Raw genomic sequence first — 144,179 nt, forward strand, 5'->3', positions numbered from 1 at the left:
TCTTTAGACTGCTTGAAATTTTTTAATCTGATTCCTGAAACTTTCTAGGAGATAGCATAAATCACATTTAGTTATTCTTTTTGGCAAATTTTCTTTTTGGCTTCACTATGCTTAACTATTGGAATTAAATTAAAATCCAATAGAGTCAAGATTCCCCATGTATCTTATAATGGGATAAATTCTTCAATTTGGCCAATCTTTTGATTAAATATTTAATAAGTTTTTAAATTAAGTATAAAAATGTAAGAAAAAAGATTCTTTGTTGGCAATAAGCCACAGAGCAATGTTGAGAAATATGTCAAGCTAATATTTCTAAAGCCAATCATTGTATATATTCTACTTATAAGCAAGGAGGTCCATTAATTTGACTACCTGAAGTGCCTTTGTAAGGACAAAATCCTGGAAGTTCCCTGGAAGCTAGTCAAACTCAAATATGCATTAGGTGCTCAGAACACTGTGCTTAAGATCTTTCTTAGGGCCATGTGGTGGTATAGCAAGCTCATCTTTCTCTTAGTATCAGCATCCCATGTGGACACTGGTTTGAGTCCTGGCTTCTCCACTTCTGATCCAGCTCCATGCTAATAGCCTGGAAAAAACAGCAGAAAATGGTCCAAGTGCTTGGGTCCTAGAAGACCTAGAAGAAGCTCCTGACCCAGTTCTGGCCATTGTAACTTTTGGGGGAATGGATCAGCAGATGGAAAATATCTCTCTCTCCCCTATACCTCTCTTCACTCTTTCTGGCTTTCAAGTAAAATAAATAAATTTTTTAAAGACCCCTTTTACTTCCATTTCAGGACATTTATATTTCCAGCTGTGGTGGAATGGTACATTTCCTATCCCAAAGCTCCCTTCTTTGGAAATCTCCCCCATATTCCTTTCTTCAGTTAAGAGACTACCACATGTATACATGACTTCCTTCATCACCAGTGCTAGATCTAGAGGTGTCTCTGTTCAGGCTGAGGAGGAACAGTGGATGTGTTTCCTGACAAGAGTTGTGACATTAACCTTGGCAGCACTGGCTCTGCGCTCTTTACCATATAGAGGACATAGCTCATGGGGATAATAGCAATAGACAAAAACACAGTTGAAAGAGCAGCTCTATGGATATTCAAAAGCCCCAATTCTGTTGTCCCTAGGTCTAGTTTTATTACTCCTACATTAGGAAGGATTGTTTTAGTGTAATGAAATTCCAGAAGCAGATTAAATTTCTTTATAAAGAAAAGAAGTTGATTTAGCTTACGATTGGAGACTGAAGTGCATGGTGCAGCCAGCAGCTTAGCTCCGGGGCGGACTTCAGGGTAGATCACCTGTAGAAGGAGGTGATCATGTGGGGAGGTAGGAAGCAAGAAAGGCTGCATGAAACCAGGCTCAGGCATCCCTAAAAACTCTGTCCTAAGAACTCCTCAGGCATCCCAGGAGACCTGTCTTAACCCCTTCTCAGGGCATGAATCCCCAGGAGGGAAGGATTTTCCAATTGGTCTCAGCTCCTGTAGATCCCACCACCTCCCCCTATTGCTTCTTAGGGACCAAGCTTACCACATACAGATCTTTGGAAGGACAAACCATACACAAATCTCAGCAACTCCCCCACTTGAATTTAGGTCACTTGAGATAATCTGTTGCTGTCCCCAGAAACGTCTTCTTCCTTAAATTTGGGAGTCGTTTCTCTTAGTATAAAAAGGTTCTGACTGGGAGCAGGTGTTTTGACCTGGGGATTAGGATACTGATCAGGACACTGACATGCCATATCACAGTGTCTGGAGTCAGTCGTGGCTCTGCTCCGGAGCTCTGAGCTCCGCTTTCTGCTAAAGCAGACTCTACTAAGTAGCAGGTGGTGGTTGAAGTAATTGGATCCCTAGCACCCCGCGGGGAGGCCTGGATTGAGTCCCAGCTCCTGCCTTCTGCCTGGTGGAGCCCCTGCCATTGCAGGCATTTGGGGAATGAACCAGTAGATGAAAGCATGGGCTCTCTCTGTCTCTCCCCCTTACTCTCATTATCTTCCCCCCTCTCTTTTTCTCTGTCAAAAAAAACAATTTTTTAAGGTGCTGACAAGCATAAAGGATTCATGTACATTAAAAAAACTAAGAAAGAAAAAAAATAAGAACTTTGGAAGGATAAATCATACACAAATCTTTATACAAAATACCCTTTACACAAAAACAAGCTAACAAAGACAGTTGTCTCATTATTGGAAATATTGTGTGAATGTACATTGCAGAGACTGATCAGGCAAGCCTTCCCTGAGGCAATGATAGAAAACTGGCAGCTCTGTCTACAGTTTTGGGGAACATCCCTTATCTACCCCCACAAATTCTAGGGCAAGCTGATCCTGCGTGCTGTGAACTATAGTAGTCTCCTATAGGAAAACTAGCAGTTTTCCTAGTTTTTAAAGAATCTGGAAGAGATGAATTCTGAATCAACACAGTACCCAAGATATCACTGCACACTAAAGCAACCAATTTGTAAGTAAATGTAGGAGAGTCTAGCAGTGAATGTGTGCTTTTCCTTTCAAAGCCATCTGGGTAGTACTGTGCCCTTAGTCCTAGCAGCCTGCTCTAGCACAACACATCATTAGAATTCTACTTAGGGAGGTCCTTCACAGCCTGCTCCCCAACCCCTCTGAATATTCTCAATGGTACCAAGTCTTGATCATTAAAGACAGGTCTAGACTTTAAAAATGAGCCAAAATATTTGGAGCCAAGTTTGTTGATTAAGGTGAGTAATCAAACTTAAAAAACCATTTGGTATCAAAAATAACATTTGAATATAAATACAGCAATCGGTTTTTCTTTCATTACTTACAAACTGTCTTTGACAGGTGGTTTTGCTCAGTTATGTACTGTGAAAATCTCATAATTTACCTGCAAAGTGTATTTTTAAAAATCTTATTTATTTATAAGATTTATCAAATCTAAAAACAGAGGAGGAAAATATCTTCCTCCTTAACTCTAAAATTCTACAAGAATAACAAGAGATATGATGTCAGAAATGTTTGTACAAATCATACCAGTTTATAAGAGGGAAAATCAGGTTTGATTGTACACTATCTTGACTTCCAACTTCAACAATACAAATTATCTAGACTGTCATCTAGTTAAGGCAGGGCAATTATAACTCAAGGAATAAGAAATTACAACATACAGAAATTATTTTTCATATTTATTTATTTATTTGAAAGTCATAGAGAGAGCAGGTGAAAAGAGAGCTCTTCAAAGCACTGGTCTACTCCGCAAATGGTGAGGACTGAGCCAGGCTGAAGCCAGGAGCCTAGAACTCTGTCCATATCTCCCACGTGGTGGTAGTGGCCAAGCACTTGGACCATCTTCTGCTGCTTTTCCAGATGCATTGGCAAAATCCTGGATCAGAAGTTGGTCAGCCAGGACTAAACCTGCACCCCTATGAGATGCTGGGTGTCATAGGCTGTGGCTTAGCTTACTTAACCACAACACCAACCCCAATGATTCTTTTTTTTTTTACTCTAAATATGATCATGTTTTCTTTGAAAATCCTAGAGCTTAAAATGTTTTTCATGTGAAAAGCTTCCTTTAACCTTCACCCCTTGCCTACAGCCAATGCTCAGTGTTGTAGCCACTCTCCGACCTCTCTAGAAGCTCAGGATGGAAGAAGTTCACCCAGCAGCAGTGAGACCAAGGGCCTGGATTAAGCATACATGGTGGCCAGGCGTATGGACCACAGGGTGTAGAGACAACCCAAGGGCCAGTGGTTGAGACCCAGCATTGGTTTCCAGGACAACAAGAAAACAAAGGACATGCTGCCAGCAGCTTCCCCAAGTTCCTAGTTCACAACTCCAGGAGCTGGAGGTGCTGTTGGCATACAGCAGATCTCATTGAGATTGCTTGCTGCTATTCTTCCAAGAAGCACAAAGGGTCCTAGGAAGAGCAGCCCAGCTGGCTAGCTGAGTGACCCAACCCCATGACAGGCTGTGCAGCCAAGACAACGAAGAGATACCTCCTGGGTGGGCATGCTTTGTGATTAATTGAAGCCATAGAATCACACTGTAGGAAAACAAAATGTTCTCTTTCACTGAACGGAATTCTGTGACCCATCCTTCTAGCCCTCCTCCCCACTCTCAGGCCTGTGCGGCCACTCTCCTGTCTAGGACAGGAAAGTGGGGGAGGACACTCTCAGTGTTTGAAGAAATGCTACCACTATACAACAATCCCCCAAATCTCCCTGTCACATGCTTTCTGGAAAGTTATACAACATAAGGGGTTTAAAACAATCTCCCAAAAATAAATACATACAGAAAAAAAATACATCTGATCTGAGAAATCTTATATCAGCAAGATTGCACAAATATTATTTGTATCAGTTATTTCCTAAATAAATATATAAACTCCCAGAAAATCTTTTTAAGACATCATTTCAAATGCTACAAATAGAGATGTCACCTGTGTGGCATGGCTGGTTATTTTGTTCATACTATGTCGCCACTTCATATTCTGAACAAACAGTGGGGCTATTTTCCCCTCAAGGGTTCAGGAGGGCAGGCGATTTCATTTCTTCAGAAAATTGTTTCTCAGGATTTCAATCTTCTTAGCTGGAGATGACAAAACATAATATCAGAAACACTTATGCTTTTTATCTGCTATATTTTCAAAGCATAAATAAAAGCTCAGTAACATTGAAGACAGGTAGATTCAAATTTAGATATAAATCACCTACATATTGCAAAATCATCTCAAAGCATAAAGGCATTTTAATTTTAAAATGTTAAGGAGAAGATCAATGTAAAAACTAAGCACTATAGAAATATTTTTGCATTGTCACCCTTATTTAACTCAGGTCACATTCGATTTTCAAATCTTAGGGCTAATGAGACAAGTGATAAAAAATTAAATTGGATTTTTTAAAAAGGGATTCAAATGGGCACCATTCAGCTAACACTTATTTTTTCTATTTCTATGCACAGTGGTGAACACTATTTTGGTTTTCAACCTCATTACCCTTCTATTCATAAAGCATGGTATAAAAACTTTAAACCTCAAATGTTTTAAGAATAAAACAAATCATGCATCTACAAAAAGATGAGCATAATGGCTTTTTTGTAGCATGCCTGGTGCGCCTCTCAACTGGTTTTGCACAGCATTAGCTGAGCAATTTCCATTAGCATTAATATGCTGTTAAGTTTCTACTGTCCTATCATTTAAGCAATAATTTGAATATCAGTTCAATTTCATGGGAATTTCACTATTCCAGGCTGGCTGTGCGTCTATGACATAGAGAAATTTAGTTGTTGAGATTACTCATGGTTTTGTGGTCTTTTATGGAGTTAAGTGAATACATACAAACCCGTACACCCTCAACACCCATCATTAAACCAAAGCCACAGATGAAGCAGTTTCAACAAAAGGCAGCTTCAGAAGAATGTCTGTGTCTCTCCCTTTTTGTCTGTGCTCCCAGCTTATTTGCAGACATCATAGCACATAGGGCATCTAGCAAATTATCAATTGATCTCTTAAAGATTTAAGGGACACTTGAAGACAGTCCTGTTCCATTTGGTAGCCCCTCAAAGGCCTCTAGCAATATGTCAACTTCTGATTGGAAAGAATTACTATAGCTGCAGAGTACCCTAGATGCTGTGGGCATTATGCTTACTGTATTGAAAGAGCATCCATGAGATCACATTCTTGTAACCAAGCCGCCAGATTAGTCATGAGCCTAAGTGTCAGAGGACACAGCAAGGGTTGTGAGTGCTGGATAAGGGACAGGGCATTGGGCAGAGGGAGAGAGCAAGAAATAAAAATCCTACCTCAAAAAGTCACTATTATTCCATAACTAAAACAGGTTTAGAAAGGGGTTTCAGTGTCTCTGAGCAACTATATTCTTGACACGAAAAATTGTTTCTGATGATTGTAAGAATGTTCGTGAAAGTCACCCTTACACTCTTGGGCAGCATTTTATGTATGCTCTTTAACTGGAGGTGGAGAAGCCTGAGGAACAAGAGCATTGCTCCAAGACTGACAGGTTTAGGAGATTTGTGAGGCTGCAAACATTTCCATAGGTCTCAGGGCTGCTTTGATAACCTCTTCATGTTAGGCTGTGTATGGACACATCCTGAAGACAGTCAATTGAGATAATCATATTAGATACAGATGCTTCTGCCACAAGGGTTGTATGATTGCAAAAAATACTTGCATCCTGCAAAATCACAGGACTCAAGAGGAAAATAGGGTTAGAAGCAGACCACTCAAAAACTTAAGCAACTGTACAAATAAATAAATCTAGTAAAAATATTCTGTTAAAAAGCCAACTTTGTGATTCAAAAAGCATGAGGAATTGCTTCCATTTTAACCAAACATATATACACACATATATATGTGTATATATAATATATATATAATCACAATTTTAAAAGGAAGAGAGAATTCAGCTTAATGGAATGGGTAAAGGAAGGCTCAAGGCTGGTGTTTTGTAGAGATGAGAGCAGGGAGAATCACACAATAACACTGCTGAGACAAAGCACACAGCCAAACCACTCGTGGTGCATTCTCTTGCCACAGGTTGGCCATAGGTTTTACGTTCTATGCTCTTCCACAGCTTGCTGATTCGGTTGCTGTTGCTGTTGCTCTGTCATGCAGATCAGGAAGGTTCTGAAAAAAATACATCATGCATGACTAACATGATTTTAGGGTTACACTGGCCACATTCATTTACCAGTTGCAAAATGATATTAGAGAAACACAGAGTCTACAGAAAAGAAAAAAAAAAAGGTTGCCCAAATGTATGTAAAGGCAACTTTTTGGAAAACAGAATATGTCTAAGTATCCTGCATGCACTAGTCCCCTAACAGCCTGAGGACAGAAATTAGAACCAAAAGCCTCCCAGGCCATCTAACTCTTCGAACTTTAGTAATGTTCAGTTCTGCGATCTTAACAGCATTTTTTTTTCTAAATGGCCCTGCCATTTAATGACAGTAACTATAGAAATTACAGAGGTAGACAGTAAAAACAGATACTAATTGGTAGGAAACTATTGCTTAACAGCTCAAGCTGAAGAGGAATTCTCCAGATGAGTGACGACTTTCTGTTTCCAGTGAAAGGAAAAAAACACCAAGTCATCCACAAGGACATACTCAGGACTTCGGAAACTCTATGTCCTAGGTCTACTGGGGTTCACAGAGCCCAGAGAGAAGCTCTGCACTTACAGCCCTTTGAAGAGGTATCCATGGTATCATTTTTTCACCTTTAGGGACTGTTCAACTAACATCAGGCCAAACAGTTACAGTTTTATTCTGTCACTTTTTCAACAAAAGAATGAATTTCTCCCAGCCTCTTTCTTAGGCTCATCTTGGTTTTAAGCAGCTAACCCTCATAATCTGTTTTATTCAGCACAAAATATGAACCACCGAATAAAGCAATGGTTGGCTTCCACGACTGCCTTTTGTTCTGCCTTCTTGTCCCCTTTTTGCCCTATTTGAATAGTGCCGTTTCTCCTTCACATTCTATTAATGAGGTTCTCTACCTTGCATACCCAATGAGATTGCACCTTATATAATAAATTCTCTGCTCTGAGATATGTCTGAGAGGGCAGCCTACTCAGCTATTAAAAGGTGCAACCTTTTAACTGCAAGTGTTCCTCAGGCTGGACATGACTCTCACACTGAGCTTTCAATTTCTTAAAGATGTCACCATAGCCTGCAGAGGTGTTTACATTTACATATCCTAGTAGATCAGTTTTACAAATACCTGCTCACTAACTCTGCAAAATGGCTAGTAAGAAAAAAGCCCATTTGTTACTATGTGGATATTGCTCTCGCTGGTGTATGTTCATGAAACAAATATGCACTAATGATGCAACCTAGCCAGTAAAGAATAATCATTTTTAATGCATTGGAAGTGCTATCAATTATGTATGCTAATGAAATACATGGAGCTACAATCAATATGAACCCCTTAATTTTCCTTTCAGCCAATAGTTGTTCTCTCTCATACCCAACTTTGTACCAGAAAGGACACTAGTGGCTGCTTTAATGTTATCTTACTATATTGTTACCTGGAGAGGAAAATAACAGAGGTCAAAAGTCTAGGAGCAGAAAAGGAATGAAGAACAAATTAATGACCTGAATTACCCACCATCCAGTGGAGTAAAACTGGCCCTACGTCTGTGGTGAGGTGGTTGTGAAAGCTCGAGTTGATGGTGATTGGATATTAGGGAAAACTGCTTTATGAACTTATTTAGGCTTACATGAATCATTGTTCTTGAAGATAATAATACAAAGAATTTTTGTGCATATCTTTCCCTAAATTTCACATTGACATTTGTGTCTTTTGACATCAACACTATCACTTCATCAACACTATCACCTAGTCTGATAGAGGAAGCTGCACTCCACAGCCCAGGCTGCTCTTAGGAAGTGCTACCAGAGATCGGGGCTGTGGAGATGATCCTAAGCAACAGGACAGCACATCCCCTCGCCACTCTCCTCTTGACTTCCCTGGCAAGGCCTCAGTCTCAGGGCCCTGAACTATTTCATTACTTACCTTGTTAAACATCTGGCAGTAATGTTGGACACCCAAGTGTGTCAGTAGAAGCTTGTCAAAATGATGTTCTGCATAAACAGAGCCTTCACAGTGCAGCAATGCATGTAGTTGGATGCATGAGAAACCACATGGATAAGCCTTAAAGTGCTACAGGAAATGCTGGTACTCACCACAAAATCAGCAAAAGGGCGTGCAACATACTGGCACTGGAGATGCCTGGGTCACACATGGGGATCACAGGAAGGGTATGGACTAGGCAGGCAAACAGCAGGACCAGACAAGGCAGATGGCTTACAGATCCCTCACAGAACCATGGCCTCTGGCAAAGATGGAGGAAAGGCCCAAACTGCCTGCACCTCTGGTTAAAGCACAAGGGGATGGGAATGCCAAAGGGAATGCCAAGAATGGACACGGAATTTGCACAGAGCAACTGAAAACCATCTTCTGCTGTTACAGATCAATTCCACTCTGCATGGCATCCAGAAAAACCAAGTCTGTGGTGAAGGCTTGAATGCATGGTGTTCCTTACTCAGGGGAAGAAAGACCAGCAAACAGTACAAGACTCTTCTTTCCAGGCACATAAATAATGATAAAACATCCAAAAGTACTTTGAAAAATCAAGCCAACCCAATTTATGGTTGTAATACTAAACAGATTCCTCAAAATTTTCTTTACTTCTTCAAAATATTACAGAAATATCACCATGGATAGAACTAGCATGGTAGTGTTATTAGCTAGTCTTCCACCTGCAGTGCCAGCATTCCATGTGGGCACTGGTTCGAATCCCAGATGCTCCACTTACAATATCCAGCTTCCTGCTAATGCCCTGGGAAAGAAGAAGATGCCCCATGGTCTGCATCCTCATTCTAAAAAACAGAAGCTCCTGGCTCTTGCTTGGGCTCAGCCCAGCTCTGGCATTCTAGCCATTTGGGAAGTGAACCAGATGGTTCCCTCTCCCTCTCCCTGTCTCTCTGTAACTCTTTCAAGTAAAACAAATCTGAAAGAGAGAAAAGAAAAGAGAGAATAGAAGAGAAAAAGAAGATAGATACAGATAGATAACCATGGAACATTTCCCAGAATGCTTTAACCACTTTCAAGTATATGAGATAAAGAGACTTGTTACCAGACCTGGTGCGATAGCCTAGTGGCTAAATCTTCACCTCGCATGCACTGGAATCCCATATGCACTCTGGTCCGTACCCTTTCCCATTCCTGCTTGTGCCCTGGAAAAGCAGTCAAAGACGGCCCAAAGCCTTGGGACCCTGTACCTGCATGGGAAACCTGGAACAAGCTCCTAGCTCCTAGCTTTGAATTGGCTCAGTTCCTGCCATTGTGGCCACTTAGGGAAGTTAATTAGCAGTTGGAAATTCTTTCTCTTGGTCCCTCCTTCTGCTTAATTTTTACTTTCCAACAAAAAATTTTAAAATCTTAAAAAAAAAGTCAACTAAAACAAAATGGAGGTTGTACTGAGGCAAGCATTTAACTTAGCAGTTAAGATGTTGTTTGGTATATAATGTATACACACACACCATATTGAAGTGCCTGGTTCAAGTCCTGGCTCCTCCACCTGCAATCCAGCTTCCTGCTAATATGCACCTTAGGAGGTAACAGGTGCTAGCTCAAGTACTTGGGTTTCTGCCATCCCTGTGGGAAACCTGAATTACTTTTCAGACTCCTCACTTCAGGATGGCCTAGCCATGCTTGTTGCATTTGATCAATGGGAGACAGATTCTCATTTTCTTTCTCTCTTTGTCTTTGAAGAAATCTGAAACTGTACAAGATTTTTCAAAACATGGAAGCCTAATGATTCAGTGAAATGTGTATAGGACTAATCAGATTAATCTAAGTTCAAATGTTTCCTTTGCTTAGTAGGTGAGTAACCCTAAATGATTACTGGTGGTTTTTTTTTGTTGTTATCGATGAGATTAAAAATTATGTTTCAAGTATTTTCAAGGAATCACACGATGCTGTGTGTATAAAGATACTATGATTTCCTCATAGGAAATCAGCATATCAGAGGGACTTGCACTGACAGGACTGTGCATGATCGAGTTAAAACTCACTACATTTTAAGAGAATGTCTAAGGATTCTTTTGTGTGCTATAAATTTATCCTAATTCTAATTTCTAAATAGTGAATAAAATTCTCACCTCTATTTCAAATGATCAGATTCCCAATTTGTGAATCATGAGGTTTGTTCTATGATCACCATCACATGGCAATTCTAGATCAAACTGCACTGTTACGTCATTCTGTGTTGTGTTCATTTCTAGACGTGTATCAGACCCTGGGTTTAGGAAATTGAGCATCCACAAGAAGCAGGCTTGATAATCTTGGTTGTGAGATTTCCAAAGAAATACATTAAGGGAAGATCAAAGATCGTGGCACAATATTGAACATAACAAAGCAAGTACTTACTAGGACACAAAAGCTTTGATTCATTTCTCTTAACTAAAGGGATTAATGAACTATGTATGTCTATATATGTGCACATAAAGGGAGGTGGAGAAATATGTAAATGTGAGTGGAGGATTTCATACTAACCTACAGGCTGAGAATACTTCATTGAAGCTCCTGGAGGAACAAAAGTTATCTGAGCTACCCAAATGCCTTCCAAAATGAGCATTCATTCCTCTTCTATATTTTCCAAGTAACAGAGGTTCTTCTATGTTTAAAAACTGCTTCCTTTCTGAGGCTTGTGATTCTATCTCCCTTTTTTATTCTTTATTTTATGACACAGTTTAATAGGTATTGGGATTTCCCTTCCTTAAAGCTAAACGTAAGTCAACACTTTCCCAAAAGGCCTTTGTACATATGGGAATGTTCCGAGTCTGAAACTATTAGCTTGAATTTAGAAATGTTTCTGTAGCAGGGTGATTTACTGTAGATTATTATTCTAGCTTTAAGATTTTTTTACTTTAAAAATTTGTAATTTTTGGGCCTGGCGCGGTGGCGCAAGTGGTTAAAGGTCCTCGCCTTGCACACCCGGGATCCCATATGGGCGCCGGTTCTAATCCCGGCAGCCCCGCTTCCCTTCCAGCTCCCTGCCTGTGGCCTGGGAAAGCAGTCGAGGACGGCCCAAAGCTTTGGGAACCTGCACCCATGTGGGAGACCCGGAAGAGGCTCCTGGCTTCGGATCGGCATAGTATCGACCCGTTGTGCTCACTTGGGGAGTGAATCATTGGACGGAAGATCTTCCTCTCTGTCTCTCCTCTCTGTACATCCGCCTTTCCAATAAAAAAATAATAAAAATAAATCTTAAAAAAATTTGTAATTTTTAAGGTAATCCATATTTTCACATTCAATTTAGAAAATACAAGAGACAAAAGCAAGCCCCATCCTAAAACTGAAATACACTCAATCAAAACAGTTATGTCTCTGCAGCTTTCTATATGTGTGCCTGTGTATATGTACATATGCATGTATATGTATATTTCAAAAAATTAGAAAAGATGAAATTAAAGCTTATTTTGGTGGAAAAATTTTTGAAATCCAGCATACCAGACTACACGTGTATTCTCAAAGCCTATGAACAGATTATGTACAGTGTAACCTCACATCCATGCTTTTCTTGATAATAAGCATTTTCTCACTTCTTTCAAACTTCAAAAATATTGTAAATACATTAAAAACCCTCCCCATTCCACAGAATTTTGCCACACCACCATAGTTAAAATTGTGATGAACAGCATTTCACAGTACAACAGGATCTGATCCGTAGAGCAGAAATGCAAAATTAAACTCATCACACTGGATGGGCACAGAGGCAAGCTATTAGAGAAGATATTAGAGAAAGTAGTGAGAGTAGGCATCCAAGCCTCCAGCCTACCTAAATAGGAGGAAGACATACTCATTACTATTTATTTGACAGCTGTTCTGTGGTCTGTAGCAAGTTAGAGGGGACCAGTCTCTTCCTAATGGCTAGATGTCCACATGGCCTCAAATGATACTGAGTGGTCAGTGGGGGACTCTTTTTGAGAATGGTAGGTGATGTGAGAGGAGCCACAGGAAGTAAGGGTATTCCCACGCAGAGCACACGCCACTCAGAGTTTATGCCTAAGAATACAGGTAGGTATGCTATAAGAACTAAAGGCTACAAAGGAAATACAAGGAGAGAATGCAATGAAATTTATTTTTAAAATTTTTGTCTTCTCATTGTACTTTGTACCTCTAAGCCTTAAACGTGAAGAGAGAAGAACAGGTTGGCAATGGTGAACAATACTTATTTTACAGCCTTACTGTGAAAGCATGAGTGTCCTTTCAGGGGAGGGTGCTGGAAGCAACTTGAGAATAAACTAGAGATGTTTATTGGGGGGACGTGGGGGAATAATATTATACCAAATTCAGCAGGGTGCCTTTGATTTCTTATAATACTCCCACATTGCTTTCAAGACTCACTTTCATTATGATTAGTCCGACAGGTTTTAAGCTGTTCTCACTCTAAAAGTGAGTTTGATTTATTTCAGAGGCAGAGCTAGAGAGAGGGAGAGATAGCAGGAGATCTTTTATCTTCTGGATCACTTCATAAATGGCTGCAACAGCCAGTGCTGGGCCGATCCAGGAGCGTCATCTGCATCTCCCACATATGTAGTAGGAGCCCAAATACTTGGGCTATCCTCTGCTGCTCTACTAGGTGCATTAGCAGGGAGCTCAATCGGAAGTGGAACAGCTGTGACTTGAACTGACGCCCATACAGAATGCAGGCGCAGCAGGCAGTGACTTAGCTTGATATATCACAACATTAGCTCTTAAAACTGATTATTGATTTTAAATATATATATACTTTTGTTCCTACTACTTTCAAACATGGCCTTATGACTTCTGGCCTTAGAGATATTTGGGAAGATTCTTTAATGTCCAAAGAACAGGTACTATACTTGAGAGTCAATTGGATTTTTTTACATCAACAATCTAATCACACTAATGCTAAGTAATATCTTTCATAACTATTCTCCCAGAAGAGAGCTCAAACATTCCTCCTCTGTTGATTTACTGTGCTCATCAAAAACTAGACAATAGCTATATTATCTTCCTGGAGAAATGGCCATTCACAGATTCAAACCCCTGCAGGGAAATTTCCAGAAACCCTGGACTCCCTGCATCTGTGCAAATTTCTAAATCAGAAAGAACAGAAGTTACAGAGAAACAGCCACCTGGGAGACCAAGACTTGCAGAGAACAATAAAGGAAGGATGACAGGTAGAAAGGATGCTTCCCATTCTGGAACTCACTTTTCATAGCAGCCCTGTGCACTACACTTCTGTTGAACTAAGGTTCAGAAAGATTGAGGTAACCTTCCCACAATACCATAGTGCTGCAAAATGGCAGAGCCAAAATGCAAACCTGCTCTCCTGATTTCAAGTCCAATGCACAATTCACTGAGCACTTTCTAAGTGAACTCATGGTATTTACATCTTGAAGCTTCACAAGATTGACCTGGACTATTAGATGAAACTATTCCACTCTGAGCTCCCAGTATAGAGGGCCATGTTTCATTTCTTTATATATTTAATACCTGGTATGTAAAAAAAAAAAAAAACTAAATAAAGGAGAAGGAGAAGTAAATGAATAAATGAGCCCAGCAGGGCATCAATCTTGTTGACAGTGGCAGAATCTACATGCTACCAGGTGTTATCTCAACATCAACATAAATGTCTTTGTCATCAGTAAATATGCTTTTAGATGACCACTGGGCAAAAATAACAATATATCATTTTTAAAAATATTTGTTTGAAAGACATAGAAAGGAGATGGAGAGAAGCTACATCTTCTGGCTCACTGCCCAAATGGCAACACAAACCAGGGTTGGACTCCACAAAAGCTAGAAGCATCATCCATGTCTCCCTGGGAATCTGCTACCTTCCAGGCAAGTTAGCAGGGAGCTGGATTGCAAGTGGAGCAGCCACAGTTGCAGACAGTAGCTTCACCAGCTACATCACAATGCTGGCGCCAGATATTAACATATCTTGGCACATGTACAGTAAAACTCTTTTGTACTGACACAGTGTATAACCTTTCCATAAAGCACAACGTACCTTTAAATCAATTTGCTCAATAGCATAAGATCATTAACATCCTTTCTGAGTTAACTATTGGGCCTTATGAAAACTCATGATGACATAAATATATAAATTGGAATTATTTTTAAAGCACTAAAATTTTTTAAAATGTGTAACTAGAACTTAAGAGCATCTTTAATTTTTGGTTTTGCAATAAAGATGAAAACTAAAGCTCCATTTCAATGTAGCAGGGGTAATTGCTGCATTTACTGCTCATGTCATGTTGATGTATGACTATGTATCAAAGGTCACTCTTCTGTACTCATACATTATCAAATTTGAAAGCACAATATTTGATTCTGACCAACCTTTAAACTGCCCACAGTGTCTGTGAAAAATAGATGGGCATTCTACCCTTGGGTTTTTAAAAAATGAACCCATGTTTCGGAAGCAGAAGGGTCAAGAAGCCAGTGGCAAGGTTAGATGTCAGTACTATGAATCTCATACTGCCTTATCTTATCAATGAGGTCCAGTACAATGATTACAAGTGAAAATTCCTATACTAATGAAGACAAAGGTCTCAAAAATTAAATAGCATAGGACCTCTGACAGGGGCAGTTCCTGGTGGACAATAATGCAGAAATAAGGACATAAATCACTCTTTAGAGACAATAAAACCTATAATGCACAAATTGGATTGTTTACATGCCCATTGAAAGCACTGTTACACCCGAGTGTCAGCCATTGTACCTCGTGTTCATCTGGAACACAGTGGAGGCAGGTCATCTGTTTCCCACTCTGCTCTTCCAACTGCAAACACACAGCACTGCTGTTCAGATCCATGTAGCAGCCTTATGGCACCCTGACTAAGAGGAGTGCCGGACATCCCACAGGATGCAAACCAATGTCTGCAATTGTTTGCTAGGAGGAAAAATTGATCTTATCAGAATGTACTAAAACCTTAACAGCAGCTGCTCACTCCTTTGGTGGCTGGGGTGCAAGGGTTTGGGGGCGGCAGCAAAAGGAAAATTCCACTCATTTTCTATGACTGTGTTTGTTCTGAAACAAGGGAAATACAACTTAATGCCATCAAACCAAAGTGCAGGAGATTACCTTACAGCAAAGAAGAAATATTATACAAAAAAAGGAGATAATGTTTAGAACCCACAATATCCATCCCAAACACATCTAGCATATCAATTTTACTTTATAATCAAGTTATTTTCTAAAAATTCATGTGTTCTTTAGCTATGCTAGCAATCATTATTCATAATACAAGTTCATTCCAAGTAAGTTTTTTTTTGCTGCTACAAAAAATATTTAAAAAGCAAATCACAACATTCCAATGTAAACTTTTAAGTTGTTACAATCCTTTCATAGACAGCAAAATGCAAGTACTTTTACGTTTTAAAAATAGCCCCACTGGCTACAATTTATAAAAATATAACATGTTAGTACATGTTTTACCTATGTTTGCATATATAGCCTACAGTTCCTTTCATTGTTCATTTGATCCAAATATGCAAGATCTGACACCTAATGGCAACATCCTAAGAAAGCAAATATTCTTAAGTTCCATCACGTGACTCATCAGATACATATGTACAAAAAAGCACCAACATAAACCATAATTTTCTCAATTTAATATTGCTTATAGCATCAAATGAGTTAGAAATAATTAATAAAAATCAGTATAAAATATTTCTAATACTTCATTTTATGGTAAATAAAATATGGGAGCAAGGAAAGCCATCAAGGATCTTTGAGAAACAAACTTTGGTAAGTCAACCCAAACTAATTTATTCACAATTTGGCAACATTTTTGAATAATGGACTCATGAGAACTTAACGGTTCCTGCATTATAATCCCACCCCAGTACCTGTGCTTGATATAGGTCATCTCCCTCTCAGGTCACACATGGCTACTGAGCATCTCCTGCATCAGGCACTGAAGGGACAAAAACAGATGAAATCTCTCGCAGGTCCATGTGCTCACAATCTCTAGAGTCAGTCTTCTCACTTCCCACTTTTAATTCTGTTATTTGTAAGAATGTCATGTAAAAGTAGCACACCAACCACTGGTGCCGACAAAGCCAATTCATCACTTGTTTATATGACTCCATGCTCCAGACAGACACATGTCAGGCATCGTGCCAGTTATGGGTTTTGTCTGACTGAGATCAAGAGAGAGAAAAAATAAAAATTGAGAACCATGGTCTAGTGTCTGTGTTCATGGTGAAATGAGAAAATCCAACACAACAAATAACAAGAGGTCAGGAGACCACAGGTCATATATACTGTGTATAAAATACACTGGAGACACAAAGCAAGTAAGTGCTTAGGAAGTTGAGGGAGATGTCACTCACGAGGTTACAGATAAAGCTGAGTCTTGAAGAAATGAATTTAACAAGAATAGCATCACAGAAGGGCAGAGAATGACATTTCTCAGAAGTATGAAATACTCATCTGTGGCAGCAGTGTGAGGGAGAATATGGAAAACAGACTGGAAAAGTGATTTAAATTCCAAAGGCATCCCTGCAAGTTGCCCAGGGACTCTCCCATATACAAATGAGTCACAGAATATCTTCAAAGATTTGCATTTTGGAAATCTAAAACACTGGTGAGGACAATGGATGGGTAAAAACCAGTGGAACTAGTTGAAATTTGCTTAAATTGTGAGGAACAAGTTCTAAAGGTTTTTCCTTAGTGAGCATTGAGATTTGTAAAATTCCCCATCCTCTAAAATCTGCACTCAGACCACATCAGTATTTCCACTGTGTGTGTTGCTTGTGAGCACGCTATTCATTCAACAGATGATATTTACACTGCATAATGGGAATACAGTGAGTAAAAACAAATATAATTCTTTCTTTAACAAGTATATGATCTGGTGCAGGAGACAGCCTTATGAGAGAATTATAAAGAGAAGCCATATTTGAGCTATCACAAAAATGTGAGAAACCCAAAACAACAGCAATCACTAGGAAACAATTCATAGCCCACAAAAAGAGCAAAAATTTGAAATTCCCTTTACAACATCCATAGAATAAACAGTTTAAGGAAACAAATCTGTTTGACAGTACTCTATTTCTTCACATGGTTCACAGTACAAGAGAATCCAGGAAAAAAAAAAAAAGTACCCGGAATACAATCTTTTACCAACAGTAGGCATTTAACAAATGTTCGAGTAATTCCCCACTTTCTTCACCCTTCAAAATCTAGGAGAAATATTTATTTTCATGCAAATCATTTTTCCCAGTTTTCCTAAATCATGTGCCAAAGATCTGGTAAAAGTCATTGGCAACTGAAAATCTGGCCTATTCTCATAGATGTCTGGACTGAGACTTTAAACATCTAATTTATGAGAGAGATTTTCGAGAACACTTTTTAGCCTTCCCTGCATACTTCCAGCTTGTCAGTTTTGCTGCCAAAGCATAAACACTTTTAAGAAAGAAAAAAGGCATTGAGCAGAATATTTTCTTCTCTTATAAATTAAACCATTTAACAGATGACCTGGAGGAGAAAGAACAGCAAATTAAGTGGAATCTAAGGTCCACTCAATAGTGATAATAAAAAGCAATTGAGGGTAAGGGACACTCACTATCCAATAAACAGCCACTTTTTTTAAAAAGGGCATTTTAAAATAGTGCTAAAATAGAAAACAAAGTTAATAGTTTATGAATCGATATAATTTAGTAAGTCTTTAATTCTTTTTCGTTGCTTTGCTTGCATTTTAACAAATGTACCTTTTTGTACTTATATATGTAAGATTTATCAGAACATCGTTTCACAAAGAGCATCTCTGTCTTGGTTCATCTTTGAGTATTTGGATTTAACAGCTCTTTAGGAGTTCAACATATTAGCTCTTAATCTCTTCTACAACTTATCTAATGGAGTTATGACAGATAGTAATCCACTCCATTACTTCCTCCTGCTTTTCTAAAGCATCTTTCTCCATGTTCAATTCCAAAATAGCCATCCATAGTTACGTGCATTCCTCGACCTTTTGACAGATCTGCATACCAATCCAACAGGTAGCCCTGTAAGGTCATATTGTAAAATAAAAGTTTCATTAACAAATAGTTACTGTCAGCCAGAAATACAAATAGCAGAAAACATGTTATAATCTTACACTGTCATTGATATTGACAGCCCATAAAAACAAAGGTAGTCTTTGAGTTGAGATAGAGTCTCGGCTTGGCTCCGCTGCCTGCCATCCATTTGGCCTTGCAAAAAGCTATTTAGCATTTTTGAAACAGCATGTACTAGTTACTGATAATCATTACATAATCAGTTTCACTCAGGCTAGAGTGTATATAATAGATGGCAAGCGGACAAGATTGGGAAACCACATTGGGAAATCCTTGATAATCTTGAATAATGGATGCTTGGATAGGAAGAGGAAGGCCTCTGAACTTACTTGCTGTAGTTAAATCCCAGATTTTGCACTTAATCAGTTGTGCCAGTTTGAATGTTGCTTATTCTCCCTACACTTCAGTTTCCGAATCGTCACAGGACTGTTGCTGAAGAACAAATAAACTACATACACATCAACTAGCATGCTGCATAGCATAAAAGAGTATAAATGTTTGTTAATGTTATGTGAATGAAAAAAGAAATGAGAATTAACTACAAAATGCTTAGGAAACGGGAATGGACAGCCTGGATACAGGGAAAAGGTTTGACCGGACAGACAAGCTCAGAAAGGGGTACTATCTGGTGAAATGAGAAAGGTGCTTACAGTCTGAAGGAAAAGTGATTATTCCTGAATACACGCATTGTCGGAGATTTGCCAGCATGCAGGTGAAATGCTGCATATAGCTACTTAGAGCTCTGAAATGAATGAAACAGACCAAGACTGGATATCTGAGATTAAGGAGCCGTTAGGTCCACGGGCAATCATGAACCTCCCAGAGACTATGCAGAGAAACAAATGATGACTCCAGGGAGAATCTAAGCCGCATCAACATCTAGAGAAAGGACAGGCAAGGAGAGGGGATGGTGGCACACTGGTTCCAACACCTATATCCCATATCAGAATGGTAGGATAAAGTGTGGCCTCCACTGTCAATCCATCTTCCTGTGAATACACCTAGGAAGCAACAGATCAGATGGCCCAAGAACCTGGGTTCACGTATCTGACACTTGCATTTAGCCTGGTACAGCCCAGCTGTTGCAAGCATTTGAGGATTGAACCAACGGATGAAGATCTTCCTGTCACTCTGCCTTTCAAATAAATCAATAAGCTGTTTTATAAAAGAATGGGTGGGCAAGGGAAGAAAGTCCTGCAAAGCACAAGGAGCAAGCAGCCAGAGAAGTTAGAAAAGCAAGAGGCATTAAAAACTGAATGAAAAACAGTATTTCAAACAGGCAGTATTTCACGTCAATACTGCCAAACAGTGAAATAAAAACAAGAATTTTCACCAGGTGTAGCAACAAAGTCGCTCATCCACATAATAAATGCCTCAAGCATTATGCCAGGGCTTTGAAATACAGACATGAATAAGCAAGACCCTAACACAGACTCTGCTGTAAAAATAGATGTACTTGAGCAAGTAAATTAAATACCAGTATTATGTGTCAAGGACCATAAGTACAGTGACACGATGGAATAAAGGCTAACTTCAGATAGGCAGTTCAGGATGATAACATCCCAGAGGAGGGAAAATTTAAGGCACCTAACGCAGGAGGAAACACATGTGACTACAGCAGATAAGGAAGGGGTGGAGAGAAGCTCGAATGTGTTTATACATCAGGCTGAGGGCAAGGTAAGAGTGGATGATCACAGCACTGAACTTTCTAAGAAGGGAAGTGAGTTCAGACCAGTCTAGCCAATGATACTGAATAGTTTCATTTTCCTCATTGATATTAGTCTTAATAATCAGAAATAGGACATTTTACTATCCTTTCAAGCACTACCTATTTAATCTAACAAGCTAAACTTCTCTGTTTTAAAGGATACTACACAATTATAAGCATATTACTTACTTCATTAGTTTTACTTATCCTCTTTAAAGTTTTCTTCCTCACTAATATTCCTCTCATATATTTCCTATAACATCTGCTTGGTTCTATCATTAAATTATATTTTTCTTAGGTGCTCACTTTTAAGCAATGTACATCAGAATTTGAAAGTTTCATATAAGGAGTCTATACATTTCATATAGGGATTCTACACATTTCCAGTAACACAAATGAACTGGTGAAATTGTTTAAGAAAAATTATGTTCCAGTTTGTTTCTTATTTCCTTAACCTAAATATTTACATACATACATACAATAAAGTTGATATATGAAACTTATTTGTTTCATTTAAGCAGCTGAATTTTCATTCATTTTAAGTTTTGTTATCCACAACATGAAAAATTGTATGGCCATTCCATATTAACAATGCTATCAACAACAAATTAATTACTTAGTATCTACAACTTATCAGGCAGTGACCTAGGTTGATTACATAGCCTACTTTAAACCATCCCAATACTCCTGGAAAAAAATATATAGTATTTCTTTCATTTTACAATCTCATGTGTAAGGTGACTAGCCCGAGACCACAGAACTGGGATTGAAACCCAATTCTGTATATTTGAAAACTATGGTCATTATATTAGGATGCTCAGACTTGGTTTTTCAAAAACACCTATCAGATGAGAGATATTAAATCAAAAAAATGAAATTTTAAGTGATAAAAATGTTTTATTCAATCTTTATTAAACTGTGTACAACTTAGGAACATTAGCCATACACACCATTATTTCTTATTCACCCTTTGGCGTTAACAGTTTCAAATTCTTAATATTAGAGAAAAGAGACAAAAGAAAACTACAAAAGATAATGACACTGTATTTAACGTCCATGATTTATTATCATGATTCTAAATCTTTTCCAGCTTATACTTAGCATGTGTATTAATTCCAATGATTTATTGGCAATTAACTGCCTATTCTCACAAAACATTGTCTCTCAAAAAGATAACAAATGGGCCAAGTTACTCCTTAATCAGAAAAACCTAACCTCTGATTAGAACTTCTAAATCTCCTTAGTTCTCTGAATTTAAAAGGCAACACATCTGAATGTATGCATCATAATTTGCTCTAAGCAGGATCTATGATTGACTGCATTATAAGCCCTTCCTACTAAGACTTTTCAGATAGCCAAAACATCCACCAAGACACTACTTGAAAAAGTCTATAAATATTAACAAAAAGAAATTGCTGCCATATAATCTTTATTTTCCTTAACAAAAATACACACAAGAACACAAAATTCACTTATATGTCATTATTTTACAAGTATAAATAATACTCAGAATTCAAGTAGTCAAGTGCAGAAATATTTCCTATATGTTAATATGTAAACATAAACTAATTATGTACATCATGTGCCTTTGGCCCAGCTGCAAAATAAAAGACACCAAAAAGAAACACTGCACTTGACTGTTCAATTGCATTCCTATTGAGAATTCGTACCAATGTCAAATAGCAACAGTTAAAAAAACTTTCATATCCCTTAATGTAAACACCTAAACACATTTCCCTCCTACTGGCAATATCTCAAGAGATAAAATTCTATTCATTTTTAATGATAATATTCTCCAAATCTTCAGTGTTTTTCATTCCCTTAAAAAAACACTATTAGAGAAGTTGCTCTTAACCAAAGTTCTTCCTATGTCAAAATGGATATTATTTACAAGCTACACATACAGAAAACAATATGATCATCTTGTTTTAGAGTGGACCAAAAAAAAATCTAAAATTTGTCTAAATAGTGTGAGTCTTTGTACATTCAAAACATTCTCCCTTTATGGATATCACTTGCTTTTAATTAACACCTAGAAGATACAACTCTGATATATGGAACTAGCTAGACAATCTGAATTCAAATATTATCAAGCATCAACTCAGAGGTGCAAAAACAGAAGAAATCAAGTACCATCTAAAAACCAGTAACCGACATCAATAAGACTACACATATCCAGTTGAAGGCACGTAGAAGCATTTACTACTCTGTCATTGAAGCTTCTCCACTTAGGTCAGGGTTGGGAATACAATCACGTCTGGCAACTGCAGATTCAGCTTCATTCACTGCTTCCTCACTCTCAGTCTCTTCTTTCTCTTCTGGTTCCTCTGAGATTGACGCGTTTTCAACAACCGGATTTATCTGCTCCGAAGTTAATATTTCTTCATCTATTTCCTCTGTACTATTTTCAAGAACATCTTGCTCTTTTAAAGGTTCTGAAAAGAAAAAGATTTAAGACTTTGAGAATATCCAATTGTTTAAACTATTAAATGAGGTGAATAAAGTATACACACAAAAAGGCTAAAATAGAACAGTCTAGCAATGTCCTTAAAAATCTTTTAAAATAAGTACTTAACTTCCTATATCCCTACACCATTCAGAATGTTACAGAACTCCAAGGCAGAAATGCAGTTAAGTCACTTGAATGTTACTATTTGAGAGTCACAAGCAGAAAATAAAAGGAGAGAGGGCAAATGAAAATCTACAGACATTTGCAGACCAATTTTGCTCAAGGGCAACCAAGTGCTACCATGGAAAGCTTCCAGAGCCATCAATCAATCGTAATCCATGCTCACAAAATTTACCCAGGGGAAAATTGTAAGAGTCATAGTTTCATACAACTCTTCTGTTACAGAACAATACTTAATAGGCAAAAGTTCTACAATTTGCTATAGCTTAACAAATCTTCTTAAGCAAACCAATAATGTCACACAGAGTTAAAAACCAGAAGCTCAGAATTTAGGATTCAACTCACCATTGTACATGTTTAAGTGAACACAGGCCTGGATAGATAATAATACTCTGACAAATTTTCTCAATACTGTACTGAAACAGGAGAGGTACCAAAGTTCAAGGTTTATTCTATTAAAATTTTGGTATGTTACTATTTTTCAGGAAGAGACACTTAACTACTAGCCAAAGCAATTAAATTAAAAAACTTCAGAATGACCAAAATTTCCACTAAATGTTACATTTCAGATTTAGAATACATGAAAAGACAAAAAAACTACTGCAATGATGGCACTGACTGAAAGGAAGGGTATTGAGGGAAAGAATGGGGATAGTGTGGCTATCATCTTAGAATTTTATGTATAAATCTGTTCTTTCATTAACAAAAAAAAGTGTTAACCAAATCAGCCCAGTGCCCATAGCACTGTCAGTTAAGTGTCTGTGTGCATTACTGTCTTCCCAAATGGCGCCCATTCACATAACAGCTGCTCCACTTCCCATCCAGCTCCCTGCTAATACCCCGGGAAAGCAGCAGAGGATGGCCCAAGTGCGTGGGCCCCATGTGGGAAACTTAGAAAAAGCTCCTGGCATCAGACTGCCAAATTCCGGCTACTGTGGCCATTTGGGGAGTGAACAACAAATCGAAGATCTCTCTTTCTGTGTCTCCCCTTCTCTCTCTGTAACTCTGCCTTTCACATGAAAACAAATTTTAACAATAATACAGCATATTTATGGCTACTTTTTTTTCCCCTTTCTCTATTCGTTTACAAAAAAACCCCCACATGTTTTAAAGATTTATTTATTTTACACTGCAGTTAGATATACAGAGAGGGGGAGAGATAGAGATGAAGATCTTCTATCCGATGATTCACTCCCCAATCAACCACAACAGCTGGAACTGAGCCAATCCAAAGCAAGAAGCCTATAGCCTCTTCCAGGTCTCCCACATGAGTGCAGGGTCCCAAAGCTTTGAGCTGTCCTTGACTGCTTTCCTGGGCCACAAGCAGGGAGCTGGATGGGAAGCGGGACTGCTGGGATTAGAACCGGCGCCCATAGGGATCCTGATGTGCTCAAGCTGCTAGGCCACTACGCCAGGCCCGAGAAACAATTTTTTTTAAAAGACTTATTTTTACTTGAAAATCAGAGCTACAGAGAGAAAGGGAGAGACGAGAGAGTGAGAGGGAGGGATCTTCCAGCCACTGGTTAATCCCCTAAACGGCCACAACACCCAGAGCTGAGCTGGTCTGAAACTAGAAAATTACCCATTTTCTTCTGGGTCTCCAATAGAGGCCCAAGGCCTTAGGCCATCCTCAATTGCTTCCCTAGGCCACTAGCAGGGAGCTGGAGTGGAAGTGGAGCAGCTGGAAATATGAACCAGCACCTATGTGGGATGCCAGCTCTGTGATTAGATTACAGTGTCAGCCTCAGAAAAACAATTTACTAGCAGTTACACTGTAAAAAGTTGTTGATATCAGTCAGTTTGAGAGAGACGGGCTTTTGATATAATTTTGTAAGAAGTAATTCAGGGACTGGCACCATGGCATAGCCAGTTAAGCCTCTGCGTGCAGTGGCAGCATCCCCTGTGGGAACCAATTAGAGCTCAGCTTGCCCCATTTCCAATATAGTTCCCTGCTAATGTACTAAAAAAGCAGTGGAAGATGCCCAAATGCTTGTATCCCTGAACCCACACAAAAAAACCAGAAGAAGCTCCTGTTTCCTGAATTTGGACTGGCCCAGCCATGACAATTGTGGCCATTTGGGGAGCGAACCAGCTAATGGCAAATCTTTCTCTTTCTGTGTCTTCTCTTTTTGCAACTCTGTTTTTGAAGTAAAAATAAAATACTTTTTAAAAAGTAATTCAAATGAGATCTGAACAAATTAAGTGTAAAATTTCATAATTAAAGCGCAGTACTCGTAATGAGATTTACTCAACTGTTTCAAAAGTATTAATTTTGTTTCTACGGAAGAGCATTATTTGCCCATTCTAATAAAAACAGTGCATTTTTCTCCACTACACAACAGATGGGGAACTAATATCCAGAACTTACAAAACTTCAGATACTCAACATAGCAAATCAAACAACCCTGTGAAGAAATGAGTGAAGAACATGAACAGACATTTTTCAAAAGAACAAGTTCAAATGGCTAACATGAAAAAATGCTAAGGTTCCCAGACGTTAGGAAAATACAAATATAAACCACACTGAGGTCCTACCTAACTCCAATGAGATTGGCCTACAATGAGAAGTCTAACAACATCACCTGCTGGGCATATAGGGGAAAAAGACCCTACTCCACTGTTGGTAGAAGTGTAGACTAGTGGAGCAATTATGGAAGTCAATATGGAGAGTGCTTTCCAACTGAGAATTCATCTATCATACCAACCACTCCTGGGAATGTATTTAATTGAAGTAAAATATGTGTGTACGAAAGCAACCTAAAACCCTGTGTTTATAGCAGCACAATCCACAATAGTGAACAAACAGAAACAATCCAGATGTCTGTCAACAGCTGGTTGGGTAAAGAGACTGTGGTACATCTACTTTATGGACTACTACTCAACCATAAAAATTGAAAACCTATCATTTGCAACAAAATGGTTCCAAATGCAAACCATCATGCTTAGTGAAATAAGCTAATTCCAAAAGGACAAATACGTTCTCTTTGATATAAACAGACTTTAGGGCCTGGTGTGGTGGTCTAGCAGCTAAAGCCCTTGCCTTGAGTGCACTGAGATCCCATATGGGCACCAGTTCTAATCCCAGTGTCCCTGCTTCCCATCCAGCTCCCTGCTTGTGGCCTGGGAAAGCAGTCGAGGACGGCCCAAAGCCTTGGGACCCTGCACTCACATGGGAGACCTGGAAGAGGCTCCTTGCTTTGGATTGGCTCAGCACTGGCCATTGCAATCATTTGGGCAGTGAATCATTGGATGGAAGATCTTTTTCTATACCTCTCCTCCTCTCTATATATCTGACTAAACAAATATATACATATAGTCTCATAATGTATAGTGCAGACTAGCACAGCAGGAAGTAAGGATATGCTGCAGGACACATCTCTACTCCTCGATAAAAGTAGGACTTCCAACGGAACATTTAAAAATAAAGTATGACATTCGATTTACTGTCTTTGACTATACTTAACAAATCATGAAACATTTAAATAGTAGAAAGTTAAACTTGCAACTGTTACTAAGGAACTATATACTGTGATAATGCAGGGGAAAATGGGGGGAAACAAGGAGAGAGAAACTGGAGGTGGAGGGATAAATCCCTATACCTACAAAACTGTATCATGGAAAATAATAACTTTAAAAGTACAGTTTTCCTCATATAGTTTAAAATAGCTTGGTTGAATAAAAAAACATTTCAGAAGATGTTAATATTTGGGCATAAAACACTAAAAGAGAAAGCAGTCTTTACATTAACACTAACTAAACTGCTACTTATCCCTGCATGACACAGTTTAAGAATATCACTTACAAAAAATGACCTAATTCCACCTGTAAGAAAAATTTTTAATTAACTTTGGCAGACACAATATCAAGAAAGCAACATATTCATGTGATTAAAAAACAAAAACAAAAACGAAATTTTCTTCTTTCCCCTATGCTCTCCTAATATTCTTAAGGGAAAAACTTGTATCAGTTGTTTGGGCAAAGCTTGAACTCTGCTAGACAACTCATAAAACTGAGTATAATCATATAATGAATACCACTGCCTCACTAAGCCACACACATGCAAAAACAGGCAAGAACTTCACCTTACCTTTAGGTTTTTAGCACAGCTCTTGAAAGAACAATTTGGAAGGAAATCATAGTCTAGCAGCAAAACTGCTCCACTTATTTTTGCTTTAATAACATTAAAATTGCACCCTGTGGGCCCAGTGCAGTAGCCTAATGACTAAAGTCCTCGCCTGAACTTGCCAGCCCATATGGGTGCCAGTTCTAATCCTGGCAGCTCCACTTCCCATCCAGCTCCCTGCTGGTGGCCTGGGAAAGCAGTCAAGGACAGCCAAAGCCTTGGGACACTGCACCCACGTGGGAGACCTGGAAAGAACTTCCTGACTCCTGGGTTCGGATCAGCGCAGCACTGTCCATTGCAGTCAGTTGGGGAGTGAAATCATCGGACAAAGATCTTCCTCTCTCTCCTCCTCTCTGTATATCTGACTTTGTAATGAAAACAAATCTTAAAAAAAAATTTGCACCCTGCTAACATGTCAGCACTCACTTGTTGGGTAGATTATAAACTAACCCAAAGGAACTTTGTTAAATTAAAATTGACAGTCTGTCTTTGAACTTGAATGTTTTAAAGAAGGAAGTTTTTACAAGATTTTCATGCCTCAGGGGAAATGCCTAGTTACATTTAAGGAGCAAAAGTATAGCTTTCATCCCAAATCAACATTACGGACTCAACAAAAAAAAAGTCAATTAAAATGCAACCCACATATGAGAAAACAGCTAGTATTCAATACACAGAACACCATTTACCATTGTTGAACAAATCAATTAACCAAGGTATGAGTTTCATTATTAAGCAATGACCTACAACTACACTATTATGTCAAAGTTTTTTAAAAAATGGACTCAGAAAGCCAACATTTCTGTGTAAAATAGACATGGAAAAACCTAGTATAGGAGCAAGTTGATATCTTCAGTAACCTACACATAATTAAACAAATGTATGTTTTTTGGCTCTGATAAATACAACTAATTCAACCAAATTTAGACCATTAAATTGCTCAATTTCTTGGAGCATCAAATAAAAACACTAAAAATAGGAGTTTGCCTTTTTCATTGCAAGTTAATGAAACAGTATTTTCCATAATGAAAAGGGAGGGAAGAACAGAAGTCAAATTATCAAGATAAATTTCACCTTACATAGAGTTAACTAGTCTAGTATTGACTAGATTTCATTCAGTTGAATAAAAGCTGTTTACTATCAAACAAATATGTAAGACATAGACGAGCACAACTGGCAATGAAAACACAATATTAATACTTTTAAACAGCTAGTCATAAAGCTCTTTACTTATATGCATAGAAAGCTAGCATTCTAATGATTATTATATCTAGCAAAAGGATACATATCCAGTCTTTTAGAAATCGTATTTTTTAAAGGCAAAACTGATATTAAAAAAAAATTCAATGTAACTCTACAGAGATCAAAATATTATTACAGTACTCATGGCATCATAACAGAAACTGAGGAATGTAAAAACCTCTTGGTATACTATATCTAGCATTCTCACAGGTGTAAATAAATTCAGTAAGTTTCTTGCATTTGTCTATTATCACAGCAACTGGGTTAACAGTTGTAGAAAGAAAAAAAAAAAACTTTGCAAAAACAAATGAGCAATTAATGGGAGATATTTCTTCCAGGTTTCTTTGATGAAACTTTCCCAAGACTCCATAATGGTGTCCTAAAGAATGGTCCAGAAATTTTTTAAATCCTTCTACCTCACTCTAAAGGCAAACTTTTCCAATCTCAGAATCCAGATAAAACTAAATTTCAAAATCTCATGTAAAAAATTGGGAAATTTCTTCAACTAAATCTGCATATTCATTCCTTCAAGTGGCTACTAATAATTTTTAGAAAAACAATTAAGATAGAAAAAGTTTCCTTTTGATTCCATCTGTGAATTCGCTAATTTCTACATTTGCTGCTGCTGTTGAGGAACTGTCCAAATACATTTTAAAAGTAACAAAGAAAGTGTTCTCAGCTCTCAAAGTTCTACATCATCAGAAACTGAAGTCCCTGGGTACACTGACTATTAGCACAGAGTAGATGAGTGAGATAACATAGTTTTACTATTTTAAACAGTGCTTTTTTTTAGGTTTTGGGGTTTTTTTGGTTTTTTTTGTTTGTTTTTTTTCCGTTTCTTGTTTTTTGTTTTTTGCTGTTGTTAACTAGTGTGTTTCAATCAGGGCATACCACTGGCAATCGAAAAAGTGTAGATTCATCGGTTCATCAGAAATATTTTTGGTAACTTGCTAAAGAAATCCAACTTGGAAGTGGTAACTGTATACACCACAGTACTGAGAAGTCTTGGAAGAAAGTCTGTCTTCTGCAAAGCTCAAGGAGAAAAGGTACTTGTGCAGCCTTGATGAATCCAACAAGAGGCGTGAGAGGCACTACTGCAGAAACTGTCTCAATCAAATGAAATTGTTGCTTCCACTTTTGAGCACTGCAGTAATCACACCCTGCCTCTAATTTAGTCTTCACCTTTCGACATTACCTTATTAGGGTTGAGTTTGAGCCAGTTAGACTTCATTCCGGAGATTTCAGACAGAAAATGAGACATCTGGGATATTGCTCCTCCTAGATTAGATGAGAAGGAAAGGTATAGCTGGTGTTTGCTAACTATCCAACTTGACCTGAGCACAGATAGAAAGCATGGGACTCTTATCAAGATTTTTTATTTTGCTGGCTGTTTTTTCCTTTCTTTTCTTTACTTGGTCCCAATTATTGACTTTCAAACATTTGTTTAGTTTTCCTAAGCAAGTTATTCACGGAAAGGACTTCAACTTTTCCTCTAGGCATCTTCAGTATGAAATTCTTAAGTTTTCCAGTTCCAAGAAGTTGCAAAGGCAAGGCAGATGATTTGTATACGACAGCATGCAGCTCAGAGCATGATTTAAGCAAAAGAAAAAAATCGACACTGTGTTTGGAGTTGACGTTGCCGAGCTGGAGAAGACGAATGCATTGATTCGGTGTTGGAAGTGGATAGGCCTCTGTCAGCGATCTGTGCTCAATTTACTGTGGTATTTGTTAGTAAGCCAAAAAGCCAAGCCCAATTCAACATACATATTTAGGTTCAGTCTTCAAATAAACAAAAAAGGTAATCAAATTTCACAAAAAAGATACTCAAATTTCCTACATCTAAAAACTTAATACCTCATAATATTCCCAGTCAATTTTTGCAATATTTAATGCTTTTTGAAAAATAAACCAAATACAAGTAAATGGATATTCCTAGAAATTAAAAAGGAGGAATACTGATAGGTAAATAAATTATGTGAACTAAAGATCCAACGTACATATTTTCTATACCAGGTATAGCACCAGAATTTTATGGCCCATGTGAAAATTTCAGTATTCTTTCTAACTCAGAGTTGATAAACCAAAAGCCAATCAAATACTAACAGCAGGTATACTTGACAATAGTTAGTTCTTACACATTATCTTTCCACTTCTTAAGTAAAACTTCCTCAAGAAATTACAAAACATTAAACAGAGTCTGATAAATTCTGCTCCTCTAAAATAAGGCAGATTTTATATCAAAGGCAATGTCAATTTCATGGACATCTATGAACTGCTTCATGGAACATCAGTCATGTTGATTACAGTCCTACAAAAACTACAAGGAAGACTCTCAATTTCAAAGTTGCTTGCTTTCTGATCATTTCTACTGATTCAAGAAGTAGACAAGCCTATTTTATCTACAAATCTTACCTCTTTTATCTTATAAATAGTTATCTTCATGGTTCCAATAATCATCTTAACTCAGATAAATTGAAACAATGAACCCATGAAATCAGAACTAGTCAAATCTTCAACAGTTATTAGGAGCGCTCGCTCTCACAGACATTTATCTGGCTAATGCAAGCAGCTGCTTGTCACAATAAAATCTGTATTTTAAAACAAGCACATCACGTGAATCACAAAAAGCTTATCAGAGCAATTGCCGATCCATGCAAATTCAAAATGACAAATTCATTTTTATTAAAAATCATTATGCTTTTATTGTTGTTAAAGAGCACACATTTTCAACAGATAAAGCTATTTAACTGACAATATTTATACCTTCATTAAATTGGTTATCCGGTGGAGGCAAACTTTCAGATGGCAAAGGACCAACTACACTTGGGTCTTCTACAGTCTGCTTCTTCTCAAAACTAAACTCTGGAAGCCTTGGAGCCTGGGGTCTAGTTTTTCTTGCAGGATTCAAGAAAAAACAGTAGGCACACCGAAAAGCTGCAGAAGATTTTTGAAAAATAAATGAAACCACAAACCAAAGTTAAATGCAAGAACTAAATAGATAGGTAACTCAGAAAACTACTTTTCCAAACAAAGTATCCTTCAAGTTCTTAACCGCTCATGAAATTTACACTCTTTTAATAATATTATGGTAAATGTTCAAACCCAAAATAACTAAAGCCCACTTGCTTATTACTAATATTAAAATACTGATTTTAAATCAGAAAAGGCAGAACAAGTTATAGAGCAAGCTACCAGTAATAAAGTACTAACAAGAACAAATTCACTCTGTACAGAGTTTAAAAATGCTGACACAGACATATCACAGATCAACTAAATCAGACTCTGTAGGTGGGTCTTGGTCAAGTCTGTCAGGTGATTTTGACAAACAATATACTATGAAAACAACTAGATGTGCATTGTACGAGGAAGAAATCTGTATTTGCCTTCCTTCCCCTCAGAGTACCTGGCAGTGTACACAGACGCAGTATCCAAAGTAAAATGTTATTACAATGGCATGTAATTAAATAGTCAAGAGTAATATATTTTAATTTAACTGCTCAACACTTCTTACCAATGTATTCAAATTCTTCTTTCAAAGCCATGCCATTATGAGAAAAACACTGTTGACATATAAGTGCATACCTACACCAAAAGAAAAAAACAGATGAGTTAAATGTAGGCAAACATCATGAGAGAGGCTATATAGCTTAGTCTTTCTTGTTGAACTAAATTTTAACATGACTAAATACGCCAAACATGTTAGATATTACTTAGTAAAACATTGACAATACTGTTTAAACAAAAGCCAAAATTAGCCAAAGCCATTTCAAATATTTAAAAATGTAATTTTGGGCTGGCACTGTTGCAAATGGGTTAAGCTGACACCCATTAAGCTGCAATGTCAGCACCTTATATGGGCACCGGTTCCCCATCCCGGCCGTGCAACTTCCCATTCAGCTCCCTGCCGGTACTCTTTGGCAAGCAGTGAGGGCAGACCTGGACAAAGCTCCTGGTTTTGGTCTAGCAGAGCACTAGCCTTTGCAACCATTTTGGGAAATGGAAGAGCAGATGGAAGGTGTTCCCCTCTGTCTCTGCTCCTCTCTCTGTGTAATTCTGACATTTAAATAAAGAAGTAAAATCTTTAGAGAAAAAATTTAATGTAACTTACAAAGTGAATTGAAAATAAGCTGAGCAAGGCCAGTGCAGTGGCATAGCACACTAATCCTCAACCTGTGGTGCTGGTATCTCATGTTTACATGGGTTCATTCCCAGCTGCTCCAATTCAGATCCAGCTCCTTGCTAATGGTATGGGAAAGCAGCAGAAAATGGACCAAAGCCTTGGGCTCCTGCTCCCCCAAAAGAGCTCCATAGGAAGCTCATAGCTCCTGGCTTCTAATAAGCCCAGCTCTGGCTGTGGCAGCCATTTGGGGAGTGAACCAGCAGATAGAAGATCTCTCCCTCTCTCTCGCTATCTCTCTACCTCTTCACTTCTCGCTCTGTTATTCTTTTAAAGATTTATTTATTTTTATTGGAAAGGTAGATTTACAGAGTAAAGGAGAGACAGAAAAATCCTCCATCTGCTGGTTTATTTCCTAAGTGGCCGTGGGAAGTGGAGCAGCTGAGACACAAACTAGACCCCACATAAAACGCCGGTGCATGCAAAGCGAGGACTTTAGTCACTATGCTCTTGTGCTGGGCCCTCTCTCCCTGTATTTAAAAAAAATGAAATAAGTAATAACTAAGTAAGTGTTCCCTTAGTTAAGTGAGCAGAAACATTTAGTAACTGAGGACTAAATTTTTATGTTTCCAAATGTGTATTTCTAGGAATGACAGCTCACAAATTAGTGCTCAGATAAGACTAGAAAAGATAACAGCAGACATCTGACCTGGGGCTGAAGGCACTACGTGGGAACCTCCGGATCCCAATATTTTGTACCACATGTGTTCAAGTCTCAGATCTACTTCCTATTCTAGTTTCCTATTAATGTGCATTCTGGAGAGCAGCTGGTAATGGTCCGAGTGGTTAGGTTTCTGTCCCCCACTTCGGAAGACAATTAGGGTTTTGGCCCCCAGATTCTGCCAAGATTCTGGGCAGTGAATCAGAACATGGGCACACTCTGCTTGCCTATCTGGGCATGTGCCTCTCTGCATGTCAAAACAAAAACAAAAACAAAAACAAAAAATCCCTTTTCTAAGTTGGTAGGGATGGAATCATCTTAAAGATTCATAATAAATATTAAAACATCTGAAACATCCTGCAATTAAGAAATAAATTTCATTTTGCTTAGTACAATTCAAAGGTTAATTTGTATGTATAACTCCTATACCTTTCCCAGTTACACTTAAATATCGTGTTCATTTTCTACTCATATACTTTCTTCTCTGTGCATAATAACTCAACAAATATGATTTTATCTGTTTTGAATAAAGTACAAATTATAAATATTAAAATTGAATTCTTCGGGCACTGGCACAATGGCCTAATGCCTAAATCTTCGCCTTATAAACACAGGGATCCTATAAGGGCCCCAGTTTGTGTCCTTGGCTGCTCCAATTCCAATCAAGCTCCCTGTTTGTGTCCTGAGAAGCAGTAGAGGATGGCCTAAAGCCTTAGGACGCTGCACCCACAGGGAGAACTAGAAGAAGCTCCTGGCTCCTGGTTTCAGATCAGCTCAGCTCCAGCCACTGCAGCCACTTGGAGAGTGAACTAGTGCATAGAGAATCTTTCTCTCTGTCTCTCCTCTCTGTATATCTACCTTTCCAATAAAAATAAATAAATCCTTCAAAAAAATTCTTGTCCTCTTCTAAAAAGGATCATGTTTACCATCAAGCATCTCCTTTAGTATCTATAAATCTTTTTAAAATCTACTCTGTGACAATCGCACTACTCATATCATAGTTACCTTCCTGGATCAAATAAGATAAAATTGGAAAAACAGTTTGAGAACTTTGAGTGTTAAATGCTGTACACTAATTTCATAACTATCAGGTGGTCATAACTACCACTGAGACAGTGTTGTGACACAGCAGATTAAGCTGCTAGCTATAACAATGCTACTCCACAGCTGATCTCTAGCGTTTTGGCTGTTCTGCTGACGTACTTGGGAAAACAACACAAGATGAAGCAGGTGCTTGGGCCCCAGCACCCACCCAGAGGGCTTAAATGGAAGTCCTGGATCCTGATTTAGACCTAGTCTGGCCTGGTCTGGCCAGTCCAGCCCAGCCCTGACACAACCATTGAGATAATATGGGAAATGAACAAACAGATGACAAAGCTCTATTTCTCCTTCTTTCTTGGTCATTCTGTCAAATAAATCTTTAAAAATAAATAAAACACCATTTCTAAGAATTTATCAGGTTTGTACTATTTTTGTGTTCTCCCAGTTCAAGACGTTCAATTCCTCTAAAAATACTCATAATGTAAAGTTAATCTTATTTTTTCAAAATGGTTCTTATCTAGGCTTCTTTGTCCAAACTACTAAAAACCAATTTAATATATTCTCTTTTGCAGGGCTATAAAACAGTATGTTCTAAAAGTTAGGCAATAAGAGTCACAACTATCCAGTGTATCTATACATACATTTTGATAAAAACCTCTTTCATTTCCATTTCTCTATTACACATTTCCTTTTATCTAGTAAGCATTACCTGTTCTGTGGACCATCACCAACTAAATATTCAACAATTCTATCCAAAGCACCCCGTTCTCGGGGAAGAATGGGTCTTGCTAAAGGTGGACCTGGAGGATGGAGACCTGTTAAAATAAATGATATACATAAAACTTTACTCATTTACAAAGCACCGATGTTTGATAGCACTTTGAAAGATTTTTAACCAGAAAAATACTCATTTCTATAAATCTCTGTACAAAGTTCACATTTTTATTAAAACTACTGAGCTACACAAGATATATTAAGCCACCTATATAATCTATTAGGATATGAAGTTATGTTCGGTTCTATTCAAGTTAATTTTTAAAATATCTTAACTAACTCTTAAAGGTGTTTATAATGATAAAGAAATTTCATCTTGTATTATAACAGAATAATGGGTCAGATTTGCCTTCCTATCTGAAACAACTAAAACAATGTACAAAATGTATGAAATAACAGTTTTAAAGACTGGATTTCAAGCAATATAAGTTAATGTTCACCTAGAGATTAAAAACAAAAAAAAAACATATTACAATTACCCATGCTTATTACCTGGAGTTTCCAGGTATTAAGGCTAAAAAGAAAGCAGTTTAAATACAGCTGTCTCCCAGAGACAGCTCAAACCATAGGGAGGTCCAAGTGACCCAAGTTCACAGGGAAAAATACCAAAGAGGAAAGAAGATGCAAAGAAGGAACACCAAAGAATGAAGATGAAAGAACTGGGTAGTGCCTGTGACAAAATTACCTGAGAATAAAGAACTATCCAGAAGGATGAAAGCAAACAGTGCTCACAAAAGGTCAGTAACACCACCAGCAAGAAAGGAAAATCTCCTGACACACAATTCATTGTGTAAGATATCTAGAAGAGTTTTGCACAGAAACTCTCAAAATCACCAGTATACACCCAGGTGAAGTTAATAACTTAGAGTATCAATTCAAAAACTAGAAAACACATGAATAAGCAGGAAAATATCACCTAAAATGAGGAATTACAAATTAAAAATCACACCAGAAATGACACAGATGACTGAATTAGCAGACATGAATATAAGAGCACTCGCCATGACTACAGAATCTAAAGAACCAAAAGGTAAGAGTAAGAATGCTAAGTACAAATACAAAAAAAAAAAAATGTTTTTTAAACACTTAAGCTGAATTTCTGTGGATGAAAACTTCCTGCATAAAAATTCTACAGATGTGATAAACAGAAATTCAGAAACTGTAGGGAAAAAAGATTGGTGAATATGAAGAAAGATTAAAATTTTTTAAGTGAACAAACCCTAACAAACTTTAGAGCAACCATAGTCTAATATCTGTATAACTGAAGTTCATGAAGAAAAACATCTGGAGAAATAATGCCAGGACAAGCATTTGTTATAGCAGGAAAACCACTATTTCAAATGCTCACATTCAAATAGGAGTGCCTGGGTTAAAAATCTAACTCTGATCCCAATCCCAACTTCCTGCTGAGGCACACCCTGAGAGGGAACAGGAGTTCAGTCCCTGTCGTTCACGTTGGAGAACTGGACTGAGCTCCCCAGCTGCTGTGGGCATTTGAAGAATGAATCAGCAGCTGGTACTCTCACTGTTTCTTCCTCTCCCTCCCTTTCTTTTCTTTCTCACAAAATTCTGGGTTTTGAAAAAAAATGTCAACCCAGAATACTTCACCTAGTAACTCCATCTGGCTTCACACCAGCTCAGCCCCAGCCATTGCAGTCACCTGGGGAGTGAACTAGCAGACGGAAGATATTTTCTGTCTCTCTTTCACTTTGTAAATCTTTCTAATAAAAACAAATCTTTTAAAAAAAGAAACAAATAAAAATCAAGTAATAGTAACCATGCACATAAAATAATTTTAAGATAAAACCTGTAAAAACAAAGAATGTCAACATATAATTATCAAGAGATTAAGTATTCAATAAGGAGATACAAAAGTAGTAAATGTATATGTACCCAATCTTTCAGTACACAATATTGCAAAGCAAACATTATTAGACCTAAAGAGAGAAATGAGTAACAAATCTTAAATTTTAAAATTAAATTTTAAAAAAATCCGAGTAAAATAAAAATAACAAAATAAAACACTGAAAACTACACAAACACATGAAAGCTGAACAACATGTTCCTGAATAATGCCTCACTGAAGAAAAAGTTAAACAAAAAATTCTAATGTTTCTTGAGGGACAGTATTTCTCCTATCAGTAAAAGGCACATTCATCCCACATAAGTCTGGATCCAGCTCTTGACTCAGGTTACCTGCCAGTGTAGACCCTGATAGGCAGCAATGACCTCTTCAGGAACTGGGTTATGAAGACCTAGAGTGACTGCAACTCTGTTTCAGCCCTGGTGTGGCCTCAACCTTTGCGGGCGTTGAGGAAGTGAATCGGCAGGTGGGATCTCTATATTTGTTTTTCTCCCTTTGGCCTGCTCATACAGACATACGCAAATACATAAAAATTAACATAAACATTAAAACTTCCTTAAAATCAATGAAAATGGAAATACAGCATACCAAACCCTATGGGTCACATTAAAAGCAATACAAAGAGGGAAGTTTATAATAGTAAATGCCTGCATCAAAAAGTCTAGTTATCAGAGCTAACATGGTAGGTGAAGCAAACATCACTCAAGACACCAGAGTTCATAGGAGCTCAGGTTTGTGTCCTGGCTGATCCAATTTCAATCTAGCTCCCTACTAATGGCCTGGTAAAGCAGTGGAAGATGGGCCCGGTGGCGTGGTTAGCGGCTAAAGTCCTCGCCTAGAACGCACCAGGATCCCATATATGGGTGCCGGTTCTAATCCCGGCAGCTCCACTTCCCATCCAGCTCCCTGCTTGTGACCTGGGAAAGCAGTCAAGGACGGCCCAAAGCTTTGGGACCCTGCACCCGTGTGGGAGACCCCGAGGAAGTTCCTGGATCCTGGCTTCAGATCAACATAGCATCGGCCGTTGCACTCACTTGGGGAGTGAATCATCGGACAGAAGATCTTCCTCTCTGTCTCTCCTCCTCTCTGTATATCTGACTTTCCAATAAATAAATAAATCTTAAAAAAAAAAAAAAGCAGTGGAAGATGACCCATGTGTTTAGGTTCCTGCTACTCATGTTGAAGACTTGGATAAAGCGCCTGACTCCAGGTTTTGACCTGTCTCAGCCCTAGCTGCTGTGCCCATCTGGGGACCAGCAGTTGGAAGACCACTGTCTCTCTCTAACACTTTCAAATAAAAAAATTTTTCAAAAAAATATATGAAATAAACAATATAACACCACATTTTGAAAACCTGGACAAATCTAAAGCCAATAGAAGGAAAGAAAAAAGATCAGGGCAGAAACTAAAGAAACAACATAAAGGACATTTAAAATGAAGAATTGATTCTTCGAAAAGATAAACAAAATGAACAAAATTATAGCTAGACTTAAGAGCAGTTGCCATAACTTATTTCAGAAAAATACAAAGAATTATTGCAGACTGTTATGAAAACCATATGCCAAGAAACTGAAAATCCAAGAAGAAATGGATAAATTTTGGACACAAAATCTGTCAAATATGAACCATGAGACAGAAACTCTGAATAGACCAACAATGAATATGGAGATTGATTTAGTGACTGAAAGTCTCCCAAGCCAAAAAAACCCGGGGGATCTGGCAACTTCACTGCTGAGTTCACCAAGATTCTACAGAAGAACTAACACCAATTCTCTTCAAAAATTTGAAAGGGGGAAATCATTTTATAGGGCTACATTATTTTAATCCCAAGCCAGATAAGGACACAACAACAACAAAAAGAAAATTATAGATCAACATCCCTGATGAATACAGATGCAAAATTTCTCAACAAAATACCAGTAAATCAAATATAACAACACACCCAAAAAATCATTTATCATAATCAGGAGGCATTTATCCTACAGGTTATACAGAAGGAGCTTAACATCCACGAATCACAAGAGACCAAGCCAACAGAACAAAGAATACAATCAAAGAGTATCTCAACAGACACATAAAAAGCATTCAATTAAGTTCAAGATCCAGCCATGATTAGAACCTGAACACATCAAATATAGAAGCAACATAACTAAACATACAGACTATATATGACAAAACCATAGCCAACATCATATTAATGAGGAAAAGTTAAAGCATTTCCTCTAAGACCAAGCTCCAAACAAAAATATACAGTTTCAGAACTTTTACTCAATACATACACAGCAATTTTAGTCAGAACAATTAAGCAAGACAAATAAATAAAAGGCATAGTAATAGAAAAGGAGGAAAGCAAGTTACTCCTATATATAGGTGACATAATTCTATACAGAAACCAAAAGACACTATCAATAAACTGCCAGAAATAATAAATGAACTCAGTAAATTTGCAGGATCCAAAATCAACACACTAAAACCAACAGCATATTTATACACCTGTAGCAAACTTGTCAAGAAACACTGGGGCAGGTGTTTGGTGCAGTGGTTAGGACACTGCTTGCGACACGCACATTCCATATGAGAAATCCTGGCTTCCACTCCCACTACCAGCCTCCTGCTGATATCTACCCAGGAAGGCAGCAGGTGACGGATCAAGTTCTTGGGTTCCCGCCAATGTGGGAGAGCCAGATTGAATTCTTGGCTCCTATTCCAGCCTGGCCTCGCCATGGTTGTTGCATGTATTTGAGAAGCAAACTAGTAAATGGACCTCTGTTTCTCTGCCACTCGAATAAATGGTAAAGCTTAGAAAGAATTTCATTCTGCATAGTTACAAAAATATGTAATAAAACACCTTTGATCAAACTAACCAAGCATGAAGAACAGCTCTACAATGAAGCTTACAAAACACTATTTAAAGAAATGGAAAAAATACAAAAAATTGGAAACATCTTCCATGTACATGGCTTAGAATATCATTTAAATGTCTACACATTTAAATTCTACCTACAGCAATTTACACATTTGATGCAATCCTCATCACAATCATAGCACTAAAAAAGAAAAAAACAACAAAAAATGACTAAATACATAGGAAAGCACAAATGACTTTAAATAGCCAAACCAATTTTAAGCAAAAAGAATGAAGTTGAAGGCATCACAATACCAGATTTCGAGACTTACTACAGAGCTATCTCAAGCAAAAGGACATGAAACAGGCATAAAGATAAACACACAATGGAATACAGTCCAGAAATAAATTCACACATCTATAATCAAATGATCTTTAATAAAGGCATAAAAACATATGCTGAAGGAAGGACAACCCTCTAATAAATGGTTCTGGGAAAACTAAATATACATACATAGATGACTTATATAACTCCCTCACTCCCATATCACCCTATATAAAACTCAACTCAAATGGATCAAAGATCTAAATATAAGGCATGAAATTACTAAACTACTAGAAGAAAACAAGATATTGGCATAGGCAATGACTTTTTGCATAAGACCCCTAAGGCACAGGTAATCAAAGCAAAAATAGACAAATGAAATTATAATAAACTAACAATTGTTTTTGAACAGCAAAGCAAACAATCAAGAGTGAAGAGGCAACCAAGAAAATGGCCAAAAATATTCACAAATTATTCACCTGAAAGAAGATTAATACCTAGAATATAAAAGGACCTTAAATACATATATACACACAAGACAAAGAAACAATTTGGTTAAAAAGAATTGACACTAGATCTGAAAAAGCATTTCTCAAAACGAGAAATGCAAAGGGCTAACATATACGTTTTTTAAAAGTGGAGCATCACTATTAGAAAAATGTAAATCAAAACCATAAGGTACCCATTTTGCTTCAATTTGAATGGTTATTACCCAATAACAATAACAAATGATGATGAAAATGTGAAAAAAAGGAAGCCCTCATGTATTTTTGCTGGGAATGCAAAACAGTACAATTATAGAAGAACAACATAGCAATTTCTCAAAAAATAGAGAGACCTACCATTTAACCAAGCTATCCCATTTCTTAGTATATCTCCAAAGGAACTGAAATCAGCAAATTAAAGATATAACTGCATTCCCATGTTCACTGCAGCATTATTCACGATAGCCGAGATATGGAATCAACCTAAATGTCCATCAATAGATGGACAGATAAAAGAAAATGTGGAATAGAGCATTATTCAGCCATAAAAAAAAGAATGAAATCCTGATATCTACCACTAAATAGATGGGACTGCAGATCATTATGTTAGGTGAAATAAGCCAGACACAGATAGAGAAATATATTGTGTTCTCCTCCTAGGTGAAAGTTAAATAGTTGATTTGAACTTAGAATAGTGATTATTACAGGCTAGGAAAGGCAAAGCAGAGGAAGTCAGAGAAAGATCAGACAACAGGTACACCAAAACACAGTCTGGCAGAGGTTAGCACAGTAACACAGCACAAGGAAGCAACTGCAGTTCTCAACAGTATATTATATTGCAGCAGAGAAGTTGGTTGGCTTTAGACACAAGGAAAAGATAAGGAGGTGGATAAAATGGTTGCCTGGCTTGATTGGTTCAGGCTGTGTGCGTGTGTGTACATAACTATGACACCATACCCTAATAAAAAGTGCAACCTCAGAGTGTCAAACAAAAGTAATTTAAAAAATTTAGAACCCACAGATGCAAGTATCAGAAACTCCAAAGCACATAGTTTAGAACCAAGACAGAAGGTGACTAAGAGTCTAAAATCAATGAATGATAAAGACAAAATTTTCAAGTAGCCAGAAAAGACATATTACGAACAGAGAAATAAAGAATGACAGTAGATTTCTCATCTAGAGTTATGCCAGAAGACAGTGAAACAATATCCTTTAAAGCTCTGAAAAATCAACTATAAGCATGTTTAAAAAAATTTTTTTTTAATTTCAAAAGCAGAGTTACAGAGAGAGAAGGAGAGATATAAAGACAGAATTTATATCACTTCCCAAATAGCCATAATGGCAGAGGCTGGGATGATGTGACGCCAGGAGCTTCTTCTGGGTCTCCCACATGAGGTCAGGTACCAAGGACGTGGGCCATCCTCCATTCCCAGGTCATTAGGGAGCTGGAAAAGCAGTGAATCAGCCAATACACACCTATGCCACTCTGTTGTCTCATGTTGTGGCTTTAATTATTAGATTATGCCTCCACATTTTGCATCCGTATCTTATACTGGTGTTGATTCAAGTCTCAGCTGCTCTACTTCCAATCCAGCTTTCCACTAATGGCTTAGGAAAGTAGTAGACAATGGCCCCAAGACCTTGGGTCCTGTACCCACTTGGAAGACCTGGAAGAAGCTCCTGACTTTGGATTAGTCCAGCTCTGGCCATTGTGGCTATTTGAGGAGTGAACCAGCAGATGGAAGATCTGGTCTCTCTTCTCCCTGTAAATCTGCCTTCCCAATAAAAATAAATATATAAGCCTTAAAAAAAAAAAGCATATGTTTTACCAAAGATGGGATTTTATGTGCTTTCTGCTTCCACCTTAAAGGAAGCCAGAAAAAAAGCAAAAGAAATCTAAAATACAAATTATATTAAAATGTAGAAATGGGTGTTTGGTCTAGCATTCAAGACACCAATTATTAATGCCTATGTTCCAAATCAGAGAGCTTAAGTTTGATTCCCCGCTCCCAATTCTTTCCTGAATACCACCTCCTACCGACACAAATTCTAGAAGGCAGTTGTGAAGGCTAAGCCATTAGGTGTTATCACTAATTTAGGAGACCTGGATTAAGCTGGGGCTGAGGGTTACTACCAAATGGAGAGTGTGTATGCTTTCTTTGTCTCTCTGCTTCTTTAAATGAGGAAAAAATATGTGAAACAGTAAGATCTATAAAGATGTTAGATAACAAGGGAATACATTAGCTTTCTGCCAGGTAAGTTCCACAAGTAAGATATGTATAAAGTCTTTGAAAGACTATCAAATTATAAAAATTCACTCAAGAACAGAGATAATGATTTAATTCACTATAATTCTTAGACAAAACTTTCATTTACATTTTTGTGTGACATTATCCTAGGGAACTTCTTTTTTATAAGATTTATTTTTATTTTCATTAAAAAGATAGAACATATTTTATGAAGAAGACAGTCAGAAAGAAAGATCTTCCATCTGTTGGTTCACTCCCCAAATGGCCACAATGGCCAGAGTTGAGTTGATCCAAAGCCAGGAGCCAGGAACTTCTCCCAAGGTTTTCTGGCCATCCTCTGCTACTTTCCCAGGCCATAACCAGGGAGCTGGATGGGAAGTGGAGCAGTTGGAACACCAAAGGGCACCCATATGGTATCCCAGCACATGCAAGGTGAGGATTTAGCCAATGAGTCATCATGCTGGACCCCTTTTAAAAGCAGGAAATACTTACTAATACTATGAGGACTACACTAATCTCATATCAAAATACAAAACAATAGGGGGAGGGGTAGTTGCATAGCATAATACTTCACCTGTGGTGCTGGCATTCCATATAGGTGCTGGTTCTAGTTCTGGCTGCTTCACGTCCAATTCAGCTAATGGCCTAGGAAAGCAGCAGCTGATGGCCCAAGGCCTTGAACCCCTGCACCCAAGTATGAAGGTCCAGAATAAGCTCCTGGCCCCTAGCATATGAGCAGCCAATCTCTGGCCATGGCACCCAATTGGGGAGTAAACCACTGGGTGGGAGATCTGTCTTCCTGCATTCCTCTCTCTGTAACTCTTTTAAATAAAAACTAAACAAACCTTAACAAAAAAAGAAAAAAGAAAAAAGAAGAAGAAAGAGTATAGCTAGAAAAAATACTACAGAGAAATATAGTATCTCTAGTGAATAATTATATAAATATTTTTAACAAAATGTAACCAAACTGAACCTAAATATATTTAATTATTTATATATATATGCACACATATATAATTTTACATACACATATGTGTGTATATAAAAATATATATACAGAGAGAGAAAGGTGACATATCATGACCAGGTGATATTTATTCAAAGAAAAAAAGATGGTTTAACATTTACTCAATCAATGTAATACACTATACAAACATTAAAACAAAATGCACATTTCAATGCAAACATCAACAGATGCAGTTATCATCTACTGATGAAAACCTTCAGCTAACAGGAACATTCAAAGGACACTCCTCCTTCAACCTGATAAAGGTATTTATTTTTAAAATGGCCAAAATATCTCCAGCAATATTTTGAATGATAAAGAAGTTATTTACTAAAATCAACAAGATGTCTGCTCCCATCACAAAGGTTCTAACCAGTATACAGAATAAGAAAAATGAGCAAAAGGAAATCAGATTGGAAAGGGAAAAGTAAATTTTCTTCCCCACAGACATTGTGATCATCTAAGTACAAAATGCCAGGTAAAACCCATAAAGTCATTTAAGAAACTCACAGGATAACACACAAAATGCAATTATGTTTATATGTGTGTGTGTGTGTGTGTATACATGGCAATAAAAATATTAATAAAACTATCATTTGTAAAACTACAAAAATGTGAAATAGATGTAAATTTGATCCAAAAACGTGTAAAATCTATATGCTAAATTCAGAGACAAGCTATGTTCAAGCAATAAATCAGGCAATATCAGGAGAAACTAACAGGAGAAGAAGAAAAAAAAATTAGATAATGATTTATATTAACGTAAAAATAACAAAAATAACTGCACAAACTGTTTATGTTGTAAATATATAACCTCTCAAAATCGAAAGAAAACTGCGTGCTATATGGAATTGAGAAACAATACAGCAGAAAACACTGAAAACCAAGTGAGAAAATAAGTAAGATGTTATGTTTGACTTTACAAAACAAGAAAAAGTGAAACTCAGAATAAACTGTTTAGCATTGGAGTTCCTAGCTTCTGGCTTCATACTGGCTCAGCTCCGGCCATTGTGGCTGTTTGGGGAATGAACCAACAGACAGAAGATCTTCCTCTCTATCTCTCTTCTCCGTAGATCTTCCTTTCCAATAAAAATAAACACATTTTTTAAAAATATATATACTTATGAGTAAATGAAATTTGGGTTCTTGAAAAAACTCTTAGTATTAGAAATCAAGCATAATTTTTTAAATGAGAGGCAAGGCAATTTGACCAACAGACCAGCTGACCAACCAGATCAACCAGACAACCAGTTGGCCAAGACTAACACCCCTTACTGGAGTGTGGCCCTGAACAGCACATTCACAGAATTTTTTGATTTGTTTTTTAATTAGATATACAGAGAGAGACAGAGACAGAGAGGAAGATCTTCCATCCATTGATTCACTCCCCAAGCGGCTAAGCAGAAATGCATCAATCGGTAGCCAGGAGCCAGGAGCCTCTTCCGCATCTCCCATGCAGGTGCATGGCACCAATGTTTTATGCCATGCTCCACTGCTCTCCCAGGCCACAAACAGGGAGCTGGATGGGAACCGGAGAGATTGGAACCAATGCCCATATGGGATCTTGGTGGCAAGGACATTAGCTACTAGGCTACTGTGCCAGACCCAGATATCAAGCACATTTTTAACACAGCAGACAAATTATTATTCACTTGTACTAACATTCAATTATCCTTGAAAAACAAACCAGGGAGCCAGCACCGTGGCGCAGCAAGTAAAGCCAGCACCTGAGGTCACACCCTTGATGCTCCCTGCCTCACACAGTTCCCTTCCCTGCTCATGGCCCGAGAAAAGCAGCAGAAATGCTCAAGCAGCTGGGCCCCTGCTTCCACATGGGTGACCCAGCAGAGTGTCCTAGCACCTGGCCTCAGCCTGGCTCAGCCCTGGGCATTTGGGCCATCTGGGGAGTAAGCCAGCAGATGAAGGATTCTGTAGCTCTGACTTCCAAATGAATAAATACATAAGTCTTAAAACAAGCAATAAAAACTTATATGCAGAAACTGTCATGGCCTATTATCAAATTTTCAACTTGAATGAACACACCGAATTAAATTTTGAAAGCATTTAAGCTAACCTAACTTTGGGTGAAGTATTTCACTTCAACATGTCTCAAATGAGTTTATACACAAAGAAATCTGAATATTAAAACAAAGAAATTCAGAAAAGCATCCTAAATTCTTGTCTTCCTAAATAACATGTCTTCACACTCATGCTGTTATGGACAACATACAAACATCAAAAGTAATCATTGCAGGAAAACTGGTCATCTTTACACAGCTTGGCAAACTATCAAGTACCTGCTGGTTATTAATTTTCAAACATATGGAAGCCCTGTGGTAATACATATTAAATTGAATCTTTTACACAAATATGGAGTAATGAAAAAAATGAATTATTAATATTCTCTGTAATAAATCATTTAACTCATTCACTTTTGGGTAATTTTAACAGTCTTTCACACAGAAATTAGTTAAAAACATCAATATAACATGTTTTATAATCATATAATCAAATCCATTATTCTTCCTTTAGTTCTATCCTTATATACATACAGTTCTTACTAATGTTTAAGGGTATTTATAAAAGTCTTTGGTAAAATAGAACTAAAAACGTGAGTTTATTGTGTTGAAAAACTTTTTCATAATACATGAAAAATGCACATTATTAAAAGAGCCTGAATTTCAAAATTGACCATCAAAACAAACTCATATTTTTAACTCCACTTTCCATAAACATTCTGAAGATCTTGTATACAAGTATACATCTTGTATATCCTGTTAAACTTTTATTTCTTAAAAAATTGTTACAATTTCATTAAACCAGAAGAACTGAAATTAGCAAATCATGAATACCCCAAATTAACTAGGAAACACCTGAAAGATGAATACTTATCAATCAGTTTAACTGTTTTCAATTTTATAAAATAGTTGGCTGCTTTGTAATGATGGCATCATACATTAAATTTATTTTTAAATAACTACTTTAAAACAATCAGGTTTACATATATTTCATTTGTAGTCAGCCTCATTTATAAAATTTCTTGTCTTCCACACTTACATGTTGTTATTTTTGGAGAAAAACAGGTTAAAAATGACTCATCTTTATTAATGACATCATTAATAAATTATAATAAATAAATAATATTTAGTTTCTATTACATAAAGCTGTTTACCCAATATCAATTTTTGCCTAGTATCAAAATCTTTGTAAATTAGGTTAATAATTAACTCTGAAATGGTAAACTATTCTAAATTAGCATTAAGTATCCTAAAATAATGTACCATCATATTCAACAAACTTACATGAAAATCTAAAAATAATGCTAAAGCAGCAAGCCTCTATATCCCAATCACATTCTGAAACCAAAACACAAGTTAATATATTACACTCCAGATCTCTTTTCTAGAGATCAACTTCACTGAAAATAAAAAGGTAAGAAATAAGTAGTAAAGGCAATATATAATTTAATGAAACTTTATGAAACAACAGAAAATACTACAGTTCTGTAACTCTTAAAAAAAAAACCTATCTGCACCACAAGCTAGGAAATATTCTTCCTGAAATGTCAATTTCCATGTTTAAAAAAGAATATGCATGGTTTAGCAAAAAAAAACATGAAAACAATCCAAAAGTGTTCTCCCATATCTTAAATAAATCTTGAGCCATTCTAAAGTTGAATATAAAAAGATATGTTATATTGTTGACTACAAATACTCAAAGTTTTATTGCCATTTAAACAAAGAAGCCATTACAGTTAAATGAGCTCAAGAAATAGATTTCAGTATCACAAGGTGCCAGCTGTAAAGAGTTATGGCTAATTGAATATGGAACTCCTGCTTAATCAGATAACTGCTCTGTTATTTCCAAATGAAATGTCATTTCCACACTGTCTGAAAATGGCCTATTTTATTGGTAACCAGAGAAAACAATATAAACTGTAAATAACATTAAGTGCTCTGTTTACCCATTCCAGGCACAGAAGTAGCAGGGGATCCAAGGCGTCTTGGTAACATATTTGATGGTACGGCTGAAGTAACAGTTCTTTCTGGGGGTCCACCAGGGGCTGAAGTATCCTTTGGTGGTCCAGGAGATACTGGAACTTGAGGAGCAGGGCCCTGGTTAGAGACTGGGGGTGCTGGCGACACACTTCTTTGAGCTGCAGTTCGCTGACGAATCTCTGATAAGAGTTGAATATATGCTATGTTTAATATCCAATATACAATATCAGTAATACCACAAATGACTTGAACACTTAGTAAAAATTCTGTTGCACTGAAAGGTATTGTGAGGTATTTAAGTGCATATAATGAGAAATTCATAAAACATAACACTGAAAACAGTTCCCCATTTCTGCACCTACTAGAATCCAACTGCAGATGTTCATACAAATCTACTTGCTGATATGACTTTAAAAATAAACTGAAGAAATCACTTAATTATATCCCTTTTATAATAAACCTTTCCAATTATAATAAAGAAAAAGTTAATTAAAATTAGTGAAAACAACAATTTGCTCATTGTTTTCTAAGCTTAAACATTGATGAATTAAAGTACATTCTGGAGCTATCAAATAATCCATAACATAATTAAGTAATTACAGAAATGTTGAAAACGTATTCTAACCAGTGCCAACAAAATTGTATCAAAAAACAAACAAGAAATAAATTAAAAAATAAAAAGTATTCTAAACTATTACATACTACTCTCATTTTCCTTTGTGTTACTGCTGTATTTCTTGCAAACTTTCTTTTTGCTGATGCATTCAAGATAAACTTCTATTATGCAAAAACAATGCTTCCACTGTAAATAAATCTTAGCTTTTGGTTGTAGAATAACGGATTTGCAAATGTGCCAAGTCCAGGCTGCCGCCCATGTTTGTAGTTTTATTGGAACACCGTCCCGCTCTTTGTTTACATATTGTCTATGGCTGCTTTCAAAGAGTTAAGTAGTTGCCATACAGACCATATGGTTCTCAAGCCCATTTATTATATTTACTACTGGTCCTTTACAGAAAGTCTCATGATCCCTACTCAGTAACCTAAATTTAAACCTAATCATTCCCCAGTCCCACCAAGATCTTACTTGATCTCAAATCAAGAGGCTCTTACAGCTTTTTACTTCTATTATTACATTAAATCATCACAAATCCTGACTTAAGCAGGTCAAACTACAAAAATTTTAATTGGCACCAATAGTAAAAATGCATACTCCCAGAAGGAAAGCACTTTATTTGGAATCTATCTAAAAGCTAAATATTTTCATGAAAAGTTCATTGCAATTCAAAACAAATCACTAGAGTCAGATCCCAAATCGCTCCAATCTACAATACTAGTTAAGAACCTGGCCCAGGATTTGGAGAGGAAGACAGGAAAGGTAGGTAGGTATTCAAGTTAACCTATCTGAAGACAGGATTCCAACTAAACCTGGCTGCAAAGCCCAGGGGGGTTTTTTGGTGGTTGTTGTTGTTGCTGTTGTTTTAAGGTTTCCTTGCTTATTTGAAAGGCAGCTGAGGGGGGAGGAAGAAAAAGAGAGAGGGACAGAACCAGAGTATGTTTCCTGACTTCAGATAGGCTACTGGACCCTCAATAAAACAGATTTTAATTTGTGAAATTAGCACAGTGATATTCTTCACTCACAAAATTGACTTCAGGATTAAATAAGATAACATGCTTATTATTTAAAATGATGATGGTGTCCACACCACTATTTTCAAATTATTTTAGTTATAATTACTAAAATGAACTATTTTCTATTGGTTCATAATTTAGGCTCTTACCAACCAACTGCTATAAGACAAACCACTATCATTGTACAAATAGAACCATCTTTATTGTTGCTACTTTCTATGTAGTTTATGCAGAAAATTTCAACTACACTTTTGCTATTCATAATCTGATATCTTGCAAATTAGCAGGCCATTTAATTGTCTTTTACTCACAGGAATAAATAGGTGGCTACACATTAGGAATAGCATCAAATGTTGCTGAAAGTCTAAGATCAATACAATTATATTAAAACTTGTTTATCAAAAATTAAAGCATCAAATACTCTAATTTTTAGCCAATTTTCAGGTAGGCATCATACAAAAATGATGTTTTACTGGATAATTAAAAGTTTAGTATTTTGGGGGTTATATTACAGTAGCTATTATTCTTTCACTTGAACAATGATTCATCACTGCTTCCTCTGAATGCATCTCCATCCTGCAAATATTAACATTTAAACATCAAGTGCTACCTGGCAGCAGACTGCCCGGAGAAGGAGGTCTGGGAATGTATAGGGAGCGGCTGAGGGCATGTCTGACAGGGAGGAATGACTTCTGAGGTCTTCAACAGATCAGGCCACTGCACTTGCAGGTAGGTGAAGAGGCTGAGATTGAAGTGGTTTAGAAGGGGAAAACCAAAGGGCATGTCTGGGTCAGGCCAACTTACCCACCCACATGGTAGACATGAGCTAGCACATGCAAAAGCTGAGGTAGGGAACCCGCCTGGCTGGGCTAGGTCCCAGAACCTGCCCACAATAGTCAGAGCAGGGGGTGTGCCATATCAGGCTGGACTGAAACACCCACCAGAATACAAAAGAACTCAATCTGAGGGCAAATTCTGTAGAACTGTGGGTGCACCTCTGTGGGATTGCAGTACCTGCCATTTTACACAGAGAGGTGGGGGCGATGACAGGCCGAGTCAGACTGGATCACAGGATCTACCTGACACTCACAGAAGTTGGGGTTGGGAGGAGGCTGGACAGGGCCAGGCTGCAGTACCTGCTAGCACATGCAAGGGCTAGTACTAAGGGCAGATCATGCCGGACCAGTCCACTCCCCTGCTGACACACTTAAGATCTAGAGCTGGAAACAAGCCTGGTAAGGGAACTGGGGGAACTCTTACTAGGCTTCAGCTCCCGCTGCGGAACACAAGAGCCAGGGTGGGGACAGGCCGGGCCAGGCAAGTCTGCAGCATTTGTAAGCATTTATGTGGGCTGGATCTGGCAAGAAGATGACCCGTAACACAGCACCTGTGGCATACACAAGAGCTCGGCTAGGCTGCAACACTGGTCAGAGAGAGCTGAGCATGTGGGTGGTCCAGGCCAGACTGGAGCAAAGCACCTGCCAGCACACACAAGACCCAGGGTTGGGAATGCGCCTGGTAGGGAAGCCCTGGGGACTCCCTTGCTGAACCTGCAGTTCCCACTGGAGAATGCAAAAGCCAGAGCTGTAGCAGACCAGGTTGGATCCATTGTCATACATGCAGGCTGAGTCTGGGGGTAGATCAGACTGGACTAGGCTCCAGCACTTGCTGATGCTCACAAAAGACAGGATGGGTGTGGAATAGGCTAGGTTAGGCAACAGCACCCCCTGGTTCACCTGAGAGCCATGTCTAGCGGTGGGCCAAGCTGGGATAGGCTGTAGCCCCATCAGTGAGAGCTGGAATGGTGCTCGCCAGTCGGGCCAAGCTGCAGTATCTGCCAGTGAGTGCCAGGACTAAGGGAACACCCATCGGTCTGGGTAGCAGGATCTGCTGGCATGCTCAGTATCTCTTGCCGGGAGTGGGCCTGGTAGGGGAACCTGGGAAACGTACTTGCTAGACATAGCTCCCACAAGTGAATATGATAGCCAAGGCTGAGGGTAGGCTAGACCATGCTGGGCTGTAGCACCATTGGCACATCTATGGGCCAGGTCTGGGGATGGGCTAGGCAGGGTCAGGCCACAAAACACTAGCATGACTGACAGACAGAATGGGATGCAGGCTGAGCCAGCTGGATCATAACACCCACCAAATTACATGAAAGCCTGGGGTTGGCCAAGTTTGGCTAGGCTGCTGTACCCATTGGCAAGAGCGAGGCAGGGTGGGCTGAGCCAACCTGTAGCACTGCTGGCAAATGCCAAGACTGGGGTTGGGTCATTTCAGACCGGGTTATAGCACCTGCTAGCACATGCAAGACCTGAGGCTGGGAGCAGGCCTGGTAGAGAAATTTTGGGGACTCCTTTGCTGGGATACTATATCCACTGGTAAGCATGGAAGCTGGGCCCGAGGATAGCTTGAGGATGGGCCAGGCTGGGATAAGCTGCTGTAGCTGTTGGCCTGCAAGATAGCAGTCCCTGGCAGGCACAAGATCAAGGGCTAGAAACATGCCTGGTAGAAGAACCGTGAGCAATACCCAATTAGACTGTACCTATCATTGAACAGCACAAAAATCAAGGCTGGAGGTGGGCCAGGCTAGCAAGGAGGCAGCACTTGTTGGCATACATGAGGACCAAGTTGGGCTTGGCCCAACTTGTGTGCACAGGTGTGCAATAAGAGCTGGATGGGATATAGGCTGGGCTGGGTCAGGCCACAGGAAAGGTTGGCATGTGAAAAAATCAGGGCTGGGGGCAGGCCTGCTGGGGTTATTAGAGGTCACCCCAACTATACCATGGCACAGGTGAGTACTAGATCTATGGCAGGCCGGTTGGGTGGGCCATAGCACCAATCTTATTCTCATAATAAATTATTAGTTACAGTGCATTGTGATTTGTGCCTCCCTTGTAGTCCTTGGTATACTAAAACTGCTTATTTACATACATATTTCCCTTTTAACCAAGAGCTAATTTGTGGAAGCTACACCTTGTAGCCTAGGGAAGTACCAATGTAACTGGCATAGAATATGCACTTCATTAGTGGTGACCAAATGAATCCACTTTGCTCTTACATTTCAATATGAAGTTTCCAACTGCCTTTTACCCAGCCTATGTGGAAAAGCAGAATATTGGTTTCCTGAAGAGGTACACATTCTTATTCCCATGACCTATAAACATACTATCTCACATACACAAAGAAGTAAGATTATACATGGACATAAGGTTGCCAATTAGTTACATTTATGTTGCATGCTGCATTAAGAATTATAGCCTAACTTCATGCAATTGTGGGGAAAAAATTGCTTTCAAGCAAAAAAACAATGCTATTATACCACTTGCCAACATTTAGCAAAGTTTCCTTTTTGCTATTGTTGTGATTAGCTACCAAATTAAGAATATACTTGGCAGGGCTGGCACTGTGGCATTGTGCCACTGCCTGCAGTGCAGCATCCCATAGGGACACCAGTTAGATTTTCGGCTGCTCCACTGCTGACGCAGCTCCCTGCTAATGAGCCTGGAAATGCAGTGCAAGAGAGCCTGAGTGCTTGGGTCCCTGCATCTCATGGGGACCCGGTTCTGACCTCCTGGGATTGGCCTTGCCCTGCTGCGGATGTTGCAGCCATCTAGGGAGTGAACCAGTGGATGGAAGACTTGTCTATCGCTCTCACTCTCTCAACAAATTAAAGTCAACAAAATACTAACACTTTTTTTAAATTTTTGGACATTTGCTCTTTTTCACTACTGTGATTTATTTCTGGTCTGTTTACTTTCTTACTCAACTTTACAAAAACCTGAACCTCACAGTTCACCATGGTCTCATTTGGTAAATTATTATTTTATAACACTAATAAAATCCAGGATTTGCTTCAAAAGAAGCTTCCTTTCATCTTCTTCCAATCAACATATTTATTAAAGCACTATAAATAAAACACTGAACAAGCACAACTAAAACTATTAGTATTCAAATGCAAAATAACTGGCACAAAAAGGAAGACAACAAAGTACTGTGAAGAGTATTTAACTCCATAATGAAATACAGAAATAATGATGGTGGCATTTGAACACTGAAAGGCAGACAGGGAAAGAAATGCCTCTGTTATCTACAATCATATTAAAATTTATAGCAGCTTTCAAGTAAGTCTACAAAATCAAATTCACTTCCCAACAACTGATGGAGGATATATCTGCACACTCTTCCCCTTGCAACTGTACTCTCTGATTGCTTGACTAAGAAAAAACAGCTGTACCAATTTCCAGGTTACTTCTTGTCTCTTGGGATGTTTGATTCTGGAACCCAGGGATCATGTGACCAAGCCCAAGCAACCCCACAGAGAAGTCCATGTAAAGAGAAACCAACAGACAACACCCACTGTCAAGCCATGTAAATAAGCCATCTTAAAACCCAAACCAATAAATAGTTCCAAGACTGTAAGTCCAAGATGAGCTCTCTCTGCCACATCCTTATTAAGTTGCAAATTAAAGACAAAAATAAACAAATATAAGATATAACTTCTGGAATAGTTTGTTATACAAAACATAGTGAACCAAAACAGATTTAACTTAAGAACATTCAAAAAGTCAATTATTTTATAAGGCATTTTTCAAATGTCCTTAATCAAATATATCCTCCAAAACAGCAAGATATGAATTATCTTTCTGCTATGTAGAAAAGATATTTCTCTTCTTTTAATTTTCTATATATGCCAAGAAACACGAGTGAAAAAACTCTAAAAATCTACTTAAGTTGTAATCCAGTCACCAAAACTAGTCATTTTTATGCAAAAGCTAATATAACAAACTTATCAAAAAAACTATCATCTTGAGCAAAAAAAGAAAATATACAATACCAACTGATTTCTCCCCTAATGTGAAAAACATTTGTCAAAATTTAAGCTTCTATTAATACACTATTCACTAAAGCCTGAATTTATTCAGATTTCACCATTTTTTGCACAAACATGTCTTTTCTGTTCCAGGACAACACATTTCATTTGGTCACTGTGTTTCCTTGTTTCACTTTCTTTACTTTCCAGTCTCAATAGTTTTGAAGAAGTCTATTTAGGTGTTTTATGTCCCTCATTTAGAAACTGCCTAATGTTATTCTCGTAAGAGTGGGCAATAGGTTTTGTGTAAGAATTCCCCAGAGGCTAAGCAGTGCCCATCTAATGTATTTATCAGGAGGTACACAATACCAAGACAAATTATCAATGGCAAACTTAACTTAGACCACTTAATTTAAATCTTGTCTGTGAAGTCTCTCCACTGTCTCCAGTAATAATTTTTTTAAGTTAATATACTCCTCTTTACATATTTTAGATCTCTATGTGAGACACCCAATCGAGCAGAGAACTAGAGAGAAAAACGTGTACCATCATGCCCTCCAAATTTGATGTGGTTCTTCTTGGTCTGTGTTTAAACATCCCAGCAGAGCACAGTTCTGAGACACCCATGTCTCATGCAACAGACTGCAGTAACACCGCAGGAGTTGAACATAAAGGGAGCCCCAGATGGCAACTCTGAAAGATCATTTGGTTATGGCAACATATACTACTTCCCACTTGTGAAAGGATGTTCACTAGGGACAAGAACTTGGCTGTCACTCTGTCCCCTTTCTGTTCTCCTGTTATCCATTTTCCAGTAACAAAGTTCCATAAGGGAAGACTAACTCTATAACAAAATGACACATACTCTGTCACTCTTTCATGTAAATAAGATGATCTTTTTAAAAAAAGATTTATTTTATTTTTATTGCAAAGTCAGATACACAGAGAGGAGGAGAGACAGAGGGGAAGCTCTGTCAGCTGATTCACCCCCCCCCAAGCAGCCACAACAGCTGGAGTTGCGCCAATTTGAAATCAGGAGCCAGGAGCCTCTTTCGGGTCTCCCACATGGGTGCAGGAGCCAAGGCTTTGGGCCATCTTCCACTGCTTTCCCAGGCCACCAGTAGGGAGCTAGAAGGGAAGTGGAGCTGCCAGGATTAGAACTGGCATTCATAAGAGATCTCAGTGCATGCAAGGCCCAGTACTTCAGTTGCTAGGCTACCAGGCCAGGCTCAGTAAAATAAATCTTTTCAAAATAAATAAATGCAGGGGCCAATACTGAGGTGCAGCAAGTTAAGAAACGGCCTGCAGTATTGATGCCCTGTGCAGACTATCAACAGCTGAAGTATTGCCTGCTCCACTTCCTATTGAGCTGGGAAGGCATCAGAGGATGGCAAAAGTCCTTGGGCCCCATTGCACCCACTGGGAGGCGCAGAACAAGCAATCAGTTCTTTTTTTTTTTTTTTTTTTTTTAGATTTTTTTTAACTGGAAAGTCATATATACAGAGAGGAGGAGAGACAGAGAGGAAGATCTTCCATCCAATGATTCACTCCACAAGCAGCCGCAACGACTGGAGCTGAGCCAATCCGAAGCCAGGAGCCAGGAACCTCTTCCAGGTCTCCCACACGGGTGCAGGGTCCCAAGGCTTTGGGCCATCCTCGACTGCTTTCCCAGGCCACAAACAGGAAGCTGGATGGGAAGTGGAGCTGCCGGGATTAGAACCTGCGCCCATATGGGATCCCAGGCATGCCAGGCAAGGACCTTAATCACTACGCTATCACACCGGGTCCAGGCTATCAGTTCTTTCCTTTGCGCTAGCCCAGTCCCAGGAGCCTTTCAAATAAATATTTTTTAAAACAGAGTAATAATAAATGTAGAATTTTTTTTCAAGGAAAACAACAGAATCTCCAGATTGGCAGAGGGTCAGTCTGGAGGAACATTGGCTTCATGTCTGAGTGTGAACTTTCCCTTACAGTTCTCTACTTCATTGTTGACTCCGTCAATGCCAATACACAGCTGTGTGGTATCAGACAACGCTCATTCAAAAGTGGGCAAAGAATTATCTTATTTTGCCTAAAATGAACTTGGGCACTGGGTTTTATTGGTAGTAAAAAAGGGTTTAGGAAAAAAATAACTTTTTGTTTATTTTGTTCATTACTATGTCCTCAGGGCCTGTAACTAATTACAGACATTCATAAACATTTACCAAACAGAGCATAACAATCAAACTTACTTCTACATATAAAACCTTGAAAAGAGAGTTAATTTTGGGGCTGGCAGTACCACTCTGTGGCTTAAGTTGCTACCTACCTACATCACTGTTACCCCAGTGAGCAACAGTTCAAGTCTCAGTTGCTTTAATTCTGACCCAACTCCCTGGGAAAGCAGCAGCAGATGGCCCAACTACCAGGATCTCTGCACCCATGTGGGAGCCCCAGGTGAAGCTCCTGACTTCCGGTTCCGGGCCTCAGCCTGGCCATTGCAGACAATAGGGAAGCAAACCAGAGGAAGGAAGATCTCTCTCTGCCTCATACATGTTTTAAAATACATACATACAGATAGAAATTTAATTTTTTGTCCACCCCAAATAGCTAGATTTCTATATTCTACAAAAGGAATGTGTCCTTTTCAGGAATTTATAATGGGACAAACTCCATTATTTAAAAATATAAACACAAAAACTATTCATTTTTAATCTATAAGGTTGTCTTTCTATCTTCAAGCCCATCCATGATTTCCATAAAACTATCACTATTTAATGTGCATAAACACAGATATCCTTTTTAATGTTTATTCCTCCACAGCAAACAATGACACTGATTTTCTAAGAATCAACACCATTGATTAATGATTTCTTATAACAAGTGATCAGGTGGCTTAGGAGAACAGTAGAAGATGGTCCAAGACCCTGGGACCCTTCACCTGCATGGGAGACCAGGAGGAGGCTCCAGGCTCCTGGCTTTAGCTCAGATACATCCATTGTGGCCATTTACGGAGTGAAACAGTGGCTGGAGGATCTTTTTGTCTCTCCTTCTCTCCATAAATCTAATCTGTTTTTCCAATAAAAATAAAATTTTAAAACGTGAGCAGGATACAACTATCAACATCATCAAATACAAAGAACATCTGAGAAGCGATTACAGCTTAAGACACAATAGTTAAATGCAATGTGGTATTGGGATGGGATCTCGGAACAGAAAAAGGACATTAAGTAAAAACTAGAAAACTTCCATAAACTATGAAGTTTGATTAACAGTACATTCTGTAACCCTAAAGCTGCTTAAAAAAAAAAAAGAATCTACTAAAAGGGGTTAGGAGGTTGTCGGGTTGGATAGGTTAACTTTCCAATAAGCATGGTGTTCCTTTTCATGAAAAACCTAAGTCAAAGAATATTATCCTAAAAATTTATAATTAATCTCAGCAAAGTTATGTATTATTAGCCACCCAGCAACAAAAGCAAAAACCAGGGCCCAGCATAGTAGCCTAGTGGCTTAAGTCCTCGCCTTGCATGTTCTGGGATCCCATATACGGGCACCAGTTCATATCCCAGCTGCTCTACTTCCCATCAACTCCCCCATTTATGGGTCAGGAAAGCAGTACAGGATGGCCCAAAGCCTTGGGACCTTGCACCTGTGTGGAAGACCCAGAAGAAGCTCCTGGCTTTGGATCGGCTCTGCTTTGGCCATTGCAGCCATTTTGGGAGTGAACCACAGGATGGAAGATCTTTCTCTCTGTAAATCTGACTTTCCCATAAAAATAAAACTTTTTAAAAAATATGCAAGAGCTAGTAAAATAAGATCACAACTGGAGAGAGGTGCTGTGGTGCAGCACATTGTTAAGTCTCCGCCTGTGCCAACAGCATTTCCTCCCAGAGCGTTAGGCTGAGTCTTGGCTGTTCTGCTTCTGCTCCTTCTGCTGATGTGCCTGCGAAGCAGAGGATGACGGCTCAAGTCCTGTCACCCACGTGAAAGACCTGGCTGAAGTTACAAGCTCCTGGCTTCAGCCTGGCAGCATGTGGCCATTTGAAGAGTGAATGAGCAGAAGGAAGATAAGTCTTTCTCTTTCTCTCTCTCTCTCTCTCTCCCTACCTCTGTAACTCTACCCTTCAAATAAATAAATAAACCTTTCTAAAAGTATATGCTACATTTTAAAGATTAAAATTCATGTGTATGAATTTCAATTTTTTATATCAAAATAAGTTTCTCTAAATTCCATTTACCATGAAAAATGTGAAGACCCCTCATATGATTACTTTAGTTATATAACCTTTACTTTTATCAAGAGTAGATTGAAAAAAAATAAAAGAGCAAGCTAAAAGTTTTAAAAACCAAAACCCTACTTTCAGAAAGATGGAAAAGGGGATTCCTCCCACAAAGGTCTGTCTAATAAAAAAAAATCTAAAAGCATTACTGCTTCTATACTATCCATGACCTTGTGGATATTTATAAAAGGATTATCTTTTCCAAATTCTAAGCATAATCCTTACTTTACAAACTAGGCCACAATTCTAATGAACTATAAAGAATGGCAGTTAATTTAAGTAGCATATTATATATTAGAATAAAAGCCTTACAAACTGTAACAGTCTAGAGAAAAGAACAAAGATGAAAGCCAATGCAAATTCAAATACTCTTCTACAGGCCAAACGTGGGACAATTCTCTACAACCAAAACAATGATGCTTAAAATTTTATGCACTATTTAATGATATAATGCATGGCTTTACTAATATACTAACACAAACTACATAACAGATAACATAATTGCATTGCAATAATTCAATTCTTTTTCTCATTTCTAAAGTACTTCTTAAAAAATATTTTGGAAGAAAAATAAAGCTTGTCAGATATTTTCACTACATACATAAAAGTAATTTAAAGTTAATTTTAATTACCTTAATCATAAGAGATATTCTAAGAGATTATTATTTGATGGGGAAAATCTAACAAAATATTGGTGAAAAAATTTCAAAAACATTAAAAAACAATCATATATCTAATTTCAATTGACTTAACACCTTATTTAACATATGTTCCCTAATATCAAAATAAAACACAATTACTGCCTCAAGTCATAATCCAAATCAAACAAATACAAAGTAACATAAAAACATTCTACAAATGCTTTTACACACCACCAACACACTTTAGAACTCACTTGGGAAAATACGGATCTTTCCAACAGGAGCAGCAGTTTCTACAAAGTTATTTACCTTGTCCAGGTCTTGAAATTACAGCTGCTCCAGCAGATGGCGGCTCAAACTCCTGTCAATTATGATAATGTTACTATAGTGACCTATTACAACGTGCAATTTATAATAATAGTGATACTGGAGCCTTACCTTTGCTTTCTTTGAGTCTGGACCAAACCTTTCAAGAATTAATTTAGCCGTCTTATAAGTTTCTTTTTCCATGACTTCTTCCAGCTACAAACAACAAATTTTTCCATAAATTGTCACATTTTAAAACAGTCACTACTCATATTTCTATAAGCTCTATTCAAAAAGTATACAGATACAAGGCTTAAAATAAGCAGCATAGACTATATCAAGACACAATTAAAGACTTCCTACAAATAAATAATTAAAATTCAGATTTAAAACAGCTACTAACCTCTAATATGTTACTTGTATTTAACAGCCTTACTGCAAGAAAATGCCATATATTGCTAATTGTTTACATATAATGAGGAGAATAATTACATGCACCAACTTCAATAATGGAATAGGCAAAAATCTATCAGCCATCATTATTGGAAGTTATTATACATGACAAGCAAATGACAGGCAATTCCTCAGATTTATTTCCTCATAGCACTTAATGCCATTAATTTAAAGAAGGTCGTTAGCCAAGAGCTTTACAAAATAAAATCTCTGTGCCAATTAAATGCTGTCAGCATCGATTTTAGATTATTTATTAGCAGAAGCAATTAGCTTGCTGCAAATGCCGGGAAAACGCACTAGCTGGGAGAGCAGCCATGGAATTTTCTCAAATGACTATAAAAACTAAGTTACCACTCACTTTTTTACTTACATTCAAACTTTAAAGGAAAGAACTAAACACAGAATTTAAGTAAAAATTTTACTGAGTCATATTCTTACACTAGGGACTACAATTAAAACAATTTATTATTATTATGGCATTGTATTTACAATGCACTCAAGTCACTTTACAACTTAATACAGGAGTTTAATTTAAAAAGTAATCACTAGTAAAGTATCAATTCATAATTACAGTCCAATATCAGAGGAGGTCGAACTTCAGTACAAGACATAGTTATGACAAACAGTTGAAGTGTAAAAATTGAAACAGGACATGTTCCTTCTCATTAAATATCGTATCCGTTCTAAAAGACACATTGCTTAAATGTAACCCAGAACACATTAACTGCTAGAAATGTAATGCAAAATATGCTGCCACAACAGTAGTTAACAGATTGCTCATTAAACACGCAATCTAATATTTAAGAAGTTGAAGTGTTTAAATGAATGATTACTAATACTGATTTATGAAATTAACAGTTTCAGTTATTTCAAAATTATCATAAATTCTCAGAATATACAAGTTGAACTTAATTCATAACACTTTAGAATTGAGGGGCAAAATACTAGAAATGAGAGTAAAGGGAGAATAACTTTGGATTATTCCCAAATCCATACAATCTTTCATGGAACAACAAAGAACTAAATCCCAATCTTAAATTAGACATCTGACTTTAGACAAACGCTATGCAACAAAAGCATTATGTTATGTCTAGGCAGACATAACAGTAGCCACTGAACTATTTTAAGCACTTGAACTGCTGCTTGTACAACTAAGGAACTGAATTTCTTCTTTTATTTCTTTTTAAGTAACATAAATTTAAATTTGAATACAGATCTAAACTAAGAGTACTGCTATGTATAAAATACAGACCAGCAACAACTGTGATATTTAAAGCAACATCCAAAACTCAAGACCAGAATAATGCTTCATCAAATGATTATCATGCCTTGCAGTTTATCTGTTTAGTATTTATGGGTATGTCTGTTTCCTTTATCTTAAAATAATTTTTTTAAAGTATTGAAAATTATAAATGAAATTTTGCTTTTTTATTTACTACTCAAAAAAAGTTTCCACATAATGGCCCAATTAATACACTTATCCACACATTTTAAGTGAATGATGTACTTTAAAGAGATGCTATTATCAATGAAAAGAACATGAACTTGATATTTTAGTAAAAAAAAAAAAATCTGGAATCAAAGTATATTTATATCCATTCTTAAAATCACAACAGCAAGTCTGGGTCTCAGCTTCTCCTTTTGTTAAGGTCGATATATCAATATTTTGTTCATACTATTGTACAATAATGTAGGAGGAAAGAGTCCACAGCAGTAACTAGCAAGGAAACAATTTTCAGTGACACCTCCACAACTCAGGGTGAATGTAAACAGTTTTTCCAAATGTCCAAGTTATCTCAGGGTTAATGAAAGAGAAATCGGAACTTGGGGGAATTATTAAAGTCGAAGCATTGGCTACCTAGTAATATTTTCACAATAAAACATTTAAAATAAATAATAATAAAATTTAAAAGTGGATCATTTTTAGTATAAAATAAAAGTTTCAGGAGCTTTTGAATTTTAAAAGATACGCTATGTTATTATTATGAATCTACACTGTGATGAGTATCTATTTCAGTAACAAAAATTACTTTTATATAATAGAACCTATTCATCACAGAAAATGTTGAAAGGACCCTAACACAAAATTAAAGTCCACACAATTTTCTAGGGGACCACAATTTTGGCTTAGCGACTTAAGACTTGTTGCAATGCAATCCATATGGGCGTAGGTTCAACTCCCAGCTGTGCCACTTCCTATCCAGCTCCCTACTAATGCATCTGGGAAAGCAGAGAAAGACGGCACACGTCCTCAACTCCAGTAGTCACATGGGAAATGGGGTAGAACTCCAGGTCCTGGCATAGTCTTATCCCAACCCCAGCCACTGAGGCCACTTGGGGAGTGAATCAACAGATGGAAGACCTGTCTCCTCCTTTCTGTGTGCGTAACTTTGCCTTTATAAACAAATGAAATCTTAAAAAAAAAAAGAACTTCATATACTGAAAGATAATTCTATGCACAGATAACATGGAAATGATCACCCCTTTTTAAAGATGTACTTATTTCTATTGTAAAGTCAGATATACATAGAGAGAGACAGAGGGAAAGATCCTCCACCTGCTGCTTCACTCCCTAAGTTGCTGCAATGACCCAAGCTGAGCCAACCCAAAGCCAGGAGCTTCTTCCAGGTCTCCCACATGGATGCAGGGTCCCAAGGCTTTGGGCCATCCTTGACTGCTTTCCCAGGCAGGGAAGCTGGCTGGAGCAGCTGGGACATGAACAAGCACCCATATGGCATCCTGACACATGCAAAGTGAGGACTGTAGCCACTAGGCTACCACACCGGACCCAGAAATGATCACTCTTAAAATTTTAGAATACTTAACAAAGCATTATTTGCCCTAAGATTAATCTTTAGTTTTTGACAAATATTCAGATATACAGAATTTCTTTCTTTTTGCACTGATTTTGGTGAAAACAGGAGTACATACAAAAGAAATCGTCAAAGCAACAGGGAACATATATATGAAAACTTTTTTATTTATAGTGTTACTTTTCCTATAGGCAATTCAACAATAAAAACATTTTTAAAACATAAGGGTAGTGTCTCTACTTAAATACCAACAGAGTAAGTTGCTGATGCTTGCTTACTTTTTGCTTAAAAATGTGACATTCTTTGTATCTCACTACTAGCACTGTGCTCCTAAGTCACCCCTGACACAAGTTGCTCCAAAGTGTAAAGCTACTCAATGTTGAAAAGGCTTCAAGCTATAAACACCACAAACGAGCTCCCAGTAACAAGATCATTATAACCAACTACAACCAAGTCAATGCAACGCCAATTCATTTTTCTTTAGTCATACTGCAAGAGATGCTATACTGAACCATTCCATAATGTTGACGTCTCATGAACCATTTAAATACAAAGAGCTACTAATCTCTGAACTGAACTTCTCAACTTTTATGCCCAAATTCAGAATTCAGCTTCCTACCAATGAGCAATCTAGGAGAAAGCAGACGAGGCTCAAGAATTTCGGTCCCATTCAACAACATGGGAGATTAAAATTAAAAGAGCTTGCTCTCTTCTCTCTCATTTATGCCCTCTCTGTTTCTATCCCTCTTCCAATTAAATTTTTTAAAATAAAATGTGTAATAACCTTTTTAAACAGATTTACTTTACCAGCGCGTTTGTGGTGGTATAATCAGCTAATCCTCCACCTTCCAGGGACAGCATCCCATTTGGACACTACTTTGTGTCTCAACTGTTCCACTTCCTGAACAGCCTCCTGCTTATGACCTGGGAAAGTAGCAGAGGATGGGCCATGTGCTTAGGTCCCTGCACCCAGTGTGAAACCTACAGAAAGTTTCTAGCAAAAAAAAAAAAAAAAAAAAAAGAAAGTTTCTGGCTCCTGGTGTCAGACCAGCGCAGCAGCTGTGGCCACTGAAGTCATTTGGGAAGTGACTGATCATGTGACGTCTGTTTCTAAACATTTTGAATTTTTTGTTCTAATTTTTTTTTCATTTTTTCTCTTCCTTGTCTTTTCTAGAACAGCCTCACTTTATTACACCGAGGGGGAATATCCCAAGACTTCCATGGATGCCTGACATTGCAGGTAGCACCAAAAACAAGCATGTACTATGGGGCCCATCGCAGTAGCCTAGTAGCTAAAGTCCTCACCTTGCATGTGCCAGGATCCCATAAGGGTGCGTTGATTCCTGTCCCAGATGTACCATTTCCCACCCAGTCTCTACTTGTGGCCTGGGAAAGCAGTGGAGGACGGCCCAAAGCCTTGGGATCCTGCACCCACGTAGGAGCTCTGGAGCAAGTTCCTGGCTCCTGGCTTCGGATCAGCGCAGCTCAAGCTGCTGTGGCCACACAGGGAATGAACCAGCAGATGGAAGATCTTTCTTTCTGCTTCTCCTCTCTATGTAAATCTGACTTTCCAATAAAAATAAATCTTCAAAAAAATACACACTATTTATTTTTCTATGTGTAAAAGTAGTTTTTAGAAAACGGAATCAAAGCTCATTGTGGCGCAAAAAGAATTGAAATCTATGTACACAGGGAGACTCAAAAAGTTGAATCATATGCATACCATATGTGTAGATTCCAATGCTTGCACAGAAAATTCTCCATACCCTCTGTGAAATATACTTTCACATGTACACATGTATATAAATTAGGCATAGTAGGAACACAGTAACACTAAAAATAATTAAAACAATGTCCTGAAATAAAGATTTAAAACTATTAATTATTTCTTTCTGGAATTTCCATATACTGTTGGCCTACTACGGAGCATGTGTAATTAACACCATGAAAAAAAAAATCGATAATCACTTCTTGGCCTTTTGGCTAAGATCGAGCATAGAAAAACCACAGATAAAATGGTAGTACAGCAGTATTGCAATGTAACGAGTTTCAGTCCATTTTAGTAGGAGCAGCAGTACTCCTGGTTCCTCTCATCATCTCATCAAAAACTCAAACCAATCATAACACAGCTTCTACAACACTCAGACTATCAACAATTCACGGCTTGGAAGTTCCGAACTTCCAAAACGTGCAGAATGATAAACATACTAGTATAATGAGCATATCCTGTATTTCAACTGAGGACAACCGAAAATCGCCAATGCTGTTTTGGAAAATATTTCACAAAACACTGAAGAAGTATAACAAACCTAAAGAAGGAACACTTTCAGAATTAAAGTTTACTTTTCAAGTATTTAACACCAAAACTATAGTCTTTACTGATTCACAAAATATTTTAACATTAATCTTAACCTTCATAATCTTATTAATTTTATACATAATTACTCATCACATTCTAGGCTAAAATACACTGATCAATTTCACTCCATTAAATTTCACTAGGAAAATTTTCATAAATCATGATAATACTCTAAGCAATTACCTTTTTCTTGTTGCTAAAGATACTTATTTGAAGGGCAATGCTACATGGGGAATGGGAGACAGAGACAGAAAGCTCTTTTTCTGCTGATTCACTCCCAAATTGGCTGTAACAGCAAAGGCAGACCAGGCCAAATCAAAGTTTGGAACTCCATCCATGTCTCCCACATGGGTTGGGACTTAGGTCATTTTCTAATACTTTCCCAGGAAACAAAGAAGCTAGGACTCTAACTGCCGCTCAGATGAGATGCTAGAACCACACGCAGGACATTAACCTGCAGAATTACCATAGTGGCCCTGGCAATCACTGTTTGCACACTTTAAAAAATTATAAGAGGGCCCGGCACAGTGGCCTAGCAGCTAAGAGTCCTGGCCTTGAACGCCCGGGATCCCATATGGGCGCCAGCTCTAATCCCGGCAGCTCCACTTCCCATCCAGCTCCCTGCTGGTGGCCTGGGAAAGCAGTCAAGGATAGCCCAAAACCTTGGGACCCTGAACCCGTGTGGGAGACCCCGAGGAAGTTCCTGGCTCCTAGCTTCAGACTGGCACAGCACTGGCCATTGCGGTCACTTGTGGAGTGAATCATTGGATGGAAGATCTTCCTCTCTGTCTCTCCTCCTCTCTGTATATCTGACTTTGCAATAAAAATAAATAAATCTTTAAAAAAATTATTGGAAAAAACATAGGATCCTGCAAAAGTCCACGGGAAAAAATTGCATATTATAAAAATTATGTATTTTGGGGCTTGGCACAGTGTAGCCTAGTGGTTAAATTCCTCACCTTGCATGTGGTGAGATCCTATATGGATGCAGGTTCAAGTCCCAGTTGCTCCACTTCCTATCCAGTTCCCTGCTTGTGGCTTGGGAAAGCAGTAGAGGATGGTCCAAGCCTTGGGACCCTGCACCCTGTACACATGTGGGAGACCTGGAAGAAGCTCCTGGCTCCTGCCTTTGGGTTGGCTCAGCTCGAGCCATTGTGGCCACTTGAGGAGTGAACCAGTGGATGGAAGATCTTTCTTTTTGTCTCTGCTTCTTTCTGTGAATCTGCTTTCCAATATAAATAAATAAATCTTTAAATATATATATATATATATATTGGGGGGCAGTCCAGTGCAATGGCTCAGTGGCTAAAATCCTCACTTTGCACATGCCTGGATCTCATGAGCACCGTGTCATGTCCTTGCTCCTCCACTTCCCATACACCTCCCTGCTTGTGGCCTGGGGAAGCCATAGATGGCAGCCCAGCACCTTGGGGCCCTGCACCCTTGTGAGAGACGTGAAAGAAGCTTCTCGCTCTTGGCTTTGGATGGGCTCAGTTGTGGCCATTGTGGAGCGGATGCTAATATCCAAGTACTTCACCTTCTGCCTTGCAGAGCGGACACTAACAGGAAATTATATGAGGAGTTGCTAGGACTCAATCCAGTCACTGCAATACGGGATACAAATTACTACTCAAGTAGCAACTTTACCACTACACCAGACACATGCACAAATTTCAAATTTTATATACAAAAAGTTATAATTCCATTTTTCTTCAAAGTTCTGGAAGCAACCTCACATATCAACCTTTCAACACTTAAGGTCTTATCTCATTTATTGTACTTGGTCCTTTTCCAAAGCTGTTAACTGGCTCCATAACAGATATGCATGTAATCATTATGTAATACGCCCAGAAGGTGCAGTTAAGAAGATTCAGAAGCATAGCCACTCCCATGATATCAGCCACACATCTGACAAATCCCATCCTTTGTTATGATCTCTGCCAAAACTAGAGAAAAGACTTAGGTGAAAAGCAGTTTAACATAACACACATCAGTGCCCTGGTAAGCTGTTAAACTTGCATGTTTTCAATTTTTTTCGATTATTAAGTTTATTAGAAAGGTAGAGACAGGTAGAAAGACAAACCAAAATCTTCTGCGTGCCAATTTACTCCTCAACTAGGCCAGGCCAACACCAGGAACTCAATCTAGGTCTCCTGTGTGAGTGACAGGCAGTGAGGCACTTGAGCCTCCCAGGGTGGACATTAGCAGGACTAGCTAGAAAGAAGAGCAGGGCCAGGGATGCAGGCATCTCATGCAGCCGTTTCCCTGTGGAGTCAAATGCCCACTATTTCTGAGGTATTCTTGATAGCCACTCCCTTGGCCTCACGTTGTCAAGAACACAGAACTGACCTATACAGAAGGTTGCGTCCCTTAATGGCTCTGTTAAATAATCTGGGCACCTACCTTTTTATCCTCTTTTGCTCCATTTTGTCTTCCAATATGGTTCATAAGCTCACACAGGATATAAATTCTCAAAATTTTAAAAGCTCATCTAAATTCTTTATTTCTGTTAATCATTAAATAAAAAAGAATTCAAAAAAGTTTAATTTTGTCATCAAAATGCTCCCAAAAGGGGCTGGTGTTGCAGTGTAGTAGGTGAAGCCATGGCTAGATCAAGACCCGGCTACTCTGTTTCCCAACCTGCTCCCTGGCAATGAGGCTGGGAAAGCAGTGGAAGAAGGTTTCCCTTGATACCATCTGGGAGGCCAGGAAGAAGCTTGTGGCTCCTTGCCTTCTAAATACAGACCAGTCCTGGCTACCACAGCCACTTGGAGAGTAAATCAACCGACGAAAAATCTGTCTCTCCCTCTCCCCTTCTAAACGTGCTTTCCAAAGAAAATGAAAATGCTTACTAAAAGCACACTTGTTCCTTGGAGAATCAACAACTTATAACATATAAACATTAATTACTCAGTTTTAACTTAGTTTATGTAACATATAACTTTCAACAAATATTAACTTACTATTTTTCTCTTCTGGGATTTTAAATCATCCAATGCTTCATCTAGAAAATAAGATTGAAATCAAAGCTAAATCAGATATTAAGATTCTAAAATATATTGAAAAAATCATGCCAAATGATACACAATAAACAAATGCAAGAAAACATTCTCAATTTGGGATTTCTCTAAACGTGATATGTACAGATAAATTTCAATCTTTACCCATACTTAACTCATATTTTCCCTTTGTTATATGATAAGCCACTCAGAAAAACAGTGAATTTCATATAGCACTGGACAGAAGATTTTCCTCTCGCCTCTCTTCCTCTCTGCATATCTGACTTTCTAATAAAAATAAATAGAATCTTTTTTAAAAAATGCATGAGTTTCAAAGTTTTTTGCACTAAAATGAACTCTTCATTTAACTGCATTTTTGTAGCAACTTTTTCAAGTAAACTTGTATTTCTAGAGAACTGAAAAACCAATTAAATTTATAAGCTGACACTGACAATTCATAAATTATATCATTTGAATTGATTCTCAGTGTCTCATCATGCCAATCTAAATAAGCAGTAAAGTGTTCATGTTTATTTTTGAAAAGATAATCATTTGTAAGACCATCCTCATTTATAACATGAAAGTACTTCAAAGTCTATAGAAAATTGAAACCAAAAGTTAACTTTGGTGAGGCCAGCATGGTGGATCAACACGCTAATCCTCCACCTGCCAAAGCCAATCTCATTTGGGCACTGGTTCTGGTACCAGCTGCTCTACTTCCAATCCAGCTCCCTGCTTATGGACTGGGAAAAGAAATAGAGAATGGCTCAATGAATGAAAGAACTTGGGCCCCTGCACCAATGTAGGAATCTCAGAGGAAGCTCATGGCTTTGGATCAGCTTAGCTTTAGCCACTGCAACCATTTAGGGAGTAAACCAGTAAAAGAAAGATCTTTTTCTCTCTGTCTGGCCTTCACTCTGCAAATCTGCCTTTGTATTAAAATCCCAAAGAAACACAAACATATAGAAATAATTTTGCAGTAAAAAATTGTTTGCAAATTGTGTTGTACTCTTTCACTGCAGATTTATTGCTAACGGGATGATGGGGCATGGGAAATCTGTTGACATCTTTGAAGAGATTATATAGGAAAAACCACCATCTCTAACATAAAAATTAGCAAATTTTTTTCTATAGAAGATTCAGTAGCAAATATTTTAGGCTTTGTAGGCAAAAAGGCAAAATTAAGCTTACACCATTAAAAGAAAAGAAATTTCCACAAACCTTTAATTGAAGAAAATAGTAACATCTGAGCACAGTTTTTGGTAAAGTATGTTGACCAATGAACAGAATGAGACTTGGGGAAAGGGCATAATCAGTCACCGAACTCAAGTTTACAGCTGCATTCTCTGCCATTAGCCAACTATAAATGCTAACCTCTTATGCTAATTTGAAATCAGATTTTGTACGTCTGAGTTTTGAAAATATCTTCTAACACAGATGGGTACTACCAAATATTGATATCAATTCATGAGTGCATGATTTTAATTGAACATATTCATTGTTTGGAAGGGATTTATGTGATTCTATTAGATTTTTCTCTTGAATTTTGCTTTTTAGCATGTCATTATATTGCAAATTAATCACTTCCAATTGAAGACTAGTGGAAGTTCCTCAGTCATCCAGTTAAACAGCTTAGCAACATGGAACTCTCCTTTGCACTTGGACTGAGATCTCAAAAATGACACTGGAACTGTAGATTAAGACCACATATCTGTTGTATAGCTCTATGGGAATTAAGAGGTTCAAAGTTTTCAGAGCACTTTTTGAAAATTTACTTTTCATCTTTACGTTAGTTGTTTTACAAATGACTTCTCAGGCTAGGTTTTGCATGCATGCATTCTTTTGTCTTGTGATCTGATACTAAAATCATTATAAACTGCTACCAAGTCATCAGTAAAACAACTTCAACAGCTACTCAGTGATGGCTGCAGGTGGCTCCAACCCTTCAGAAACAGTCCCATCTGGACCCTGAGTTCACAATAAAACCTGGTTACAACCACTGTGACATCCACCTGTTGTGTGGCAGGACAAGCCAAGATATTCAGTCTTTGACAAAAGTTCATATAACTGACAATGGTTAAATCCATGAGTACATACAAAATTTCCCTTGATGCTACAAGTTCAACAACACAATGAGAGAATCAGGTAAAGCTTTCCAAATATTTGCTCTTGAATAAAACAATAATCACAGATTTAACAGCCTTACAGTATTTTTACCACCAACAGTTATATTAACACATCGTAGCAGATTCCACTTCAGGTTGTACTGAATTAGTATGTCCCTAACTTCTGTGAGAAAATATTCTCACCTAAAATTGTTCCACACAGACAACTAATCATAAAGGCTAACTATTTGGTAATATCAAGTTTAGCGCTGACTCATCAAACCACATATCAGTACTAGCTGTCAACTCATCAAGAGCCAAGGAAGACTATGTGAAATGATCTGACTTTTTAAAAATTGACTATTCACTTTGCTCCAATTTTCAACTCTCCAAGAAACTGCTCTCTTGCTGAAAGGTTACTAGTTTTAAACATATACCAGAACATACTTTTTCTGCTGCTGTAATCAAACAGAATTTCATTGACTCACCATTAGTAAATGGCTCTCGTTGCTTCACAAACAAATAAGCCACTTAGAAACTTACTTTGACTGAAGCCCCATTTTCATTTTTTACTTTTCTGAAGAAATTCTGCAATGATGAGATATTCCATTTTAAATTTTCTAATTTTTAATTACCATTACTTTTCAGTGAATTGGGAATATCACGAGTACATAGCATAATATTTTTTATTGCATTCTTTTGGCACAATTGGAATTTCACTACATAATAAATCCAATGCTTCGCATTTTGAAAACAAAATTGTTTACACTCCATTGTGCCCTAAAAGTGCAACATTCAAAATCTGCTCTCTCTCCTCTTCTTGTTGATAGTTAAGCGATGCTTATAAAACAAATAAAATTGTCACAGCATAATAATATATGTGGCAGTTAAAACATTGCTGAGTTAATTACATTACTATGATTTGTCATGCAACAGTCTGAAACAAGAAGATGTGATCTGTTCTACAAAAGCAATCTGAAGAAATGAGAGCACCAACCAGTCTGTCACAATCACCCAACACTGCTACTATAGAAATAAAAGCCATCATAGGTTACACATAAATTAAAAGATGTGGCTGGGGTCCATCGCAGTAGCATAGTGGCTCAAGTCCTCTCCTAACACGCACCAGGATCCCATATCAGTGCCAGTTCTAATCCCTGCGATCCCACTTCCCATCCAGCTCCCTGCTTGTGGCCTGGAAAAGCAGTGGACGACAGCCCAAAGCCTTGGGATCCTGCACCTGCATGGGAGACCCGGAAGAGGCTCCAGGCTTTTGGCTTTGGATTGGTGCAGCACCAGCCATTGTGCTGCTTGGGGGGTGAATCAATAGACAGATGATCTTCCTCTCTGTTTCTCCTCTCCATAAATCTGACTTTCCCATAAAAACAAAAAAATCTTAAAAAAAAAAAAAAAGATGTAGCTGAATGCCAATAAAAATTAAGCATTTCAGATCTTAACAGATCACAAAACAGGATTCCTTTGCCTTCCTTAGTTCATGAGTTGTATAAAGTGGTAGGCAAAACGATTCACAGAAGGGCCATACGGTGACACAGCGAGTTAATCCACCCTGTGGTGCCAACATCCCAAATGAGTGCTGGTTCCTGCCTGTTCTTGTCCTGGATGCTCAACCTCTGCTTATAGCCTGGGAAAGCAGAGGAGGAAGGTCTGATTCCTTGCTTTCACACAGGAGACACGGAAGAAGTTCCTGGCTCCTGGCTTCAGTCAAGTCTGGCTGTTGTGGCCATTTGGATATTGAACCAGCAGATGGAATACCTTCTCTATCTCTCCTACTCTCTCTATAAAATCTGCCTAAGAAAATTAAATCTTAAAAACAAAAAAAGAAAAAGAAAACTTGGCTCAAAAGGGCTTGTTTTGCCAGCTGCTACTTTTACCTATACTGAGTCCAATTCTTGAAACATGAGAATTTAAACTAATAAAGGAAGTATATGACCAATAACTTCAGATTTAAAAAAAAATCAAGTTCCTGACTATATGCTTTTAAAACAATGTGTAAAACTGCAAGACAACGTTTTATAAAGTCTATTTTAAATGTACATGAAATATCTATCCAAATGGATTAAGTAAGATTTTAATAAAAAGGACCCTGAACGGGGTACATGTAAATAAGAGACTGACAGAATTATGATTCCTTATGAAGGACTACACCATTGAAACAAAAGGGGAAAAATCTGACGGGGGTCGGAGTTTGGGGAGGAATCCCAGCCTACACAAACTTGTACCTCACAATTCAAAATTCAAACTAAAAATATTCTCAAAAGGACCCTGAAATAATTTTTAAAAAAAACCTGGCATATAATAGATACAAAAAGATTTATTTGTTTATAAGTTAAAATATCAGGTCCAGCGCAGCAACCTAGTGGCTAAAGTCCTCGCCTTGCATGCGCCAGGATTCCATATGAGCATTGGTTAGTATTCCAACTGTGCCACTTCCCATTCAGCTCCCTACTTGTGGCCTGGGAAAGCAGGAGAGGATGGCCCAAGGCCTTGGGACTCTGCACCCATGTGGAAAACCAGGAAGAAGCTCCTGGCTCTTGGCTTAGGATTGGCTTAGCTCTGGCTGTTGAGGCATTCGGGGAGTGAACCAGCAGATGGAAGATCTCTCTCTCCTCTCTGTAAATCTAACTTTCCAATACAAATAGATAAATCTTTAAAATAAAAAAATAAGTTTAAATATTCACATTTCATCTCTTTAAAGAAGTGTTCCTGAATACTCTTCCAAATAGTATTTTTATATCTTTTCCTATTTTGTCACTCTCTGAGGTCAGAACACATACTTGTTTTAAACTTCTTCCTGTTCTCCCACTACCTACTACATTATTAACTCACTGAAAATAACATAAACTTAACTTCCTTAACCTAGTATCACCATTTTTCAAATCACAGCCAATATCAAACTTAATGACTAAAAAAAAAAAAACTTTTCCTCAAAAATTAGGAACTAAACAAGGATATGTGCTATTTCTATCTCACGTCCATATCTATCAAAATAGGCCCCCAAAATTTAAGATAAGTAAAATTTTAAAACTTAGAAAATAATCAGGGCCAGTGTTGTCATACACTAAGTTAAACCACCACTTGCAATGCCAGCATCCCATCTGGGTAACGATTCAGGTCCTGAATGTACTACTTTCCAATACAGCCCTATGCCAGCATCCTGGGAAAACAGCAAAGGATGCCCAAATGCTTGGGTTCCTGCCACCCATGTGCGAGACCCAAATGAAGCCCCTGGCCTAGGTTCAGCCTGACCCTGGCAACTGCAACCATTTGATGAGTGACCCAGTTGTTGGACAATTATCTCTCTATGATTATGTGTCTGTTTCTCCCAGTCCTTCAGAAAATTCTTTACATAAATAAATAAATAAGTAAGTAAGTAAACCAACACCATGAGCTTATATTTGTCTAAATTATAGCAATTTTACGTTTTCACAAATTGCTGCATTTAGTATTCACAATAGTCCCGGCTAAAGCAAATATTTCTGTTCCCATTTGATAAATTTAAGAGAATTTGTGCATAGGACAAAAAGATGGTCAGAGTAGCGACAGCAAAAGTGGACAGAAAGAAGTGGGAGAAAATGGAGTGAGAGAAAAGGGCACAAGTCAGAAGGCAAACACAGAATTAATTTCAACTACAATGGGAAAGAATTGAAGAATTCTAAGCAAAAGTCATAAAACTTGATTTACATATTTTTCCATCCTCCCTTGACTTATATGCTAAAAACAAGTTAGTAATCCATTTGCAGTCGTATAAGCAATAGCTGAAAAATGATTTACATTAGATCTAGGGCCTGGTGGTGTGGCCTAGCAGCTAAAGTCCTTGCCCGGGATCCCATATGGGCGCAGGTTCTAATTCTGGTAGCTCCACTTCCCATCCAGCTCCCTGCTGGTGGCCTGGAAAGGCAGTCGAGGATGGCCCAAAGCTTTGGGACCCTGCACCCACATGGGAGACCTGGAAGAGCTCCTGGCTCCTGGCTTCGGATTGGCACAGCACCAGCCATTGCAGTTACTTGGGGAGTGAACCATCAGAAAAAAGTTCTTCCTCTCTGTATATCTGACTTTGTAATAAAAATAAATAAATCTTTAAATATATATATGTATATAATTAAATTAGATCTGCATCTAGTAGATGAAGTAGAAAAGGTCAGAATTCGTCAGACTTGAGATGATTCTGGAACTTAAGATGATTAAGATTTCCTGGCAAAACTAAATAAAGAATCAAGAACACTTCCCAGATTTTTATTTTTATGACATTTAGTTTTATGTGTTAGCTTGAACGGGCTACAGGGTGTCCAGGCATTTGGACAAACAGAATTCTGCATGTCCAAGAGGGTGATGTGGGGATGTGGGATGTGATTAAGAGTTGAGTTGGTAGATTATTTGCCTTAGGAAGTGAAGCAACCCTCATACAACCAGGTGGAGCCCTGACTCCAACGAGAAGCCTGATATTCGCTCCAGTGACAGGGATTCCTCTGACTGATGGCCTTGAGCATCTCTCCCAGTCTTTGGACTCCTACTGAAACCTTAGCTCTCTTCCTGCCTCTAGAACCTCCTCGAGCTCCAGGCCAGAACATATGCCATGGACACTCCTGATTCTCTCACTCAGATTCAAACTAAACGATCAGCTCTCTTGGGTCTCCACTTTGCTGAGCACAGATCTTGGGACTTTTAGTCTCCATAACTGCAGGAGTCAAGTCAACATATACATTATATCTATATTTTATGCCTTTTACACTTACACATATAAACATACTGCTTTACTAAAATGGGGAAGAGAATACAGGGAAGAACTACAGAGAAGTTATGACCAAAGGGGAAAGTAACATCAATTCTATCTCAGCCAGGCTAAGTCTGAGATGCCTGGGGGACTCTCCAGTAGAAACATCAACTACAAATGTAAACATCAACTACAAAGGACAGAAGTCTTTGAGTACAGAGAAATATCTGGACTAGAGACTCACATTTCAGTCATTAACAAATCCAAGATTTTGAATCTATGAGAATGGATTAATTATAAAGAAATAAAATATAAAATAAGTCCTTATTTTGCACTAACTATATTTCAAGAGCTCAAGAGCCACAAATAGATAACAGATACTATATTAGACAATTACAAATAATTTTCTACACCATAGGAGGTTCTGTGGGGCAGCACAGAACTAAACAAATTTCTGAAAAGAGAAGTTAAGGAGAGGTTTTAAGTAATACAGGAGGTAAAAACAAATAAACCATTTAGAAAAGAAGTCAAAAGATATCTCAGGGCCAGTACCAAGGCAGAGTTGGTTAAGCCTGCATCATCAGCATCCCATACGGGCACCAGTTTGAACTCTGGCTGCTCCACTTCTGATCCAGGTCACTGCTAATATGTCTGGGAAGGCAGCAAAGGATGGAGCCCAATTACTTGGGCTCCTGCACCCCTCTAGCAGACCTGGAAGAAAATGTACCCCCCTGGATTCGGACTAGTCCATCTCTGGCCATGTGTCATCTGGGGAATGGACCAACAGATGGAAGATCTCTCTCTCTTTTGTTCTCTATAAATCCACCTTTCGAATAAAAATCAATCTCTTTTTTTTCAGATATTGTTCCAAATAAAATAGACAACTAAATTAATCCAGATGCTTATTAACAGTCAAGTTGGACAAGAAAAGAGAACTGGACTGCTGTCTTTCACAAGATGCACATAATTAGTGACCTTGAAATGAACCACTGCAAAAAGAGATGAAAACAATAACAAAAAAGTAGAAACAACCTAAACAAAATAGGATAAGAGAATACAAGTGAGGGAAAAAAGAAGATACCAACTGTATAGAAATTTTTAACGAAATGCTTCTTGGAAGAAGAAGACAAAGAGAAATAGCAGGTAATTTAAAGGGAATACAGGGTTACAGTAAATTTCTCTCCCCACAGACAAGTATATTGAGCAAAATTTCATATCAATATAAGTAACCCAATAGCAACAGATGAAAGAGATTATAACTAGAGGAAGTAACAGCAAAAGTCTATTTTGAGGTGGTCATAGCATTTAGAATCCAGAATATAAATTAAAATTAGCCATAGATGTGCTCAAATTCAGTCTTCCAGAATATCATGAAAGGTAAAAACAACCTGAATGTAGATGCAACTGACCTATATAGCTGGTGGTGAGGGTAGTACTCATTTATTTACATCTATAAATAATACCATTAATTATTAATATCATAATTACTTTTGGCATTACAGAAGTAATATCATAAATTATGAGGGGGCAGAAAAATAGGATTTTGGTACATTTGCTTGTGACATTTGATTTGGTAAACGACTTTCACTTGGTTTGATTTTTTTTCTTTTTTTTTTTTTGTTGAGCAAACAGATATTAGGGTATAAAGAAAAATGATATCAATTCTCTCAAAGATTAAAAAAGTGAATTCACTAACGAACAGAAACAGCATCATATGACAGTGCTGCATGCACACTTGGTACCTGCAATTAGATTAAATCAGAGCTGTATGGCTTTTCCTCTAAAAAATGTATTTGTTTTGATGAGATACACAAATGGATTTAGAGATTTAGCCAGAGTAGTGTTTTATTGGTCATATATTAAGCACAAAGGTGTTTAAAAAGACAAGGCTTGCCAGATAAGTAGGATGGAAATGAGGGACAAAGGAGTCAAGGTGATCTGTAAGGAAATGGTCATGAGCTAGACCACAAGACCAGAACTGGGCAAAAGCAAGAGCAGCATACAAGTAACACACTTATACCAGACTTACGGGAATCTGAAGTTAAGCAAGCAAAATATTTTTTAAGGCAAATGACACTGAGGTGATATAACTGACAATCTAGTATTTTTACATTTTATAAAATATAATGTTAAGATTCTTTTCTAAGTATGAGAATACACTGTGTTTACACATTTTTTAAAAGTCTACTAGGGACAGATATATCTGAGACACATTCAAAATAGCACAGGAGGTAAATAAAACTATGTGGAGATAAAAATGAAACAAGGGTAGCCATGAACTGGTAAGTTGAAGTTAGATGACAGTTCTTCACAGGTGTTACAGATTTCAGCCCACTTTTGTACATTTTTAAATTTTCAATAAAATTTAAAACAAGAGTAAAAAAGCAGGCCAACATGTTCACTGGAAATTAGATTCTTATTTCTCTGGTCAGGATTTTTTTTTAAGATTTATTTATTTTTATTACAAAGTCAGATATACAAAGAGGAGGAGAGACAGAAAGAAAGGTCTTCCATCCAATGATTCACTTCCCAAGTGACCACAACGGCCGGTTCTGTGCTGATCCGAAGCCGGGAGTCAGGAGCTCTTCCAGGTCTCCCACGTGGGTGCAGGGTCCCAAGGCCTTGGGCTGTCCTCTACTGCTTTCCCAGGCCACAAGCAGGGAGCTGACTGGGAAGTGGAGCTGCCAGGATGAGAACCTGCACCCATATAGGATCCCGGTGTGTTCAAGGCAAGGACTTTAGATACTAGGCCACTTGGCCGGGCCCTCTGGTCAGTTTTAAAACCTGAAAATATTGGGCTGGGCAATGCAGCCTAATGGCTGCAGTCCTCACCTTGCATGTGAGCACCGGTTAGTGTCCCAGTTGCTCCACTTCCCATCCAGCTCCCTGTTTGTGGCCTGGAAAAGCAGTTGAGGATGGCCAAAATCCTTGGGACCTTACACCTGCAAGGGACACCCAGAAAAAGCTCCTGGCTCCTGGCTTTAGATCGGCTCAGCTCTGGCCACTGTAGCCACTTGGGGAGTGAAACAACAGGTTGAAGATCTGTCTCTCCCTCTCTGTAAATCTGACTTTCCAATAAAAATAAGTATTTTTAAAAGTCATTGCTTATTTAAAAACAAAACCTGAGACTCTTTAAACCTTATATGCATAATATGTAAAACTATCATAATTTACATATTTCAATTAATACAAAAGTCAAAGGGCTGCTGTGTTCAAAACAACGGGAGAATTACTAAATTTTAAAAACTCAGTGTTATTTTATTCTACTAACAATGTCCTCTACAAATATTAGTTCAACTAATATGATTTCTCTGTATATAAGGAAATATTTTATTTTGCATAAATAAAATTCTAAACAAGAAATTAACGGTCAAAATAGAACCATCTTGATTATTAACAATGTCATTCCAAACTCACAAATTGCATCACAAATTGACAGATTTTTTTTTAAAAACTGATAATAACTTACTATTTCTTTCTGTTCTCTTGGAAAAGAAGAAAATAAGGACTGTTCTTATGCTCCAGATGCTAATAGGGAAAGAAAATTCAGAAACAAAAGCCATGATTAGGATAGTTGAATTAGAAATCATATAAAATGAAGACAAACATATAATTCTAAGTAGTTATGTATACTGTTTCTCTTTATACATCAAAAAAAAAATTTTTTTTAAAGACTTTTTCTAATCAAAGCATCAGAACTCAATCACCTGTGCTTTCAAAGAAAAGAAAGAAAAACTCATTTAGAAATGTCTAATTCTATGTACTCTGTTTTCAAGGTTGGGGGAAAGGAGTGAAGATGAGGAATTACATTATGAAAGACCAGGGGAAGGCACAGCAGCTAACGGACTGCTTAAAAGGCTGGCATCCCAAATCAGAGCCCGAGTTCAAAACCCAATTTCAACATTCATGTTCACACACACCACGAGAGGCAGCAGGGGACAGCTCTAGCCTTGAGCATCTGCCACCCACGGAGAAGCCTCCAAGGCCCCAGCTCCCAGCCTCAGAAGGGCCCAGCCACAACTACGGCAGGCATTTGCATAGTGAATCAGCAAGTGTTATCTCTGTATCTCTCTCCATGCCTTTCAAGATATTTCTTTTCTAATTTCAAAATAAATAAATTTTTTATAAATTCTTTTTTTAAAATGATTTATTTAGTTTTGATGGAAAGTCAGATTTACAGAGAGGAGGAGAGACAGAAAGATCGCTGTCTGCTGATTCACTCCACAAGCAGCCACAAGGACCAGAGCTGAGCTGATCCTAAGCCAGGAGCCAGGACCCTCCCCATGGTCTCCTATGTGAGTGCACGGGTGCCAAGGCTTTGGGTCACCCTTTACTGCTTTCCCAGGCCACAAGCAGGGAGCTGACTGGGAAATGGGGCTGCCAGGACATGAACTAGCATCCATACAGGATCCCAGCACATGCAAGACAATGACTTTAGCCATTAGGGAAAGGCCCAATAAATTAATAATTTTAGGAGCCATACAAACACATACTTGCTGTTTAAAAGTAATTCTTAGATTATAACACTATTACAACAAATCATAATAGCTAGAAAAAAAAAACACAAAAGATCACCACATATCAAGATCTGTGGCATAAAACTAAAGTAATGGTCAGAAAATATCACAAAATTAAATATGTATACAGTGCATTTTGCTAATTAAAAAAAGCATATAAAGCATTCAAATTTAAGTTAAAAGAAAGCCTAGGAGAACAATAAAATTAATTTTAAAAAGTAACAACTTTGAAAAGCAGATTTCTTATAGAGAAAAAAATTTAAGCTACAAAATAATAAAGAGAATATACAGAGAACAAGTATACAAAGAAATATGGAAGCAATAATCATGGATACATTATATATATGTATCTAACATATATTCAGATATACTATCTAAATAAATTTTTAAAGATTAGTTAACTATATATACTCATCTAAAACTAAATACACTCATAACTTTTAGCAACAGTAACTGTGGAAGAAACAGAAAGACTAAAAGAATAGCTATTATTGGATATTTTTTCTTTTTTTCAGTTTTTTCTCACTTTACTGGATTTTTATCCATTATTGAAATTTAACAGTAATAATAAGCACCAGGATCAAAAGGTTTCAAAGTGAATTCTATCAAATTATAAGGACGAGATCATCCCAGTAATACATAAACTGTACCAGAGCTCCAAGAAAGGTAGGCTTCTTGGGGATTTTACATTACAATCACAAAACTACAAGTAGAAACTTTCTTCTTACTTAAGAATGACGAATTTGATATAAACCATCATAAATGAATAAAATGAAGATGCAACCAACAGAATGAGAGAAAACCATTGCAGACTACTTGTCAGACAGGGGACTAATATCCAGGATTGACAAAGAACTTCAGAAATTCAAGGACAGCAAAACAAACAACCCTGTGAAGAAACAGGCTAAGGAATGAGCAGACATTTTTCAAAAGAACAAACTCAAATGGCTAATAGACATGAAAAAATGCTCTGGCTCTCTAGCGACGGTTGCCACAGTTACTGGAGGAGGGTGGCGCTTGCTTCAAGCTGGTCCCAGGCTGCAACCCCAAACAGAGGCTGGAAAATCTGGTGGCTCCTGAGGCAGTGAAATCACCACTGCCCCAACGAAGGGTCGAAGCAGCCTGGCTCCAACTTCCCTGTTGGGGACTTTAAAACCCCCTTGCCCGACTCTTCCTGGCTTTTCTCTCCTTTGCAGCTCACTCTGCTTTTCTGCCACTTGGGGAAGTAAAGTCCATGACCGCGGTTTGCTGGAATAACGTCCAACCAGATTCTTTTCTATATTCAGTTGATGTATTCTTCCCCTGGTGGTAGCATAATCTTACACCTAGCTATTAGGAAAATACAAACAAAAAGCATTTTGGAGTTCCATCTAACTCCAGTGAGAATGGCTTACATTCAGAAATCTAACAACACCTGCTGGAATGAATGTAGAGAGAAAGGAACCCCCACTCCACTACTGGTGGGAGTGTAGGCTAGTGCAGCCACTATGGAAATCAGTATGAAGAATACTAAGCCAATTGAAAACTGATATGATCCAGTTATCTCACTCCTGGGAATACATCCAAAGGAAGTGAACTCTGCATATGAGAAAGTGACCTGCAACCTTACAATTTATAGCAACACAATCCAAAACAGTGAAGACATAGAAACAACCCAGATGTCACCAAAAAAGGAGTAGATAAAGAAATTATGGCACATCTACTCCATGAAATACTACTCAGCCACTAAAAAGAATAAAATGTTACCATTTCCAACAAGATTATCCCAAATAGAAACCATTGTGCTCAGTAAAACCAATCCCAAAAGCACAACTATCATATGTTCTCTCTGACAGGGAAATCTTCACGCAAAGCACAAATTAAATAGATATGCAGGTAAACATGTATATGCGTATGTTCTCATAAATGAATTATGTAATGCAGATTAGCATACCAGGAAGTGACGATACATGCAGTATGCATCTCTACTCCAGAATAAAAAGATTTCCAACTAAACTGTTAAATACATTTTGACAACAGGCTACTAACTTACTACCATTGTCTATACCTACAATGTCATGATACACTTAAACAGAATGTTGGTGTTGAGATTGTTGCTGAAGGATTATACTATTGTAATAATATGGGGGAAAACAGTAGGGAAAATGGGGCATAAGGGGATAATCCCTATACCTATGGAACTGTATCATCGGAAATAATATTTTTTTTAAAAATTCTGCCTTCTATAAACCTGTTAGAGCAGGGAAAAATTACTCCCAGTTAGATGCCAACTTCCAACAAGCATGATCTTTATTTCAGTTTCTCTTATACTATTCCTCATTTTCATCTGAGACCTCATCAGAATTGCCATACCTGACCATTTTAATTAGAACAACTTACAAAATCTCTAACCTGCTCTTTGTAAAATGAGACAGACAACTGCAGCAGGTGTCATCAAAGCAATGGACACAAAATGCCACTGCAGCAGAGATCACCAGCCTACCCAGAACACAGGGCAGGCTAAGTAAGGAGCACCCACTGCCATGGTAAGCAATGTCAGACCTAGTGATTGCAACCGCCACATAAAATTAACAATAAATGACTAGTTAATGATAACAGTGCATTGTAAAGATCTTCAAAACAAAAGAATGTCTTGTGGCTTATTTTGGGAGTTTTATGCAAAGCAGTTCTAAGTTCTGGTTTTTAAAAGCAATAATGCTCAGTAACAACTTGACAAAAAACCTGTCACAGAATTTTAAAACCCATTAAAACAAAATTGAATGGGAAAAACACTAAAAGAAGTTTCAGGCTTTCCTTATAGCTTCCTTCTTCCCTGATGCTCCTCTCACAGCAGTACAGGCATTTGCAAGCACTCACTATAAAACCATCCCTTGTCCTTATCCATTATCCAGTTCTAATGCTGTTCCACATTTCTAGGAGTCTGTCATAGCAACAATCTCACTTCTGGCATCAATATTTAGTTTCAGTCCATTTTGAACTGCTGTAATAGAATATCTAAGACTAGGTCGTTTATACACAATAGAAATGTATTCTCGTGGCTCTGGACATAATGTACAAGTAGTCAGGAGCTAGCATTTAGTGAGAATTTTCTTGATGCATTTTCCCATGCAGAAGTTGAGAAACACAGCATAAAAGCCAGGGAAAACTCCTGCTTTGATAATGAATCTAAACCAGCCATGGTATTCATCTCTAACTCAGCCTTCATGCCCAGATTCCCGGGCATTAGACCACCTCTCAACCCTATTCTCTTTGGGAATCAAGCGTTCAAAGCATGTTTTTTGAGGGACACATTCAAAACACAGCATAATTATTTCAAGAGCTGTAAGATATAAAATCTCATGGCTATCTCCACAGATAATAAAACACAATTTAATAAAACTCAGCAACTTTTCTAGCTTAAAAACATCTAAAAAATAATTTTAAAATAATCTTCACAAAATTATTTAATATGATCAAGTACAAATCAATAATAAACTAAATAATAATTACAGAATTTCTTAATATGATCAAATACATCTAAGTTCAAAAGTCAGGATAATCTCTAACAGGGAAACTTTTTACCCAAAAAAAACTGATGAGGAGCAGAAGGGGACTGATGCAGTGACATAGCAAGCTAATCTTCTGCCTAGAGCACCAGCATCTAACGTAAGCACCAGTTCCAGGCCCAACTGTTCTATTTATGATTCAACTCCCTAGTTATGGCCTGGGAAAGCAATGGAGATGGTTCAAATTCTTGGGCCTCAGCACCCATGTGGGAAACTCAGAAGAAGCTCCTGGCTCCCAGCTTCAGACCAGCACAGTTCTGGCCATTAAGATCATTAGGGGAATGAACCAGCAGGTGAAAGATTTCTATCTCTCAATCTATAAACTCTGCCTTTCAAATAAAGAATAAAGCTTTACCACAAAAAAAAAATCAAGGATGTTAAGGATGTTGATTATTTTCTTTACAGTTTAACATGGCCCTGAAGTTAACCAATAGCCAAGATTAAAAAAAGAAATCACACAGAAACTCTAACAGAAGATAGTAAAATTATTACTACTTTTAGACAACATGACTTAACACATAACTCTTTTAAATTCAGAGATCCATAAAGTATCTATCAAACACGGGATTTTGGCAAAATAATTTTCTTACCTAGCAATTCAAAGAGTAAAAACTCTAAGGTAGGAAAGTGTCACATTTAACATCTCCTTTAAGAGTCAACCATTATTGATGAAAGATAATTGGCATTTTATTAGATTATCATCAAAAAAATAGCTTTCTTCACAAGGCTACACATTCTATTTTGCCAACTTTCTAAATGGACTGAGGAAGCTGGATGGGAAAAAAGGGAGGAAGGCATAAAACTGTGTTAAAATTAAAGTCATTTCAAATGAAATACCTGGGAATAAACCTAATTAAAGATGTAGAATACCTCTATGAAGAAAACTATAAAACACTAAAAAAAGAAATAGGAGACTTCAAAAAGTGGAAAAATATACCACGTTCCTGGATGGGCAGAGTCAATATCATCAAAATGTCCATATTACCAAAAGCAATATATATATTCAATGTGATACCAATCAAACTACCAAGAACATTCTTCTTAGAGCTGGAAAAAAACGACACAAACGTTCACCTGGAAGCACCAAAAAACACGAATACCCAGAACCATCCTGAACCTAGTGAGGCAGGGGGGATCACAACCCCAGACTTTCGGACATCATATAGGCTGGTGGTTATTAAAACAGCCTGGGGCTGGCATGGAAAAAGAGAGGAAAATCAATGGAAAAGAACAAGGAACCCAGACAGAGCCAAATAATCTTCGGCAAGAAAACAGACTACAATCCAGGGAAAAAGGAAGGTCTCTTCAATAAATGCTGTTGGGACACTTGATTGATAGCCTGCAGAAATAAAAAGCTAGACCCACACCTTTCACCATAAACAAAGACCAAATCTAAATGGATAAAAGATGTAAATCTACATCCGGAAACCATCAAACTTTCAAAAGAAAAAGTTGGAAACACTCCAATATTTAGGTGTAGGCTCTGACTTTCTAGAAAAATCAGCAAAAGCAATAGCAATCAAGACCAAAATAAACAAATGGGACTACATCAAACTAAGAAGCTTCTGCACAGGAAACAATCAACAAAGTAAAAAAGCAACCACATAGTGGGAGAAAATCTTTGCACACTACACAGGAGACAAGGGGTTAATCTCCAGAATATATAAAGAACTCCAGAACAACCAAAACATCAAAACAAACAAACCAGTCAAGAAATGGACATGGGAAATGGACAGACACCTTACAAAGCAACAAATCCAAATGGCTAACAGGCATATGAAAAACGCTCAAGCACCCTGGTAATAAGGGAATCCAAACAAAAACATCACTGATGTAACACCTAACTCCAGTAAGAATGGCTCACATACAGAAAACCACCACCAACACTTGCTGACAAGGATGTGGGGAAAAGAGAACCCTACTCCACTGCTGGTGGGATTGCAGGCTGGTGCAGCCTCTATGGAAATCAGTATGGATTATACTCAGACAACTGAAAATCTGCACCCAAAGGAAGGTATAATAGAAGTGCAGCAGGAATAAATTTGTCCATAGACAGAAAGAGAGAAGTATATCCCTGTACTTGCAATACAAGGATGGACTCACAGCAAAACAGCAGATAAGCCCCTACATCGTTGGGAGACACCTAAATGGCAGTATGATGGACTTCTGAGGGCACTCGGAAGACACATAGTGAAAGACTGGAGAGGAGACCAATGGGGGGGATGGGAAAGGTAAACCCCAATGCCTATTAAACTGTGTCGTAAAGAATTTAAAATACAAAAAATAAATAAAGCCATTTCCTTAAATCACTTTCAATTTAGGTAGAAATAAAATAAAGGAAATGGGGACATATCTCAATTCTCTTGCTTAAATTTCTTTGCTCCGATACTATTATAAAAGAAAACGGGCAGCAGATATTTACACACAGTTAAGACACACCCACATTCTGCTATCAACATGTCTGGGTTTGAGTGCCAGGGCTGCAGTCCCAGCTGCACAATCAATACCAGCTTCCTAGTAAAGCATGTCCTGGGGCGCAGCACAGGATGGCTGCCGTAATTGCGGCTCTGCCACCCATGTCAGAGACTTCGACTGGGTACTCGGTTCTTGACTTCTTTGGATTGGTGCAGACCACTGCAGGCATTGGAGGAACAAATGATAGATGAGGTTTTTCACTCTCTTTCCCCTTCCCTCATAATTAAAGACGTATTTTTTTGAAAGGCTGAACAGCAGAGAATGGGAGAGAAAGAAGGGGCGAGAAGAAGGTAAATAGGACAGACAGAGAGATGAAGAGAACTTCCATCTGCTGGTTTCACTCCCAAGCTGTAGAAATCAGATCTGGGCCAGGTCAGAGCCAGGAGCCAGGAACTTCATCCTAGTCCCCATCACGGTAGCTGGGCCTAAATACTCGAGCTGTCTTCCACTGCCTTCTCAGGAGCACTAACACGAAGCAGCATTGGAAGCAGAGCAGCCAGATGAGAACTAGCATTCCAATATGGGATGCAGGTAGAGCAACCCATGATTAAATACCTGCACCACAGTGACAGCCACCCCCCGCCCTTTCACTCTTGTTTTAAAAAGCAAAAAAAATTAAATTCTATGGAGAATAACAATGGCTACCTATTCTAGAAAGGTAAACATTTTACAATAATTGACTTCAGCAGAATAAATGTCTACAAAAGTATAACTTATACAAGTAAGTTATCCTGGGGCAGGACTGTGGCATAGCAGTTAAACTCCTCGCTTACAAAACTAGTAACCCATATGGGTGTCAGTTCAAGTCCTGGCTATTCCATTTCCAATTTGGTTTCCCCTTAATGGCCTAAGAACTAGAAAATGGCACAAGTGCTTGGGTCCCACCCTACCAAACAGGAAGCCTGCAAGAAGCTCCTGGTTTTGGCCCATCCTGGCCACTGGGACCATCTAATGAAGTAGCAGATGGAAGATCCGTCTCTTTCCATCTCTCTCTAGCCCTGGATATCAAATAAATAAATCTTTTTAAAATGAAGCAAAACTGAGCTATCCATGATTCAAAGACTATAAGGGAACTTGAAAGTTAATAAAAAGACAAAAGTTGATGGTTCACTTAGTGTAAAAAAAAAAAAAAAGAAAAAAAACAGTAAGAAGTGAAACAACTACTCCTTCTGCTTCCAATTCCTTGATGTAAATCCTAGTCCAACACTGAAAACTATTTCAAAAGAAAAAAGCCCAAGGGTAAGCTTGGGTAACAGCTCATGTTACACAGACAAAAGAAAAATTACCATGGGGAGTCCTCTATTCACCACAAAGTTCACTTTCACATAAATGCATTTTATTTCATGCGTTTTGATTGTCATCAACCAGAACACAATTCTATTCTTTGTTGGCTAACTAGTCTACATTCCCAACAGCAAAGAGCTCACTGAAACAGAAACTGAGAACAGGGTCACAAACGTGAATGAAACAGTGAGAAGTGGCTCTGAAGCTGAACAAGCCAGAAATACTAGATGCAGGAGATGCAGAACAGTCAGAGGGATACAGCAAGGCTACTAAAGCCACAGGCTCAACAATGAAAAGATTCAACTAGAGAACATGTATTTAAGAAATAAAACTTCCGCACTTTTAAAAAACAAATAATAGTGCTGATGTTGTGGCACAGTGTGTTAGTTGCTGCCTGCATCCTAAATGGACACCTGTTCAAATCCTAGCTACACTACTTTCTATCCAGCTCCCTGTTAGTGCCTGTGGGAAAGCAATGGATGAGAACCTAAGTTCTGGGACCGTTGTGTTTACAAGGAGACTCGGAAACGGTTCCTGCCTCTTGGTTTTAATTTCAGCTTGGCCCATCCCTGGACATTATGGTCATTTGGGGAGTCAATCAATGGGCGGAAAATATCTTTCTCTCTGCCTGTGTGAGAGTGTGTGTGTGTGTGTGTGTGTGTGTGTGTGTGTGTGTGTGTGTGTAATTCTGCTTTTCAAATAAATAAAATATATCTTCACTATAAAATATATCTAATCCACTGAAATTTGTAGATAGCCTTAAAAATGAGCACTCTATTATATACTAGGTTCAAATAATTTATAATCAAAAATATCAAGTCCCATATTTTAAATGCCCTGGAGCCATTTTGTTTGGTTTTTAGCTAGCTCTTCATATACAGAGGATTGGTTCCAGGATCCCTCCCAAACACCACCTCCCTGAAGCAATGGTACGATATTTCTATATAACCTATGTACATCATCCCATTTACTTCTAATCATCTCTACATTACTTATAATATTTAATGAAATGTAATAAAAAAATGATACACTCTATTGTTTTGGGAATAATGACACAGAAAAAAAGGTATAAAATTGGTACAGGTTTTATTTTTAATATTTCAATTGGTATTTGGTTGAATCAATGAATATAAAAGACGTGAAGATATGAAGATATTTTAAAAACATAATTCAGGGCCAACATAATGGCGCAGCTAGGCTCTTAGGACACTGGCAGTCCTTCTGGGTAGATCAAATTCCAGCTGCTCCACCTCCTATCTAGCTCCTTGCCAAGGGCCTGGAAAGCAACAGAAGATGGTCCAAGCGCTCAATCCTGGCTACTAACATGGGAAACCCAGAAGTTCCTGGCTCCCAGACTTGGCTTGCCTGTTCCAGCCCTGGTCACTGTGCCCATTTGAGAAGTGAACCAGTGGATGGAAGAGCTCTCTGTGTGTGTCTCTCGGTCTCCTCAAATCTGACTTTCAAAGAAATAATTTTCTTAAATGAAAATGTCAACCTATCAATTTTTCCCTTTTTAAGCTTCTTTTCTCCTTTCTTTATGAAAAAATGGAAAGGAAACAAGGGAAAAGGAATCAGCATTATAAACTCTGCCACAAGGACTAGGATAAAAAGTGTCCTGAAAGATTTCACAAAAAAGGAAAACCAAGAAATTAATAATAAGTATGCAATTTGAGCTCTCGGATTTGAACAACAGATGTTCAAATTTGTATAAAATTCCTGAGTTTTAACTTGAAAATACCATGCACTGAAAACTAAAGAAACACAATCTCTCTTACTATCCTAATCTCAAAGGAAAAGAGCCTTCTGTCACAAAATCCCAAACCAAATATCATCCTTGGTTGTTCCTTTTTCCTTCACCTCTCATTTCCTTCCATCAAATTCTGAAATACTGCCAAATCATCTATATTCACTCAAGGTCACTGAGCAGTTACTTTCAGATTAAGCTTTTGTAAAAACTCCTGTTTCTACTCCTTTTATCTTCTTTCTCAATCTGCACAGCGCAGCATGAGACACTATTAACTTGATCTCATACCATTCTTCCACTAAGCTTTTACTAACCACCCATTTCTCTCAAATTCAAATTCCTAAATCTGACCCTCCATGGTCTGAATCCTTCCTGATCCTCTAAGCTCGTCTAATATTCTTCTTCTTCATCATACATTTCACATGCATATACCTTTGTGGCTCTCAAGTAAATCATATCCTCTCCTAATTAGCAACCTTTGTATTTCATGTTCTCTTTTCTTAGAAACACACTCCCTCAACCATAGCATTTTTTATTTGACAGTATGAAGAACTCATTGACACACACACACAAAAAAATCCAAACACCAAAAAAGGCATACAGAAAGAAGTAATTGCTTAAAATTCTGCTACCTAGAAAGAATTACTCCTAATATTTTTGAGGACAATCCTCCTGTATATCTCTCTATAGATCTACAGGCCACTCTAAGTAGTCTATCATAAATTCTAATTCTTTCCACACTGGTTCTTCCTCATATTGCAGTTGTGAACTCAGAAACCACTCTTCAAAAAGGGCCTTCTGAAATCATCCATCTCCATGGAACTTCAATCAATCAATCAGTCTCTCTCAATTAGGTTTTTTTGTTGTTCCTATCTGTATTTTTTGTCTTTCAAATGCTAACTGAATGTAAGCTCCTTGAAGGCAGACATTTTATCACTACTTTGTGTATTACTAGAATCTAGCTAACAACTAATATATCACAGATGCCTGCTACTTAATGTTTGAGGAGAAGGCGGTTTCAATTATCAGTCACAAGCTACTAAGTTTTAAATCTACATCTCCCATTCAGATTTCATTGTGACATTCATATTCAAACTTTACCATCTTTTGGTAGCTCTAGTTCAAAAGTATCCAGGTATCTTGGTCTTGGTGGGTCACCAAATTTGTTCCTCCTCATCATGCTCCCTATTTAGTTGGGATACACTGCCATTAGCCAAATTTCCCAAATCATAAACTTGAATTTTATACTTGATTTCTCCGCCTTAGTACATGCCCATTACTTGCCAAAAGCCTCCCCACTTATCTACTAAATCTCTTCAGTGCATCTATTTCAATTCATTCAATCTGCTTCTCTTCAACCCCAGCACTCAAGGACAATTCACCACTCATCAGTTGTCTCCTAGACAGTTACAATTTTTTAATTTCCTGTTCCTCTAAAGCTATAGCCTCAGTGGCTACAAACTGCTTCTAAATATATATATGAAATATCCTCTAACAACTACGCACTTTCCTCTATGGTCGAGTCTTTGGCCTTCTTTTCATTGTTCAACTAGATCATGCTCTAGCCTACCCCGGGGCCTTTTAAGCAGTTTTTTGTTCTGTCTAAAGCACCATGTCACACCACCCTACACACACATACTCATCAATCAGGTATAAAAACTTCTCATTTTTTGATAGGCACAATTCTAAACATATCCTTTCAATGATTTCCGTCCTCTGGATTACAATCAAATATTAATTTAGCTATTGCTGTAAAGACACTCTGCCGAGGTAATTAAAATCATTACTCGGGTTTATTTTAAGGTAGGAAGAGTATCCTGGTGGATCAAATATAATTCACTTAAGTTCTTATAAGCAGAGCTATCTCCTAGCTAAGAGCAGAAGAAAATGTCAAGACTTGCAGCAGAAATTGGTCAACAACCCAATGAAGCCTAGAAACAGATTCTCCCCTCAAAAACTCCACAGAAGATGTCAGCAGAGTGTTGCAACAGATTAAATTGCCACTTCCAACTCCACTGCCCCTTATCAGAGTGTGGGCTTCAGTCCCTGCTGCTCTACTTTGGATCCAACTTTCTGCTACATTTGAAAAGCAAATGTAGCAGAAAGTTTTTGAAAAGCAAAACAGCCCATGTAATTAATTAGGTCCCTTCCATCCACAAGACTAATATGATGTTCCTGACTCCTGACTTCAGTATGGCACAGGTCTGACTTTTGCTGTCATTTGGGAAATTAAGCAGTAGATGAAACATCTCTCCTTTACTCCCCTCTCTATAGTTCAGCTTTTTAAATAAATTAAAAAAAAAAAAAACTCACTCCTTGATTCAGACCATGAAACTCTAAGCAGAGACCTCAGCAAAACCACCTAAACTTCTGACCTGCAGAACTAGAATTTAATGGCTGGGGTACTATCTAAGTGACTAAATCTGTGAGTCCCTCATTGCTATCTCCACCCACAGGCTTGGTTGCAACCTGTGATATACATTCCTCTAACACTATCTTTTTTTTCATGGTATTCATCATGCCTACTATACAATATAATATATTCAGTGTAACAACTACAGTCAGAGATTTTATTTTGCGCAGCATACACCATCATAATCCAATGTCTGCACAACTGATATACATCTATATATAAAATGTTAACTGGAAACACAAACTTTGTATTCAACTGTCTCTCAAAATTCTTCATCAAAACATCACCTATAAGGTGCTATATTGTACTTCTATACCAAGTGTCAAAGTTCCGATGCATGAAATAATATCTAGAATCATTTGGGCATTTGTTCTGTTAGTTTTACAAACCCTTCTTTACCACTACTCCCCACTCCATGAACAATGATCCCGGAGGATCTTGGCCATCTAAAAATCACAAAACATTGTCATACAGACCAATCATCACTAATCTCTCTGAATGATTTCTCAAATATGTTGAATTATAAACACAGGCTCAAAACAACTGTTCTACTATTTTGAAGAAATACTTTTCAAACTACAAAGAAAATTATTTTTTTTTAATCTCAGGCATTACTATTTTAAAATAAAAAGACTGCACATAATAAAGCCATCTGATCAAAGGAAGAAAAGTCAAGTAAAAGAACATATACTTACACCAATGGAAAAGCAAAAAATGGGAATGTCATGGTAAGTCTTGCTGTGAGTTCGTCGGGAAGGTACCACAAGTATACAATTAAGGATGTAAACAGATAGAGAACTGAAGAATAAAGAATTAATCTTCCAACCCATAATTTTTGTAATCTCTGATTTTTTTCCCTAAATTCTTCCAATGCTTGAATTTCCTGTTAAGAGAAAATTATTTTACATTATTAAATCTTAAACTTCAAAATTCTCAATATGATAAACATTATATGGAAGAATTCTTAAAACTTGTTGAAACTTAATGCTCCAATAATTTTAAATATAATATGAAAAACTAAAAAGGAAGCTAAGATTTTAAAATGCCTATTCTGACTACTCTAACAAATCACTGTTTAAAATGCAAAATTACTACTTTACCCTATCAACTCATCAAAGATTAAAGGAATGAAATGTGCATCAATAAATGATACTGATTGAGTCATACAACTACTGATTCTCTTAATACAAGACCTAAAAACTTTGGTAACTAATATTAAAAAAAGATAAAAATTAATGGGGTCAGGCTGGAATTCAGAGTTTCAGCTCTGGGCTTCAATTTGGCCCATGTCCCAGCCATTGAGGCCTCTTTAGAAGACCACAGATGAAATATGTCTGTCTGTCTCTCTCTCTCATCCTCTTCTTCTCCCTCTTCAACTCTGCCTTAAAACTTAATCTTGAGCCTGGCAGCTAAAGTCCTCGCCTTGAACGCCGGGATCCCATATGGGTGCCGGTTCTAGTCCCGGCAGCTCCTCTTCCCATCCAGCTCCCTGTTTGTGGCCTGGGAAAGCAGTCGAAGACAGCCCAATGCTTTGGGACCCTGCACCCGAGTGGGAGAGCAGGAAGAGGTTCCTGGTTTCCGAAGCAAGTGGGAGAGCAGGAAGAGGTTCCTGGTTTCCGGCTTCGGATTGGTACAATACCGGTCATTGCGCTCACTTGGGGAGTGCATCATCAGATGGAAGATCTTCCTCTCCGTCTCTCCTCCTCCTCTCTGTATATCTGACTTTGTAATAAAAATAGACCTTTAAAAAAAAAATCTTAACCTTAAAAAGGGTAAGAGGGGAGGAGACTAAAGTCCTCAACTCGACGCCCAGGATCCCATGTGGGCAGTGTTTCATGTCCCAGCTGCCCCACTTCCCATCCTGCTCCCTGCTTGTATCCTGGGAAGGCAGTAGAAGATGCCCACCCGAGATCCTGTATCTACATGGAGGACCTAGAGGAGGATCCTTATCCTAGCTTCATACTGGCTCAGATCAGGCTGTTGTGGCCACTCAGGGAGTGACCCAGAGGATGGAAGATCTTTCTCATTGTCTCTCCTTCTCTCTGTAGATCTGACTTTCCAATAAAAAAAAATATATTATTAAAAAAAAAAAATTTAAAGTTGCCCATAATATCATCAAGTCTATTCATCACTTTTATTCCTAAAGAATAACTACTCTTGATGGCAGATAATATCAAAAGCTTTTTTAAGTTTTGTAGACCTTTAAAAACCATTGTATATCATCTTATAATCATTTTATAACACTGATTTCACATTGTGGGTATAATTTAATTCCAACAGACTCTATTACTTAACAGAAACTTAAGTCACCATACGGGATTTTTTTTGAGATCATGTAACATTAAAGTTCTCAAGTTTACTCCATATCACCTCTAAATTCCCATATCTATTCTCCATAATAATTCAGACTAAAATGATAGCTACTTCATACCTAAAATGAATTAAAATGAATACCTCACTGATAAAGAACATACCTTATCTATATTTTCTAGAACTTCCACAGTTGAAGGTTTTGTCTGTTATGGAAATTAAAATGAGACACCATTAAAACTTATGGCTATAAATGAAGAAACATTCTGACTTACATAGTCATAAAAAACATTATTATCAAAAGTTGAGTTTTTTACAAACATTTCACAGCATATATTCCTTTTTGTAATCAGACTTAAATAAAAATTATAATTACAAATAGAACTATGTAAGATTTAAAAAATAAACATTTCCCTACTTAACTTCTTTAGCCCCAGAAAGACTTTTAACTCTGGCAGTTCAAATCTTCCCATTCTAAACCTCAACGGAGCATACTTTCATATAGAGAAACCATTTTCCTCCAAGAAAAATGTTCTTAGGGCATGATTAATTAAAAGAATTTATATTTTAAAAAAACAGACTAAAGATAATCTGATGTGTTATTTACCAAAAGTTCATTTTCGACTCTAGAAGTCAAAATCAACAGGTTACTTTCATTCTGAATTCCTAAGTATCTTTTTGAAAGATCAATTAAAGGGCATCTCAGAATACTGTATTATAGCAGAGTTTGACACTTTTTTTATATCATCTAGAATAAAAACCAGCAAAAATGGCAAATATAATACTTAGAAAGATATTTACCAATTACATACTCAACAATCAGAGTAATGAATATGAATTCTTTTTAGTTTCCATAAGAGTTGTTAATTTCAGGCTGAACTGTATGAAACTGCCATTTTCATAAGCATTTAGACATTGGCAATTTCATATGATTCATCTGTAAGAAAGAAAAAGGAAGCCTAAGGTTTCCACAAAGGGAGTCTCCTCACTCATGTAAAATCTAAAAGTCCATCTCATAGAACCAGAGTAGAATGGCGGCTATCATAGGCTGATAGATTTGGGGAAGAGGGTTACTGAAGAACATGAAATTACTATTAAGATGGGAGAATTAAATTCAAAATATCTATTACACACCACACTGACTTTATCTAATGATGATATATTCTTGAAAATGCTAAGTACTTGTTAAGTGTTCTTACTACAAAACTGATAACTATGTTAGATAATACATTACTCAATTGGCTAGATTTAACCATTCTTAAAACAAATACATGTCAATACATGTAATTTCTTCTACCAATTTAAAAAATAAAGGAAGAAAAAGGAAGGCAGAATCAGTAAAATGGCAGTTCAGAACAATGCTATCCTATTATGTGCCAAGTATTGCTCGACTCTATTATAATACAAGGAATCAAAAAATAGGCAATTTGTCCTAGATTATATCATCTCCTCCTACATTTATATTTTAGAGCTCCAAATCTGAAATACTTCTTCTTAACACTTACCCAATACAACCAAACTGCACTACTAACTTTAGCTAACCTCCAATTCCTAAAACTCTAGCGTGACTTCAGTAAATATTTGTGATAAGCATTAAGTTAAGAAAAAAGTCTTTAAAAATTCTATGTGCCGAGGCCAGTGTGCAGAACAGGGTGCTAAATCACTGCCTACAACACCAGAATCCCGTGAGAGCACAACTCTTAAGTCATGGCTGTCCCACTTCTGATCCAGCTCCTTGCTAACTAACGTGCCTGGAAAGGCACTAGAAAACGGTCCAAGCACTTGGACTCCCAACCCCATATGGCAGACCTGGATGGAGTTCCAGGTTCCTGGCTTCCTGTCTCTCCCAGGCTCCACTGGTGTGGCCTTTGGGAAGTAAACAGCAGCTGGAAGCTTTTTATCTGTGTCTCTCCCTCCCAATCTGTAACACTGACTTTCAAACAAATAAATCCCTTGGAAATTTTAAGTCTGCTACAGAATATTTAATTTCCACTATGTTTCAAATCAGTTTGAAATCAAGACAAGGAGATGAAAACAAGAAAACATTTGGACAAAAACACATGAATACAGAAATACAATTAAGTTCTAAGTCAAAGTCAAACAGCTTTGTTAAAGACAATAGATGTCTATACAAAAAGTAAAACTTCTAAAATCAAAATAGGAAAGCAATTCAGAAAGAAAAAAAATTAATTGGAGTTAAGGATAATATCAAACTACTACTAAAGGCAACAGCACAGAGCAAACCGTTGGAGATACCGTTGTGTAACATCCTTACATAACTACACTTAAGAGCTAGCAAGTTGTCAAGAATAACTTACCCTCCATCGAGAAAATAATCCACCCATCTTTTACTCATAGAAACTGGGCACAATGACAAATGTCACCAACCATCCAAAGGAAGTCACAGCTAGAAATAGAACAAGTATTTTAAAATGTTAAGTTAAAAACACAACACAAATGACAAAATTGAGATGTTGCAGTATTACCTAAACATACTATAAAACATTGATTTATTTAGACTCTATGTAGAACTTGAATTAAATCATTTTGATGGATTCCACCTTTTTAAAAAATTCTTACAAGATAGCCTTTAATATCTTAAGTTGAAAACAAAACAAAATCTAAGTGAGGGGCCTCCACTGTGGTATATATAGTGAGCACCAACTCCCAGCTGCTCCACTTCTGCTCCATCTCCCTGCTAATGTTCCTATTGTGTGTCTGGGAACTCAGTGGATCCCATATGGGCACTGGTTCCAATTCTGGCAGCTCCACTCCCATCCAGCTCCCTGCTTGTGACCTGGGAAAGCAGTCGAGGACAGCCCAAAGCCTTGGGACCCTGCACCCATGTGGGATATCCGGAAGAAGTTCCTGGATCCTGGCTTCAGATCAGCATAGCATCGGCTGATGTGCTCACTTGGGGAGTGAATTATCGGAAGGAAGATCTTCCTCTCTGTCTCTCCTCCTCTCTGTATATCTGACTTTCCAATAAACAAATAAATCTTTTTAAAAAAAAAAAGCTAAGTAAACAACGATTTTTCCAACTGCTCAGAAGAAACACAAATTTTATAAAGACCTTTTATCTTCTGACTGCTGGTCTCTATTATTAAACACTACAGTCCAACTCTTAGATAAACATTTCTGATATTTTGTCTAAGTCTCTCTGGCTATTTGATCTTCATGTCACCTAGCTGTGTTATCATCTGGTGGTCTTCTATGACTCTCCAATATTGTGTAATAAATATTCTAAATAAGTTTATATTCAAAAACTATATAAACTACTATTATCTCTAAGCTGAAATATTAAAAGTTTACCTTCAAAGTAACATATTTTTACCAAATTACAGCTTATACTTGCTGTGTGGAACTAATTCATCTCCAAAAACAATCAAAAATTATCTAGGCCATACTGTTCACATTTGTAATCATAAATGTAAATTACAAAGTAATACCAGTGCCCAGTAAGAACATCCACCTGCAGCAATGTAGAGGAATCAGTACAAGGCATACTCATCTTGGAGTTTCTTCTTCAGAAATGTAAGAGTACCCAACCGCAAAGCACTCTTACTTCCAAAGTGAATTTTAACACCTATAAAGCTAACCAGGATAATAAATGCCACAAGACAATTTAAATTATAAGCTAATACAATTAACTCTTAAGTATTAGCTCAGTGTTTAAATTTATGAAATGTAGTTTTAGGAAATCCAGGAACTTTAAAGAAAAAAATTTATAAATTTCCATGAGTTAAAACATCAAATTAACCTTAACCTTCATAAGATGCTAACAATAATCACAAAGAAAGGTTAGAGGCCTGCAATATACAAGAACCACTCAACCTGATAATCTCAAAGTATACATCACCACATTATTCTGGAACTAGTGTATGGTTTTATCTAGCATAGTGTTTTGTATTCAACCAAGCACTTTTGTCTGTAACAAAACTATATGCTTCCAAATTAAGTCTGTAGCCATCAAACACCAGGCCAAAATTTCAATATATGAAATTAGTAACAAAACCAATGTCAACTATTTAAGGTCTCATCTCTAGATGAACCTGAAACAAATGCTTTCCACAATGTTTATCATTTAGGTATTCCTTTCCCCCCACATCACTAACAAGTCATCTGAGGGAGAGAAGTAATTTGCTCAAGTGCTAAAAAAGACATAAGGTAGCAAAGGTAGGCATTCTTTCTCAAAAGCAATCAGCTATTTTAAGTAATACAAAAATCAGATAGATTAGACTGGAACTATATACCAATATATGAAAGTTCCTCTGACATTCTCAGAGTGTTGTTAAACAGAACTACCTAAGCGGAAAGGGAGTTATCAACACAAGACAGTGTTAAGCACAGATGCATCATGTACTTCCATTCCTTTATTTGATTAAATGTCAATGTTTAAATCTCCATTAAGGAAAAGCTAAGTGACTGCCAAAATCATGCAGCTCCAGAAACAGGCAGAACAAATACTAGAAGTCTACAAGTGTAGCCTTTATTTGTTTACCACTTGACACTCTTAAAATAAGCACAATATGAAATGCATGCATAATAGCACAATTAATACCAACTTTGACACCAATTATTTGCTTAGAAGATTGTTTTGGAGCTAATGAAACAATCAGGGCTTAGTCTCTAAGATCCCAAAAGCAAGTGTTTGTGCTTTTAAATTTTTGCTTATAAAACTGAGTTGACAGTCAACATGCCATATCCATGCTTTCCTATTCATAACCAAAGAAACAGTCAACCATTACTGTTCCAGCAAGTTTTCTAAGAAATTCAGGTATTTGCTAAAAGCTGATTTACTATAATGCACATGTAAGGAGTGGCACTTTCCAACAGACATGAAAATATAACAAAACTAAATAATTAAACATTTCTCTTTAGTTTAAATGTCATACTTTTACTTTCAACTAATGGTTCTCTCCTATCACCCAAGCATCTTAAACCCAATTCTTGTGTCCTATAAAAGCTTGGGCAAATAAATTTTTTACCTCTCTGTTACTCAATTTCCCATTCTGCAAAGGATAGATAAACAAGGACCTTCTGAAATTATGAGAGGCTTACATGACATAACCTATTCTGAACTATTATACCAGTGCCTAATACAACTTTTCACTTTTATGCTCATTGTTGATTTCCCATAATTTCTGCTTCCTTTCAGATATTTCTACATAAAAAACCCATGGGAGTCAAATAACCCAAGTACTTCCCTCAGAAGCATAAATCAATTTGCCTATACTTGAGTGGACAGATGGCTCAGTCTTAAATGGGTTGTCCCCAGGAACTCTTCCATGGACGTGTACGGTCTCTTCTACTCTAATATCACAAGGAGATCTGGCATGACCTTAAGAGGTGTGCATTTCATTGTGTTTTTCAAAGAGCAATTATAACATCCATCATTCTATTTAAATGCTTTCTAACTGCTAGTCTCACTCAGCTTTAAGTATCAGAATTTAAATTTTTGAGAAATGTTTTTCTTAAATCTTCCATTCATTTCAGGTACCATGAAAACAATGAAATGAAATAGGCCTGGATTTAAAATACAGCTCAATCACATAGGGGTTGTGGGATCTTACGCAAAACACTTCAACTCTTTGAGACTCAGTTACCATTTATAAAGTGGTGACAACATCTATACATTGTAGCACTGGCATCTGATTAAATGATATTATGTAGCATTTGGCACAGTATCCAACACAAAGTGCTTAATAAATCATAACAATTCTTATTACTCTTATGAGAAAATACATGTAGTACTTACATTAAGCACCTTTTGAGTGTCTTACAAGCACCAACTTAATATTTTTTAAATTGCAAATAAAACTACAGTTCATATTTTTACTAAAATTCCATTGCCCTCATTTTCTCTAATTTAAAAAGCAAAATATTCTGCGTACTTTTCCATGAAAATAACCCAGCAGGTCTTTCAGAAAAAAGCAGTGGAAGTTTACTTTTATCCCTAATTAATCATGCTTCAAACTTAAGCATAAACTATTTAATCACCATCAAATTACCTCCAGAACATACTTGTGAGGATTATACAATTTATGCTTAAGACTGATTCGTTTTAGAACTCGTTCAAGTGTTCTAATTGTACTGAGCATTCTGAGATATTCCAAAACCAACTGTCCAAAATTAAAATAAATGAAAAGCAGTACACCTCTAAAAGCACTTCATATAATATATGACGATTTAGTGCTTGCTTGCATGGCAAGTCAATTTTCATTCTCACTAAACACTATCAAAAAATAACTGATTTTCCAGAGAACCATACATTTATGAAAACCTTAACGTCTTTGCTTATTTTAGTAAAGACAGACACGACACAGAAACAGAATTAGAGATTTGCTTTCATCAGCACGTCAGAGATCTTGAAAAAGTCTATCAATGCGCCACTCCTGTGTAAGACAAAGTGTACAAAATCTTGGTCCTCAATAGAAAACTGAGGTCAAGGGCCAAGCTTCGCTCACTTCCACCAGAAGGCTACGGAATGGGATCATTCCAGCGTGACACCCAGGCCACTATTTTAGTAACCACCATAAACCAGAAGCTACGAGGAGGAAAGCAGAACAGGGAAAACTGGGTGCAGTCCCAGTCCCGCTGGGTCCCGTGAGAGCAACCCACCGTCAGCAAAGCTCACTTCACCAGCCCCGCCAGGCGCGTTCTCAATCCCAGCCGGACAGGCGCGGCGTGGGAAGACCCGAAACGGACTGAGGTATGCAAGGCTCTCCACCTCCGTCTGCCACGCCCGGGACACCTACGCACCTTCACCCTTCCTCCCCACCCCTCCACCTCATCTCCTCCTGCATAAGGATGAAAGGTGCAAAAGCCAAGTGGCACACCACCCACACCCATACGCCGAGGCTGGACCCGGCCAGTCCGCAGTCCCCGCCGATCTTCCCAACACCAGCCGAGAAAGCCGAGCAGGACAGTCAGCGCCCAGAGTTCACCTCGGCATCTGCCACTTTGGCCCCTTCTGTATCTTTATCCTCCCGAAAAGATGGGCCAAAGAGCGGAGGCTTCAAGCCAGTCACCGCAGGCGCGGCTGGAGGGATGACCTCCGCCCCGGGGTGGCGGGGAGGCCGCACGACGGGGTCTCGGCACCCCCACAGCCACCCCTGCTCCTGAGCTGGCCAGCCGGGATCGGCGCACACTCCCGCGGGAGGCTGAGGAGCCGCCGCCGCCTCCGCAGAGCGCCTAGGCCACTGGGCATGCGGCAGAGGGAACAGCTCGGGGGCAAAGCTCCGCCAAGGCCCCGCCAGGGACCTCAGGCTGAGCGCTTTACCTGCCTGAAGTGGGTGCAGCCTGGCCCCGGAGTCCACCCCGGGACAGCCTCGGCCGCCACCGCGTAACACGCCAAACCCGCCGCTCCAGCAATCGGCGGACGCCACTGACAGAGCCCGGGGCCTGGCCAACCCCTTCCCATCAAACCCCGCGCTCCCACCGCCAGCCAATGGGCGCCGCAGCCGGTGCGCGCCGCTCCCCCGTCACGTGACGCGCCAGGGCGGGCAGTTGGGGAGGGCCAGCCGGGCGGTTGGCCAGGGGACAGGGGTCCTGGCGGCCTCCGCCCCTCGTCGTATCGGGGCGTGCTGAAGTTTATTGCGACTCTTCCCAATACAGTTATTTCTGACTCTTACCCGCCTCCCTTTCCTTGTAAGCCTCTGCTGCCAAGTCTCAGGGGGCGGGGGGGAAGAAAACACAGAACTGATCCTTGTGGTCCGAGCGCTCCGCGGAGAGGAGCTAGGGTCGGGCCGGGGAGCTGAGTGTGTGTGGGAAAGGGTCGGACCTGGAGCATCCCCGGATCAGTTGGCATGCAGCCGGCCACAGAGCAAGGTCCCAGACGAGCCGGTGCGGTGCAAGAGGCTTTCCTCGGGCTCGCGCGTCATAAAGGGTCATTGGATGACTCGGCGCTCACCTCACCTCCAGGGAGGTGGATTTCAAAGCCGGGGAGAACAATCCAAGCAGTGTTTTCCACTTAAGATTCTCACCTTAAGAACACTTCTCCAGAGGCCGTGATCCCTGGGCCTGTGAAAACCACCCGGGCTATATCGGGCTCGGATTTGAAACAGTGCCTAAAGGGTGTTAGGTTTCCCACTGCACTGGAAAGACAAGTCTACAAAAAAAAAAATCGTGTTTGGATGAAAAAAATACGAGATACATGCCCTCAGAAAAGTGGGGAAGGATAAGGGCTCTTCAGCGAAGGCCTTTGCCATGTTTTACCATTGAGTGCAGAGCTTTTCGTGGGCTTTTCTACTTTAATATAGAGAGTTGGTGAGTCTTGAGTGCAAGTTTTAATACGCTATGTTTAAATTTTGGCAACAGGAGCAGGTGAAGAAGATAGAATGGTCATAGTTTGATAAAAATAATAAAAATAATACACCCAAGCTACTACATGGTTTGCTGTGGAGTTGCTTGTCCTGAGTTACATTTTTTACTTAGAGCTCAATCATCTTGGAAGGATGAACTAAAATGTAATGCCTTGTGTGTGGAAATGTACAAGAAAATAAGCAAACAGCTCAACCGTTTTGCGAGGGAAGTCTGACCATTTGTTTTGCAACCAGTTTGAGAATATTAAAGTCCTGTGTAGCTAAGTAAATACATCTCACCTCTGGAAACTTTTCTTACTAATAAACAGGAAAGATGGGCTTTTATACTTGTGTTGCAGGGTGCGAGCGAGATCACACCAGGCATGTCTAAGGTTTATTAAGGAGTGTTTATTAACCAAGCTTGGTGATAATAGAGCACAATAGCAAATCACAAGTCCATATAGCAATACAACCAATCATAATCCCAAAATAAACAAATGGTTACTATCCCTGAGTCCGTCCATTAAGCTGGAGACCTATCCCCAGCTTCCCCAACAATGTAAGTTATCCTAAGCGATATGCAGCGAATAACCTAGACACACAAAGCTGCAGACATTCACCTTTCCCTGGCTTCTCTGCCTACATTCCACTACTGCTAGGCCTCACCCCTGCTGGAACTCCTGACAGCACACAAACCAGAAGCAACATTGTTACAACCATTGCCCCATCTAAGCAGTACACAGGGACCACACTCAGGGGATTACCTGTCCTGGGTCAGCCAAGAGTCGAGGTGCCAGAGTAATGGAAGCACCTGGCCAGAAAGAGAGAGCCCCTGCTTCATGCGCCTTTTAAAGGGGCTTGTGAGGAGAGCGGTTACACAACAATGCAATACCGTCCCCTCTCAGTTGATAGGTGAGTCACAGGTGGACAGGAGGGAATACCTAAGTGTTGTGGACTAAGGAGTTGATTAGTGCTCCTTGGGATGGGCAGGAATAGGAACTGGGTTTGTAGCTAAAAATGCCTAGACTAATTGGACTTATCTGCATCCATTATCCTGACCAAATTAGGATGTGGGGGGAGTGGTTGAGGATGGAATTATCATTCCATTGCTGTTAGGCCCCACCTTCAGGACAGAGGGTAGAGGACACAGCCAAATTTCATTTGCCCACTGTCAATGGGTGCTGGCTGTCACTGGCTGCACCCCATAACACTTCCAAGTAATTTATCCTCTAGTCTTTATTGAGCCATCAAGACCTGTTATTAATAAAGGGTGAGGGAGAGGTGAGATGAAGAGCTGGCAGGGTTGGAGACAGTCCCAAACTTAATCCTGAGATGAGATAAGATTCTCTAAGGAACGGGAGAGATTTGACCTGGCAGTAGGAGAAAAGAAGAATTTCATCATGAACTCTTTTAATCCTCTGAACCACCTTTTTTAGAAAAAGTAAAATTTTTCAAGTGAAACTCTAAAAGGGAGAAAGTAAATATGCCTACATTGTTGAAGGCAACCAGGCACCCTGCCTCTTGTACAAAATGAAGGTAAGTTGTTACAGTAAGCAGAGAAATCAACAGTTGCACTGTATCTAGGACAACAGGCTATAGGGTGATTCCCAACATTTATGACAAGGCCCAAAGTTAAGGGCTGAGGATACAGAGATAAGACAGCATTCTAAAGCATCTGACCACTAATAAGAGAAATCTGCAAAAGAAAAGACCAAGTACAATTCAGGATAAGTAAATACTACGGTAGAGGCTGACGTTTGGAGTAGTGGAAAATGGATGAGGCAATAGCAGCTGGGAGGGATGCCGAAAGCCTTTGATGGCGTTGTCCCTCGGAGTCCAAATGTGAAGTTATTGCCTATGGATACTAAAAGTGTCTGGTGGAGTCTGAGGAAGCAAATTCTACTGAACACCAGGAAATACTTCTGAGAGAGAAAACAAACTGCACAGCCAGGGGTCTAAATGATCTAATTTAGCAAATCAAACATTTTCTGGTACAATGAGAGCTTGGGCTAGGGACATTCATTGATCTGCTCGGAGAGATAAAGGAGGTCTCCCTGGAGAAGAAAGTCACATGCAAAGATCTAAAGGATGAGGAAAATGAAGAAGGGAAGTGGAGTATCCTGTGGAAAGGATTTTGACCAGAAGGGCACACCACCAGCCTGAGGGACTGGAACTGGAGCAGCAGGACCGTGGAGAGTGCTGAAGCACCAAGCTAGAGACACGTTACGCATGATATGGGCCATGTTAAGAAAGTGTGTTTTCTTAAGAGTAAGAAAGAAGGGGATTTGACCTAATCAGATCTGTGTTTTGGGTAGGTCAGTTATAGTGTGAGCAGACATGCGGGGTGCGGGTGGTGTTGGACCAGGTAGGTTCTATAATTAGAAGGAAATGTGCTGTGTGATAGTAGAAGCAAGCAAGTAGAAGTAGCAGATAGTAGAAGTAGATAAGTGTAATGAAGAAAAGAGAGCCCAGAAAGGATTCACTTATGATAGGTGTTGGTGAGACAGGATGAGATTGGAGGAGTGTATGATTCAGCATTTCTGGCTAGTCTAGTGAGAATATATACTACTGCCATCACCAAGATATGGGGGCTACCAGAAGAGATCTGGGGGTAAAGGTGATTTCCATTTGAATATGCTGAATTTAAGGTGTTTTCAAGACTTTCAAGGCAGATGTAAGCCAAGGGGATCTAAGGGGCAGCAGCACTGAGAAGTGGCCTGGAAGAAAAATAAATCACAGTTGGTGGCCTCTTCTGAAGGGTACTTTTTCAAAATGAAAGTATTGCTTATTATGAATAATATGTTTCGTGGAAAAATCCATTGAGAGGAATAAAACACTTGGAAGTCTCTAGAGCACTTTCCCAGACTTCTCTGAGAATATGTAGGAAACCTTGTTCAAAAACTCAGATTGTGATACCACCACTCCTAAGTTTCTGATTCCGATCTGTTCAGTCCTGTACATTTCTACTTTGACAAATGTCACTGGTGATTCTCCAGGCAGTGTAGCTGTAGTCCTGGAAGCTACTACATGAAACTCACTGGAATGTTTTTCCAAGATACACTCTTGGACTCAGACTAAAATTTCTAGGGATAGGCAGACAGAATGGAGAGAGGACGATGCTCCCACACCAGGTACCATCATGGCCCTTCATTGACAGAGTCATAGTAGACTCTCCATCTGCCACCTCTGTTGAGTAATAACTGTTGAATTTTGGCAGCAGACAGCTCTCAGTGGCTGCAGTGATAGCTTCCCTGGCTCTTGGGCCAGGCCTCCTGCGTCACCAACTGAAACAACTTTCAGCCCAGCCACTCTTGTTCGCCATCCTTGTGGAGACTCACCTGTCCCTCCCTGGTCCCCCTTCAATATCCCTCATAATTAGGTTTCAACTCCCTGTCTTTCTGCTTCTGACATTTACATCTGTTACTGTTTATCTCCTTGGCCAGAGTTAGGATGGAATTAGGGTCAAATGCTACATTTCATCCTTAGCAAAGACTTTGTTTTCTTGAGAAGCAACCTGAGACATGTTTTTATAAAGACTAATAAGCTATATCAGGGAGAAAGCTTTTCTTCTACCCTCTTATGTTCTGACTTTGGAGCCTACAGATTAAACTGACAAAAGTTAAGCTACCACTTGTGATGCCAGCATCCTATATCAAAGCACTTGTTGGAGTCCTAAATGCTCACTTTCCAGTTGATTGTCATTGTCCCTGGCTCAGCAATGGATGCTGACCCAAGTGTTTTGGTCCCTACCACCTACCCTACCTCTACCAGTGGAAGAGTGGGAGGGAATTCCTGGCTCCCAGCTTCAGCCTGGCCCAGCCCTGATTGTTGCACCTGTTTGGGGATGAAGGATTTCTTTTGCTATTTCTCTCTGTGTGTTGCTCCACCTTTCCACTAAAAGTCTTTAAAATACATATTGCCGAGAAAAACCTAATTACATACATACATAATTATTTATTTATTTTTATTGGAAAGTCAGATATACAGAGAAGGAGAGACAGAGAGAAAAATCTTTCATCTGGTTCACTCTCCAAGTGACCTCAATGGCTGGTCACTTGGAGCTGCGTTGATCCGAAGCCAAGAGCCAGGAACTTCCTCCAGGTCTCTGACACGAGTGCAGGATCCCAGTGCTTTGGGCCATCCTTGACTACTTTCCCAGGCCACAAGCAGTGAGCTGGATGGGAAGCAGGGCTGCTGGGATTAGTGTCCATATGGGATCCCGGCACATTGAAGGCAAGGACTTTAGCCGCAAGGCTGTTGCGCTGAGCCCACACAATAATTTATAAGCAAGTTAGCTTGAGGAGGTGGTCACAATTTGGACTCACATACCATCCTTATAAGTCGATGGAGGGCAGCAAAGATGTTCAAACCAGAAACTTGACACGTGATCACTGACTTCAAATGGAGCAAAACAGCCATAAGCCTCAGAATGCCCAGAGTGCCTCCTGATTGACAGCAACTAAATGCGGCAGTCAGTCCTGCAAGGACAAGGAGCAACATTACACCAACAACCTGAATGAACTCGGAAAGTCTCCCTAAGAGCCTCCTGAAGGAGCCAGAGCCTTCTGATAGCATTGATTGTTGCAATGTATTGTGACACTGACATCGCATCTAACATTAAAAATTTATATTACCATAAGTAGTGCATAATTCCAGAGATGATTTGTGTCTGAAAGTCATGATGTAAAATTAGGATGCAAGATATTCTACCATAAAGATCTGTTCAAAACTCCATGTGAGCTCAGTGTAGTTACTGAAAAAGAATAAAACAATTTCTCCTTACAATTAAAAAAGAAACCTTATTCTGGACTACACAGACATACATATGTATACTAAGTAGATTAAAGCACTGTGGACTTAGTGCCTGGTAATTCCAAAAGATGGCATTTTAAGGCTAGGTAAACAAGAATACACATGGTAAATCAGATAGCTGGTGAAACTTGAATCCTCTCCAGTGTGCATGCAAAGCTTATCCATAAAACAAGGAAGATGTAGCTTAAGCTAATTTATACTAAGATTTATTGTTAATAGGAGTCATAAGAGCACATGGGGTCTTACAGAGCATAAAATATGGAAGACAGATTTCCTGCCCTGAGGAGCTTAGTAAAACAGACAGGCAGTAACTAAAAGGAAAAATATCAAGTCATGTTGATTTACTAAGTGATCATCAATGGAAGACTTGGTACAAGGAAGATGTCATAAAAAATAGGAAAGTACTTGAGATTGAAAAAGATTCTGTTCCAAAAAGCTCAAAGAAAAAAAAAAGCATAAAAAGAAGAGAAATAAAAGAGAAAGTACTTAAAAATGATGAAACAGGAAAAGGTAAATGGAAAGATGAAGAAATAGACTCTGCTTGCTGTAAGACATGAGCCAATGTGTAATACAAAATTCAAATTGAGTCAACAAGCCTGTGAAATGAGGCAACTGAAAATTCTACACAACTTATTTCTTCCAAAATTTAAGGCAAAACTTTCCTTAAAAAACATAAAACCAAACCTCTCATTTAAACTGTTATTCCACCAGTAAAGTATGAACGTGCACATCAAATTCTGTACAAATCCATATGAAGCTTACTTGCAAAGTGCAAGATTTTTTGAGCAATAGTGTGAAATTAACTTCATAATAGAAGATGCATTCGGAAACACTCATTTTCTTTGTATGTATATTAATTGTGTGTTAGAGAAGTCCCGGTGCTGTCATCAGGCCGAAACCAGGCCCTTTATTTCTCTTCAAGATGAAGACACAGAAGCAGGCCTTCGGCCTAGTGCTTAGGATAACAACACACCCACATCCTGTATCACAGCACCATAGGCTGTCTTGAATTAGTTGCGTACACAATATAGGGTACTGGTTAAAATTCATGTTCGTTTATGCAATGCCAAACTGCTTCAACCCTCTCTGTTGAAAAGATTATCCTTTTTCCATTGAATTGTCTTTGTACCTTTATCAAAAATCAGTTGTGAGGGGTAAATGTTTGGCACACTCACGAAGATGCTGTCTGAAGGCAACACTGTGGTGCCTGGGGTTAAGCTGTGCTTGCAGTGCTACCACCAAGACTGGGATGTCAGCCTGAATCCCAGCTATGCCCTTTCAGTTGAGCTCCCTGATGATTCTCCAGGAAGGCTTCAGAGAATAACTCAAATACTCAAGGCCCTGGCACCCATGTGAGAGAACCGGAAGGAGTTCCTGGCTCCTAAGTTTGGCCACATTCAGCCCTGGATGTTACAAGTGTTTGAGGAGTATACCAGTGGACACAACATCTCGATCTCTCTGTAACTCAGCCTTTCAAATTAAGAAATCTACAAACAGAAAAAAGAGAAGGAGCAAGAAGAGAAAAAATAAACATACGTGATTTGCAAAACGACAAGTATTCACTGTCTGATCACTTTCTGAGATTGGTTCCAGCCATTTCCATTTAGGCAATAATTGATACATGGGATATAAGGTTGCCATTTTATTATTTGTTTTCTGCCTGTTCCATTTTATTCTCTTCTGTTTACCCTTTCCTGCCTCATTTTGGGTTATCTGAATAGGTTTTAGTATTTCATTTTAATTTGCCAAGTACTGGCTTTACCCGACAGGCCTATCTCATTATGCAGTGCTTTTCTTACTTGTTGCAGGGATTACAAAGTGTCTACTTACCATTTCCTAGTTCACTTAGACCTAAGATTTCATCCATTCAACTGCTGTGCGAAGGTCTTACAGCCACTTTGGACCTTTTGCTTCCACACATAAACACACACACTAGTTTACAGTTGTCATGTCTATTACATCTACAAACCCTGAAAAACCACCGGTCAATATTAAAGCTTGTAAATATGTCATTAGAGTTTGTGCAAAGAAGCTTTCTTTTTTTTTTAAGATTTATTTTTATTTTTATTGGAAAGGCGGATATACAGAGAGGAGAGACAGAGAGGAAGATCTTCCGTAAGATGATTCACTCCCCAAGTGAGCCGCAACGGCCGATGCTATGCCAATCCGAAGCAAGGAGCCTCTTCCGGGTCTCCCACTCTCCCACGCGGGTACAGGGTCCCAAAGCTTTGGGCCGTCCTAGACTGCCTTCCCAGGCCACAGGCAGGGAGCTGAATGGGAAGTGGGGCTGCAGGGATTAGAACTGGTGCCCATATGGGATCCCGGGCGTGCAAGGCGAGGACCTTAACCACTTGCGCCATCACTCCGGGCCCGCAAGGAAGCTTTCTAAGAGTTTTTGCTAAGGGATCCTGACACCTCAACTTCTTTAGCTTTAGACTACATTGGTTTCTGGAATTTTTTTTGGTTTTTATTCCCATTCCTCGCTCACTGTCTGGAATGCTCTCTCCATTTTTGTCTTTCTGGAAAATCCAGACTCTTATTTCAGAGCTAGATACAAGTGTCAGTAATTCCTGGAGAAAACAGCCTGCTTTATTTTGGACCTTTATACCAGACAATGTTATATTTCAGTTTTGCTTGGATGGCACATTGTAAAATACAGATGAAAGCACATACCCGCTGCATGGTGAGACTATTCAGAAACAAAGTATTCATCAATCCTTTTTTTTTTTAATTTTAATTGCATTCATAGAATGGTGCAAGTATTGATAAAATGTGCTTAAGAGAGACTTATTATGGTGCAGGTGTTACAGCCTCTACTTGGGACACATACACCTGATATCAGAGGGCCTGATTTACGTTCCAGCTATTCCCACTCCTGTTCAGCTTCTCATAGAGACAGCAGATAATAGCCCAGGTATCAGAGCTTCAGTCACTGCTGTGGGAGGTCTGGATAGAGTTCTTGGCTCCTGGCTACCCTCTACTGTTGCAGGCATTTGGGGAGTCAGCCAGCAGATAAACAATCTCTCTCCCTCTTGCTGTGTGTGTGTGTGTGTGTGTGTGTGTGTGTGTGCGCGCACGTGTGTGCTACTCTGCCTTTCAAATAAATACATAAGCATTTTTATAGAAAAGAGAGAGACTAGAATTATTTATGTCTATGCTAATGTTCTATAATTTGGCTGAGCAACATGACTGGAACTAAGAAGTGTTAAGCTGATGAGGCATTTGCCTCAGGTACAAAATACAAGAGGGTGTCAAAAAGACTTTCAGAAATCAATATAAATAATATTTTAAGTCAATATTTCTTAAATCAATGCAAAAAAAATCCATGATGAACAAATACCAAAATTTTAAATACAGGCAGGATCCATACTATTGACTTTCCCTTTTGCCTTAGGCTTTAACGCGGCTCAGTTTGATAATCGTGTTCAAAATTCAATATAAGAATTTAGAATATCATTTCTCTTTATGTTTCAGAGGAAACTTGAATGACTATTTCCAGCTGCTTTTACAGATGTCAATATTAATTTTTGTAGCATTAAAGCTAGTGGATGAATGTAAATATATTATCTGTATTTTAAATTTTGGGGGGCATTTGAAAAATAGCTTCTTGTTTGGAAATCTAACAATTTCTAATGGAGACAACATCAGTATAGAATGATTTGCTTCATTTTTACTTACACTGAAGATACTTAAATTTTACTCTCAAATTTTTTGCAAAATGATAAAGTCCAGAATACATCAGAGATTTCCATGACACCTGCTTAAGCATTCTACTGTGTGCCAATAAATTGTTCTTCTTTTCCATCTAAATTATGTAGCCATATGACTCTTTTAATGTTTCTTATTTTTAAGTATCTATCTCTACTTGTTTTATCTAAGAAGCAGTAAGACAGACACAGATGAACTTCTCATCCCCAAACTCACTCCCCAGATGCCCAGGCCTGAGGGACAGGGACCCAACTATTGAAGCCAACACTTGCTGTCTTCCAGGACGCACTTGAGCAGGAAGCTGAAATCAACAGCCAGTTCTAGGACTTGAGCCCAGGCACTCCGGTTTGGGATGCAAGTGTGTCATCCAACCTCTTACCTGCTGACCTAATACCTATCCTTTTTTTTTTCTTCAGATGTAGGAAATGCTCTCAGGCCAGGTGTTGTGATATAGCTGGTAAAGTTGCTGCTGTGAGGTCAACATCTCAGACAGAGGCCAGTTCAAGTCCTGGCAGCTCCACTTTAATCTAGTTCCGTGCTAGTGCACCTGGAAAGGAACCAAAAAAAACTATCCACTCGTTGGCATGCCTGCACCTACTCTGGAGATCCCCAGAAAGCCCCAGCTTCTTCAGCCTGGCTCACGCTCAGTCATTTGAACATGGAAGATCTGTATACAGCTGTGTGTGTGTGTGTCTTCTTCTCAATGTATAAATCTTTAAAAACTAAATTTGCATACACAGTTGATGGAAGTATAAACATATACATGCTTTAGGCCAGTTGAAAGTAACTACTGAATGTTAAATATTATATTATGTTAATTATTTGATAACTACGTTTCAGTCTGTTCTTTCTTGGTGAAAACATACCTTGTTGTTGGTTTCAGGTGCCTTGCACTTAAAGGGTGAAGATGAAAAGAATGCTCAGTTTTCAAGTGGGGCAATATTCTAATGTTATTTTGAGATGTGTTTCCATATTTTAAGTATTGCTTAAAACCAAAATTTTATTCCAAGTAAAATGTTGGCAACGTCTAATAAATTTTGGGAGTAGACTCAAATCTACACTTTGAAAAATGAAGATAATTTTATACCAAATGTAAATAATTCCTCAAATGAAGAATAAATGAGTTGTTGGACTACTGATAATATTTCTTTTAATCTGTCTTATTCTTTGACTGAATAATTCATGCATATGATACAAAATCTTTGAGTTGTACAAGTGTGTAGCAAAAATGAGGTTATCTCTCCCTTCATATTTGCATCAAGTCTGACAGTTCCCCTCTCATGGAAACCAGTAGGACCATTGCTCAGGTAGTTTTCTAGGTAGGTACATGTTTGTGCTCCTATGCATTTGTGTATGTGTGTGTATATATATTCACACACATACATGTGTGTATATATGTGTATGTGCATATATATGCACTTTTTTACATAAAGCAGTTGATTCTACACACTATATTGACTAGGTTCCTAGAATTATTTCAGTTTTTTTTTTAAAGATTTTATTTTTATTATTTTTATTGGAAAGGCGGATATACAGAGAGGAGAGACAGAGAGGAAGATCTTCCGTAAGATGATTCACTCCCCAAGTGAGCCGCAACAGTCAATGCTATGCCAATCCGAAGCCAGGAGCCTCTTCCAGGTCTCCCACGCGGGTGCAGGGTCCCAAAGCTTTGGGCCGTCCTCGACTGCTTTCCCAGGCCACAGGCAGGGAGCTGGAAGGGAAGCGGGGCTGCCGGGATTAGAACTGGTGCCCATATGGGATCCCGGGCGTGCAAGGCGAGGACCTTAACCACTTGCGCCATCACTCCGGGCCCTAATTTTTTATTTATTTTTATTACAAAGTCAGATATACAGAGAGATTTCTAATGGCTGTGTTACAATCAATTAAAATAATGTTATGGTGGGCCCAGTATGATGGTCTAGAAGCTAAAGTCCTGGCCTTGAATACACCAGGATCCCATATGGGCGTTGGTTTTAATCCTGGCAGTCCCGCTTACCATTCAGCTCCCTGCTTGTGGCCTGGGAAGGCAGTCGAGGATGGCCCAAAGCCTTGAGATCCTGCACCCACATGGGAGACCCAGAAGAGGCTCCAGGCTCTGGCTTTGGATCAGCTCAGCTCTGGTCATTGGGGTCACTTGGGGAGTGAATCATTGGACAGAAGATCTTGCTCTCTGCCTCTCCTCTCTACATATCTGACTTTGAAATAAAAATAAAGAAATCTTTAAAAAGATAACATTATGGGCCTGGTGCAATGGCTCATTGGCTAAATCCTAGCCTCGCACAAGCCAGGATCCCATATGAGCGCTGGTTCGTGTCCTGGCTGCTCCACTTCCCTTTCAGCTCCTTCCTTGTGGTCTGGGAAAGCAGTAGAGGATGTGCCCCTTGGGACCCTGTACCCACATGGGTGACTCAAAAGAAGCTTCTGCCTCCTGGCTTTGGATCAGCTCAGCTCCAGCAGTCACAGTCACTTAGGAAGTGAGTCAGCAGACAGATGATCTTTTTCCTGTATCTTCTTCTTTCTAAATCTGCCTTTCAATTTAAAAAAGAAGAAGAAGAAATCTTTTTTTTTAGAAGAAGAAATCCTAAAACAATAATAATGCTGCATTTTTTAGCATAGTCTTCTACTGATGGGCATTTAAGTAGTTTCTAGTGTTTTCCATTTGCAAGCAACATACAGGGTCATGGGTGTCCCAAGTGGCAGCTTAATTTGCTGTACCACAATGCCTGCCTGCACTGCCAATTTGAAATCATTATGTTTTCATTCCTGTTATAGAAGTCTTGATCGTATGAGATAAAACAGCCCTGGAAACATGGCACTTGGGAAAATCTTACGACTTTAGGTCTTATGGGATAATATGGGAAGTTACACCACAGAGTAACTCTTAAAAAAAAAAAAAAGAGTTCTAAGTGCAAAATATACTTTTGAATGTCATTATTTGGGGGCAGTTAATATTTCTACTTCCAACTCCCTAAATCCTCCTAGAGAAATAGCTTTCTCAAGTTACAATCAGGGATGCCAGTCAATCGGTCAGATTGGTCGATGGAGTAAAAAATGTCACAGCCAAGCCCCTGGCTGCCCTGTAGAATGGCACAGACTCCTGGAATTGAAAGAGATATAGCTCAAGGAGTCATTTAATCCAGCCCTTGCTTTTCCTGCAAGGCTGTGCCTGAAGTGTCTAAGACAGATGGTTTGGCCTTAAAATTCACCAGAGACAGAGATTCCACAATATTACTCAGGAGCCTTTTCTAATGTTTAATCACTATTACTGTCAGGTCAGTTTAAGCTCTTTCCTCCCAGTTTTTCTCTGCTGACATGAAAAACAGTTGGTCAGCAACCCCCTTATAATCACCTTTCCAACACACGAGGATGGTTACCAAGGTGCCCTGTAGCCTTATTTTCTTAAGGCTATTTAATTTTATCTCATTATATATATTATATATATCCTAACATGGCATCACAGTCAGTTCTTAATAGCATATTGTTTAATTTTAATCACCAGAGGCACTTTCCTGTATTCACTTAATAAGTACTTATTTTGTACTAGCATGAAAAAGATGAGTAAATCTGCTTACATATAACATGCATTCTAGTAGAAAAAAAAATAACAGCTCCATAAACCTGTATCTATAATGTCATGAAATTTTATAGTGAGACTAACATGACTTGTACTAAGCAAGACAAGGCTAGGCTGCTGCGATACAGAGATTCAAAGGTAAGTCAGTGGTTTGAAATTCAGATTTGTTTCTCTTGTCTGCCACACCAAGGTAAATAATCTGCTCACCCAGAAGCTGTGCTCCATGGCGTCATACAGAGTCCTCAGCCAACATGTAGGGTTGCACCACTGTTCCTAAGGTCATCGTTATTATGGTTGTAGCACTAGCTGAGCCACCCTGAGCTCCGGTCAACAAGCAGCAGGAAGATGTGGTGAGGCTGCCCTGAAGGTTGGAGGCAGCACCTATCATTTCCACTCCATTCTGCCAGAGAGAACACAGTGCAAGGGCCACATGTGGCAAGGGAGGCTGGGAAACACAGCCCAACCATGTGCTTAAGAATGAAACCATGGATTGTGGGCCCCCACAGGGGATTGCAAGTACTTCAGTATTTCTCCCCAACCCTTCAGATCCTTTTGTGTGTCACCTCTAACAGCAGACACTAGGCTGTCCCTCATAGAGGATGCCCTTGAGACACGGATTCCATGTTGCCAACTGCAGAATGCCTGCGAGTCGCCTTTTCCCCTCTTCCCCACACGCTGGGTACAGAAGAGTGAAAGACCAGCTCCCCTGTCCTTCTCCCCAAGAGAGCCCTAAGACTTCTCAGGAGGTTCCCACAGACACAGATGGAATGACCTTCCACAGAGCTGCCTCTTTCCTGTGCTGCCTTTCACATGCCCTTAGGGGCCCCCAGGCCTTCTTTCCTAATGAATCACTCACCTGAAGATCCACTGCTAGGAAAACGACTCTAAAGTGTTCCAAGTGTTACAGAAGGTGCTACATCGTCTCTGGCAACTTCCCATATGATGTCCAAAGGAATATTTGGAGTTGTATGGATGACTTAGTCCAATCATTCCTATCAGAAAGATAAAAAACAAAAATGGATCCCTCTGATGCTTTGTTATTATTGTCATGCAGGTTTCTATGAATTCAGTCTTTGGGAGTAGGACAGCTACAACGCATTCTGAAAGAGATCACAGCTATATCTCGTGCTGCGCTAACTGAAGCTTCTGGTGGGGTTTTGGGAGTCGAGTGGATGAGGCACACAAATGCTCAGGAGCACACAGCCTGATGGAGCTGACCACAGACCCCAGACCTCCAGGACGGCATGCGTTCTGAAGTGACTAAAGCCCCACAAAGCGACAACTTTCAGTGCGCCGAATGCATCACACACAATGACTTTTCACAAGCGTCCTAGCTGCAGAACGTAGGTAAACCTAGTGGCCAAGAGGGGACGAGGAAGGAAGACTACAGAAAGAGCAACTGGCCAAAGATGAACGGGTTTAGGTTCGACTAATTTTTACTATGATCATCTCATTTGATGCTAATTAAAAAATGAAGAGAAGCTTATGTTACACAATGTTTTACAACAATGAAGTACAGAAACATTGGATTTGTTTGTGTGTGGTGGAGTTGTGAAGGTTTTCATGAGTAAGACAGAATTTTTTTCGGGCCCGGCAGCATGGCCTAGCGGCTAAAGTCCTCACCTTGAACCCGCCCGGGATCCCATATGGGCGCCGGTTCTAATCCCGGCAGCACCAATTCCCATCCAGCTCCCTGCTTGTGGCCTGGGAAAGCAGTCAAGGATAGCCCAAAGCTTTGGGACCCTGCACCCATGTAGGATACCCTGAAGAAGTTCCTGGATCCTGGCTTCGGATTGGCATAGCTTTGGCCATCGTGCTCACTTGGGGAGTAAATCATCGGATGGAAGATCTTCCTCTCTGTCTCTCCTCTTCTCTGTATATCTGACTTTCCAATAAAGAGATAAATCTTTTAAAAATTTTTTTTTAAAAAGACAGAATTTTTTCAAGGTTTTTTTTTTTTTTTTAAGTTGAAAAGCAGGCTTACAGAGAGGAGAGACAGGAAAAGATCTTCCTGTCAGCTGGCTCACTCCCCAAGTGGCTGCCACAGCTGGAGCTGAGCCAATCCAAAGCCAGGAGCCAAAAACATCTTCCAGGTCTGCCATGCAGGTGCAAGGTCCCAAGGTTTTGGGCCATCCTCCACTGCTTTCCCAGGCCACAAGCTAGATGGGAAGTGGCACAGCTGGGATACAAACTGGTGCTCATATTGCATCCTGGTTTGTGCAAGGTGAGGATTTTGCCACTAGGCCATCATGCCAGGCCCTTGATATAATTTTTTTAAAATAGTTTTCTGATTTAAAATATCACCTAGGAAAAATACAAATATCAGGAAACATATAAGTACAGTTTAAAGTAAAGCGAACTTACATGGATTTTAATGTTCTCAGAGCTCTGCAGACTTCTTGGTGACTCTGGATACAGTTGCAATCGTCCGTTTCTCTTCCTGATCATTTGATCAATGCCGGTCTCCAATCTCTAAACTATACATCCATTTAGGCTGGTTTTGATCATCATTATGAAGCTCCGGAATCAAACATCTGCCTGACACATGGCAAGCATTCAAAAACTATTGGCTGAGTGAAAAAATATGAATGAAATTTTTAATGACAAAGATTGATGTTAGTTTCCACAATAATAGTTTTACTATCTAAAGCATGTTGTGCAAATATCAGTTGGTACCTATAAACTGTAGAAACTAAACAATAAAATGATTATTATCCATAGAAAAGCAAATAAATTCTATCAAGTAGGATCCACTGGTTGTTATTGTAAGATAGACCACCTTTGCATCTATTTGCTAATATACATGCATTTGCATCTATTTCCAATATCCCTATGCCCATACTTCTATGATTCTTGGAATTCTTTTCGCAAATGATTAGAGCATCAATCTACTCCCCTCATTATTATTACATTATTATTAAATCAGATAGTCATTATTATTAAATTAGATAGTTGATAATGTGGTATGTTTGAGAGTCATTATTTTACGTTCTTTTACAAAATAACGTTTACAGCCCAGTGCAGTGGCCTAGCAGCTGAAGTCCTCGCCTTGAACGCACGAGGATCCCACATGGACACCGGTTCTATTTTTTTTTTTTTTTTTTGGTAATAAACATTTTTTATTATATTTTTGACAATCTTCACATTGTTAATTAGGGTAAAAAGGTTCAAGGGCTACAGGAAAGTGGGCAAGACTATTAGTTCCACGTTGTTTTCTTCATGTATCTGAGGCAAAGGGGGATTTTAATGGAGAAGTCCCACCCAGTCTCCCACCCACCCAAGGTCCCTGATGTCGGGCATGCTCCGAGGGTCTTGTTCAAGTGGTTTTGATAGTTCGCCAGTTATGAATTGCTGCCAGTCTCACCACTCCAAGCATGATGAGGTCGTTGAAGAATCCACTGATTAGGGCCCGGCAGCATGGCCTAGCGGCTAAAGTCCTCACCTTGAACCCGCCCGGGATCCCATATGGGCGCCGGTTCTAATCCCGGCAGCACCAATTCCCATCCAGCTCCCTGCTTGTGGCCTGGAAAGGCAGTCGAGGACGGCCCAAAGCTTTGGGACCCTGCACCTGTGTGGGATACCCTGAAGAAGTTCCTGGATCCGGGCTTTGGATTGGCATAGCATTGACTGTTGCGGCTCACTTGGGGAGTGAAGCATCGGATGGAAGATCTTCCTCTCTGTCTCTCCTCCTCTCTGTATATCTGACTTTCAAATAAATAAATCTTTAAAATAATAAAAAAAAAAAAGAATTCACTGATTGACATAGTTCGTCTTAGAGTTTGCCCAATTTTTCACTGCCAAAATCTGGCTGAGGTGGTTGATTGACTTGTTCTGCCTCTGTCTTTTCATGGTTAGGGTTCTGAGTCCAGCCGTTCCATTGGGGAGATCCCCAAAGAGACTTTGTCTGAGGTGATCCCAGACCAGATTCTTGTGTGTACTTGCAAGTACAGGGCCTGGCACAGTCTATCGCCCCCATCAGCTGGTGGTTGCAATTGCTGGGTTGGTTCTGTTTCCAGCGCTGTCTTTCACTGGAACCAATGGGTGTTGCAGTCCAGCCTGGTGCTGCCCAGCACATACTTGGCCCTTACATAAACCAGTGGGAGCTGCAGCCTAGTTGGAGCGACCCACAATAACCCCCACCAGGCCCGCCCCCTACCCTGGTTTGCCAATATGTGTAGCAGACTAGTCCAGTCTGTCCCACATCCCATTTGTCTCTCGTACATGTCAATGGCACTGAAGCTTAGTTCCATCTAACCAGCTCCACTGTGCAGCCCACACAGATGTTGTTGGGTGCCTTTCTGTCCAGCCACCCCAGCCCCTGTCCTGGTGTTCGTGCCCTCCAGTGGGGGTGGTAACCCAAGAGAGAGGAGCCCACTATTTCCCTTCTAGGCCACTCCCACTCCTGGATTATGCACTCTCCAGGTGGTTCTGTAATTTAATTTGGCAGAATTATCCCCCTGTGCCAGCTTCTGCCAGCTGATGCTGTGGCTAAGCCCAAATGACCCTCACCCACTCTAATTTTGTTTGCACAAGTAGGAATAATCAGCCCAGCCTGGCTTTTCCCTCATCTAGCGCACATGAGGCACACAGGTGTTGTAGCCCTGCCTAGTCTGGTCTGCCCCCATCCCAGATCATGCTCTCCAATGGGAATAACCGTCCAGGAGGGGAGCACCCCCATGTTCCCCCTGCCTGCTCCACCCCCTCCCTTCCTGGTTCTCACATGTGCTGATTGGGCCCTGCGGTCACATCCGGTACAGGTAACCTCACCTTGGCATTCTGTAATGTGCACTGGTTTTTTGTCGTAGATGCCGGCTCTAATCCCAGCAGCTCCACTTCCCATCCAGCTCCCTGCTTGTGGCCTGGGAAAGCAGTTGAGGACAGCCCAAAGCCTTGGGACCCTGCACCTGTGTGGGAGACCCCGAGGAAGTTCCTGGCTCCTGGCTTCAGATCGGCGCAGCACCAGCCTTTGCGCTCACTTGGGGAGTGAATCATTGGACGGAAGATCTTCTCTGTCTCTCCTCCTCTCTGCATATCTGACTGCGATAAAAATGAATAAATCTTTTTAAAAAAAAAAGAAAATAACTTTTAACAGGTAAACAAATACCTTAAGAAATTTTAAGTAGTTAATGGGTTCCTCTGTGTCACAAAGTTGTATTGAAAATTAGCTACAGGAAGAGCCCTGAGCTGTGCCTGAACTTAATGAGCAACGTGGAAGCCAGAATCCAAACCTCAGGCCAGAAACAGAAATCCCTGCACAACACTTCTGGAAAGGTTTCAACGGGTTCAGCAACAAAGAAATAAGTATAAAGGATTAGTCACCCACAGCTCGCTGGTGACCCTCACTGAAGGACACATAGCCGCAGTTGGCCACTGCACACTGCAGTGGAATCTTGCACCCCTGAGTTACCCAGGTTAGCCAAGCAAATGTTTTCAAAAGTTCCAGCTCATCATTAAACTCATTATTTTCTATTTCCTCTCATTGTTATTTTGTCCCTCTTTACATACCAATGATAAGAAGAATGACTTCAAATTGGGAAAATCGATAGCTCATATTTTGGGATTTCAACTCCGTGTATGTTTCAAAGAGTGCAGAAGTTTTTATTTCAGGGGAGCACTTAAATTGCTGATGATTTTTTTTTTCAAACAAATGTCACAAATCATATTTTTTACTAAGTTTTGTCCAGTTTAGAAACCAAACTCGGCCGCGAAGTATGGGAATGCCAGATATAAGACAATAAATATTTTTGGCATCGTTTCAAAGCTACATAATGCCAGACATAGACATGTAAAAGTAAAGGCAAGAACTACAAAGATTATAAAAGAAATAAAATCACAGTTCGTAATTCACATGATTATGCTCAATAGCAGATTTAGGCAGCTATTCATATAATAGGATCCACATGTAAAAGCATCAGCTTATTTTACTCAGAAAAAGATAATAAATACTAAAATGGCTTTTAGAAGTAAAGTTTTGTTGAAAGTTCATAAAGGCATTTTGCAAGCTGAAGGAGAGAATCTGAAATTGGGTTTTTTTTCTTTGCTTCTATTTAGACACCAACTTCTGCTTCTATTTTTGTCACATCCAGAAAAAAATATGAAAAATCAAATAAAATGCCACTCCAAAATGAGAAACCTTTCAAATGCTATCGCTAAAAGTTCTATATTAAAACTGAATTCTTAAAAAGTCATTTCCTTGAAATTGAACAAATGGCATCTTATAGTTAGGATGAGGGTAATCAGTTGTTCAAACCTTGATTTAACTACCAGATACAGATTAAGAGGCTAAAAACCAAGTGAGTGAAACAGTATTAAGCAGTACTGTTGAATTCTCCGCTACAAATTAAATGTATAAAGTCTGTTTTGTTTCTTTTTAAGATCAGAGATCCCAGCAATATTTTGTGATATTCGGAATATTTTAACTTAGGCTCAAGGAACTCAAAATAAACTGTGGGGTGGGTTTGAGTTCTAGAGATAAAAAGAAAGCATGTTTCTGTTTCTGTGTTTCTCTTCTGTTTAATTTATGGATTAGAAGTGGTCAGCCCTCAGGGTGGGCTAGTGAAAAGCAAGGGGGAAAGCTAGGGAAGGAAAGGTGGAAGAAATTGTAGAATCTGAGATAAACTGTCAGTCCCTCAGGCAAGATAAGCCAGACCACAGAACCCAGAACAGCTTGTTTTGTTGCCATTCCGAGTTGAAGTTCATTTTTTTAAAGGCATTTTACTAGGCTAAAAAAACAGTAGGTGAATTGAAAATAGCCACATTTTAACATTTTACATTAAATACAATAAAATACACTTGCTAGGATTAAAGTTCTAATTTGTTATGTAACAAATACTTTTGTACCTTTTCCACTGATGAAAATTTATAATGTAAGATAAGTTACGGAGCGTTAACTACCTCTCAACTATCATAAAAGAAACACAAGAATGTTTTGCAAACACACATCTTTCAGAACTCCAAGTTCTGCATGATTTTTTTTTTTTAGCAAACTGCAAGCAAAACAACTGTGTGTGTTCAATTCAGGTGTAAAGCATTGGTGGCAATGCCTACTTTTTCTTAAATGAGTGGAAATGTTACAAAACGACACTTTCCATTTGAGTCCTATCTCTGCCTACACATGGATCCCTTTAATGGATGTTAAGAGTTTTGATTTAGAACTTTTAATAGGCCAGTTTACATTTTGCAAATCTCTACCTTTGAAATAAAAATGCAGTGATCCACCCATCTGCAGACAATTAAGACCAGCAGCCAAATATAAAAGGGTGGAGAACTTTTAATGGGTGTTTATAGATTGGAAGCACCGACCTCCTTTTAAATGAAAAAGGCCAAAGAAGAAATACTAAGTGTTAAGGATAACCATGAAATTAATTAAATCTCCTCCCCACCCCAAGCAGAAGATCTGTAATCAAAAAATTGTCTTGATTCTACAACTTCCAACTTAAGGTTCTAAGCTTAAGTACTTAACATAAGTACTTAGGAAAGAAATATCTTATTTTGAAGACTTTTTGATTGTAATTTCTTAGCTGTTTTAAGGTTAAAATACAAGCCAGCAGGACGACCATCAGTAAAGTATGTGATATAAAAACAAATATTTCCATAAAAATCTTTGCCCTAGAAAAAAGAGAAATTCTTAGTAGGTTCAAGGTGGGAATTTAGGGAATAGTATTTTTTTTACAGGAAATACTGGTTAGGCGTTTTATATAGGGGGTTCTGCATTTGTGAAAGGATAATTTGCTCTAAAATATGTGGGCAACCAGCCGAAATTCTCTAATTGAGTAGTTTGCTCATAACCTGAGGCCATTAGGTGAATGTAAACTGTTACAGCCTTAGTAAGAAAATAGTCCCATTAGGATTTTTGTATTTGTATGTGGTTGTGGGTTAAGCGTAACTGTTTCCAAAATCATGGATTAATGAAAAGCTCTTTTTTTTTTTTCTGAGTTTGCAAATACCAGCTTTGAAATGCTCAGACTCAAATAAAGCCAAGGTTCTTTTTTAAATTTTTTTAATAGTTAAAAAAATTTTTACAAGATCAACTCTCAACATAAGTTCCATTGTAAGTTATCTAAGGAAACTAAGAGATACTTATTAGCTGGTAGTTATTAATAAAGGGAGGGAAAGCCTTATTGCACTTGACACTGTCACTCAAATATTTTGGTATTCTAAAACTCACAGTTTTGGCAACCGCAAAGAGCTTAGTGTGCAGAAAAATGGGTATGGCTTTTTGAAAATAAGACTCATGAAGAAATTCAAGGAACGCAGTGTACATGCGTGTCATTTGGTGATGCCCAGATGCCGTGCATGTAGCTTAGGCGTTTGTATTTCTGTACAGGAGGAAACATCTTTAAGCACTGCCGCTAGCTGTGCGTCTCAGGCTCTTCTGTCCTCATGGAGCTCCTCGACGGGACGGTCTAGCTCCTTCCTGTTCCCGATTCCTGCTACCTCATCATGCTCTGCTTTTCAACAAGTACGATGTGTTTGTACATCCTAGAGCTGAGCAAAGAAGCAAAAACAGACCATGTGATATGCTCAAACACCAAACACTATAAATGCAGAGTAAACTCACGGAAGGGAGAAAACTATCTGACCAAAAATATTATTTAATAGGCAACTAAATATAAACAGTTCATTGGTGTTTTTCATATTTATTTCCACTTTGAAATGGACTGTAGCACTAGTATACTGTAAGTGGTGTGACATCACATCTTTTAAAAACTGACTTACAAGAACTTTTCTTAGTAGCTAGACTTTTTCCAAAAATCGATATTAGACCCCAATACCCATCTTTATTCATCTGGGACAAGGCTGTTTTCATTGGCTATTAAACTTTTTACTCTGCTAGCTTATCCTCTTTCTACTTTAAAATGTCTTGTGTCAAGACACTGTTAAAGTACAGAAATATCCTGAATGAGTATTTGCAAAAAAAAAAAACTTAGTTGGAAAACTAGAATAATATGGTATAGGAGAAAATTATAGAAATTTTGAAAGAAAAGACACAGAAGCTGGATCATTCTGAAATGGTCTGTAAGAAGCAGAGAATGGGGCATGATGCAATGGCTCAGTAGCAAAATCCTCACCTTGCAAGCACTAGGGTCCCATATGGATGCTGGTTCAAGTTCTGGCTGTCCCAGTCCCATCAAACTCTCTACTTGTGGCCTAGGAAAGTAATAGAGGATGGCTCAAAACCTTAGGTTGCGAGCCTGCACTCACGTGGGAGATCCAGAAGAAGCTCCTGGGTCCTGGCTTTGGAACAGCTCAGCTCCAGCTGTTGCAGCCATTTGGGGAGTAAACCAGCAGAGAGAAGATCTTTCTGTATCTCCTCTCTGTAAACTCTGCCTTTCCAATAAAAATAAATAAATTTTATTTTCCAATAAAAATTTTTAAAAACAAGTAGAGAATGAATCACTTCTCAACCTTTTGGCTAAGATATAGTACCCACTCTTATCAGATAAAGAATATAACCTTTATCCAAGTACAAACAGTAAATGGATTTTTGGAACAGGAAGTTGGAATATGAGCTTGCTCTGTCCACTCCACGCATCAGCCTGCTATTGAAGTATTTCAGGAACTGTGCACCACCACCACCAATGACAACAACAACAACAAATTTAAAAAGAAGCAGATAAGAGTTATGAAAAAAAAAAAAAAAGCAGGACTTTTAAGAAGCTTTGACACAATAGGAAGATTTGGTTTAAATTCTACAATTTGGGGCCGGGCACGGTGGCTCAAGTGGTTAAGGTCCTCGCCTTGCACGCCCGGGATCCCATATGGGCGCCGGTTCTAATCCCGGCAGCCCCGCTTCCCTTCCAGCTCCCTGCCTGTGGCCTGGGAAAGCAGTCGAGGACGGCCCAAAGCTTTGGGACCCTGCACCCGCGTGGGAGACCCGGAGGAGGCTCCTGGCTTCGGATTGGCATAGCATCGGCCGTTGTGCTCACTTGGGGAGTGAATCATCAGAAGGAAGATCTTCCTCTCTGACTCTCCTCTCTGTATATCTGCCTTTCCAATAAAAAATAATAAAAATAAATCTTTTAAAAAAAATTCTACAATTTGAAAGACAGTATGAACGATTTTCAGAACAGTCTCATAGCTTTTCATCGCTTTGTAAAAAACCTTCTCAAAGATGTGATGAGGAAAGTGTTTATTCTTTTCTTTAGGTTAAGTTTGAAGCTAGAGCACTTTTATGGTAATACTGGAATCTTCAAAATTCTTCCATTAAGTTCTCTTTTTCAAAAATAATGAAATAATACTGTGGAGTGGAACCCTTCACACACCAGCTTAACCACATATTTAGTATCAAACATAACGGTGAATTGTATTAAGAGCAAAATGAAGATGAATGTCTCCATGGAGAACAGCTGCACTTGAAGTGACCAGAAACATGGTAAAATGTAATAATAAAAATTAAAATCCATTCATATTGATATTTGATTGGGAAGCATTTGCATATAAAGAGAATCACTCTAGATGATCTCTCTGAAAGTATACAGATGGATTTTTTTTTTAATTTATTCTTTTTTATTGTAAAGTCACATACAGAGCAGAGGAGAGACAGAACAGCCAGAGCTAAGCCAATATGAAGCCAGGAGCCAATCCAAAGCCAGGAGCTTCTTCCAAGTCTCTCACGCATGAGTACAGGGTTCTAAGGCCTTGCGCTGACCTCAACTGCTTTCCCAGGCCACAAGCAGGGAGCTGGATGGGAAGGGGGATGCTGGGATTCGAACCAGTGCCCATATGTGATCCTGGCGCTTGCAAGGCAAGAAGTTTAGACACTTGGTGACCACACCCAGACCCTACAGATGGATCATAACAGAAGAAATGTTCAATTCCTCTTTTGTGGCTTGCATATGCAATACCTTTAACAAATATTTTTACATAAAATTCAAAAAAAAAAAAAAGAAAAGAAAAGCAAGTTGATCGTTATGCAATACCTAACCTACAATAAAGAAGATATGAGAAATCTAAAAACATGTTCCTTCAGGTTTATGCAAAGGTCATCTAACGTAGATTCCTGAAACTAGCTGTTCAAACATTTCACCGACGTACATTCAAGTTTCAATAGAGCATGCTGGGTTTGCTTTTTTTTTTGGTATATGTTTGAAATTGTCCCAAATAATAAAAAGTTTAAAAAGCAAAAAACTGGTTTCCTTAAGGTTTGAAGAGTAGGTAAATTAAATTGGTATTTATACAGTTCATACTTAAAACCAGAACTTGGACAATTAATGTGGAATTTCTTTCCTGGGAAAGGATAATACTGTAACATCCGATAATAAACGAAGGCAGAATGAAGCAGAGAGGGAAGCGCGAGGGAGGGTAGGGCAGCCATCTGACGCCCAGTGGCTATTTTAATATTACAAGACTTTGTTTTTCTGATGCTTCACCACCTCATTAACCTATGTGTCATTCCGAAGTATTTTGCCATGCTCTGATGATTAGAGACTCGCTTGCTAACAACACAACATTTTAAATGCAAGCTCTTCCCTGGAGTCATGGTGAATTAATTTTCAATTAGTTTTCATTAATGAACTTCATTTTTACGGGCCTAATTGCTGTCCCAGCTTCAGGAATTTCAGCAAGGGCTTTGGTGGAGTATGGGACATGGAGCAGGCAGCAGAGTCAAGAATGTCCTGACTCTTTCAGAAGATCTTACTTCACTCATTGTCCGAAACAGAAAGTTACGTCTGAATTAGACATCAAACACTCGCCAAGAGAACCCACGCATCTTTTCTGTGGTCTTGAAAGGTATATTTTATTGCTGGCTGCATCTGGTGTTTATCTTGTGGCCCCAAACCTGGCTTGAGGAAGGAAAAAGGTCAGATTTAAGCCCAAAGAGCTATTGGAAGCTCCGGAGAAATTGACTAGCAAAAGGGATCATTTTTTTTTTTTCTCCTGAGGAAAAAAGAGACCGTGGAAGCCTCTGCAGGTCTTGCTGTCACAATTATGTCTACATTTTTAGTGTGTAAATGAAATTCCACCAACTAGGTCACGCTGACTTTCTTAATAAAAAAAAAAGAGTGCATACCATATTTTTTAGAATTTTCATGCTTCTACAGAAAAACTTATCACTACTTTCTCCTGCAAGATCACTATTAAAGCCAGTAAAATTTTGCCTGTACTGCATAATTATATACTGTTTAAAATCATTACCTCAAATCTTTATTTTCTTAATCTCCTTGCCATGCAGAAATTCTACCCTGAATTTTTCTGTGTAGAACGAATGTTAAATTACTTCTTACGCGAATAATTTTAACTTACCATCGATTAATACCACTGGAAAGCATGTATTTAAATGTTGTCCAAGCATAATACATATCCATAACCTAAAGGCTAGGAGAAGTAAAGGCTTGTGCCTGACAGTTCTGCCACTAATCATGCAGTCTCAGCAATCATTTCCTCTTCTCAGTGTCTCAGTCTCCTCTCCTATCAGAGAGAGAGAAAGAGAGAAGGAGAGAGAATGAGAGAAAGAGAGAAAAAAAGTAAAAAAAAAAAAAAAAGCTAAATTCCCTAGATTTGGAGAAGTCTAAAATAGTTTGTAAATAATCCAAAATAATCTAATGCATAAAGGTAAGCTACACGCTAAAACCAACGTCCTTGTATCACAAATAAAGAACTGGTTGCCTGAGTAATTTACCCACAAACCCACACTTCCACAACTTCCCCACAGCCTGCCCGAGTGGCGACCCTGTGCTGCAAGGTAAGACAATAAGACATTTGTGCTCTTTCCACTTGCAATTTCAAAATTCTGCATTGGAAGTCCATGACACACTCACCACCCACAGCCTGAGCGTCACCTTCATACAATTTAATAAGCACTTTTCTTCCTCACAATTTTCCATGAAAGACTTGTTGATGGCTTCACCCTTCTTGTGGTTTTGCTTTGAGAAAAGCACCCATTTTGAAATACACCATGATTGTAGAATTATAAAAAGATATTTAATTTCCTTTGATTCACTTGACTCAAAAACTACAACTATTTGTTGGTGGCGATAATTCCTCATTTCACACAGAAAGGATTATTTCAATATGCCGTCAGTCTCATTTATGGAGCACTGATGCATTCGTGTGCTGAGATCTTCAGAATGAATACATTAAAGAAAAACCACCTGAAAGAAAATTAAAATTAGTTGGAAGTTAAGAACAGTGTGACAAAGCAGCAGATGAATAAGTAGGAAAAATTGCAATTGAAAAGGCAGGCAGCAGTGTGCAGGGTAGGTACAATAGAGCAAATTATGGTGGCCATAAACTTGGGCTGGTGTTTTATTGTCCTCATTTACTTTCTTCATCAGAAATGGTTTCTCCGTGTTGCTGATTGCTTTATTGGCTCCCTTAAAAGAACCACTGTGGGGCCCGGCGCGGTGGCGCAAGTGGTTAAAGGTCCTCTCCTAGCACACCCGGGATCCCATATGGGCGCCGGTTCTAATCCCGGCAGCCCCGCTTCCCTTCCAGCTCCCTGCCTGTGGCCTGGGAAGGCAGTCGAGGACGGCCCAAAGCTTTGGGAACCTGCACCCGCATGGGAGACCCGGAGGAGGCTCCTGGCTTCGGATCGGCATAGTATCGGCCCATTGCGCTCACTTGGGGAGTGAATCATCGGACGGAAGATCTTCCTCTCTGTCTCTCCTCTCTGTATATCCGCCTTTCCAATAAAAAATAAAATAAATAATAAAAAAAAATATAAAAGAACCACTGTGAAACTGACCGATAAGTACATTTTCCTAAGTACAACACAATGATTTTTCTTATATGTTCCATGTTTTATCCAAAACATTGAGGGACTTTTTCAGAGATCTTTAATCTGTCATAATGTTATTGCAAGACAAATGGCTTTTATCACTCTATTTTAGATATAGCCAAGCTAGCACGGCTGAAAATGAAATATCATTATCAGAAAATGGCAATGATGAGAATTGAGTAAAATTATGATTTTAGACTGACATTGTGGCACAGCAAGTTAAGTCACCTACTACAATGTTGACATCCCATATGAGTGCTGATTTTTGAGTCTCAGCTACTCCACTTCCAGTCCAGCTCCTTGCTGATGTACCTGAAAAAGGCCAAAGTCCTTGACTGCTGCACCCTTGTGGGACACTTGAATGGAATTCTAGACTCCTGGCTTTGGCCCAGCCCAGCCCCAACTGTTACATCCATTTGGGGAATGAATCAGCAAATGAAATTTCTCTGTTTCTCTCCTGATCTATAACTATGCTTTTCAAATAAATATGATTTTTTAAATGTAATTTTGATTCTGTTAAATACTTCTTAAAATAAGCAATCTTACTCAAGTGCTTAAGCACCTAAGCCATTTTCCACTGCTTTCCAGGTGCATTATCAGGAAGCTAGATTGGAAGTAGATCAGCCAGACGAACTAGCACTCATATGGCGTATCAGCATCCCAAGTGGTAATTTAGTCCATAACACCACAACACCGGTCTCAGTCCTTAGAATTCTTCGTAGTCACAGACAATAATGCTCCATGTTCCTACAGATGACCTTCCAGACTCAACAAGGTCAAAGTGGCTTCCACGCCACAAAGCAGCACAAAGAGGCTTATTTTCCTTTTTATATTAAAGTCATCTTGTTATAGTTCCTGCAATATATGATCCAGAACTACTAATTTCAATTTTGTGAGAATTTTTTTACCCAGGATGTTAAATGAATCATACTATTTTATTATCCTTAAATTCCTTAAAAAGAGATTTTAAAGGGCCCAGCACGGTGGCCTAGCAGCTAAAGTCCTCATCCTGAAGGTGCTGGGATCCCATACGGGTGCTGGTTCTAATCCCAGCGGCCCCATCCAGCTCCCTGCTTGAGACCTGGAAGAGCAGTAGAGGATGGCCCAAAGCCTTGGGACCCTGTACCCATGTGGGAGACTGGAAGTTCCGGGCTCCTGGCTTTGGATCAGCGCAGTACTGGCCATTGCAGCCACTTGGGGAGTGAATCATTGGACAGAAGATCTTCCTCTCTATCTCTCCTCCTCTCTCTATATCTGACTTTGTAATAAAATAAATAAATCTTTTTTTAATAAAAAAAAAAAAGTGTGACTTGAGAGCACCTGTGCAGAGGAGAAAAGCCAGTCTGAGTTCACGCGGCCATAGGAGAAAACCTCTGTCATCATTCTGGAATCTAGGAATGTTCTTATTGCCTTCAAGTGTACTCAGCCAGGTTATCCCTTTTTTCTTTTTTGCAGTTTTTTTCTAATAAGAAAATCACACACAACTAAACCTTCAGATATGTTCCTAAGAAGTTCTAATTTCATAAATAGTGTCTTAAAATTCTTCCTGGGATACTTAAAATAATACAAATGCAGTTAATTAGATTTTCTATATAAGGAAAAACACAAGTAATTGAGTTGCAATATCACACATATCCTTTGAATATTTATATAAGTTAATAATTAATAACATTTACATAAGTTTACTAATTGTTTTCAAAGCTAGTTCCTTCTAATTTTTACCTCCCAAAATGCAGGTAAATAATTGATACATTGTTCACAGTTTGCATAACTCCCTTAAAACCTCTCTTCCTGAATCTAATTTGGAAGATAAATTGCTGTCTAAAAAAGTTATAGACTTTTATATTTTAAAAAATATTTATGTATGCTTTGCTTTGACTTTTTAAAATTTTTTTTTAGGTTTATTTTTTATTATTTTTGTATTGGAAAGGCGGATATACAGAGAGGAGAGACAGAGAGGAAGATCTTCCGTCCGATGCTTCACTCCCCAAGTGAGCCGCAACAGTCAATGCTATGCCAATCCGAAGCCAGGAGCCTCCTCCGGGTCTCTCACGCGGGTGCAGGGTCCCAAGCTTTGGGCTGTCCTCGACTGCTTTCCCAGGCCACAGGCAGGGAGCTGGAAGGGAAGCGGGGCTGCCGGGATTAGAACCGGCGCCCATATGGGATCCCGGGCGTGCAAGGCGGGGACCTTTAACCACTTGCGCCACCGCGCCGGGCCCTAAAATATTTTTTTTAAAGATTTATTTTTTTATTTTTTTATTGGAAAGGCGGATATACAGAGAGGAGAGACAGAGAGGAAGATCTTCCTTCCGATGATTCACTCCCCAAGTGAGCGCAACGGCCGATACTATGCCAATCCAAAGCCAGGAGCCTCTTCCGGGTCTCCCATGTGGGTGCAGGGTCCCAAAGCTTTGGGCCGTCCTCGACTGCTTTCCCAGGCCACAGGCAGGGAGCTGGATGGGAAGCGGGGCTGCCGGGATCAGAACCGGCGCCCATATGGGATCCCGGGTGTGCAAGGCGAGGACCTTAACCTCTGCGCCACCGCGCCGGGCCCGACTTTTTAAAATATTTTACACATATTGAATTGTTTCTTCATGTAGTCTTTCATTTCTATGTGCATCAGCATTAGAATATTTCCATTTTGACATAAGCCAGAGGAAGCAAGGAAATGCACAATTAAACCAAAAAGATACTGAGTCACTCAGCACTTAGTATCACAGAGTGTGGTTAAGACAGCCGTGGAAGCAGCGTTCTGCTGTGCTAAGATAACAGATGGTAGGCTTCCACAATTAGCAAACTGTTTTGCTGCTTACTGGCTTGTATCATAGACTCAGTCACAACACTGTAATATCGTTCTTGTTTTTTGAGAGGAGACAGGGAGTGGGAGAGATAAAAATGTCTGAGATGTGTTTCAATAAGCACTTTGAAGAACTTACACAGCATCACTTTTGGAGATGAGTGAGGTGTCGGGTAAGGAAACACTCAGAAACCCTGTTTCTTCTGTTTTCTTTAGAGTCCTCTCGATAGCCAGCCACCCTCCTTCATCACAGGAGCAGCCTCTCTGTCGCTGTCCGTAGACTACATTTTCAAAAGGAGACATAAGAAAATAGTTTGACGAACTCCTTCAGTTGTCCAGTTGTGCTGCCTGTTGCTCAAGCCTGACCCAGGAGGCTGAGTTCGCCCTTGGCATTTCACGTGTGCTCCAAGGCTGTTTGAGACACACAGGGTTAACTTTGTCTTAAATGCCCTTGGACCTACCGTGGAACTGAAGTCACTCTCACTTCACTTCAGCCTTGTACAATATTCTGTTTAGACTGTGCCCTGTATGAATCAAATTTCAATATGATTCATCTTTTGAACCATAAGGAAGAACATAGAATTGCATTTCAAACTCACATAGCCAGGTCACTACATGACACTGTGTTCAAAATGAAGTGAAGCTTCTCCAAGTTACATAACTTCAACCTTAATGTGCAGGCTTAACCTTCCTAAAGATTAACGTGACTATTACCCATAGTTTCAATCAACTGTAGTGGGCCTCTTCCTCCTCCAAAACTTCAGCTATGGCCAGCTGAGTCCAAAATATCGATTGAGCACTTGTTTTATCAGCTGTCAATTTTCCTTGTAAGGGCCTACGTGATAGCCTAGTGGCTAGACCCTCACCTTATATGTGCCAGGATCCCATGTGGGTATCGGTTCATGTCCCAGCTGCTCCACTTCTCATCCAGCTCTCTGCTTGTGGCCCGGAAAAGCATTGGAAGATGGCCTGATACCTTGGTACTCTCCATGTAGCAGAGCCAGAAGAAGCTCCTGGCTCCTGGCTTTGGATCAGCTCTGCTCTCGCTGTTGTGATCATTTGGGGAGTGAACCAGCAAATGGACTATTTTTCTCTCTGACTCTCCTCTCTGTAAAAATCTGCCTTTCCAAAAAAAATAAATAAATCCTTTTTAAAAAAGATATTCCATCCCTGTTTCTTTCTCTGTCCACACACAGTGTGGTACTACACAGCATAGATACAAGTTCCACAGGCACAGGGTGGCTGGAGCACCCCTTAATCTCCTGGACCATGTTTACAAACACTGGCAGCATGAATTTGAGTCTCACTCGTGCCTGGCTGGTGACATGGTGCAATGAAGCTCAACTTTCTCCTCCATGAAATGGAGTTCAGAACAATACCTGCTTCATGACATTTTCCTGAGATCCTGTAATAACGTGCCTTGCATGTACTTAGTGCTCAAAGAGAATTGATTATTATTATCTTATTTATTCATTCACTCAACGTACACTGAACACCAACTGCAAAGCATTTAATGGACTGAAAAACCTGAGGCATAAAAATGTTGGGCAGTTATCTAAAGTGCAATATTGTGAAAAACATATTTATTCTTCATCCCCATTAACTAGCATACCACTCCTCAAATCTTTGGCATCTTCAAAGTTTCACATGCCTTTAGATTGGCTAATAAGCTGACAGTTACATGGCAGCACCAAGAAGCTTCAGGCTGGGAGCTGATCACTGGACTGACCCATATAGGATTAGAGAGTTAGGACTTGGCACAACTACCTGGCAATCCCCAGGAGAGAGAGGCTGAAGTTGATGGTGATCACCAATGGTGCATCATATAGACATTATCCAAGTTCCATAAAACCACAAAAGGACAGGGTTGGGAAAGGTTCCAGACAGCAGGCACCTCCAGCAGGTCACTGGAGGGTGGCCCCTTGGGGATGGCGTGGGAGCCCTGCCACTTCTCACATATCTCCCTTTGTACATCAATTCATCTGTGTCTGCGCCAGCACCCTTAGAACCAACTGGTAGACCCAAGTGTTTCCTTGCGTTCTATTAACTGCTCCAGCAAATTAATGGAACTCCAAGAGAGGGTCATGGGCAACCCTGTTTACAGCCTGTAGGTCAGAATCAGGTGAAACAGGCTGGAGCTTGCTGTTGGCATCTGAAGCAGGAAGAAGTGTTGTAGACCTGGAACTTCAGCATGAGGGATCAGATGCTACCTCCACGTGGACACCGTTGGAACTGAAGTTAATTGGAGGATGCCCCACTGGAGTCTGCTGGTGAAGCGCTTCTTGCTTGGTGTGTGGAGGAATCCCCCATATCTCTACGAACTCCCAATGGAAAGAGGAATGAGACACAGATGCCCTAATGTCACTTTTTATCTCACCAAACTAACTGGATTTTCTTAAGGTGATATTAAAAACCCAGCTTAGACTTGAGAAACTTCCAGGAGCATCTCAGACAAATGACCCATTTGGGGGCAGCTTTCTGAGGTTGCTGCTTCTGATACTGGCATACCATATTGAAGCACTGTTTCCGGTCTCGCCTGTTCCATTTTTGATTCAGCTCTCACCTGGAAAAGCAGGGAATGACTGTCTAAATCCTTGGGCCCTGGCACCCACATAGGAGACCTGGATGGAATTCTGGGCTCCAAGCTCTGACCTTGCCCAATCCAACCACTAGGGCTGTTTGAGGAGTGAGCTAGAGGATGAAAGCTATCTTTTCCCCGACTCTGTCACTCTGCCTTTCAAATGTCTTTTTTTTTTTTTAATGAACTACTTTAAAGAAAAACCAATTTCTTGTTTTGGTTTTATAAAGAGCATAATAGTTTTTCAAAGTATCTTCAGTGCTTACATGAGCAAAACAAAATAGGACCAAGTTATAAATGCCCCCCTAAAAATGCCAATGAAGCATTTAGCCCCTACAAAAATCTATCTCAGTATTTTCCCTGTGTCTTGTAAAATTGCCAGGGGCAGGTAAAGCTTTTGCCTACAATGCCTGCAGCTCATATAGGCACCAGTTCATGTCCTGTTGGCTCCACTTCCAATCCAGATCCTTGCTAAACAGCCTGAGGATGGATGATGGTTTAAGCACTTGGGTCATTGGCATCCCAGGGGAAACCCAGAAAAAGCTCCTGGCTCTTGGCTCCTGACCTCAGCAGAGTCCACCACTGGCCATGTCTGGCATCTTGGGAGTGAGCCAGCATTCTTTGTTGTCTCGAATAAGTAGTGTCCAAAGATATCCTAATGTTGTACAATCATTACATTTTTTATTAACTCACATCCACTGTACCCAATTGCTGATAACACATTACCTGCAAAGCAAATATCACCGCTCAGCTGAAAATTTCAAACTGTGTTAAAACAAAATATTATGTTAATAAAAGACTCAGGGTCTGGCGTGGTACCCTAGTGGCAAAAGTCCTCGTTTGGCATGCTGCAGGATCCCGTATGGGCATTGGTTCATATCCCAGCAGCCCCACTTCCCATCCAGCTCCCTGACTGTGGCCTGGGAAAGCAGTTAAGGATGACCCAAGGCCTTGAGACTCTGCATACACGGGGAAGACCTAGAAGAAGCTCTTGGCTCCTGGCTTTGGGTTGGCTCTGCTCTGGCTATTGTGGCACTTGCGGAATCAATCAGTGGACAGAAGATCTTGCTCTCTGTCTCTCCTCCTCTCTGTATATCTGATATTCCAATAAAAATTTTAAAAATCTAAAAAAAAAAAGTGCGAAGACTATAAAGTGAAACCAGAGTAAACGTTTTTTCACATATTCAGTAGAAATCTAAATATTCAATACTTTGATTATTTCTGCAGAATAGCCCAAAGTATGTTTATTAAAAGTGATAAAGCTGGGCCCGGCACGGTGGTGCAGTAGTTAAGGTCCTCGCCTTGAACGCCCGGGATCCCATATGGGCGCCGGCTCTAATCCTGGCAGCATCAACTCCCATCCTGCTCCCTGCCTATGGCCTGGGAGAGCAGTCGAGGACAGCCCAAAGCTTTGGGACCCTGCACCCGCGTAGGATACCCTGAAGAAGTTCCTGGATCCCGGCTTCAGATCGGCACAGTACCGTCACTTGCACTCACTTGGGGAATGAGTCATCGTACGGAAGATCTTCCTCTCTGTCTCTCCTCTCTGTATATCCGCCTTTCCAATAAAAATTAAATAAATCTTTTTTTAAAAAGTGATAAAGCTAATAGAGATCAATAAAATGCTTGTTTGTTGAGTTAATGTGAGTCTTTCTCACTAAAAAAAAAAAAGCAACGAATAGCATCAAATCTGTGTAAATAATTTGATTAAATGTGATTAGTATCTATAGGTGCGTTTTCCAAACATCTTTGACCAGAATGTCAAAGTTTGGTGGAAAGAACATTGTGCTCAGATCTTGAAGTGATGACCCTCAACTTCTCCTCAACTTCTCTACTTAAAAACAGTACCACAATTAACATGACAATAAGATTTAAAACAGCCAAGGCTCAAAATGCAGATTTTGAATGAAAGCTGCTCCACCGGCTTATAATCCTGTTAGCCCAGACAGCAACCGCCTTACAGCCTCAGTTCTGCCACTGTGTTTCTGATGCAGACAATTCATCATAAGAAAAGCCAGGTAGTCCTTGTTTGTGTTCATGTGTTTAAAATCTGTTCACCATGAGATATATAACCTTGATTATAAGACAGTGGGAATGAATATTATCACGAGTAACACGATTTTTTTTGGTCACAGAACTGGCATTTGACAGTGTCATTTGCAAGAACATTAAGTCCTCTAATCCATGTAATGTATGAGGTATCTTTCTGCTGCACATAGTACTTGTCAGGTTGTGATCACACTGTAGTGTGGAACAGAGCTGAATCTTCCCTTTTGAAGTCTGCCCTCCCTGGCATTATGCCAATTATTTTATCTTATTTTTTTGGTTGGATTTATTCGTTTTTACTGAAAGACAGATTTACAGAGAGAAAGATCTTCCACCTACTGGTTCACTTCTCAAGATGGCCAAAATGGCAGGAGCTGAGGTAATCCAAAGCCAACAACCAGGAGCTTCTTCTGGCTCCCCCATGCAGGTGCAGAGAGCCCCCAAGGCATCCATCATCCTCCACCGCTTTCCCAGGCCACATGCAGGGAGCTGGATGGGAAATGGAACAGCTGGGACACGGCTGTTCCATATGGGATCCCTGTGCTTGAAGATGGATGATTAGTCAATCAAACCATCATGCTAGGCCCTGAAGCTGAGAAAAGTAGTTTCTCATTGTGTCATGAGAGATGAATTCATGCATTTCTACACTTTTAAAAAGTGCCTACTATGCTCCAGCTTGGGCCCTGGGCTGAGAGGGCCACAGTCCCTGCTTGCAGAGTGCCGAGTCTGCTGGAGGACCCAGACATCCCAGTCACCACTAGTTCATTCCCTAAATGGCCACAACAGCTGGAGCTGAGCCGATCTGAAGCCAGGAGCTTCTTCCGGGTCTCCAATGCAGGTGCAGGGTCCCAAGGCTTGGCAATCCTCTGCTGCTTTCCCAGGCCACAAGCAGGGAGCTGGATGGGAGGTGGAGCAGCTAGATGCAAACCAGTGCCCATATGGGATCCCAGCACTTGCAGTGGGAGAATTAGCTGATTGAGCCATCACGCCAGGCCCAGAAATGTTTAATCGTGGCTTCATCTTATGGAGCCAGAGTATTCTGTTCCACAAACTAAAGTAGGATGACTCTGATTCATTTTTAAGTTTTGGGAAGGTCTCTCTTTCTCTGAAGACTTCACATCTAAAAGAAGGCAAAGGAAAGCAAGGGTGGCCCGAACACCTAAGTGGAGCCATGGAGTTGACCTTGGGTTGTTACCCTCTGTTCCCTTCACCCCAACCATCCCTTATATGGCAGCTGCAAGTTTGCACAGGTTGAGAGTCCATCCTCTCCTTACTGAGTGGGCCCTGATTGGGTCAATCGAATTTCCTTGCCAAGGTGATTGGATCATAAATGGATTGACCTAGGCCCATCAACACATGGCAGTCTTTATAAGTTACAGGAATTCACTTGTGGATGGATATGTGACCCAAGTAATCAAAGGCTTCTTGATGATGAGGAAACAGCTGTTTTTCCTTCAGGGACTTGAGCAAGGACTTGCAGCCTGGGTGCTGGTAGCCACATCCCAGAAAGGTCAGACTGTGGATAATCACCAGGAAGCTGAACCTTGACCCCATAAGGAGCTGAAACCTTAACCACTTCCTGGTCTTCCCAGCTTTGTTTTTGTTTGTTTGTTTGTTTGTTAATGGTCACCAACAGCATTCTAATTCTGGCAAACCGGATTCTAGGTAGAGGAAATAATCTATACAAGAAAGAATGTGATTGAATGTTAGATATGGCTGCCACCTGCATAGATCCACTTCATTGTCTCTCTAAGAATACTAGATTCTGGGTTCCTCGCAATGGTACAGCAGACTAATCCTCCACCCTTTAGAGCCAGTGTTCCTTATAGGTGCCCATTCTTGTTTCAACAGTACCACCCCAAATCCAAGTCTACACTTAAGGCTTGGGAGAACAGAAGAGGATGGACCAAATCCTTTGGACCCTGCATCCACATGGGAGATGCAGAAGAAGTTCCTGACTCCTGGCTTCAGATCAGCTCAACTCCAGCCAGCGTGCCATTTGGGGAGTGAACCATGGATGCAAGGTCTTTCTGTCTCTCCTTCTCTCTGTAAAGTCAGATATACAGAGAGGAGGAGAGACAGAGAGGAAGATCTTCCATCCGATGATTCACTCCCCAAGTGAGCACAACAGCCGGTACTGTGCCGATCCAAAGCCAGAAACCAGGAACTTCTTCCGGGTATCCCACATGGGTGCAGGGTCCCAAAGCTTTGGGCCATCCTCGACTGCTCTCCCAGGCCACATACAGGGAGCTGGATAGGAAGTGGAGCTGCCGGGATTAGAGCCGGCGCCCATATGGGATCCTGGCACGTTCAAGGCAAGGACTTTAGCTGCTAGGCCATGCTGCCAGGCCCCCAACAGGGATCTTGATAAAGATAGCCCAGCATGATCAGGCATCTCTTGGTAGAAGAAAGGAAACCTGGTTATATTTCAAGCATCAGTGTGTTCTAACTAAACTGACTTAGTAGTATCCTTCCGCTATAAGTGAAGAGCACAAGAAATCACAGAGAGACTTAGGAAAAGCTTCCAAAGTTAGCTTAAGGTTTGGCCAATCAAGAATCTTTATCAACATCCCACACTGTTCCAATATCTATAATACCATCTCTCCTGAAAATCTTCTTGTAACCCCCAGTGGGATGTGTGCATATCTTTCTCTCCCACTATATTGTCCTTTACTAAAGACAGGGCCCGTGCTTAATTCAAGCTGAGTTCCCATGGCATTACTATAACCCAGCAAACAGTGGAGACAAATGTCTATGAAAAGTGGTTGAAGGATGGAGAGATAAAAAATATGGTGATGACTAGATGAGCAGATTCTTTAGATAAAGAGACATCTGCATACACAAGTATGTTTAAGTTCCGTGGAAAATGACTCAAGGGACTGTTGTTAAGCCCTATCAGGTTAAGATTCCTCCTGCAATGCTGGTATCCTATAGGAGTGCTGGTTCAAGTCCCGGATGCTGCACTTCCAATCCAGCTCCCTACTTCTTCTCCTGGAAAAGCAGTGGAACATGGCCCAAGTCCTTTGGCCCGTGACCCTCCTAGGATACTTAGATGGAGTTTCAGGTTCCTGGTTTTGGCTTGATCCAGCCCTAGCTGTTACTTCCACTTGTGGGAATGAACCAATGGATGGAAGATCTCTCTCTGCCTCTTCTCCCTCCCTCTCTCTATGTAACTCTGTCTTTAAAAAAAAAAAACAAATAAATAAATTTTTGAAAAAGGACTGAGGCTTATTTTTTTTTACTTCTTAGGGCTTACCAGAATACATAAGTATATTATAGGAACTAGCTATAAAAATGTATTCAACAAAAATGGTCCTTATTCACCAAGTGATCGTAAGATAGATTGAGAGTTGTGTAAATAGAGGACCAGCCTCTTTGGGAGCTCTGGCATAGCAAACAATCATCAGTTGCCACTACGGAGAGGCATGGAACACAGCTCATCTTGCAGAACCTCTCACATAGACGGAAGGTTAAAGTATCTGAGGAATTGGGGTAGGGTAGTCAATCTCTCACGGCAAGGAAAACACCTTTGGTCCTGCAGGGAGGCAGAAAAACCTCTTGGGCCCAGAGCCTGCAGTAACACAGTGGAGGCCTGTTCCTGACAGGGTAGAAGCCTAAAGCACATCTGTTCAAGCCTTGGCACAGGGACAGACATTGGACTCTGTTACCACTGGTGTGCTTGCATACCCCATACCAGAGTGCCTCTGTTCCCAGCTCCCCTTCTGATTCCAGTTTTGTGTAACTGCACACCCTAGGAGCCAGCAGGTAGTGATTCAATTGCTGGGATTCTTGCCACCCATGTCAGAGACCCAGATTGAATAACCAGCTCCTGGCTTCAGCCCCAACTGTTGCAAGCATCAGAGAGTGAAGCAGACAACAGAAGAGCTGTGTGTGTGTGTGTGTGTGTTTATTCAAATTAATTAAAAATAAATAACAGACTTGACAGATACCCAACTTCTTTGAAAAGAGTAACTATCAGTGGGCCCAGCAGCGTGGCCTAGCAGCTAAAGTCCTTGCCTTGAACACGGGCTGGGATCCCATATAGGTGCCGCTTCTAATCCTGGCAGCTCCACTTCCCTTCCAGCTCCCTGCTGGTGGCCTGGGAAAGCAGTTGAGGATGGCCCAATGCTTTGGGACCCTGCACCCATGTAGGATACCCTGAAGAAGTTCTTGGTTTCTGGCTTTGGATCAGCACAGTACCGTCCCTTGCGGCTCACTTGGGGAGTGAATCAATGAACAGAAGATCTTCCTCTCTGTCTCTCCTCCTCTCTGTATATCTGACTTTGTAATAAATAAATAAATCTTAAAAAAAAAAAAAAGAAAAGAAAAGAGTAACTATCAGGAGGAACACAGAAAAGACCACCCCTCAGGCCCAGACACACAGGCCCGGTAAAGGACTGAGCACGGACAAAGAGAAGCAAGATGATTCTGCTCCTACAAGGAAACTGGAGCTAAATTAGTAGATGAAGCGCGAGAGCATAGAAGGAGACTGTGCCCTCAACAATGGTGGAGGATGTTAGAAACACAACCGGCGGGTAGCCAGGCAACTCAAGAGGATAAACTCCCCGTAGTTGCAAAGAGGACTTAAAGAAATGGTGATTACGCTCCAGGATAGAGAAGACCAAAATATCAGAAGAATCTAAACATTATTCTAGCTTATGTAAGAAGACCATGAGCTTTGGTGTCTCCCAGGCCTTTGTCTGTAGGACCATAAACAGAATATCAGACATCAGTTTCCTTGTTTGGAAAACGCAAGGGGGAGGAAACAGATGCCAGTGGCATGGATGCCTGCAAGAATCCAGTGAGTTCAGGATGAAAAGCTATTGCCCCCATGTGTGGTGCATGCAAGACACACAATGCAAATGTGTGTCCCTCCAGTCACTCTGGCACTAGTCCCATGGCTGCAATATTTTGTCTGATGACCTCACCTGCTGTTTGCAAATCTTGTCAGCATATTGCACTTTCAGATTCTGATGCATCAGAGAGAACACACTCTTTGGCCCCTGGGTAACCTGTGAACTGCACTTCTTGTCTTCTTCTACTTCAATGAAACTTGGAATCCTTCATCAACCCTCTTTCTGTTCCCATCATAACCCTGGATGTGTTTACAGATGCTATCTTGTTATTAATACATTACACTAATTACCAGTAAACTGAAGCTATTTCACTGCTCTGGAGACTAAATGACACATAGAAATATTTCTAAAAACAAATAGTCCTGGACTTGGACATTTTTCAACATCCTAATTCTTAACTAATTCATCATCCCTCCTAAAATAAGACAGCATCAGAGCAAGACAGGAAGTGGGAGGACCTGCAGCCGACCTCCCAAGAGATGCAGCTCAGGAAGTTGTTGACAAAGTCAAGAATGAAACTCAGGCCTCCTGCCGCAGTCAGTCATCATAAAGTGGATCAATTAAGTGACTTTTTAAAAAAGGAGTAACTGCTCGTTTCTATGCCATAATCAGAGATCTCTAAAACACCATAGTGAGGACATTGGGAGGGGGGAAGGGAACACTCCAAGATCACAGGAGAAAAAGCAGCTTTATTAAGCCAGAATTGTAGCAACAGATGTCAGCATCGTCACTGTTATTCAGGCAGTTGGGTTGCTTTAGTTTATTTGATTACTGTGTTTTTGATTTTTGATTACTGTTTATTTGATTACCGTATTTGATTACTGAGGTTGTCCCACAACAGGTTAAGATGCCATGTGGGACGCCTGCATCTCCTATCAGCTTTTCCACTTGCAGATTCAGCTATTTGCCAATGTGCCTGGAAAAGCAGTGCTTGATGACCCAAGCGCTTAGGCCCCTGCCACCTGCATGGGAGACCAACTTAGAGTTCTTGTCTCCTGGCTTCTCCTGACTTAGCTCTGGCGCTTGCAGATATTTGGGTGATGAATCAGCAAATAGTAGGTCCTTCTTTCTCCTCATCCTCCTTTCCTTCCTTTATCCATCCCTCTCTAACACTCTGCCAGTCAAATAAATGAATCTTTTTTTTTCTAAGGCCAGGACTTCATGTTTGTTACATAATTGGATGTTGGATGTTAGTACCTCCATGTTCTTGACAGATTTAATCACAATAAACAAAGGATGAAAGCACTCAGGTGCTCCTCAATGGATAAATGAATAAAGCAAAATATGGAGCTTGGCCTTTAGTCAGTGGCTAAATCTTCACCTTGCATGCCCGGGATCTTATATGGCCACAGGTTCTAGTCCTGGCTGCTCCAGTTCCCTATCAGCTCCCTGCTTGTGGCCTGGGAAAATGATAGATAATGGCCCAAGGCCTTAGGTTCCTACAGCTGCATGGAAGATCCAGAAGAAGCTCCTGGCTTCAGATCAGCTTGGTTCCAGCCATTATGACCACTTGGGGAGTAAACCAGTGGATGGAAGATCTTTCTTTTCTCTCCTTCTCTCTGTAAATCTGCCTTTCCAATAAAAATAATAAATAAATATTTAAAAGAAAAAATATGGTATATAAATATAATGAAATATTGTTTAGCCATAAAATTTTTTTTAATTCTTGGGCCCGGCGTGGTGGCGCAAGTGGTTAAGTCCTCGCCTTGCACACCCGGGATCCCATATGGGCGCCGGTTCTAATCCCGGCAGCCCCGCTTCCCTTCCAGCTCCCTGCCTGTGGCCTGGGAAGGCAGTCGAGGACGGCCCAGAGCTTTGGGACCCTGCACCCGCGTGGGAGACCCGGAAGAGGCTCCTGGCTTCGGATCGGCATAGTATCGGCCCGTTGCGGCTCACTTGGGGAGTGAATCATCGGACGGAGGATCTTCCTCTCTGTCTCTCCTCTCTGTATATCCGCCTTTCCAATAAAAAATAATAAAAAATAAATCTTTAAAAAAAAAATTTTTTTTTTAATTCTGATACATGCCGCTTGTACCTTGAAAACATTATGTTAAATAAAATAGGCTAGATAAAAAGGGGTGATTATTTTATGATTTTCTAGCTATATTAGGTACCTAAGGTGGACAAATTCAGACAGTGAAAGTAGACTAGAGGTCCCCTGAGGCTTGGGAAGGGAAAATGAGGGGGTGACAATTTAATGATTACAGGGTTTCTGATTAGGTCATGAAAAAGTGTGAAAACAGATAAATGATTGCATAACATTGTCAGTGTAATTAACGTCACCAAACTGAAACTTAAAATTGGCTCATATAATAAATTTTATGTAATCTGTATTTTATCACGCAATAAAAACAAATACAAGAAAAGCATTGATAAGCTGTGTCAAAAAGGAGAAGACCTAGCAGCCTGAGGATAGCATGCTGCAGAGACCACCCACCGGTGCTCTGCTTGGCACCCCTACCTGGACCAGGCCTGGCAGCTAGCCCTGCACAGGTGTCAGACGGGGGTGAAGCCTACACTCCAGCAAGGTCCCCTGCAGGGCCTCCAGTGATGTCGTCTGGCACTGAGGAATCACCCATATGAGCCCTGAAATTTTTTCTATTATTATTTCTCCAAATTTTTCAAAATAAAAACAAACATTAGGATCAGAGAGATGGAGGGATGGAACACAGAAAAAAAAAAAAAACTTTCAAAGCTCCTATCTGGCCCTAAAAATTATGTATCCCAACACTCTAAAAAGCTACATTTCTCCAATAAATGCTGATCTCATGCTCTCTACTTGGCATTAGAAGAGGCCTTCAGCTTTCCAGAGAGTGGGAGGGGGACACAGGGATGAGGAGCATCACAGGAGATGACAAAGAAATGCAGACACATCCAGGCTTCGTTCCAAAGTGATCAAGAGTGATCTGTCTTCCTTAAAAGAAAAGAAAGAGATCTAAAGAAATCACTGCTTCAGCCAAATCTTCCAGATGATTTGGCACTAACCATGTTAAGGTTGAGGTCATGGGGGCGTGATGCAAGGCTGTCTCCAGGAGGTCACTGTTCTGATGTCTAACATATACTCACAAAGCTGTTGGTGTCATGAAAAGGGAACTGTCTTTTCTGTTATATCAGTAAACCCCTTTCCTAGAAGAGGTTGACTTATGAAGTAATAGTTCCAAGCCAGCGTGACAGCAAACAACTGCAAACTGCTACCATTGAGAGGCACTGCCGTGGGCCAGCCTCACACTAAGCACATGATGCTCTTGACTTGAGGTTTGTGATCACATAAGCAAGCAGCCTGGGAATAGTCAAGGTGAAAGGGTGACAAATAATCTTGATTTGTTCTACATGGTCCTGGATCAGAACTAGAATCAGTGAGATGTGGAAAGGCAGATGGTCAACTAAAGGTAAAACCAGGGTAAAACTAGCAACATTAGCTGTGGCACAATGGATTGAATTACCTCTGGACAAGTTCCCCAATTCCTTGATTTGTCATATCCCTCTTCCACTTCAGATCCAACTTCCTGTTGATGAGCATCAAGACAGCTCAAGTACTTGGGTCCCTGCTGCGTATATAGGAGACCCAAGTGTCACTGGCTCCTGGCCTCAGCCTGGCACAGCCCTGGCTGCTGCAGGCATTTGAGAAATAAGCAGTGAATAAAAGGCCTTCTCGGTGTATCCTTTCCGCTCTCTTCTTCTCCCTCATTCTGTCCCTTTCAAATAAACTTTTTAAAATAATACTAAAATCTATACATCTTATTGTAAGTTTTTTATAACATAAAAGGCAGAGACATGCACAAGGAGAGACTGATAGATAGAAAAAGCTGGAAGTCAGCAACACAGTCCAGGTTTCCCTCATGGATAGAAGGAACCCATTTATTTGAATATCACCACTTTCTCCCAAGGTCTGCATCAGAGGAAGCGGAAGTTAGGAGCCAGAAGTAGGTATCACATGCATCCCCTCCAACACAAAATGTAGGCATCTTCATCACTAACTCAAATACACTTCCCTCGAGTACAGAGTTGTGATGCAAAACTACCAAGAGAGACCAAAAGACAGTGGCAGAATAGAAGATTCTGATTTTTACCCACTTGCATACCTCTATTTTCCACAGGATAGCAAGCCACAATAGCAATAGGTGGAGGAAGCACTTGACCAGAGAATGAGGGTGCTCCATTGTTCAAGTGAGTGCAGTGAGTTGAGGTGGAACACCAGCAGGAAGTCAATATGGTGTTGCCCACTGAGCTCTGAGGCTGGGGTCAACTCAGGGCAAGGTTGACCCCAGGTTTAGAGCCCCTATTCCTTATGGAATAGGTCCCAGCTGGCAGGTTCTCATCCACACGGCTCTTGTCCCTGGGTATCCCTCTGTGGATACAGTCTACCAATCCATTCATACTTTCACTCTGAGCTCTTGCTGTGACAGCTGAATTTACCTGCAAATTAATAAATTTCTCCATCGGTTCTATCTTGGTCCCCAATCATGTTGAACATGTTGGGCATTAGGCTGCCATTCATCACCTTTTTTAAAAAAAGATCTATTTTATTAGGAAGTCAGATATACAGAGAGAAGAAGAGACAGAAAGGAAGATCGTCCTTCCAATGGTTCACTCCCCAAACAGCCACAACTGGTGCTGCACCATTGCGAAGCCAAAAGCCCGGAACCTCTTCTGGGTCTCCCACACGGGTGC

At 39.3% G+C, this 144,179-nt stretch overlaps 1 protein-coding gene and 1 pseudogene across 8 annotated transcripts; one reads left to right on the forward strand and one right to left on the reverse strand.

The window, feature by feature from the left end:
• Nucleotides 1–21,196: 21,196 nt before the first annotated feature.
• Nucleotides 21,197–119,422, reverse strand: LNPK (lunapark, ER junction formation factor). Of its 8 annotated transcripts, none has more exons than XM_040971769.1 (14): nucleotides 119,412–119,422; nucleotides 113,775–113,778; nucleotides 95,433–95,521; nucleotides 93,279–93,320; nucleotides 91,500–91,687; nucleotides 78,296–78,354; nucleotides 67,954–67,994; nucleotides 59,498–59,581; nucleotides 59,369–59,420; nucleotides 47,684–47,896; nucleotides 34,881–34,986; nucleotides 31,804–31,874; nucleotides 31,056–31,226; nucleotides 21,197–22,736 (listed from the first exon to the last, which is right to left on the reverse strand). In XM_040971769.1, the coding sequence occupies exons 3-14, from the start codon at nucleotides 95,457–95,459 to the stop codon at nucleotides 22,504–22,506; spliced, it is 1,287 nt and encodes a 428-aa protein (XP_040827703.1). In that variant the 5' UTR covers nucleotides 95,460–95,521; nucleotides 113,775–113,778; nucleotides 119,412–119,422; the 3' UTR covers nucleotides 21,197–22,503. The 8 variants fall into 8 exon arrangements, with proteins under 8 accessions (XP_040827703.1, XP_040827702.1, XP_040827706.1 ...); XM_040971770.1 differs by lacking the exons at nucleotides 113,775–113,778; nucleotides 119,412–119,422 and adding exons at nucleotides 29,488–29,570; nucleotides 100,397–100,509 and having other exon boundaries at nucleotides 22,649–22,736; XM_040971768.1 differs by lacking the exons at nucleotides 113,775–113,778; nucleotides 119,412–119,422 and adding an exon at nucleotides 100,397–100,509.
• Nucleotides 119,423–122,906: 3,484 nt separating this feature from the next.
• LOC121150980 lies at nucleotides 122,907–123,086 on the forward strand (annotated as a pseudogene).
• The last annotated feature ends 21,093 nt before the right edge of the window (nucleotides 123,087–144,179 follow it).

Source organism: Ochotona curzoniae, unplaced genomic scaffold (assembly GCF_017591425.1).
Source record: "Ochotona curzoniae isolate NIBS_2020 unplaced genomic scaffold, NIBS_Ocur_1.0 contig_2210, whole genome shotgun sequence".
Lineage (NCBI taxonomy): Eukaryota > Metazoa > Chordata > Mammalia > Lagomorpha > Ochotonidae > Ochotona > Ochotona curzoniae.

What these genes read in the sequence shown, in the direction of transcription:
- LNPK (XM_040971769.1), bottom strand. Translation starts at nt 95,459, where the DNA reads ATGGGTGGATTATTTTCTCGATGGAGG. An exon ending in TTTTTTGCTTTTCCATTGGT is followed by an intron (nt 78,355 to 91,499) that starts GTAAGTATATGT and finishes TTTCCCTATTAG; the next exon opens with CATCTGGAGCATAAGAACAG. An exon ending in TACTTCTGTGCCTGGAATGG is followed by an intron (nt 34,987 to 47,683) that starts GTAAACAGAGCA and finishes TTATTTTAACAG; the next exon opens with GTCTCCATCCTCCAGGTCCA.